At 33.1% G+C, this 144,179-nt stretch overlaps 6 protein-coding genes, 1 long non-coding RNA gene and 1 pseudogene across 11 annotated transcripts; 3 read left to right on the top strand and 5 right to left on the bottom strand.

Annotated features, from left to right (window-relative positions):
• Positions 1-14,072: 14,072 nt before the first annotated feature.
• LOC148604340 (uncharacterized) lies at positions 14,073-22,714 on the top strand. 2 transcript variants are annotated; one of them, XM_088550522.1, is made up of 3 exons: positions 14,073-14,160; positions 19,474-19,584; positions 20,089-22,714. In XM_088550522.1, exons 2-3 carry the CDS (start codon positions 19,573-19,575, stop codon positions 21,352-21,354), a joined length of 1,278 nt encoding a protein of 425 aa, XP_088406648.1. In that variant the 5' UTR covers positions 14,073-14,160; positions 19,474-19,572; the 3' UTR covers positions 21,355-22,714. The 2 variants fall into 2 exon arrangements, with proteins under 2 accessions (XP_088406648.1, XP_088406649.1); XM_088550523.1 differs by having other exon boundaries at positions 14,077-14,132.
• Positions 22,715-28,178: 5,464 nt separating this feature from the next.
• On the bottom strand, positions 28,179-44,457 carry LOC148604339 (LON peptidase N-terminal domain and RING finger protein 1-like). Its single transcript, XM_088549144.1, has 11 exons — positions 43,806-44,457; positions 41,105-41,223; positions 40,176-40,298; positions 39,091-39,333; positions 34,729-34,795; positions 34,073-34,240; positions 33,588-33,778; positions 32,604-32,725; positions 32,163-32,333; positions 31,734-31,924; positions 28,179-31,499 (listed from the first exon to the last, which is right to left on the bottom strand). The coding sequence occupies exons 1-11, from the start codon at positions 44,392-44,394 to the stop codon at positions 31,213-31,215; spliced, it is 2,271 nt and encodes a 756-aa protein (XP_088405270.1). The 5' UTR covers positions 44,395-44,457; the 3' UTR covers positions 28,179-31,212.
• Positions 44,458-51,647: 7,190 nt separating this feature from the next.
• LOC148604338 (COMM domain-containing protein 5-like) lies at positions 51,648-71,240 on the bottom strand. 4 transcript variants are annotated; one of them, XM_088548197.1, is made up of 8 exons: positions 70,927-71,240; positions 67,787-67,947; positions 67,089-67,117; positions 65,670-65,720; positions 64,703-64,798; positions 63,999-64,074; positions 57,503-57,648; positions 51,648-51,866 (listed from the first exon to the last, which is right to left on the bottom strand). In XM_088548197.1, the coding sequence occupies exons 1-7, from the start codon at positions 71,072-71,074 to the stop codon at positions 57,526-57,528; spliced, it is 684 nt and encodes a 227-aa protein (XP_088404323.1). In that variant the 5' UTR covers positions 71,075-71,240; the 3' UTR covers positions 51,648-51,866; positions 57,503-57,525. The 4 variants fall into 4 exon arrangements, with proteins under 4 accessions (XP_088404323.1, XP_088404322.1, XP_088404324.1 ...); XM_088548196.1 differs by having other exon boundaries at positions 57,557-57,648; XM_088548198.1 differs by lacking the exon at positions 57,503-57,648 and having other exon boundaries at positions 70,927-71,239.
• A 10,628-nt stretch (positions 71,241-81,868) lies between these two features.
• Positions 81,869-85,244, bottom strand: LOC148604337 (uncharacterized). Its single transcript, XR_015916229.1, has 2 exons — positions 85,084-85,244; positions 81,869-82,129 (listed from the first exon to the last, which is right to left on the bottom strand). It is a non-coding gene; the product is annotated as an uncharacterized LOC148604337 (long non-coding RNA).
• A 12-nt stretch (positions 85,245-85,256) lies between these two features.
• Positions 85,257-103,192, top strand: LOC148604336 (N-acetylglucosamine-6-phosphate deacetylase-like). Its single transcript, XM_088551110.1, has 9 exons — positions 85,257-85,407; positions 87,900-88,111; positions 88,567-88,706; positions 89,105-89,159; positions 91,095-91,304; positions 94,312-94,400; positions 99,033-99,174; positions 100,210-100,339; positions 101,071-103,192. The coding sequence occupies exons 2-9, from the start codon at positions 87,901-87,903 to the stop codon at positions 101,480-101,482; spliced, it is 1,389 nt and encodes a 462-aa protein (XP_088407236.1). The 5' UTR covers positions 85,257-85,407; position 87,900; the 3' UTR covers positions 101,483-103,192.
• A 1,154-nt stretch (positions 103,193-104,346) lies between these two features.
• LOC148604335 (cysteine-rich hydrophobic domain-containing protein 2-like) lies at positions 104,347-116,431 on the bottom strand. Its single transcript, XM_088551111.1, has 6 exons — positions 116,292-116,431; positions 113,970-114,024; positions 112,805-112,960; positions 111,772-111,828; positions 111,354-111,413; positions 104,347-110,626 (listed from the first exon to the last, which is right to left on the bottom strand). The coding sequence occupies exons 1-6, from the start codon at positions 116,405-116,407 to the stop codon at positions 110,576-110,578; spliced, it is 495 nt and encodes a 164-aa protein (XP_088407237.1). The 5' UTR covers positions 116,408-116,431; the 3' UTR covers positions 104,347-110,575.
• An 8,066-nt stretch (positions 116,432-124,497) lies between these two features.
• Positions 124,498-133,172, top strand: LOC148604334 (polyprenol dehydrogenase-like). The gene is made up of 7 exons (XM_088549716.1): positions 124,498-124,652; positions 127,740-127,847; positions 128,113-128,181; positions 128,458-128,559; positions 129,245-129,452; positions 130,090-130,309; positions 131,285-133,172. Exons 1-7 carry the CDS (start codon positions 124,541-124,543, stop codon positions 131,474-131,476), a joined length of 1,011 nt encoding a protein of 336 aa, XP_088405842.1. The 5' UTR covers positions 124,498-124,540; the 3' UTR covers positions 131,477-133,172.
• Positions 133,173-134,746: 1,574 nt separating this feature from the next.
• Positions 134,747-135,724, bottom strand: LOC148604333 (uncharacterized; annotated as a pseudogene).
• Positions 135,725-144,179: the final 8,455 nt, after the last annotated feature.

Genomic DNA, 144,179 nt, shown 5'->3' with positions numbered 1-144,179 from the left:
CAGAGGACGCTTACCCTACCGGTGCACCTGGTCCATGCTCCCAGTTTTTAGTGGAGTCCGAGTTGCTCATTTACTTTCGTTACTTTGTATGTATGATTTTAGTTACTTTATGTTCTTTGTTGTGTGTGTCTGTTTTCCATGTCTGGTCTTTGTCCCTGGATTATATTCTTTTGATTACCGCTATAACCTTGGTTCCCTTGATTACTCTTTCAAAAGTCCAAATATTTCAACTGGACCAGGCAAGAGTCAATTGTAAAAATAATAATTTAAGCCCCTCCCTATAAAAAAGTGATCGTCCCTCGACCATGACTATTTATATTTTTATAACAGTTTAAGTCCAATCAAAAACATAAATCATGGCAACTTAATAAATTTAACACCAGTTGATACAAACAATCAACCAAGAGCTACGGATACGCCGATATCAATCGTAATCTGAGATCGTATATCAGAGAAATCGTGGAATCAGCGAACAACAAATCCTACAAATTTAATACCATGTCAAAAGACCTCACTAGGTGGTGGTTCTAACTCATTAACATTGAAATAACTGAACGTAAGATCGGTCAGAAACAAATCACTTTCGATTAATGACTATGTAATATCGTGCGATCTGGATATTTTTCCAATCACTGAGACATGGCTAGGAGATTCTACCGATAAACCATTTTATCAGAACTCTTGCCGAACGGATGTGACATCCAACATTCAGTTAGACTCAACCGAAGAGGCGGTGGTGTAGCACTCATTCATAAATCGAACATCATCATGCAAACCAACGTCTTGGTAATTGTGATCTATTTACAGCCGATATTCCATGTGAATGACATTCTCTGGAAAATTTCACATCTGCTTCTGTGGACGACATACGTAAGATCGTTCTAAAGGCTCCTAACAAATCGTGTGAATTTGACCCTTTACCAACATCATTAGTGAAATCATGTATTGACAGTCTATCACAAGTCACAACTGATATAGTTAATAAGGCTTTAAGGGATAGCATCTTACCAGATAAATTCAAGAGTGTTATTGTGCGACCTCTTTTGAAAAAGCTCGGCCTCGACAAAGATGTAATGAAAAACTATCGGCCAGTGTCCAACTTGCCGTTTGTGTCAAAAGTTTTAGAAAAAAGTCATTAAAAGTCGTCTTGAAAGTCACCTGTCATCGAACAATTTTTATGAACCTGTTCAATCTGCTTATCGAGCATACCACTCCACCGAAACAGCTCTACTGCGTGTGCACCAATGACATTTCCGAGGTACTTGATAGAAATTGTTGCGCTATGCTTATCATGCATGACCTATCGGCCGCGTTTGATGTGATCGATCACAATATTCTCCATCGACGTCTGGAACATTCTTTCGGAATATTTGGAACAGCTCTTAGTTGGTTGAAGGCGTATCTTAGAGACATAACTCAGCGAATAGCAATTGGTGGTACACTGTCTGATGAGGTATGGTGTTCCCCAAGGATCTGTTTTAGGTCCAAAACTATATTGTATATTCTCAAAGCCGATAGGTGAAATATGTAGACGGCACAACGTGTGTCATCACTGCCACGCCGATGATACGCAAGTATATCTAGTTGTACAACCGCTAGATAACTGAAACAACATATTTGAGCGACTTGAATCTTGCCTTTCCGATATAAGCATCTGGATGTGTAGTAATATGCTAATGCTGAATGAAGATATGACTGAACTGTTTATTTTAGCACCAAAACATGAAGCCAAAGACTTTTCGAACTGCAGTCTTCGTTTTGGAGAAAACATCGTTAGTAGTACTGATTGTATTAAGAACTCAGGAGTCTACTTTGACAAAACACTCTCGATGACAAAACAGATCAGTGCAATATCAAAACCTTGCTTTCATCAGATTCGCAATATTGGCCGTATACGTCGTTACACCACAGATGACGCAAGTAAAACTCTACTTTGCTCGATGATAACATCAAGACTTGATTACGGGAATGTACTTTTATATGGACTCCTAAGTGGTGACATTCAAAGGCTACAACGAATTCAAAATACCGCCGCTATAGTTATATTAAGGAAAAGGAAATCAGATCTTATCACCCCAGTGCTGAAATCTCTCCATTGGCTCCCTGCCTCTTACCGTTGTCAATTCAAGTTGTTGCTCAACATTTTCAAAGCTCTTACAGGCAAATCTCCGTTTTACATTCAAGAACGGATAAAAATCTATAGACCCTCGAGATCGTTGAGATCAGGATCTCAGTCATTGTTAGAAACACCAACTACCCGAACAAAGTCATACGGTGAAAGACGATTTGATAGATCTTCTGCCTTTCAATGAAACGCTTTGCCAAATGATTTGCGGGACACAACAGTGAATGTGGATGTTTTTAAAAAGAGATTAAGAACCCATCTTTTTAAGCAAGCATTTATGTGATAACTTGTATCTGTGGATTTGTGATATGACTTTATTTTAAATTGACAATATTGATTTTATTGTATTTTATGACCATATGTATTTTTTTTTCTTTTCAATTCCAATCAATTAGTTTTTTTCCCTTTGTCTCTTACTGTAGATTTTTTTTTAAATAGATTGTCTACACTTGTATCATCTTTTGTCGTTTCAGTTCATTTTTGTTTCATCAGGTATCATTGTGTTCCTTGATATTCATTCAATTTTATTTTGTCGTGTTATTGTTATTTTTGTAATTTGATGTACTTATATCTATTTTTTTATATATCCATGTTATGTACAGCGCTTTGAGTACATGTATTATAGATACATCGCTTTATAAGAGATGTAATAATAATAATAATAATAATAGAACTTTAACAAATAGGCTTCTGGAACAGGGTTTTCAGGGTTATGTTGCTACAAGATTGAAGTCTCACTATAGAAGTTTTATGGTCGTCATCATGACCACTTGGCTCGTTATGGTGTATCCATCTGTACCATGAAAACTGATCTTTGTCCCTGGATTGCATTTTCTTTTGATTACCGCTATAACCTTGGTTCCCTTGATTACTCAACCGATGGAAAAATGGCGAAGTCGGTGTATAAACCAAGAGGAAAGACACAATCAAACTAGACTTCGGACTATACTTTATAATATATATTATCTGCTTATAAATATGTACTATGCTGATGTCTCGTATTAAAAGAAAGACCGCTGAAATATTTGAATTCGTTTTAAAGATATCGGAATTCAAATATCAAAGTCCTTGAAACATGATTTTAACCAAGAACTAACTAACGAACAATCACTGGTCGTATAATGACAGGGCGTTGAAATCGACTGTACTGCCGTCGTTGTCCGCAAACATTCGTTTTTTTCGGTTGTTACTTAGGTGTATCAGTTCCCTTATCTTGATACATAAATTGACAAGTTCTCCTACTACAAAAGTAAGGTTGAATTTAATTTTTGTGGTATACTTCAAACCGTTTTGAAATGTCAAAACGAGCATTCCATATTTCAACCAATGGAGTATTAAAGTTATAATTAATTGTAAGGATTTCTACACATTGTATCACAAGGCAAATGCATCAAAAGTCAGACTGGGATTTATTTTTGTTTACTTTGTCCATGGAGGAGTTATGGATTTTGGAATGAGTAATCAAGGAACCAAGGTTATAGCGGTAATCAAAAAGAATGTAATCCAGGGACAAAGACTAGACATGGAAAACAGACATACATAACAAAGAACATAAAGTAACTAAAATCATACATACAAAGTAACAAAAGCAAATGAGCAACTCGGACTCCACTAAAAACTGGGAGCATGGACCAGGTGCACCGGTAGGGTAAGAGTCCTCTGCTTTTCTAGAAACATCCGCCGAGTTGGCTTACTCTTGCATTCATGTTACGATTCGACGCTACAGTTCGGATGATAAATATTTTGGGATGAACGTATTTAACCGTATATTAGGAGTAACAATGGTAATAACTGGATAATTGATTCCCATTTGAATGGAAACAAAACTTATCAAATCTTTACCTCGTTTTCTTACTACCAATTTCTAATTGTATTTGCAATGATAAAAATATTTTTATTCAAAAAGGTTATGAATAAATTCAGTGTTGGAGTATGGACTTTATCATTCAATTCTATGCGACTGTAAACGTAAGTAGATAGCGCTGTCGGAGAAACTTGGTTTTGTGCGATAAGTTTTAAGAAGCAGTCTTGAAAAAATTCCGACATTTGGTGATCCACGCATATCAAAACCACAAGGCATTTGCTTATATTTTTGATTCGTAATCAGTTACCAATCTTATAATCAGTCTAAGCTTTCTTTCTTTTTAATTGGGCGTTGCTCTTTAGAGAAAATGAAATTGTAAATAAAATTGGCACTTTGCAAGAGTTATCGTTCTTTATTAGGTTTGGTTTGGTTGGTTTTAGTGGGAGGTCAAAGTGTGGTTTTCTCATAGGTACAGATCTAAGTACAGTAAGGACTATATTGTCACTATGTCACTATGGATTTTATATAGACTGGTACCTTAATATCAGTAGATGGATTTTGATAAAATTTTGCAGCAATATAGAAATACAAAATTGAAGTAGAACGGTAGTTGGTAGTATAGATGATTATTGTAACAATATATAAGTAAAGGTATTTTTGTTGAACAGAAATTACCAATACCTTTTCATTTTGAACTTAATTTAAATGTCTTGCTTAATATGTTTCAAACACTTCTGCCAAAAATGTTATAAAATTAGTTTCTCCGAGAAATACTGAGTATGAACGAGCAATGGAGCTACAAAGACATTAGCAAGTGAAATCTTATCACATTCAGACTTAATCTTTATGACAGTGACTTGAATTTGCTTGGGGATCGTCATCTTACTGTTCGTCATAGCAGATAGACCCAACAATGAATGGTTTGATGAACAATTTAAAAGGAAGTGGAACAATTTTCATGTTACAAGACGTTTACGCCACCAGTCCGATGCTAATCGCGTGGACTTTGTCTCTACGAGAAACAACTACAATAGAAATGAACTTAGCCTCATCTGAGTATAAACCCAAAAAAAGAAATTGGACTTTGTGCTCTGGCTAAGACTGTTTAGCTAGCCATGATTAGGTGTTTTTATATTATACAGTAATGCTTGGCGAAAACATTAATAATTCGGGAAATATCTGTCAACGCTGGACATGACAAGACGTGTGGACTACAGGACTACACTAGGTTTTTTTTTTTTTTTTTGGTTTGTTTGGTTTTTTTTGGGGGGGGTTTTTTTTTTTTTTTTTTTTTTTTTTTTTTTTTTGTTTTTTTTTTTTTTTTTAATTTTATTTGCCGATGATACTGTTGTGTTTGAAAAAGCGCTGGACATTCTCCAAAATTTGCGTGTTTTGTTCGTTTATGGTCGTTAATATCTGCAAACCTAAAGAAGACCATTGTATACGATGAAGTAGCTAAATCCCCCTTTATCTAGGAATATTATTACATCTTAACAGAAAAAACTGTGCATACTCAAAAGTGTTTTTCTTAGCAGGGATTCTGAGTAAAGTCTTCTCTTATGCACACGCTAAAGCAAATATTTCATCAAGCCCTGAACAACAAATGTTATTATTTTACAATATGGTTAGTTCAGTTTTTTCTGATCCATCAAACATATGATTATTCTTTTGTTGGATGCTTTCTTTTTTGTGTTCTTACCATATTCGTCCGTAATTTTCGATGAAGTAATAATTCTTTTGTTGATGTTAAGTTCATTTAGTGTATTTGGTGAAATGATTGTTCTTTTGTCGTTCGTTAGTTGGTTCGTTCGGTGTGTTTGGCAAAATGAAAAAAAAAATAATTACCTCGAAGATTGTATTATTTTTGAAAAAAAATTAAAAAGTAAAGAATCGAAATCGAATTAATTCGTTAAAAATAAATTATTTAATGTTCGCTCTATGATTCTTTTCATATATTGTATGTGTAACCATGCTTTGAATTTTGTATCTATCAATTCTTAAATATCATAAATAATACTCTCGCATTAAAAAGTTTTGTATGTTTATGATACTTAACTGCATTTAACGGACATTTTCGTCTTTTTTCAACGTATAATGGTTACTGTAAAACGTTTCACGTATAATTAAAAATATTTTTAATGACATCACCTATATATAATATATGTACTACACATGTCAATTCGTTGCACATGTTTTACATACGAATTTCGCATGATTTAAACCCGAATTGAGTAAATAAACAGATTTCACGTAAACATTCATCTCAAAAGAGATTTCAAATGAATTCCATGTTATCTTTTCCCAAAAATATATTTTGAGTGAACTTTGAAAATCATATAAATTTCAAATGTAGGTCATGTTAATTTAAAGTGAAGTTTTACTTTACGACAAACGTGATGACTTTTCATTCAAAATTGTCAACTTTCCTTTCATCTGTGGCAACATTCCTTCGGCTCCTGCGTATGGAGTGTTCATATCACAACTCATACGTTATTCGCATGAATTTTACATGAAACATGAATCACATGAATTTCATGTAAAAATTACTCCCCTGTGTATAGCATTTTTACGCTGAAACATTCCAGAAAAGAAATACATAATTAATACATATCTATTCGATGTAACTTAATAGAATACAAATTTATTCATCAACCTATTCAAAGGTACATTCAGAACTAGTTGAAACTAATGTTTTTCCATATAGGCATGTAAATATACGATTGTGAAGTCTTTAAAACCCCGAAATCAAACTGAATTGCTCAAATGGATTTCAATTTCAAGGCTGAGTCTCGTATAATATTAACCTTTATAAGTTGTAAATTGATCTAGCATACAATTAACTTATTCTTTGTGTGTTTATACACTGTTTTGTCCCCATGGTATCATTGATTGTCATTGACACGTGACTATTAATTTACAAATCCTATATTGAAATGCACCTTTTACCTGTCAACTCAACTATTCATTCATTTACTACCACACGATAATTCAATACGATTGTTAAACTTCGTCTCTGTAGAGCTGATTATAATACCTAAGATCGATGAATGTTCTTTTTCTGTCTGTCCACAACTTTAAAATTCTTGACCTTTCAGTCATAAATATTTTGATAAATAGTGATTGCAAGTTTATTGTTTTCTTCTCTATCATTGTAACCTTGATTTGATATATCACATCTATCCCCGAAAAACTTGAGATAACGGATACAATAGACACTGTGAAGTCAGTCTCATATCCTGACCTACACTTAGAAATAGATGGTAAAGGCAAACAATTGACCAAACTTTACGACAAACGTGATGACTTTTCAATTAAAATTGTCAACTTTCCTTTCATATGTGGCAACATCCCTTCAGCACCTGCGTATGGAGTTTTTATATCACAACTTACACATTATGCCAGAGCTTGCCGTAACTACGCAGACTTTTTGTATCGCGCCAGACTTCTTAAAATAGGCCCCCCTGTTGATCGCTATCCTTGTCGTGGTAGGGGGGCTTGCGTGCCTCAGTGATCCTAAGAACTATGCCAGCTGGAGTTTTTTCTCCTGGTAGGGTTACCCATGCTGGAAAGGTCAAAGGTTAGAGGCCAGACTAAAGCGATCCGAACATCAACCGTGGGCCCGGTGTTTAAAATAAAAAGTGGGTTCACCTACTTGTTTGCCGTGAGTTGCAACCCGTGAGTTATTGGTGGGCGAGGAGGTCCTAGTGAAAGAAGGTCGTATCTAGACTCCAGTCGTGACGTAACCCCCGTGTCATCGATGGCTGGATGATCGAGGATACGGCTGTATATGCCACTCGGCTCTTAGGTCATCTAAACGGGAGATCGGATGGACCCGGTTCGATCAATCGGCTGGTCACGCCATGCCCTTCATTTGTCCACCTGCTTTACTGATGGCATTTTGTTTAATATAATGTTTCTAAGATTTTCAAAAGCTTACAAATGGCAAATGAAGAAGGCGGTGGCTCACGGGTCAATCGAGTAGTACGCTGTCTATGCGCCATTGATAGATACGCTCTGTTCGAGTATGTCGTCTCTGGAATCCCTGATGCTATCTGCCGGAAATCCGTAGAGTCCTAGCATCGCCCGTCTTGGCACTCGGTGGCGGGTGGGGAACAGAGACGATGAAACTTATAAAAACTTAACATGGCGACAAAAAACACCGGGGAGTCCAATGTTTCTTATTCAAAAAAACGAAAAAGTGATGTCTGCAATTCTTCTGACGAAAGTGATAAAAACTGGCCAAGATTTATTGCAATTTCTGCAAAAGATAAAGACAAAAATGTTAATGATCTTTCTCCTTTTTTAATACAGAAAACAATCAAGGGTGTAGCTGGTGATGTTAAAGATACAAAGAAAATAAGATCAGGAATTTTAATTGAATGCCTCAGACCTGGCCAATCATCAAATTTGTTAAAATTAAACAGGATTGGTGACCTTGATGTGGTTTCATCTGCACACAAGTCACTAAATCAGTCACAGGGTGTCCTTAAATACCGAGGTCGAGACCTCGACGCCTTGACTGATGAAGAGATCTGTGAGGAACTGAAATCACAAGGCGTTAAGTCAGTGAAAAGGTTTACTTCTCGACGTGCAGATGCAACCACACCAATGAGAACAATCCTGTTAACATTTAGTTCCACTTCAGTGCCATCTCATGTCTACATTGGTCCATACAGGACAGCTGTCAGTCTGTATATTCCTAACCCACTTCGGTGTTATAAATGCCAGAAGTTTGGGCATGGAAAGGGCCAGTGTAGAGGAAAACTGTTTTGTTTCCGATGCTCTGAAGAAGGACACGAGGGATTCGACTGCAAAAAAGATCTGAAATGCAGAAACTGTGAGGAAGCTCACATGTCATCATCTAAAGATTGCCCTCTTTATAAGAAAGAAAAAGATATTTCAAAGATAAAAACTGAAAACAAAATTTCATATAGTGCAGCTCGCCAGAAGTGGTCCCTTTCCAACAATTTTCTTGCATCTGGCAAAACATCTTATGCTAGTGTTGCAAAGCGTGCTTGTCTGTCCTCGACTGTTGAGGTGCAGACGATCATGAGTTGGAAAGAGGATATCAATGGTCTTGCCAAACTGCCCACTGAGGTATCCACCAAAATAATGAAACCATCCATAAAATGTTTAGAGGAAATTAAAAAGGCCAGAGCTAAGAAATCTCACCAATGTTCCCAGACTCAGTCATCCCAAAATTCCGGATCATCTTCAAAATCATCTCCATCATCACAACAGTCATCGTCTTCCAAATCTCAACAGAAGAATGTCCAACCCCCCAAAAAGTTGGGGAATTTCCGTGTGGAAGACTTGGAGAAATCCAAGTCTAGGCGACAGATTGTGTCGCCTGTGGTGTCGGACTCGGATTCCGAGTCTGACATGGAAACAACAGATCATGGACTTTGTCCAGGTGAAAACTGGCTGGGTCCCGACCTTGATCAGATTGACCAAACAGATCCTGTTGCCATGAAAAAATACAAGGAGCAGCGCGCTCAGTCAATTCGAATTGACCTTAATGGAGGCACTCGTACTAGAAGGTCATCGAGTCGTGGTCGCTGATCCAAGTCAGAGAAAATATCCTCCATTCGTCACCCATAAAAATGGCCAAATTACTTCAATGGAATTGTCGAGGTTTAAAGGCTAATATTTTGGAATTAACTCTTCTTGTTCAGTCTATTTTACCAGTTGCATTATGTCTCCAGGAGACTCATTTAAAAGAAACGGATCAAATTTCCGTAAAAGGATATACAATGTATAGTACATTTGCTGAGGCAAATGAACGAGCTGCTGGTGGATCTACCATTTTTATTAAGGACAGGGTAAGACATAGTTCAGTTCCTTTAACTACCGATCTACAAGCAGTGACCGTTCGGTTATCCCTTGATAAAACCATAACCGTTTGTTCCATTTACATTCCCCCGAATTCAATTTTGTGCAGAAATAAATTAGTTGATTTGGTTAAACAGTTGCCCAAACCATTTATTATTTTGGGTGACTTTAATGCTCATAATCCTTTATGGGGAAGTAATCATGCGAATGATAAAGGTAAAAAAGTTGAGGAACTCCTTCAGCAAGAAGACTTGTGCATATTTAATGACGGATCTTCAACGTTCCTTCATTCAGGCAATGGATCGTATTCTTCTATTGACTTAAGCATTTGTGATCCTCTCGTACTTTCAGAGTTTACATGGCGAGTTCATGATGACTTGTGCGGGAGTGATCATTTTCCAATTATTTTGGAGCATTTATCCTCCAAAACGGAGGAACGTCAACCTCGTTTTAAACTTGAGAAAGCAGATTGGGCTTCATTTGAAGCCCACTGTCTTGAAGAATTACGATTAGAAGCGATGAAGATTGTTGAAGATCCCATTTTATTATTTAATGAAAGACTGACATCAATTGCTAATAAAACAATACCTAAAACCTCGACAAATCCAAAAAGGCCTAGTAAACCATGGTTTACTGATGGGTGCGACAAAGCGATCGAAGAACGCAACAAGGCCCATCGCCGGTTTGACGTACATGTAAACAAGCCAGACGAACCTCTTGGAAAAATTTTGTTTCTAGTATTAAATCTCACACTCCCCTCAATAAAGTATGGAATTTTATTAGAAAAGTAAAAGGAAAAAATTCGAATTCTTCAGTGAAACACCTTAAAGTTGGTAATACCACTCTAACCACCGAAAAAGATATCGCCAATAAGCTAGCTGAAACATTCGCTAAACATTCATCCTCATCTAACTACAAACCGGATTTTCAAAAAATTAAATCATCTGCAGAAAAGACAAAATTAAACTCAAATTAAAGTCAAATAATGCTGATTCTTACAACTCTCAATTTTCTATAGAGGAACTAAAATCGTCACTGGCTAAAGCCCACGATACAGCTAGTGGGCTAGATAATATTCACTATCAACTTTTGAAACATCTTACTGATCCATCTCTTCATACACTTCTTACGTTAATGAACGAGATATTGACTTCTGGTAACGTTCCGTCTATCTGGAAAACGACTTCAGTAGTCCCTATTCCAAAACCAGGAAAAGATCATACGGATCCTTCAATTATCGCCCGATCGCATTGACAAGCTGCGTCTGCAAGACAATGGAACGAATGGTCAATGATCGCCTTGTGTGGTTCCTTGAGAAGCACAACTTACTCACTAATATTCAGTGTGGTTTTTGGCAAGGCAGAAGTACTCTTGACCATTTAGTCCGGTTTGAAACGCTCATCAGAAATGCATTTGCTAAAAATGAACATGTTGTGTCGGTCTTTTTCGATTTAGAAAAAGCCTATGACACGACGTGGAAATATGGTATTTTAAAAGATATATTTGATATGGGGTTGAAAGGAAGACTTTCTCTGTTCTTATCAAATTTTTTGTCATATCGTCATTTTAATGTGAGGGTAAATTCGACTTTTTCTGAGGAGAAGGAACAGGAAATGGGAGTTCCTCAGGGAAGTATTCTTTCTGTCACTCTCTTCAGTATTAAAATTAATAGTTTAGCCCAAGTTTTGAAGGACAATATTGACGGTTCCTTGTATATAGACGACTTTTTGATCTGCTACAGGGGACAAAATATGAGTAATATTGAAAGGCAGTTACAACTTTGCCTCAAAAGAATTGAGAAATGGGCTTTGGAGAATGGGTTTAAGTTTTCTACATCTAAAACTGTTGGTATGCACTTTTGTCGAAAGCGAAAGCTGCATCCGGACCCAGATCTCTTTCTTTATGGTAATAAAATCAAAATAGTAGAAGAAACAAAATTCCTTGGATTACTTTTCGATAGTAAACTTTCTTTTCTTCCCCATATCAAATTACTTAAATCTAGGTGTCTTAAGGCACTAGATATTTAAAAAATGGTGTCCAGTACCGATTGGGGTGCTGATACCTCAATTTTATTAAATTTATATAGATCTTTGGTTAGGTCTAAACTTGATTATGGATCTATTGTTTATGGTTCCGCCAAAAAATCTTACCTTAAAATTTTAGACGCTGTTCACCACCAGGGGTTGCGACTTTGCCTTGGTGCCTTCAGAACCTCTCCTATTGAGAGCCTTTATGCCGAGGCAAATGAACCATCCCTTGGAGAAAGACGTTTGAAATTAGGTCTTCAATATGTAAGTAAACTTATGGCCTACCCAGATAGCCCTGCCTACGACTGTGTCATTAATCCTATTTATGTCGACATTTATCGAAAACATGAAAGCAAAACCCCTCCTTTTGGAATTCGAATAAAACCTCATTTGGAAGCAATTCATCTGGAGACCAATGCAGTGACACCTGTTGTTACTTCGAAATGCCCTCCATGGGAGCTTCCACATCCTTCTTTCATTTTTGATCTGCGTGAATATAAAAAGTCCGATAATAATCCTTTATTTTTACAACAAAAATTTTCTGAAATTAAAGCAAATTATCCGGATTTTTCGACGGTGTATACAGATGGCTCAAAAGATGGCGATAGCGTTGCATGTGCTGCTGTCTATGGTGACAGAACTGTAACTGAACGGTTGCCATCGAGCGCTTCCATATTCACAGCTGAAGCTCGAGCCATATTGTAAGCACTATAATTGATTACTCAATCTAATCTGTCACAGTTTATTATTTGTTCTGACTCTTTGAGCTGTCTTTTGGCAATTAAGAATCACAAACTGAAAAATACTCTTATTTTACAAATTTTGTATTTTATTCATCGACTTCGGGAATTTGATAAAGAGATTGTTTTTCTCTGGGTACCCAGTCATGTTGGTATTCAGGGGAATTCAGTTGTAGACAGGGTTGCCAAGAAGGCATTAAATGAAATAATAAAGGACGTTAGTTTGCCATACACCGATTTTAAACCTTTAATAAGGAAATATATTTTAAAGATGTGGCAGGACCGATGGGACGGTCTTGAACACAACAAACTCAATTCCATAAAACCCGATCTAGGCGTTCGTCAATCCGGGTCGGGCAATCGCAAAGAGCAAGTGGTCATGACTAGATGCCGCATTGGACATTCTAGATTTACACATGGCCATTTGCTTGTTGGTGATCCTCCACCTGAGTGTATCCCATGTGATTGCCCTTTCTCTATCAAACATGCTCTTCTAGATTGTGTGGATTTTGCCAACATCAGGCAAAATTATTTTGACTGCGCCAATATGTTTGATTTGTTCAAGACCGTTTCATCTAAAAACATTATCGATTTCTTGCGGGACATCGGTTTATTTAATAAAATCTAAATTGGAAACCTTCCTTGAGTTTTCAATATTTTAAATGTTTTATCGAATTTATGTTTCTATAAGTATTTTATGTCTTAGGTTCACCTTTTATGTACCTTTTTATATGTAAATAGCTGTTTGTTTTAATTTCATTATTTTATGAAGATACTTTGATCTTGCTTTTAATGTTTTCCTTGCATTAAATGTTCTTGCCGTGATATGGCCCTGGTCGCCGAAACGGCAATAAACAACAACAATCAATCAATCAATCTTAAAATAGGCTTCTGGAACAGGGCTATGTTGCTACAAGATTGAAGTCATCACTACAGTAGTTTTATGGTCGTCATCATGATCTCGGGGATCGTTACGTATCCATCTGCTCCAGGAAAATCGATTTGTTCAAGTGTCATACTTTTCCTTTTCTCTTTCGTCTACCCCGGGTTTGACTTTTTTATTAGTCGGAGTTGCTCATTTACTTTGTATGCATTATTTTCTTACTTTATGTCCTTTGTTGTGTTTCTATGTTTTCCATGTCTAGTCTTTCCGCTAGAAACTGGATTCCCTTGATTACTCTGAACTCGTGGATCGTTACTGTGTATCCATCTGTGATTGGTTATTTTATGCTCTTTGTCGTATGCGTGTCTGTTTTACATGTCTAGTCTTTATCCCCAAATTACATGCTTTTGATTTCCGTTAGAATCTTGGTTTCCTTGATCACTCTTTCAAGTTCCAAGCAAAATCATTTATAATAACTTCATAAATATCCTGGAGTTTTAGGAATTACAATGTACTGAAATAATGATTCAGCACAACTTTTAAAAACCAAGCCAGAGTCTACGTACACAATAAAATAAAAGATAAAAGAATTTTTTTTAACCAATATTGGATTTACTTTATCTTTGATATTGACTTTTTTAGATATTCCGTGTCATAGGTCAGCTCATCTAAGAAGTGTAGAACTCCTTTTATACAACACACTTCGGTTTTTATTAATCAGGTTGGAAATTTTAACTTTTTATTGAAAAGTAAGTCGTTTAATTTTGATTTGAAATGACTTTATACTATGTCTCATTTGTAACCGACTATTACTACAGAAGTTAAAAAATATGTGCGAATAATTCATCAATATTTCTTTGTATGTTTAGTTATATTTCCTGGAGGGTACAATCTGATTTACCATAACAAATTAATATTCGTTTATAGAATTCTTTGTTGAGATTTTGTTTGTATGCTTAGTTGTCAAACCCATCGCACAGAACATTTAGATAGATATTCAGTTTGTTTGATATAAGGTAACCACTTTGCAACACGTGTGCAGCATACCGAAGTTGATATTTTTGTAATTATAACACTATGTATTTTGTGTTTGTAGGCTTAAAATTGTACATAAAATACATTTATAAAACACTGAATGAAATGATCATTGTTCTAAAAGAAATCAAGGGAATTAAGATTCTAGTGGAAATCTAAAGAAAGAATGTAATTCGAGGACACAGACCAGACATCGAAAACATACACACACAACAAAGAACATTAAATAACCTAAAAATTACGTACAGAGAAATAAAAGTAAATGTGCAACACGAACTACACTAAAAACTGATAGCATGGACCAGGTGCACCGGCAGGATAAGCGCCCTCTATTTTTCTAGAAACACCCGCCGGGTTGCTCATAAAAAGTCAAGTCCACGGTAGACGACAGAGAAAAGGAAAACTATGACAAATCATTTTTTATGGTGCAGATGGATACACGGAAACGATCCATGACTTCATGATGACGACCACAAAACTTCTGAAATAATGACTTAAATCTTGAAGCAACATAACTCTTCCCAGAATTTTTAATTCCCTTCCACGTCGAAGTCAAAGTGAACATGATCACAAAAGATCTGTAATTGAATGAAAAGCATCCGAGTTTTAATTATTTCTAATGCACTTAATATTTATTGATTCATTTACTGATTTATTTTATATTCGAATGTAACATTGTATATTGAACCATACAGATAATGTTTAAAAAAAATTAAACACAGGAACGATGTTTACGTGATGGACAAAAGTAATGAGATTTTAAATCAGTATGTCTAGGTCCCATAAGTAAACCTGAAAATAGAGAAAACAAAACCATCTTGTTCACAGATTTTTGAATTTTTGACTTTTACAATATCGAACTTTGTCAATATATCAATAGTTTTCAGTTATATACTAAACGTAAATGTTAGAAAAGGGTTATTGACCTAAATTTGATTTGTTATCAATCCTTTATGAAACTTTTAAAATGATAACACAAACACCATCCATAATCAAGTCGAGACCAAATTGAATCTGATAACTGGGGTAGCTGATACAGAAATGGTCATTACTTGGTACAGGCATTTCAAACGAAACGATGGCTTATATCTAGGTTTAACAACCAACGCGCCAATCTTTCCTCTTCCATTGCGGTGTAAATATGCCGGAGGTGATTAAATAACATTTGCAAGCTATAGTGTTATAATCGGTTAATCAGTGGTCACAATAGCAAGAAGAATGATTTACAAAGGAAAAATCATTACTCATTGTTTTAGAAGAAACTGGATATTTTCCAAGCACAGGCAAATATCCGAAATGATAAGAGACATTTTGAGACGCATGTCCTCATACCCCTAATTCAGGAGACTGTTACTGAAATCAAGCATGCTGCAAACCTGCTTTTCTGCATAGCACAATTTACCCGTCATGTATGATTTAGAAAAAATGTGCGGATTTGTAACCGAGAAGATTATAATTTCTCGAATCAGCAAAAGATTTGCAAATATGTCCTTTTAAACAAAATTTCAATTTATCACGTGAAAAAGTTGTGTAACGAGTTGAGTCAAAACTTTGTAGAGAATTAATTTCCGAAAGGTACGAGATTTTATGTTTTTAATTAAATATTCAGAATGTTAAAGTGTCCACATATGATTTATGCCGATACAAGAGTAGGTGATATTGCAACAAGCTTGCTCTCCATCTTTCCCTGTGGACAATATCTTTGTAAGGTGAATTGACATTCCCTTCGTGGAGAAGATAAAAGTCCTTACATTTTGTTTCGATGTAGAGAGAAGACATGAAGGACTTATGGTTGTTAAGAATTTCATCTTTGTCAAAAGTAGAACGTTTGTATGAGCCATAAAAACATTTTAACCAGACACAATGGAATACACACGGATTAAAGTTAAGATGTTCCGACGGCACTGGATCTTACACTTACACTAAACAATATGAAAATGCTATGTAAAAAAATGAAAATTAGTCTATTGCTTCTATGACGAACACAGACTACACGTATACTGTCAGGCTTAATTTATATAAAAAAATGGTATATCAGACACATACCTTATTTGTTATCCATTAGCGCTTAACATTTGAATAGAAAAGTGCAGCTGACAATCTTCTGACAATGTGCTTTATGAGATATCGTATCCTGATACTTAAAGAGATCATAAGATCAAAAAGTACAGGCTGACACTTTGGAAAAAACTAAAGATTCAAAACTATAATGTTTACCTACTTGTAGACAGGGGTCCAAAGAAGGTAAAAAGTAAGGATTTGTTTTGTTTTGGTTTGTTTATTCTTGTTTTTTTGCTTTGTTTTTTGTTTTTGTTCTTGTTTTTGTTTTTTGTTTTTTTTTTTTTTTTTTTTTTTTTTTTTTGGGGGGGGGGGGTTTCAGAAAATATCACTTAAAAAAGTTTACGTTTAATCAAACAATTATTGGCGAACATTTCATAGTTTGAAGTACATCTTTGGTAAACTAGTGTCATGCAAGGATGATAACCAATGAATAAATTATAATATGTGTTTTTAATATGTTTCAAAACATGTTATATGTGTTTCATTTATTAATAGGACTTACATGTGAAACACATGTTTTCATTAAAGGGAAACTACAATCCTTATACGTTTCAAATGCACAAAACGTATTGACCTTGAAATATGTTCCATATTATTTTAAAAATATGAAATGATATGTCGCAATTCTTCCTATTAAACGGGAAATTTGGTCGGTTTTGTCTTTTTAAATTTTCGGAACACTATAACAACGTTATTTTATTGATTTTAAATGCATTATATCACATTACATATTAAACGCCTTTAATTTCAAACACCGGGACAAATTTGATCCTTATTTTTAACAAACAAAACTTTCCATTTAACTGTAGATTTTGTAATTGCAATGAATTGAGTTGTGAAGTAGCTTGTTTCCGAAATTGTACATGCACAAATATCACAATCACAAAATAATCCACTCCCACTTTTAAGTCAACGTGCGATTGAAATTCTTCTATCATAAAATATCCCTTCGGCTCCTGCGTATGGAGTGTTCATATCACAACTCATACGTTATGCCAGAGCTTGCCGGAACTACGCAGACTTTTTGTATCGCTAGAACTCTAATAGGCTTCTGGAACACGGTTATGTTGCTATAAGAATGAAGTCATCACTACAGAAGTTTTATGGTCGTCATCATGAACTCGTGGATCGTTATGAGGTATCCATCAGCATCATGAAAACTGATTTATTCAACGAGTCATAGTTTGCCTTTCCTCGTTTTTCTACCCCGGACTTGACATTTATGAGCAACTCGGCGGGTGTTTCTAGAAAAACAGAGGACGCTTACCCTACCGGTGCACCTGGTCCATGCTCCCAGTTTTTAGTGGAGTCCGAGTTGCTCATTTGCGTTTGTTACTTTGTATGTATGATTTTAGTTACTTTATGTTCTTTGTTGTGTATGTCTATTTTCCATGTCTGGTCTTAGTCCCTGGATTATATTCTTTTGATTACCGCTATAACCTTGGTTCCCTTGATTACTCTTTCAAATTTTTCCAATACTGTCTATTTATTTTTTTTTTTGTAGAAGCCATTGTAGTCTCTAATGACTTTAGGTACCGTATTTGACTTAAGTTAAAGTATAAGTAGGGATGGGTAGACAAAATATTTTTTTGATAAACACATTTCCAACAAGATCCTAAACTGTTTGACTGATTGACTTCAATGAAAAAGAAGTATTTGCTTCTGATTTTGAGCATACGAACAAATCTAATCGATGTAGTTACTGATTGCTTCAGAAACAATCAAGGAAATCAAGATTTGAGAGGTAAATGAACACATACAACAAAAAAACATGACAAAACCAAAATAACAAGTATAAATAGAAACAAAAGTCAAAAGGAAATGAGCAACTCGGACTCAATTTAAATCTGGGAACTTAGACCAGGTGAACCAGTATGGTAAGCGTTCTTTGCTTTTCCAGAAACATCCACCGAGTTGCTCATAAATGTCCCGTCTGGGTTTTTTTATCATTTATTTTCCCCTATAAACAGAATTTATGTGAATCTTTCGTCTGTCTGTTTGACTATTCGTCCGTCCACATTTCTGTAAGCGCATTCGTCCTTAAACGCCGACGGAATTTTTATGTAATATATTAGGAATGTTGGGCATCATATATAGATGTGCATGAACGAATATAATTACTGTCGGAGAACTCAAAGGGAAGATAATAAAAATTAATGCTTTTACATTTACCTTTAATTCCATTTGAAGGTGGGATATTTTCAAATTCAGCTCACATGACTTTTAGTTTATTTTGTTGTGAAAAGTCGTTGTCATCAAAATATATTTTGAAAATATTGAGAATAAAATGAACAGTACATCAAGACATAATCAATTTATTCAGCTGCACCTTGGAAGTGATTTTGATGTAATATTATGATCAATACACAGGAAAAATTATTTCACGTGATTTTCACCTGGATTTCTCATGATTTTCACCTGAATTGAGCAAATAAAACTTATTCTATGGACCAAGTGCAGAAGAGGGTAAATGTTCTGTTTTCCTATAATTATACGCCAATTCGCTTAAATTGTGTCGCTCAACAAAAGAGGAAAACTATGTTTAATATTGTTAACAAACCTATAATGATGACCTCATCATAACAATCAACGAGTTAATATTCTTTGAGGTAAAGATTTTAGACCTATGTCAACAAAAACTTGTTTCTATAATTTATAAAAAGAATTGCAGCACAATACAAAATTCCGTACCGCTTTGGCATGTTCTTAATCAACGTATGATGTGATATGAAAAAAAAACAGAAGGAGCTGAGCTAAATAATAGCACTACAGAAAAAAAGTAAAATTGACCAATTTAGAAGAGAGTCTCCGCGTTAAGTACAGATAATCCCCTGACGTCGTTCTATGATAGTAAAGCAATGTATGACAAACTTATCAGTATCTTAGCAACCTTAATTCAAGGATCTATGAAATCAAACTTCACAAAAAATATCTATGTCTTACTTTTTAATTTTATTTCTCTTTAGATTTAGGTTATTCTAATCAGATTCGACTAGTTTGAAGTTTCTCCTAGAATTTGCATCATTTACAACACAATAAACAAAGTGTATACAGAATAAAAAATAATGAAAATGCATGTATGTATTTTTTTCTGTTCTTATTAATTTACATGTAAACTGCTTTTCCCAATTAGCATTTCGTCGTTTTACTTTTATTATTTTTGTTTGTTTATTTGATTGTTTGTTTGGCTTTTTTTTAACAAATACGTAATATTTACTTTACATAGAAATATTAATGCTAAATTAAACCACAAAATACGACACATTTTTGCCGTCTCTTTACTATACAGAAATATGTATTTTCAAGAAAACAGTTTTTTTTTATATGTCTTTAAATTTCTTTTACTTTAAAAATGTTTCTGTCATGATTTTTTTTTTAAATAAATTAAAATAAGGATAATGAGGATTTTTCTTTAAGATAACAAGAACAATATTTTTGTCGAAATAGGGACATTTTCAGTCTATAGATAAGTTTTATTAGGTATAACCTACCATGAATTTCTGCAAAACATCAACTTTTGGGCTTATGACCTTAATACAGTTTATATTTACTTACTGGTATCTGGCAGTTTTTTATTGCAGAAAATAACATGTTTCTTTATCTTTCTGTTTGGTGTGGCCGGTGTGATGTCTAAGTTAACTGCGATTCAAGGCCTGGAAACAGCAGTTAAAGTTGTTAAAGTGGGAGCTGATTTTTTCAATTCCGTGACAAAAGAAGACTTTGATTTGGAAAAGACAGCTCTATCATTTGTAGAATCTTTACCAGTAATTGGCGATATAGTCGGATTGTTTACGAGTCCTGACAATAACCAAGAACTCGAAATTCTTCAAGATATACAAAAGCAACTTAAATCTTTGGCAAACGAACAGAAGGCAACAAAGGATGCTCTTGTCCGCTTAGATCGAAAAATCGATCTTGTTGTGGTCCAAAATCAAGTGGCAACTGCTGCAAAAGGCATCAATAGTTGCTTTGATGACCTAGTAAATTTATTCAACCAACCTGCAAACATACATGTGAAAAATAGATTTCTGGTGTGTGAAGAAAAGGCAGTTGTTGAAGTGCGTTTATTGTCTCGAATTTTAAATGAGGATGACTTTACATATAATGCCCCACATATCTTCAAATCCATGATTGCAAGAGATGGATTTTGCAATGGAACACTGATAACTAATGCATACAGATACATTTTTGGCTTATTTATTGACGGTTGCACTGCAGCGATTACATCTGAAAGCATCAAATCTAATGGCACTTCACATGTGTTATTCCATGAATGCAAAGCGAAAATAAATGATATTCGAACCCATATGGAATCAATTTTTGATATATGCATTCAAGATTCTTGCAAAACGGTTGAGGATGGTATTAAATCTGTTGTACTACCAAACACACAAAACCAACTAGACATTTTAGGGATTAACTTAAGCAAAAAGTTTCCTTGGTTCCACTTTCTAATTTATAGCACAACAGAAAATCCGAATGCTGAATTAGAGGGAAACAACATGCCAAGTTTTGCAACCATAGGCATTAAGAACAAATATTATATTATCTTATGGACACCATTTATTGCTGTACAGCAGGGGCCCTCTATATCATTCATGTTGCGATTTGATGCTTCAACGTTCAGCTCTGAATACCTTGGGATGAATGTATCAAGACATGAAACTGACAAAACTATGGTCGTTATGGGATATTTCGACCCTCTGGTTGTTGGAAGTAAGACATACCAAAAATGTGTATTTGAAGAATTCAAGGCTGCAAAAGTAACATCTAATTCAGCAAAAATTGTTCCCTTAATCATTGGCTACGAATATTTATTACTTTTTGTTGTCATAAGGGTGTTTTAATCCGAGATTGTGAGGAGAGGATGCCACGAAAGTTTTAGAAATGAAAAAAGTATCATCTCCTCTCCTTAAAATAATCAAACTAAAAATGATTGCTCGCTTTGTCAAGCGCATTTGTCCGTTGTATAATAGAGATAAGCTTTGATTGCTATTTTCCGTTTGTCTATGGTGAAAGTTCTTTTAATCTTTCGTTTTGAGATTTCATTTACGATCTTAAAGTTCAATGCTGTATGAGCTTTGTAGTGGGCGAAATTTCCGATTCGGGAGAGTTTTTTTCACATCGCGGTTTAATTTGCCGTAATTTTGAAAGAGGTTAAACTCGTTCACAGAATCAGTTCCGAGCAGTCGTTAATTCTTGGTGTTCTTCGACACTCGTGAAAATATTAATAATACAATCCTACTAATGAATTATTCTATATGTCTTATTGACTTGTAGATATAGATATCTGTTGAAAATTAACGCACTGATATGATACTTATTTAAATGTTTTGCAAGAACATATATTTTGACCTTTCGTTTTCTACATTGTTAAAATGCATATTTTTTCTTCATATTGCTTTTAATTAGAAATTCGTAATTCATTCATGATGTCTGAAATTCATTAAATGATTCAAACCACTGAAAACACTTTTTCATAACTATTCACCAGTATTCATGCAATAACTCTTTTATTATATAGTAATAAACATTATACTGATTTGTTGGATATAATGCATTTGACAACGTTTTATTGCACTAGTTCAAATATGATGCATAATAAATATATGAATTAGTGCAATATGAATTTATGAATGTTTGATAATTTGTAGTAAAATTGAAAGGAATGCATTTTTTTGTTTGTATTATTTGAAAGAAAAATGGAATCACAATAACTGTCACCAAACACGGAAATATGTTGACCCATGTAAAGAGGTCATTGCCATTTTTATAACACCCTGTCAATATCCCGTTCAGCCATTTTTTAGCAGACGACAACAGTGCAATAAATTTAAAAACGTATTCGGAACGTCTCAAAATTTGTCGACCCCATTGTCCTTGTGTCCTATCCCTTTTTCATTTCATCATCATTTCATGCTCATTTTATCATCAATTTCATGTTCATCGTCTGAATATTGCTGAAATATTGCTGCTCGGACGTAATAAACCCCAACAAACAAACAAACAAACAAAACTGAACACTTCTTCTATTGTGTTTGTATCGTCGACATTTTCGGTTATACTGTTGAAATTTGTGTCTTTTTTAATTAGATCTGGTTGATCATTTGTTGTTTAATTATCGGTTTCCTTTGACTCCGATTTTTTTTTATAAACATCGTGTGCATTTGATATAGAACTGTATTCACTCTCATTCGTTTTATCTTTACTGGTGTTAGGATAGTCCATGCATGTAGTATTGTTCTCTAGAGAAACTGAAGTGTTTTCATACATAATGTTACCAGTTTTATTCTGAATAAATAGATATAAATATGAATAATTCCTGCCGTCATCTATGGTATCGGCTAAGTTTGAATGGAGCAATGTCTGAATGTATATATTTTCTTGATCAACCTTGTTGTGTTGTAGTAGTTTTGGCCTGTTACTAAGCATACCTTCTTTATTGGTTTCTAAGAGTTGTTAACCAATGAGATGCTTTATTGTTGTCTACCGGCAGCGGTGTAATATTGGGTTTCATAGCTCTTTTTTGTGATAGCATTTTTTCCGGTTCGTTCAGTGTGTTTGGTGAGATGATAATTCTTTTGCCAATCGTATCCTTGGTATTGGACAGTCGTTTTGTAGTCGACAATAATGTTTTTCTTGGTCTAGCATCACTTCGTATACGTCATGAGATATAAGTTGTATAATGCCAATTGTGTTGTCAACAGAGCCATCGTCAATGGTTTTATTTTCCAAATATCCAATGTCCGTTTTCTATCAGATAGTACGTCATGAAATGGTTTGATCAATGAAAATGTTTCGTCATGTGTAACCTTAACATTGATTGGTTGTGTAATTGATGAAAAACCTCCACCTATGGTGAATTGGATACAATCCTTTAATATCTTTGAACCTGAAATGGTTAATAAAAATTACAATTAATTTTAATATTGTTATCAAGACCAGTTGAACTTGAAGGTATAAAAAAAGATATTGTGTAATTTGTTTTTATTACGTTACATTTATGTAACCATAAATAATGAATTTGTCTCGAGAAGCTGTCTCCAGTTCCATATGGAATATAACCTGGAGATTATGTAAGAATTACAATGTAACATTTGATTGTGTTTGTTTCGTAAGAAGATTTTGGCATTGGAGGTTTGTCCTGCAAATATCTTTGTCTGGATATTGTGTGAGACATCTACTTTTACGTTTTATTGTGCTCATTTTAAAACAATTTTAAGATTAAACATATAACCACTCAAAATGACAGGGATTCTGCCAACTTATTTAATCCATCGTTATACCTTGCATAGCATACACTGCATGATAATTTCATTCATGGGTATTAATTTTCGTGGTTTGTTGAAATTCCGTTAGTTCGAAGATTTTCAAATTCGTTCAATTCTATAGAGCATCTAGGTTGTATTGAAAACTACATTTCATTGAATCTTGGTCCAGGTTTTCCCCAACTACAAAAAAAACCACAAAGATTGGTACCACAAAAACAATAGTTCCTCAAATAAATTTGGATTGTTCTTTTCTCTCTATTTATCTCTTCATATCGATCTTTAGACACTTTGGAACAGTGGTTATCCTCATCTCCTTTCTTAAACTTACCCGATTCATGTAGTATGATGATGAATTTTTAACTGTTTAATTGGTGTGTCCCCAGGGATCCTGAGTTTTGTGACAATCCCTGAACTTCCCGCATTAAATTGGTCGACTTAGTCATGTGGTCTGAAACAACTGACTTGGCTGGAACAAAGTTCAAAGTATGCATATCCATCAAATGAGGAGTTGATGTTTAATTTAAATGGTAAAGGCAAATCCGTATTCGTTAATTGGTTCTTGGTAGGATGGAAATGGAATCGTTTGTTAGTATTTGACCACAGGTCAAGCACCGCCTGTCATTTTGTATCTGAAAGGAAAATTATTGCAGTTGGCCCCGTCTTGTTTCAGTACATTTAGACTTTCGCTTTGTAAGTTAAGATAATACCGCAAATATTATTTTCAATATTTTAAAGTAATAGTAAAGTATCAGTAATATCTTATCCATATTTTTAAAAGCTCATAACAATAGATATGTAAAGCTCATTACCAAGATATGCGATAAATTGTTATATCGTAATACACTGTAACTTGTCTAAAGTGAACTCCTTTTGAACTGTAGAATTCGATCGGTTTAAACAGATGTTCTGTTCATCAAGGTTCAAAATAGATTTGGGCTGACAAAATGAGACTTCTAGCTTGTCTGGTTTAGACCAGGTTTTCGGTTTAATCAAAGTTCAGTTCAGACAGGTCCACAATTTTCTCAAATTATTCAATTTTCCTTTAGATCAATGGAAAAGCGATAATTGGAAATTGTACAACGTTTTTATTATCTAAATAGCATGTAACGTGATTGACTTGACCAACTGTTCTTTTTTTTAAATATTTTTTGATAAAGTCTGTGTGAAAACAAGACTCATAATAGTGAGTAAAGTGCAACATGTATTGCTGTTTATAAAAATCAAGCTTTTGAAAATTTCTTCTTGAAAATGTTTTTTTTTTTTTTAAAGACTCAGCAAATACGAGGAGTTGGCAAAAATACAATTGGCTTTATCTTCATGGCTTTTCCTTCTTATTCAAACAACCATGTGTAATATGGACTTAGCTGCTTATGTCGAAAATCGATAAAGGCTTGCATTTAAGAAAACAATCTTTAGGTTATGATCGAGAATATAAGGACATTTTACATTGAACCCAGATATTGCTTCTCATTTAATCATGGACATTTTGGACAAAATAATACTAGTAGACAAATTTGAAAGGATACATTAAGACATATTGCTATTAAAACAGTAGGTTATTTGTTTCACATTTAAAAGTGGTTTAGGTGGTGTATACGGAATAAACAATCATAATTTGCATCTCACCTTGGTGACCTTTTACCGACACTACAATAACTTGAGGTTTAAGGTTAAGTTTAACAGGTTTTTATAATACGACTTTCTTTCCCCGTTTCGAATATGATTATATTTGACAGATTGTTTTTTATATACATGTACTAAAGTATCGAATACATTGTGAAAGCAATTTCTAATGCGCATCTACAAGAGTAATCTATTCCAGTTTAAAACAAAAACATGGAACCAAGATTCTAGCGGAAATCAAAAGAATGTAATCCAGGGATAAAGACCAGATATGGAAAACAGACAAACACAACAAAGAACATAAAGTAACATAACTAAAATCATACATACAAAGTAACAAAAGCAAATGAGCAACATGGACTCCACTAAAACCTTGGAGCATGGACCAGGTGCACCGGTAGGGTAAGCGTCCTCTGTTTTTCTAGAAACACCCGCCGAGTTGCTCATAAAAAGTCAAGTCCGGGGTAAAAAAACAAGGAAAGGAAAACTATGACCCGTTGAATAATTCAGTTTTCATGGTGCAGATGGATACACCATAACGATCCACCAGTTCATGATGACGATTGTCATTGAAGAATGTATGCATGTATTTATGAGAGGATGAAATGTAACCACTGGAATTAGACAATAGGGAGCAAAACATACTTTTCGTAGACATAGGTTTTCCTATTTTACATTTCATTATATATTAATCTTAATAATGTAATATTAATAATGTTAGACACCACTTATACACCCGGCTTAAAGTTGTTAACCACTGAGCCTACAACTGGGGAGTCATTATTATTTCGATATTATACACAATGGCAATATTATTAAGATTTCTATTATGGTTCAATTTCAAATTGAGTTGCTAAAGAACAGAGGAGGTTTTGATGTGAGTTTATGTGCTTAAATTTCATAATTTCGATTTATATCCAAAATTTCGTTATTCCTCCTAGAACTCAGCACTATCGAACTATCTTATCACCAAAATGCTATGCCTATCAAGGCCATGCAGTGTTCCATCAGAAACAAACTGTGTTGTCTTGAACTGGCGTTTAAATAACTGCTTTAGGGTAGATCATACCAATATAAATATTGCACTGATCTTTTTTATGTCATCTTACATAATCGTACATTCATATTTTCAATGAACTAATCATGCTTAAAATGTTTGTTTAAATTATTTTGAAAGAAGTTTTGACACAAAAAATCGTATGGTAAAATTACAAACATTAACTGTAAAAGCCTCTTTTTAATTGTTTAACGGAGATGGTTGACGGGGAAATGTTCTATAAATTTGTAATGGAAATTTTTGTTTGTTTGTTTGTTTTCCTTTTCTTCTTGATATTACAAGAAAGCAAGTTGTTTGCCCCCCTTCCCCCCCAACCCCTAATCTTCTCTTTTTAAATATAAAAGAATGTCAGTTTTTTTACGTAAATTATTACTACCATTTTTGTAGCTTGCAAAATGGTGAAATTCTCCACAGAATCCATACAAAAATTACTTTTATTAAGGCTCAATCATGTCGAAATCAAATTCGGTGACCTTTGTTTTTACATAAAAATTCAAAAGTATGTTCACTCAATGAAATATTCCAGAAAAAAATTGGACAATTTATTGACTAGAAATATTAAGTATTGTCTATCATAAATAGTTTGTTTCTTACGCGCGTACTTCTTTGTAAAGGACTGGCCTCGTAAAAAAAGAAATGGGTCAAAAGTCATGGGTGCACAGCGCTCTCGCTGGAATGCCGGTAAGAAGCGAAAAACATGTCAACACATTTCGATTAATACTAACTTAATCAGAGTATTGTCAACGCGATTTGAGAGGTGTTTTCTTGCGAAATTGGATAACCGTTTGCGATTAACTACTAGTATCTTTATCTTTGAACTTAGAGAAAAGTCCGCTTACAATTAAAAAAAATTCACATATTTAACTGACGACTAGTCTACGATAGGCTATATAACATGTTTTACTACCTAATTTTAATAACATTACCTATGAAGGGATTAATATGAACTACCTTAGCCAAACAATAGAAATTGTGGTATAACTAGTAAGTTCTCGGGCACATATTTATTTCATATTTAGCTTAAAGCACGATGTATTTCATCAATGTCAGAACATGTCTTAAATGAGATCGGAAATGTATGAGTTTTCTATTTTTATACCGTTTTGCAAGATAGATGGTCGGTATTTAAAAATATTAAGATCATTCACACTTAAAAGACAGCAAAATAGTCTCTTGTCCTTGAAAATGTTTTGAAATGCTAATAGAGCTGCTTGTCTTCATGTATTCGAATTTTGATGTACATTATTTATTAAGTCCTAAAAATGCATTAAATAAGGAACTGGACGCATTCATTTCTTAACCGTTATATCGTCTTTTCATGGAATCCATATCATTATTGATCTTAGTCAGCTTTGCCTGTATTTTTTGCTTGTATTAAGTTGTTTCTGATTCTCTTGGTTGTATTTGTTATTTTAAGATAATTCAATGTTACATTTATTACCATATTCAGATATGATGACAGTCAACCCTGTTAAATGTTTTGTATCGGTCTTTTTTTAAAATAGATTTAAGTCAATATTTCTTCCATTTTAGGATTATTCTAGCAGATCTTCTATTATTCTAGCCCAGTCCTAGATAGAATTATATGTTCAATGCAATAATTTTCCGTTCATAGACATGATAGAAGCTCGTGATCAATCCTAGTTATCAATATTTAGGACGGTACTAGACCTAAAAAATAAAACACATATTTAATGCATATAAACATTACAATAAAAACTCCTTTCATAATTTTTATTTATTTCTTCTTTGATAAATTACAAATTACATTAGTCATTACATCCAAGTTCGAAAATCACATGAAATATTTACAATGAGGTAGTTACTATGACAACTGAGGTCAGTTAAGGAAGGTAAGTGTGAGTAATACAGATATAGTTCATTAAATAAAAATCAATGGGAGGTAAGTTCTAATTCTTCATATTCTCAAGTTGCAAATGTTACAATCACTTCAGTCTAGAATAATAAGCAGTAATCTGAATATTCCATCTTCTTGCAGTATCAGAATGCAGTTAACCTATCTCATCAATTAACTTAGTTATGTCATATTATCAGAACTGTACATTGATTTACAATTTATTTAATATAATAATTTATGATGGGTATAAATTTCATTATAAATAATATACATGTACAGTTAGATACTAAGATGTAATCAAACTATCTTTTTCTAAATATTTGTGAATTAAGTTATGTTTGTGAATATAGGATTCATGACAACAATGTAAATAGGGCAATATTTTTTTAAACTATAACTTTTCAAACATAATCCCCCAAAAACTTAAGGACAGTATTCAGCAATGCAAAAATTTATAATAATGTTCAATAAACAACTGGGCTAAAGCATGTAATACATCTGTCCCCCATTTTTATGTTTAAAGATAAAAGAGCTACAACTGTAGAACAGAAAATCAGTAAACAAATACAAGTTCATTAAATTTCCTTGAAGTGTTTAGTGGGAGGACAGTCAGAAAGTAGTTAAGGTGGTAATTTACTATAATGTGTTCAAAGAAATGCACTTAATATTGAATATTCACCATGTTTAACAACAATTGACAATGGAAAAACACCTTGTTTATATCAGTAGAAAAAAACAGATCCTAAAATGACTAACAATTTTCTATCTCAAATATTAATGAAACCTTTAATGAAGACTGAATAGTTCTTGTTCCATTTAAAAAGTAATAAAATTGTCTGCTATTATTTGCCAGTACCGATTAATATTTAATTTACTTTAAAATGATCAGCATGCAATATTGAAAATATAGAATTTTTAGCCCAGCATGTCAATTACAGCAATTCAATCATAAGCAAACAAAATATGGCATTTGTACTGAGATAAACAATACCAAATACAACACTTAGGGCACTATCACATCATGTTAATGTCAAGGATTACCACTCATCAAGGTTTTGAATGGAACAGTAACCTGAAAACAAATCATACATTGATTGAACGAAAACTACAATGTATTCATTTATTTGTTAACAAAAACCACAATATCACTATCTCTATTCATGAGGTAATAGTTGATGAGAATACATTGAATGACAATGTCATTTTTAAAATGACAATAATAAACTTCAAACATCATTTTGGAGGTAATAACTTGTATTGTTATTTTGGAAGGTTCTTGCAAATTTTATGATCAGGAAAATTTGAAAAATTGTGGGTTACTTCAATGTGATTACTAAGATGTCATATTTTTATGCAAAAATATATTACATAATAAATATTCTCACTACATGGCAACATAATGTTAAGGAACTAGTTTAAAGAAAAGTTACCATAACGAGGTTATAAAAAATGAAGAAAAAATGACTGCTCACGGTTTTACCTAATGTAAAAGAAAAACTTAATTTACTGATACTATTGACTAACTGAGTGTCAAGCCTCAATGAAGTTACAGGAACATGGTATGCAAGGTTTTCAGTACATAAAGATAAATTTCTGATCACAATACATTTTCATCATCTATAAGACTCAGTGGATTAGATAGTAAAGGTACATACATTAAAAAAAAACGAAATGTCAGAATAATGACATCCAAACACATCTGCTACACTCAACAACACAAATATATACATGTTTGACATTAACACTAAATTAATAAAAAAAAAAAAACGGAAAGTATTTTGATTATTGTTACAGTATTCTACATGTAAAATGTACAACTTGATATTGAAAAAAATGGTTTACAAATATTCATAATTTATAAATATCAATAAACTAAAAACAGCTAATTATCATTTCCAGAAAAAAAATTATTAACACCTAATGTGCAGCTTATGCAGATACATGTACAAATTTTCATTCATAGAAATCAAGAAAAATTTAAATCACATGTGACATTTTTTCTTATCTTAATTAGCTTGCATACTGCTTTCTTAAAATTCAATATTTGTGAAACATGACTTTATACATGAAGTTATTCGGACAGTCAGTGAGAGAAGTCATTCTAACAGTCAGTGGGACAAGTCATTCTAACAGTCAGCAAAAGAAGTCATTCCAACAGATAATGGGACAAGTCATTCCAACAGATAATGGGACAAGTCATTCCAGCAGCCAGTGCCAAACTAAATCTACAGACAACATATACAGTAAATACACCTTTTATTTATAGATATTCATGTTCACATTTAATGATGTCAATTCAAATTTGGTACTATTTATATTCCTAATTTAAAGATAAAGATCTGCTTCATAACAAAGGAACTTCTTCATCTTGATATAGGCCAGTTAATTTTTTTGCCCAAAATTCAGCAAAAATAACTTGTTTTACAGTTACTTCCCTTGAGTATCCCTTGATATCTCAATTAGAGATTTTTTATAAGGCCAAGTAAATTTTAATGGCAAATTTTCATCCAATCTTCATAAAAAATATGAGGAGGGTGGTGGTGGTAGGATTTAATATCCTAATAATTTGTAAATATACTAATTAATTTTATTAGACATAAAACACAAGCCAGGTCAGTAGACACTAGAGGTACTGGCACCTTACTTTCTACAAATATTTTCTATGACTAGTTTTAAATCATATTTCATATATCCTACTGCAATTCATTGTACGCATTAGATTTTAAGAATATCAACACTGATGAAAGAAACATTTGTGAAATAAAGTGAATTTAATTCAACAGGTAAAACTTACTTATCAAAACAGTTAATAATAAATATATTGCATCACTAAACATAAACCTAACACAGTCAAAGTCATTAAAATTCCTGAGGGCTTAGTTAAAATCTCTGCTAGTCAATGGCTCCGTCGACGAGAAATGTACTGCATGACACGCTTAACACCTTCCAAGCGTTCTTTAAGAACCACTGTGGCTAGAAGAGACAACTGAATCTGAGGATTTAATGGCAAGACTGATATAAGCCACCATAGCCATCCTGGACCATTGGGATACTGTGTAAAGTCCTCATCCAGTGATGGAAACTGTCCACAATGTTTGTGAATCTGTTCCCTTTGTATTCCAGGCAGGCTATCAAACCAATTCTTGGCATAAGTATACACTCCATTCTGTACCTTCTTCATTTCTGTAATTAATCATTATAAAACTATGTCAAGTTTAATCTCAAAATAGAAAACAGCTGACTTTACTAAAGAATGTGTAAATCTGACATTAATTCAGGTTCAGTATTTATCAAATTTAATTAATTCATTGATTTTCTTCAACTTGTTAGACAGAAAAATTGCGAGTTTGAATTATTTGCCAATAAAAATAAAATTGTTTTAAAAGTCTTTAAAATAGTTCAATGTATATTAACTACCTTCAATTTCTTCAGCTGGTGGCATTTTATCATAGATAAATTCTACTTTTGCTGTGCAGTAGCCATCACGTTTGCCTCGGCTCAAAACTTTGAATCTCCTACCACCAATAGTATCAACCAATGATCTACCATCAGGAAAGAACTGGACATCTCGAATCTCTAACATTGTTCCAAAATCTGCAAATTGCTCCCTGAAAAAAAAAACTTCCCTACTTACACTTATGACACAATGTGAAATTTTAAACCAAGAATTAAATCATTAACAGTTGGAAGTATCATTATCTAATTTGTTAGATAAAATAAGAAGCAAATGTACTATAAAATAAATCCTTATTGTAAATTGCAGATCTGAAAAACCAAATTCCCCTTAAAGCAAAGTAAATCTGGTCTGATTGTATTATTATTTTCCCTAAATATTATTTAACTTACTCATTATCAGTGAGGGACACAGCCATTCCGAACTGTCTCATTCCTGACTCCATACACTGACGTATCATTAGGCGATAACGAGGCTCAAATATATGCAAGGGGCATGGTATACCTGGGAAACCCTGAGTGCATACAAATATTGGTATCTCTGCACTACCTTCCATACTCATCCTAGAAAAGAACATTTTATCAAATAAGCAGGGAAAATATTGGTCATCAATAAAATATAATGAAAACAGCATTTTGCAGAATAAGATAGGGGAGCTTGTGAAATTACTTCTCATAAAACTATATTTTTTTTAATAAGCACTAAAGGTCTATAGTTAAGTGTTTTTTTGCAAAGAACTAAATTATTTTTCTTGATCATCAAATATCATACTTGTCTAAACTTGTGTTAAAATCAAATAAGCATGCCTAAATCAACTTTTAAAAACTATGTACCTGGCAAATTCCGCTAGTTCTTCTTCATGTATCTTTTTCCGTTCCTCGTAGTCAGACAGGAAGTATGTTTTGATTATTTCGAGTATAGATTCTGTTGCAATTTGTCTTCTCTCAGCTAGGTACTGTCAACAGAAATCCAAAGGTAACACTTATTTAATGAAGATAAAAGAAGGATGCTCAATTGTGTTTACTGTCAACAGATTAATTTTAGCAGTAGATAAATTTCGTGGATCATGTCAAGTGAGCATATTCACCAGTATCAATTTTCAGTTCTCAAGAATGATACTTTACATCTAAGGTCTTAACAGTATATGATAAAACATCGAGATTTTATGAAAGGTCAAGTGAACACAAGTAAAAATATACTACATAACTTCAATGGGATGATAACAAAGAATTTCAGAACATTGACAATTTAGGAAAATACAGTGTAACAAGTCCAAACTGAACCCCTCTTGGACCAAAGACTGGTTGTGTTAATGTACTCTGTAAGAAGCATGTAGCACTGTAAAATAGTTGAACCACATAAGAAAATACCCTGTGGCAGGTTATTACAGCGATTTTAAGGCAAAAAGGAAAATGAAAAGTTTATGCAGATGCTAAGTAGTGCACCGAGTTTTTGTTGAGTTTTATTTGGCATTCAAAACAGACCCTAAAATATGCTAAAATTAGCACCCCACACAAATTTTCCAATATACAGTAACACATGGCTATAGAACAGAGTTGAATCAACATGTTACTACTATTATAGAGTACTATAACTAATATTAAAGTCCAGACCCCAGTGCCACAAAATTTTAAAAACAATATATTCATAACTTCCATGGTAACTCCAATCAAAATTATGACAAACAAGGAGTTAAGAATTTTCTCCAACAGTATTATTTTCAGTTTTATGGCACTGGGACCAAATAACTACAATAAGAAGAAATTTTATATATGTTCATGCTCATCAGTTATTCATAGATTTTTTTCTTTTCATACCTCTGTTAGAGACCCTTTACACAATGGGCATGAGCTCTGATGATCCAGGCATCTGTCTAAACATCTCCTGCAGAAAACATGTCCGCAAGGGGTTGTCACTGGCTCATACAGCAATCGATAACACAAGCTACAGTCAAAGTCATCACGATTCAATAAATCATTTGGAACTTCTCTTTCTGTCTCTAATTTGCCTATAATAATTGACAAAAATTCATTTGGTTGATATTGTCACCTTAGAATTCAAATAACAATATTTTGGTGGGGTTTTAGATTGGCTTAGTTTTTTTCTTACGAATGTTGGTTTTGTACATAGCCTACAATAACTCCATTACTAATAACCTATACAACATACCAATAAATGTGGACAAAAAACGACACATATGAAAATGTAGCATTTTTCACAGCTCTGAATTTTCAGTTGTTGAAAATTGGTGGTGTTTATAACAACTTTATTGTTTCAGCCTACTTTTTAAGAGTTTTCTAACCTGTCTTTCGCATGTCAAAAACTTTGAATGGCGGTTCTTTAGTAGGACTGGTTGGTGTAGATCCACTTGGATTTCTAGATCTTTTCAAACTTAATCCAAGGTCATCTCGAACCTGAGGTAACTGGGACGGGGATGGAGATGGCGTCCTTGAATTAGGGGCAGAAATACCTAATGATAAATGATAAAAATAACTGACAGATGCAATAACCAATTATATTCAAGATAAATAGAACACTTTTAAAATAATACAAACAAACCATTAATAGCACGTAGCATATTCATGTCTTAAAGGACAATTAGACTTGTTTGACTTTTTCTTAAAGCAAACTTCAAGTTAAAATAATCATTACACTTATCTTGACTCTCCAACTTCAGAACATACAAATGTATGACTATGTCATGAATATATGGCAGCAAAGATTCAAAAATATTTACAATATTTTCAGGATGTTTCATTATGCAAATATACCTCATACAAAATTGTCTTGTTTCCAAAATTTGAAACAAAAAAAAAGTGTCTCTCAGTGAAATATGTAGAGCCCAGATTGTACATCAAATGATGAATATTCATGTATATTATTCAATAATATAATTGTTCCATATAGTATTTATCTCTAACCCTAGATAGGAAGTTGTCTGATAACATCCACACTTACATTTTGTTCTTTCACCACTTTGTTCCATAGCTTCATGTTGACTATTTCTATACAAAACTTCATCAATCTACAATGATAAAAAATATATATATTATTTTACGTGATTAATAACATTGTCAATACATCAAAACATGGCCAACTTAGTTTTTCCTTCAATATTTTCTTCAATCAGTCCCTAAATGTGATGACAACTATTTTAATCATGATGTGTATCAATGGCCACTACAAAGCATTCATAAGGTTCTTTAATCCCATGTCACAGTCATGTAAAAATATCAAAGAAGACTAACAACCAAGAACTACTGTAGATGGTTATCCTACCTTCCCTTGCATTTATTTGAATTTTTTATGAAATGACCCTCAACTATCATTTGTTTTTGTTGAGTACTAAAAAGTCAAGAAATTCTCTCATAGGCTTCTATATAAAATAATTTGATACAGTAAAATGATTTTAGCTGCCTACCTACCCAACATTTCCATCCAATGTAACCTTAATCATACATAAATTTTTTCTTTGCCTTTACAAACTTTACAATTCCAGTCATAATTTATTTATTGAATTTACGGAAATTTCTTATAATATATCACAGCCATATAGCATTTTATTAGTAAAAACAAGAGAACTGGCTCCAGCAAAATTTATTTGCTTCAGAAATAATACTGAAATAACCATTATCTTTAATACACACTACTGCTCCATGCTGATGTCTTCAATATCACATGTGTCTGTTCAACATGTGACATTAGGACACGTTTCTTCTGGAGGTAATTGCCTTGGTTGTATAAACTATAATACGTGTGTAACAGACATTTAACAATATTGACCTCATCTCAAGAGTTCAAACTATGGGAGGACTGAGGTCATAACCTACACTGTTGCACATGGTACCCACATAATTTTCAGTGGTTATGTATAATGCTCTGTTCATAAGTGAAAGTTCTAGACTCACAGTAAACAGTTGAATGCTCATATACCTTGATTAACTTAAAACATAAGGACTGGTTTTATGATTTATGTAATTAAACAATTCATGTTATAAAAGATATCAAAATAATCTTTAACTCCTCCTTTTCAATCGTGAAGTTTAAAAATCATAACTAGTTTTATAACAAATCAATTTCCATACAGCATTTGTTCACATGTCAGTTATGAAAGATTGCAATACATCCTTTTTACAACTGTCTATGATTCAACTTTTTAAATAAGGATTAGTTTCATAACTAAGAAAATTCCATTTAGTACATGTATGTTATGAAAGTCAATATTAGACCAACAATATAACTAAAATAAGTCCTATCAATTGTTTCCTTATGATTGAACAGTAGATAGGTCTTATGTTAATTAGACTGTTAGCCCTTCATTGAACATTCATGTATATAATCTGTTTCTGGTAAAAAAAAATACCAATAATTATCAATAAAAATGTTATACAAAAATCAATTATGACAGTAATTACATACATGTATATAATACAAGTGACAGGTACATGTGAATTGTAAATAAACTCAAGGTCCATAAACTATGATAAGGGAAATCCTAGCTGTGTAAAATGACCAATGCAATGTCCATCTCTAAGTATTAATTGAAAGATAATAAGTACAAATGTGACATTAAGATCTGGTTATATAAATCTAATATTTTCCTCCATAGCATAAAGATAGTTGTGTAACCATATAAAGTAAAGATAGTCTATCTATCATGACAAAAATGTTCCTTATGTAACCATGACCCACTAACCTTGAATTCACTTTTTCAAACTATATGAGGTCAAGAACATTACGTAACCATGACTTTAATGTTATTTTTATTTTAAATAACAATGAAAAGGTACTACATATAGTTAAAATCATGTATTTTAAGTTGAGTTCAGGTATGAATTATATTCCAGTCATGTAAACTGATGTAGTGCATTGTTATGTAAGCTGGTAACCTATTTCTTGACATGATAGAGCATTTTGTCTATACTGGTCCAGGTGAGTAAAGTATTGGCAACCAGTCAAGCATCATTAGGTCGTGGCTATTTTTAGTAACTTTAAGGGTTATGAGTACATGCAGCACATATTATGTATGAATGACTTGCAAGTCAATTATGATACATGTACATTTGTACATTTTGTACAAGTATATATTGTACATGAACTGGTAGATGTAAAGTTGACTATCATAAGTGGAACTTAACAATTAGTAACCTTATCAGGTATATTTTAATAATATTTAGAGATTAGCAGTAACGGTTACCTAATTTGTAGTCAACTATGTTAGAATAACAAATATTTATTAGAACATATAAGGAATGACTGTTATATTTTTTCAGTCAATGAAGAATCTCTATCACTTGTTGCTTTACTAAATAACCTGTACAGCAGGTATTTTAAAGTGTGCACCACGGGCACTGAGGTTATTTCAAATAGACTGAACAAATATAACAGTCATTCCTTACAATTTAATTTAAGTATCAAAATTCAACAAGTAAATCACTGAAAAAAGTTTAATGATGTCACTGTCATTACAAAATTTTGTCTTACATGATAACCAAAATTTGTCATCCAATCAGAAACCATTTAACTTCTGAAATTCAATTATTTTACAAATGCACAACTAATACCTTAATAAGTTAATTTTGTGCAGACAATTTTTAAATCAAAGTGCTGATAGCACTGGCGGTTTTTGATTCTTGTGAAAATTGTAACATGAATAAAATTTCAAAGATCATATGATGTTACATAAAACTGTGATTATACACTGCATTTAAAAAACTATTGAAAGCTGTCTTTTTTAATATGTATAAACTTCATACACATTTATAATTTTTTGTTCCATTTCACATTTTCCCCAAATTTAAAATCTAACCAAAAGTTTATGTGCATTTACATTCAAAATCTACATTAACAGAGTATTTATCCAACATAACAATTATACTTAAATAAAACCAATATCAGCTTAAGAAAATAATTCTCTTAACACAAGATTTTCAAAATCTAGACACTTTAATCAATTTGAATTTTCCCGCCAATTTTACTTGGTTAAAATTACTGCTCTTCACTTCTTGTTTATAAATGGAAAAACATTAATGATAAAAAGAAAATGAAAATATTAAACACATTTTATCCTTCAAGACACATTACTGCAAAAAATAAGTTCCCTAAATGTAAATTTATTACTAAAAATCTTTCAAGGCCAAAAAGGAGTCCCTCAAATATTGAGTTGATATGAAGACTAGATCTATTTTATTTTCATAAATAACAGAATATTATTGAGCAGACAAATTGCGAGAAACATAAAAAAATACTTGTTATAAAAGAGGTATTGAATGATATAAAAGGAATTACATTTGGACTATATTTTTGTGTTATATTCAGAAATAGTAGGGAAGTTCCAGTGATAGACCAGTGACATACTGTGTTTTGATCCTGGAGGATCAAAAACCCAAAAAGAACAAATGTTACCCTTCTAATGCCTGGGTACTTAAGATCAAAGGACCAGTCACTATGGTAATAAAAGTGTGTGAAAGTATTAGAGGACATATACAGTGACTCCTGAATCAAAAGTCCATTATCATTTATAATTGTTGAATTTTGAGTTATTCTAATCATTACACTGATGGATCAAAAAAGTTCATCAAGTCCGATAAAAAAAAACTTTCCATGGTCTCATCTCATACATGTACATGTAAGTGCCCCCTCCAAAGGGTTTTTGGAAGTTAAATAGGTAACTGACTATCAAAAAGTCTGGTATTGACTTTTCTTTAGGCAAATTAAACATGATCTTAAGTGGAAATCAGTCTGAATGAACAAATTGTAATAGAGAGAGTAACACAGTATCATTCTACACATGGAGATTGGAACGTAATAATAGGGAAGAAATAACATGCATGAATGTTTTTGTGTGGAACATAATTTTATAACATACAGGTACTTCTGAAGCAGATTAAAAGGATAAAGATTTATCCATATTGGATTTCACATTATACATATTGTTCACACTGGAACCTGGAAAAAGATACATGTATCTCATAATGACAAAAAAATAAGCAATTTAGCTTTATGTCACAAATCTCTACAGTCATTAAGGCTTGGACTGAATGGGAGGGGTTCAGTAACAAAATACATGTACATGTACAATGTAAATGCCCCTTCTTGTCAACAAAGGTTTTTTCTCTATTAGGTGGCAGCAAATCTTCAACCTAATAAATCATGTCTCTCTGTTACATGTAGGATTACTTGTACAATATGCCACAATTTAATGTACATGTATATTGACTAATATTGAGAATTGTGGTCTTCAGACAGCCAGACAGAACTAATAAGTTAGATTTTATAAATAGTTCACAACATATATACCAATTATAATGTAAAACTTACTCTGCATGGATCAGGTTTCTGGTCCATATCAGCTGATTCTTCAAAATTTGTTGCTGTGGCTAAAGTATCACTGATAATATCTTTCAAGTGCATAACATCTTCTATGCTAACCCGTGGTTGAAAAGGAGTGGTTTGGAAGTTGGACATAATCAACTGTTGTAAAATTGATGGATTCATCTGTTGGTGGAGGGCAGCTGCCTTAGGATCATCAGGAGGCAATGGTGTTATTATTTTGTGTAAAGCCTGAGATCAAAGAAAGTTGCAAATAAATTAAGGCATTTTTTTGCTTTTTACCTTGCAATTTACAGAATTAATTTGATCTAAGGTAACAACACTGATTGTAGAGCTTTAACAAAAAATTACATGAATGAGTACAAAACCTATGAATTTACAATGACAATACATATGTATCTATAAATCCCTGATTTCACAATGACAGGGTTTAAAAACACATATAAATGAATTTGAAAAAGAAATTAAACCACTGAAGAGTATATCATGGCTCCAGATATTTGACACATCATGACATAGTTTCTATGTATACCCATCAAACAAGTACTTAGCTATTTGTCAAAATACATTTTTTTCCTTAAAACAGAAAATTTCAAATACATTTACACTGAACATAAGAATAAATCATTCTTCAAAGACTATATATAAACTACTTGTATACAATTAGATAAAGGATGCATTTTCATGTTCCATAAACCTATGCATTTTCTATTAACCCAATCCTGCATGCAGTTACAAAAGTACATGTACATGTAAATTTGCAAGTACAACTGGCATAGTGTGAAGACAGCAAAAGAACATGTACCCAAAAATTTATTGAAAGAAAAAAAGATTGTAGAAACAAATGGCACTAAAAATAATGTCCAGTGCTTTCATGTACTTTTCTTAGAGGAAAGTATTTAATAAATGCCTGCAGATACTAGAAAAACAACAATTTTAAGTGAAGACTATTCTTCAGAAATAGCTGCATAATAAAATTATAATAGCTAGTTTACTTCTAATAATTCCATCAATTGATGATAATGCAGAGAACTGTCAATTTTTAACAACAATGTACAATAAACTACATGTACCTTAGATAAATAATTCTTGGCACTGGATATGGTGGGATCCAAAGCCAAACATTGTAACAAAGCAACTACGGCATCTTCGTAACGATCTTGGCCAAACAAGGCGCAACCTTTCCTAAAGTATGCCTAAAAATAAATAATTGAAGATATCTTCAAGTATGTACATGTACAGTACATTCATGCACATGTACATGTATATAATGCTTTTGATGTCACTAATGTTTGACATACAAAGAGTAGAAAGAGGACAAGATATATGATAACTGCCTTAGGACTGCAACATACAAAATGTAATAGGAACATAGTGTTCCTAACCTGAGAATGTACAGGAGCAAGAATAGTTCATACCAATAAAAGGGCCTATAAAGGGCAATTCAATCAAATAAAATGATTTACATAATTACAAATGCAGAAATATAATGAAAGAAAATATGCAAAAAAAATCACAAGCATACATGTACATTAAATTATATAGGAAATAGAAATACACAGTCATGTAATTTTCCTGCTGTTAAAACAGTTTGAAATGAAAAAAAAACCCTAAGATTTTTGTAGTTCCATTTTCTCATTTACAAAAATAATCATAAGCCTAATGAATTTTGACTGTCCATTCAATGTAGATAATTCGACAATACTTTCAAAGAACTTTTCTATTTGACATACATGTACATGTATATGCATGCATACATGACAAATGCAATACAGTTTAACAAAGCCTAATAACAAGAGTTCACAAGAAACCATTTAACAGTAACTATTTCAGGTAGACAGGTACATGTATAGTTAATGAAAGTACAAATGCATCAACATGGACAATTTTTTCAGCCTACTGATCACACATGTATATCTTTCAGCCATGTATAATTCTTTTAAAAAAATAATTATTTAAAAAAGTATTCATATTTTGTATAACCAGATTTAACATCACAAACCTTAGGCCAGTCAGGGCGAATCAAGATGACCTTTTCTGCATCCTCTAAAGCTTCACTAAACCTCTCTAGTTGTGCGTAGGCATGTGATCTGTTACTTAATGAAAGATGATCAGAAGGCACTGAAAAAAAAATATTTTAAAATTTTGAACTAGTTTATCTACATGTATGCACAACTGTGGGAAAAGTTCTTAGTACACAGTACAAATGAAGATGTACATGTACAGCAATGAAAAATTGAAATAGTGTGTAAATGAGGAGTAAGAAAACATTTTCAAGGCATAAATGCACATTTGTGCATGTACATTTTGTACATGCATACATTCATTGAGTCAAAAATTACTATCATAAACACACATGTACATTGTACATGTATATGCATTTGTACAAGTGCATGTATGTACATGTACTGTACATTATAACAAATATATGTACATGTAGATGCATGTTAATCATGTACATATACATGTAGGTGTAGTGTAGTATAGATTCTACCACATAATCATACATGTACATTTGTACAAATGCAGTGTAAAAATGCACATATACATTTTTTATATATTTATACAAGGTACACTGCTGTACATGTAAATTGTAATTATTGAATAGTAATTATACATGTACATATAGCAATGTTCATGTTCATTTGTACAACATGTAAAAATTCATCGAAAATACATGTATACAATCCTGTTATGCACTTCAGGTATTTACACATAATTGAAAACAAAATTTAATGTGTATTACTAAGAAAATTTGAATATTATGTTGAACATGTTGAAATTTTTCCTTAAATGGCCAAGACATTAATTTGCTTTGTAACTACAAAATTTAATTTGAGTCCACTAGTAACCCAACCTCTCACAATTATTTGCTGTAAGTGACATCACTTAACTACATGTACATGTCCAAAATGTATGTCCTGAGAAATATATAAGATTTTGTCATTATTATACCCAAAAACTTGTTTTTCTGAAAAATTTGACCTTTTTTTTAAAAAAATAATACATACATGTACATGTATGATATGTATAATACATGTATGTACATGTAAAATGTTCACTACAAATTATATACATGTATGTTCATTACATGTTTATCTTTGAACTTGATATTAATCTTTCATACATATATGACAAGTTTTAATGTCTTACATGTATGTAGTGGTCAGATATTTCAGCTCAACTTTAAACAAAAGGATACATACAAAATCTGCTAGTTTAATATGGAAAGGGCCATTTTCATCTCAAGGACAATCTGCGATTTTATGTTGAGTAAGAAAAAAGTTTTTTTTTCTGCAGCAGCCAGTTATATTTTATTATCCGAAAATCTACATTGTTAAGTAATGGGGGATTTATTGAATCATAATTTTTGTTTCTGTCTGATGAGTTCAAATTCAGAATGCTTCAATTCAATTTCAAAATAGTCCCAAGCCCCCTCCCTTAGTATAAAAATGGTCAACATCTAACAAACCACCAGCAATAGTAACAGATGTAAACATAAGCTTTCTCATATTCTATTATTATAATCATGACAATAAATTCAGGTACTAATGAAGTAAGATGCCACATTTTTTTTTCATATCACAAACATTATGCCAGAGCTTGCCAAAACCTCACAACTTTTACATCATTGTACTAGACTTCTTACAATAAAACTTAATGAGCACGGTTACATTGCTGCTAAGATTAAAGTCACCACAACATAAATTTTAAGGTAGTCATCATAAACTCATGGAATGTTATGGTATAATACATTCTAAACAGTATCCATTTGTACAATGAAAACAGATTTGTTTACTGTGTCATAGGTTCCATTTTCTCTTACTATCCTCCAATGCTGTGACATTTCATACGCAATTTGGCAGGTGTTTTTAGAAAAGTAAAGGACACTTAGAGCTAAAAATAAATTACCTATGTTTCCCCTAACCGCACCAACCCTAATTTTAAAAGCTGAACCTAAGATTATAAGGCCATATTAACATCCAAGTTGAACAAAAAGTTATGCTTACCTACTGTCCCTTATTTTCCAGAGCATGTTAGCAGAAACAGATATTTTTTCTTTACTTTAACCTATCAGTACACCTGGTCCATGCTCCAGTTTTGATTGGATTCTGGGTTGTTAGTAGTTTCTATTTACATGTACCCGAGATTTTTGTTATTTCAGATCTTTGTTGTGTGCAAGTGTTTATTTTCCATCTTTAGTCTTAAGCTCTTTATCCTAGATACAGTAATTACATGTGGTATAATTACAACTAAAATCTTGATTCTACTGATTACTCCTTCATCTGATCTTTATGCATTACTTACAAGCAAGCCAAAATCACATTATTTGACCAAGTTGTATGTATTTTTTTTCTTTTTGGAGGGAGGCGAAGTGTAAGCGATATGCATTGGATTCTTTCAGGTACATGTACCTGAATGTTTTCACATATCCCTCTCAAGTACTTAGAAATATAATAACAACTACACCACCTTAATATATATTTATAGTTAACTAGGTCAATAAAGAAGTGCGTCAAAATGAAATCAGCTAGTCAACCTTGATCTGGAATATTTGGAAACGTCGCTTAATAACTGATAACTTACAGATGGTAGTAACCAGTATGCGGAAACCAGTATACGCATGTAAACTTCCGGTTTACTGTTATGAAACAAGTACACGTGCATGCCAAATATACGTACATGGGATTCACTAATCTTACCTAAATCTATAGCTTCTGAATACAATGCAATTGCTCTATCAAATTTCTGTCGTTCCATGAAATTGTTTCCTTCAGATTTCAAACCGGCAGCTCTACACTCCGAAGGAAACCACTGTTCAACAACACGAGAAAGCAAGTAGTTCGTTTTAATACGAGAAATATTCATACAATAATGCACAATGCCGCAGTTTTTACACGTCTTCGTCTGATCTTTCTCTAAGCATTTTCTACAGTAAGTGTGTCCACAGGGAATCGTAACAGGATCGTTGAACAACCCCCTACATATCAAACAAGTAAATAAACACGGATTAGACTGTTTCAGCATTTGACAAGAAGCTTTTTCAGTCTTTACACAATTGATCAAACTTGTAACTAAATGTTTCAACTTCTCTGGTGATATTGATCCTAAACGCGAAGCTCGAGAATAACTTTCGAAAGCTTTTCCGAACTGCCCGATCTTGGCAAAACTGTCCGCTATTCCCAAGAATAAATCCACTGAAGGTCCGTGTTCATTTATTTCCCGTTCATATATCTCAACAGCAAGGTGAAAATTATTAGTACTAAACGCCTGCTTTGCTAAATCTACCATTTTTTGTGATTACCCTGAACACTGTAAACTTAGCCCAACATATTCACCACATCTCTGTTTTTACATAAGGCCACGTGATTTTTTCTGGTCGCTCATTGGATAAATTTCAAGTTCACTGTCAAGGTCAGTAATTTAAATATATAATATAACAACGATTACGAAACAGTTTTATAATTATGAAAGAAACAAAATGGGAAATCAATCTTGAACCGTTATGAATTTTCAGATATCAAGACCAAGGGGTGTTATAGACACGTACATATACAACAACAGGGGCTTGTAAGAACGAGGAATAGTATATATTGTTCAGAACATTTTTTTGAAAATGACGCATCTGGCATCTAATCACACATTAAATATATATTTTAGGCGTTAAAAAACGGCCTGAACTTGGGGTACGAAGGTGGAGAATAGTTTATTGTTTTGTTTTTTGTTGTTGTTGTTTTTGTTTTTGTTTTTTTCTTTTTTGGTTTCTTTGTTGGTTGGTTGGTTTGTTTTGTTTTGGTTTTTTAAGTAAAAATCTTCACCATAACAAGGTTTTTTAGTATTGAATTGATTCTTCTAAAGCTTGATATAAGTGTTCAAAACAAAAAATAAAGTATACAACAATCACAAAAACCGTTATCTCCCGTCTAGCAATGCTCGATCATCGAGATTGGTACGTGTTAAAATCTTAACAAGGGAAACTATTTTTCTTAATAATTTTCATTTAAGAGTCACTTTTTGTCTTAGAAAAAATAAATAACTATACAGGTATCTTCCTACACACATACTGAATGCATTTGCAAAGTTTCAGTGAAATGTGACAAGCACTTTTTTAAATATTTGATTTTTAAATATAGGGTAACCAAGTTGTGCGAGCAAAAAAGTGAAAATATTCTACCATACTGAAATGCATTAAATATTTGCAAAGAACTTTTTCTGACTTTTCAAATAAAAAATATCAATCACAACTTGTTTTTTAACAATATTAATGAAGAAATAGTTTTAAAAGTAATCATTTTCTGAGAAATTGGTCTATTTTTAAAAATTTATTTCTGACATGCCTCCCCCTTTTTCTTGATCACATGTCAAAAATCCTAAATCTTTAAATTTTCACAAAAGGTGATATATTTGGCTTTAAATTTGTAAATACAGTGTTTTCACATTAAAACATGACCAGTAAAGGGCACCTAAAGTAAAAAAAGTGCTCAATAACGGATTTTCCATGTTGCCATAGGGGAATGCTTATATGGCCTTAACCGCAGTAATGAAAGTGAGTTTTTCCTCACTTCTAACCTAATTTTTGCTCAAATCTACACAAAACTTGATTTCAAGTGCTTATTACTACCATATTTAGGTAAATATAGCCCTCAAAGTTTAATATTTGATATTTTTACTAAATTTTCTACACTTTTTACAAGATAGGACATAAAAATCAGCCAAAAAGACCAATTTTCCATAATTTGGACCTATAACTTAAAAAAATGCATATTTTGAAGGATTTTTGTAGTGTATTCCTCTCATGGCAAAGTCAACAAGATCTTCAAGTAGTTTAAAGCTATTTCAAGAAACTTTTCATTTTGCCATGGCTTCATCTTAAGGCTAAAAACCACTAATTCCACTTCCCATAGGCTTCTATGCTAATTTCACAATATTCAATGGCTTCTCTGGACTTTACCTTAACTTTAACCTGCAGATGACTATATATCAGCATGATTCTACATATGTCAGCTCACAATCCTCAGAATGGCATGTGGGGTTAGCAGACTTGCAGTGCAGTACTGGTCACCGGAAGTGAAGGGTCTATAAATAGCATGGGAAATCCCAGTGTTTTCACAAGATAGGGGTATATTTAAAAATCATTATGGAGATTAGGCTTCACATCACAAGAAGCAAAATGCACCTATAAAATGTACAGAAATGTTTTTCCTTTCAGAAACTGTTTAAATTTTTAAAATAAGATGAGAACTTTTTTCACAGCACTATGAGGAACAGGGGTAATTTCTGCGTAGGACTATTTTTGCGTACGTTCCAAATGCTCATTGGTTGAATTGGTGGTCTGTAACCTTAAAACTTCATTTGGTATGGAAAAATATCTGAATTTTACTGAAAATCAATCTGTAAAATCAGAATAATTGCTCCGATCCTTTAATTATATATAAGGATTGATCGAAACGGACCAATATTCAAAAAATATCGAGAAAATGTCAGTATTGTTCGTTAGATAAACTTGAATATTATTTAATACCTATTATATGAGCAAATTAGAACTAGCCTTTTTGATAAAATTATGCTTACGTATAACAATTTCAGAAATTTGGATATAAATTTTGAATTCAATTGGATTTTTATTCACTAAGATTTGAAACTTCTCAAAAATTTGGGACAATATTTAACTAAATGAACTAGAATACAGCCAAGAATTATGATTTAAAGTATGAATAGTCTCTATATTTATAATTAAATTCGCTGGTTCTGCCCCAGCCCATTATTGTTATTCTATCTTATTATGTCCAAATCACTTTTGCCTTTAATCTTATCTTATTGGTTTTATAAAGATTCTAAACTAGACTAGATCAGGAAGTGTAATATAAAATCCCTGGCTGGATACATTTGTTGTATATTAGTGTATTGCCACTAATTACGAAAGTTTACAAAATCATCACGTTTGTTATGAATTTTCGATTTCGATTTTGCTGTTAACGTTACAACACGGACAATGTTCATGATAAGGTGGCGTAAATATAGATGGTTTTTTTTAAACTGAGGGATAGAATTGTTAAAAATTTGTGAAGATTTCATGTTTAAATTTTAGGAACATCTGGATCCGCCACTAATTGTCGATTGACAGCAACGCAGTAGAACCCAATATTTTTGGCTTTGGTCTTCTATGCCTATCTATAAAGACGTAGCCTTTTTTCTGGCCAAAAAAAAATGTAAATTTTTTCTCTATATCGAAAGGTTGTTGACATGAATTAGGTCAACCCAAAACGTTGCCTTAAAATATATTCACTATTCTACACAACTTTAAGGTGTCCAACTACCTACTAAGAATTAAATGAAATTTGGAAGTAATTAAACTCGATCAGTTCCGAACTAGTGAAATTTTATCTTGTCAATTTCAACGCAATAAAATTTCGTTACATTTTTTTTCACCCTTTTACTTTAGAACAATTCGAGTGATTTAGATATATATGTATATGTACGGTTTAACGGATAAATTCTTGGCCGGTCTACTCGACTAAACCGTACAAAAATTCATCCGCTAAACGATAAAGACTTTTTGCGATCAAGATTAAAAAAAGTTGTGTCATGAGCTCAATACTCCAGAAGGAAAAATAGATATGTACCCCCGAAGTGAACAGACTTTTAAATCATACTTAACAATTTTTCTATCCTACATTTGCATATAAACAAAAAGTATTGGACAATAATGGATCCTGCCTTTTTATTTTTCTCTTATGGCCTGTCCTGCTTTTAAGAAAAATGGAAACTTCAATCCTCCCTTTTTATCTAAAATTTCATCCCCACCCAATAAAAATCAAATGGTAGTCTCCAAGTGACATTTGATACGTGAATCAACCGCTCTTTTAGAGTGTTAATATTCAACAAATGCAGAAAGAAAATGCTAATTTAACAACAAAATGAAATATTAACAAAATATGAGTAAAGTTCTATCTTTAAAATTTTAACTTTGAAACTAAAATCCAAATTTTCTCCAATAAGTATACAGATCACTGAAATAAAAAAATGATTGTGTGAAATTAGTAAAATATACAATGTGCTCCAAAGTTACAGTGAGACATGTTTATCATGAACGGAAGGGCAAACAATCATATACCATACTATGATCTATCTTATAAGTGTATATACAATAGGTGTTCACAGAAATGATGTTTGCCCAAATTATTAGGCATGAATTTGAAATATCATGCACACAGGAATGAATAATACTAAGGCTCATTAGTCATACTCTAGTCATTCTTCTGGTTTCAGCAAAAATGAAAAAAATAATTTTGATCTATCATAAAGTTGTAAAAGGGGAGGCAAAAGTAAAAGAGAAATGTTAAAATCATTGTCGAAAATCCAGGGCAGATTCTGATAGAGTAAGGTATGAATTGGAATCAGAGGTAGGTTTCTGACCATGTTTAAAGACAAAATGGGACAACTTACTCAGTAATTCAATATTACTGATGCTCGCTTTCCTTCTTGATCTGTTCTGCTGAAAATCGATGAGAGACAGACAGACAGATGGAAACACCAACATACCTATTGGGTATCACATAATATCTCACCACTAAACACCTTAGTATTTCTTAATACATTTGTAACAGAGGTTGAGGGATGATAAGCTTGCATGGACCATTGCTCTAGATAAGCAAAAAGTATTTGCATCCATGTATTGAAACCTTATTGCATAAGTGTACCAGCGCATGCATTGAAACCCTATTGCATAACTGTACCAGCGCATGTATTGAAACCTTACTACATTATTGTACTAGCGCATATATTGAAACCTGATTGCATAACTCTACCAGCACATGTATTGAGACCTCATTACATAACTGTACCAGCGCATGCATTGAGACCTCATTGCATAACTGTACCAGCGCATGTATTGAAACCTTATTGCATAGCTGTACCTGCGCATGTATTGAAACCTGATTGCTCAACTGTACTATCGCATGTATTGAAACCATATTGCATAACTGTACCAGCGCATGTATTGAAACCTTACTACATAACTGTACTAGCACATGTATCGAAACCTGATTGCATAACTGTACCAGCACATGTATTGAGATCTGATTACTTAACTGCACCAGCGCATGCATTGAGACCTTTCTGCATAACTGTATCAGCGCATGTATTGAGACCTTATTGCATAACTACCAGCACATGTATTGAAACCTGATTGCTTAACTGTACCAGCGCATGTATCGAAACCTTATTGCATAACTGTACCAGCGCATGTCTTATGTATTTGTTGGCCTTGGATTTCATCATTTACTCCTTGTATTAAGTCTGAAATTAAGGCTTAGCATTTCAAAAATATACATAAATTACAATCCTTATATTCTATATGTATTTTATAGGTAAGAGTGTGCTTTAGAAAAAAAAGACCAATATGCAACAAATACACTACATAAATCCTGAATAATAAATAATTATACAAAGAGAAACAACAAATAAATGTATACTTGTGAAAAAAAAACATCTGATCTCTGTGATCTCGACTACCCCGGTATGTCATACTTTCTCAACTAACTTAAGTTTTTCGCGAATGGAAATAAATGAACTAAATTATTTTGTTCAAATATTTGGGTTTTTTTTTTTTTTTATCAAAAATAAGATTGACATTTCATGTAACTCCATTTTTCTGATTACAGTATGTACGATCACGATTTTTTTCCTGATAAATGAAATTTGATCTAATGAATAAAAATACTTGCTTAAGCAAAACAAAAAAGCACAAAATTAACAATTACGTTTCATAAAATACATATAAACAGACAGACAGAAGAACTGACAAAGATTCACCCATTATGTTGATGTCCTAAATGCAAACCTGTCAAGTCTCACAATTTTAGCGTGAGAGTTGGCCTTTCAAACACAAAATTACGCTCTCACACTCACAATCTTTGCTGTCACGTTAATTCAGTTTTCATATATAGATGACGTATCATCTTTAAACAATCCTAATTTCGGGGATTTGATAAATCGCATCAAGCCCCGAAGAACTTGAGATAAAGGATACTACAGACACTGCGAAGTCAGCCTCATATCTTGTCCTACTTAGAAATCGATGGGAAAGGAAACCAAATTGTCAACTTTCCCTTCATCTGTGGCAGCATCTATTCAGCACCTGCGTATGAAGTGTTCATAGCACAACTCCTACGTTATGCCAGAGCTCGCCAAAACTGCGCAGACTTTTTGTATTGCGCTAGAATTCTCACAAATAAGCTTCTGGAACAGGTTATGTTGCTGCAAGTTGAAGTCATCACTACAGAAGTTTTATGGTCGTCATCATAAACCTGTGGATCGTTAGAACTGAATTGTTCAACGTGTCATGGTTTTCCTTTCCTCTTTCGTCTACCCCGGACTTGACTTTTTATGAGCAATTCGGCGGGTGTTTCTAGAAAAGCAGGGGACGCTTACCCTACCGGAGCACCTGGTTCATGCTCCCAAAAGTTAGTGGAGTCGAGTTGCTCTTTTGCTTTTGTTACTTTGTATGTATTATTTTAGTTACTTAATGTTCTTTGTTGTGTATGTCTGTTTTCCATGTCTGGCCTTTGTCCCAGGATTACATTCCTTTGATTACCGCTATAACCTTGGTTCCCTTGATTATTCTTTTCTGATTTTTTTTCTCATAAAAATAAAAAAATAATGTTTTCCCGTCTGATAACGGAATCAAATATCATTCTGGTTTGTTCTAAATACCTACTATTTTAAAACAAAACCAGCTTTAAAAAATTCATGAAGCAGGATTGTCCAATGGGCAGGTGACAATTCAAGTGAAAGGTCACGGAAAACACATTAAGATTTTTCGAAAATCGAAAAAATCTATACCATCCGAGGCGTTACTTCCCCAGGCTGCCATCTCAGTCAACGGGTCTAAAATCCCTTGACAGTTTTGTAACTGGTAACTTCATCTTACTGTGTGATGTTTTCTATCTCTGGCTACTGCCTCAATACATTCCCAATGACAAAGTTACACTGTTACATCATCAATAAACAGAATAATGCCAGAATGTCTAAACAGAACATTACATCTCACCCATCATATTTTCTGTCGACTTCAAAACTGCTTTAATTCTGTATTTATAAGATGTGCATATAAAAATTCATATCAGAAACATTTCTTTTGAAAAAAATGTTTGTGAATAATTAGGATGTTATATTAAAATGATTTGGTTGAATAAACAAGAATATATCCATAAATAACAATATGAAACAGAAAAAAATAGGTTAATATTTTGATATGAAACCAAAAAGCTGTTAACAAGTAAATTTTTTGCGGATTCTGTCAAGTTAACATATTCAAGGATATCACTTTTTGTTGTTTTGAAAAATGATCAGTGTATCGTGTTGATAAAATCTTGCATGTTTTATTTTTCACGCTTATCTGTCCAGTGCGAAAGTAGCACACTACGAAAATAAACACCTTTTCAATACTTCAAACTATTCTAGGTATAATGTTTTGATTCAAACCTTCATTTTTTTTATTTCATAGGTAGAGATTTTAATTTATAAAAGGCAAACAAGTAAAACACTGCTGACAATTTAATACAATATAGATTACAAGACATACAGTGGTAATAAATGTACTCTAAAATCATAAGTATTGCACAGTGTCCACTGAACTTCTACAGTGCTCTTTCACACTTCTAATCTTTAATTTTAAGAATGTTTCTGTGCTCCAAATCTTCCATTTCTTTCAATACAAATGCAACATTGTATCTAAGTTCATGAAACTTAGATATAGGTACCTACAATGAAAGAAACATTTGTAATCATTTTGTCCATGGTAAAACTAATTTTCATAAGATTATTTACAGCATTAATAATTTTTATCTTTGGCCTTTGAAATACTGACCCCACTATCAATAGATAGCACTGTGTTTTCTGTGCTAATAAAGATTTAATCTGTGCATATTTGATCAAAACTCAAATTTTGAAGTACAACCAATCTTGGATGGCAGGAATCACAGAAGATATGGTGGAAGGATAGACAACTCTATATACTACCAAAACTTTTCCTAAAGGCATGAAGTAATTGGTTTATTCTTGTTGTTGCCTTCCAGCAGAGTTTGTGTTCAGTTATGTATTAAAAAATATCTTGAAACACCTCAGCTGATTTACAGCAACAAGTCCCTTCATTTCAATTTAGTATATGAACATAGAACTAGAGGCTCTAGAAAGCACTTGATCAATAATAGTCTTTTAAGCCTTCTAAATCTGGACTTTTGGACCTACTGTATTATTGTCACAAGAATCGTTTAATCAATAGAGATCATCTTAGTTATCCACTGGGTTTTCGTATAATAAAATAACATCCCATAATACAGAAGAATTTAACTCCCTGCCAGATTAAGCTTAACCAAACTGTTTTGAGTTATTTGCAAACCTTTGCAATTTGACCCCATGGTCTATTCTCAGTAAAGGTTGGCCATGCTTTTTCACAAGATCAAAATACCCCATCCCCCCCCTCTCCCCACACACACACACAATGTTAAAGATGTTCAAAGGAACATTCAGGTGAAGTTTTGTTTAAATCCATTCAGTGGTTTCAGAGGAGATTTTTCAGAGCTGGAAATGTAAGATCTGGAAAAAATCAGAACCCATAACTCATTCATCCAACAATGGATCATTCTGAAAATTTCTGCATATGTCCATCCCATCATGCTGAGCAATTTTACTCCTGCCAGGTTTTATCTTAACCCAACTGTTCTGATTTATTTGCAAAATTCTGCAATTTGACACTGTGGTCTATTTTTAGTAACAATGGCCATGTTTTTGGCAAGATAAAAAAAAGTTACAATGCAAAAATTGTTAAAGATGATCTAAGGAACATTCACACAAAGTTTTGTTCCATTCCATCCAGTAGTTTTAGTGAAGATTTTCAAAGTTGTTTTGTAGACTTTCTTTCAGTAGGACAAAAAGTAGAAAAAAACATGGAAAAACACTAATTTTTTAAATAAAAAATAAGCAAGTTCACCTGAAAATGTTGGCAAAGGTAAGAAAACCTTATGGAACTCATAATCATACATTTGAAAGAGAGATAACTGGTAAATGAACTGGCAAATTAAGGATAAATCAGAAAAATAAAATTAACCATTCCTGACTTGGTATTAAGAGTTATGGTGCAAATTTGAGTTGCATACATTAAGGTCAAAAAACACATCTGTGATATATGCAGTATTTGAATTTATTGGAAATCTGTATTTTTTCCTTTAACCTTGTACACAGATATATTTTTATTGAGATATACCATGTAATATTGTCAGTATTGAAATCCAAAGTAATTATTATTATTCTATATGTCTGCACCCCTCATCTAAGTTCATTAGTTTTAGCCTGATCACAACAGAATTTATTTAAAGCATAAAAAGTTATGAAACATTTCATTGATAATTAAAACATTCACACCATCATGACTTACTTTTACCACATATAACTCAGCAGTCATCAACTCTTACTAAGTCAGTACCATGCAAAACTATACCATGAGAGGAATTACACCTTGTATTACAACCATCAATCACAGTTATGTGAAACTTTTTACAGTTTCATAATACATGTACTGGTACTTGGACAGTAAAACATATTTAACAATCATTCCTTATGTGGCATTGTGGCATAAGGGCATTAAATTTCACACAGATCAACAAGGCTGAAGAACAACAAGGATGTAAAACAACAAGGCTGAATAACAACAAGGCTGAAAAACAAAAACGCTAAAAAAAAACAACAATGCTGAAGAGCAAGGCTGATGAACAACAAGACTAAAGAACAACATGGCTGAATAACAATAAGGCTGTAAAACAATAAAGCTAAAGAACAACAAAGCTGAGGAACAGGGCTGATGAACAGAGCTAAAGAGCAAGACTAAGTAACAACAAGGCTGAACAACAAGGCTGATGAATAACAAAGCTGAAGAACAAGGCCGAAAAGCAATGCTGAAGAACAACAAAGCTGAATAAAAACAAGGCTGAAGAACAACTAAGCTGAACATCAACAAGACTGAAAAACAACAAGGTTGAAGAACAACCAGTCTACAGAACAATAAAGCTGAAAAAAAACAAGGCTGAAGAACAACAAAGCTAAAGAACAAGAAGGCTGAAGAACAACTAAACTGAACAACAAGACTAAAGAACAAAGCCGAACATCAACAAGGCTGAAGAACAACAAAGGTGATGAGTAAGGCAGTAGTAAAACAAGGCTGAAGAACAACAAAGGTGATGAGTAAGGCAGTAGTAAAACAAGGCTGAAGAACAACAAAGGTGATGAAAAAGGCAGTAGTAAAACAAGGCTGATGAACAAAGCTGATGAGCAAGGCAGTAGTAAAACAAGGCTGAAGAACAACAAAGCTGATGAGTAAGGCAGTAGTAAAACAAGGCTGAAGAACAACAAAGGTGATGAAAAAGGCAGTAGTAAAACAAGGCTGATGAACAAAGCTGATGAGCAAGGCAGTAGTAAAACAAGGCTGAAGAACAACAAAGCTGATGAGTAAGGCAGTAGTAAAACAAGGCTGAAGAACAACAAAGGTGATGAGTAAGGCAGTAGTAAAACAAGGCTGAAGAACAACAAAGGTGATGAAAAAGGCAGTAGTAAAACAAGGCTGATGAACAAAGCTGATGAGCAAGGCAGTAGTAAAACAAGGCTGAAGAACAACAAAGCTGATGAGCAAGGCAGTAGTAAAACAAGGCTGAAGAACAAAGCCTTATGAGCAAGGCAGTAGTAAAATAAGGCCAAACAACAATAAAGCTGAACAACAACAATCTTGAAGAATAAGGCTGAAATACAACAAGACTTAGGAACAACAATGCTGCAGAAAAACAAGGTCGGATAAAATGACAGTAACATAAAATTGCCGAAAGTAATGAAAATTGATATGGAGTGTAAAAAATATGACTCATTAATTAATTCCTACCAAGAATAAAAAAAAATATAATTGACAGCTGTGCCATGCGTGCGTGATACATCCATCACACCATACCAAACAATTGTATAGATTAAAGTTTATTGAAGGGATTCTCAAGTTAATACAGTGTGACATGATATAAGAATGATATAAGTACATGGGCCTCTTTAATGAATGAATTTTTGATTCCAAATGATACCACTAAATAAAATCAAGTCTCCAGATGAGCAATTCAGGCTAGTTTAAATCTTATAACTCATTAACTAAAACTGGAATATTCAACAAAAGCATACAGTGTTAGACCATCATAAAACAATTGTGTAAAGCTTGAGGTTTGTTGAACAAGGGGTTCTCATATTACAGTATCACATGGTTACACCGACAGACTTTTGTATACCATAAATCAACCCATCTTTGATGGGTGCATAAAATCTTCTGATAAAAAAAAAAAAAAAACAAATGATAATTCAAAGCTGTGAAACAAAAACTATAAAAAGCACATACCTGAGATGCCAACTAATTTTTGGGCTATTTAAAAACAACAAATTTACTAGATTTTTAAAGCATATCAATACAAGTGAAGGCTAATGTATTGAATTAAAATAAAAGTACTGTCATGCAACTATATAGAACTGTTTAATTACACCTACAACATCTAGTTCCTATTTTATCTTCATAGATAGATAGATATGAGCATAGATATCACTCCAAGGGCATCTGTACGTCTTTCTCAAAAGTGCTTTGCGCCTTCAAACTTGCTAAATTTACTTTAGAAAGAAATGGGAACTTGACCTGTCAGAAATATCAATTTGGAACATTGCTAACGGTTATGATAACATGTTTGTCAATATACACCACTTATCAATTTGAATGTCAAACTGAACCAGAAACCTGCTTATTCTATAACAGGTCATAAAGATAACAAGAATGACAGACTGACCTTTCAAAATAGTAGTACAATGTATTATAGAGATAACAAGCATGTGTTCCTATGTCATATGTAAACAATCAGTACATACAGTATAACAATTTTGATGTATTCATACATGTATAGATTGTGTGATGGCTATACTTTCACTCGTACTAACAACGAGAGTCTAAAGTGGTAGCGAGAGCTAGTGTGACCATTGGTGGGTTTCTGACCAAGCAAGAACCAGTTTTCTCACCAAGAGAGAACTAGAGTGTGACCATTGGTGGGTTTTGACCAAGAGAGAGCTAGAGTGTGACCATTGTTGGGTTTTGACCAAGAAAGAGCTACAGTGTGACCATTGATGGGTTTTGACCAAGAAAGAGCTAGTGTGACCATTGATAGGTTTTGACCAAGAGAGAGCTAGAGTGTGACCATTGATGGGTTTTGACCAAGAAAGAGCTAGAGTGTGACCATTGATGGGTTTTGACCAAGAGAGAGCTAGAGTGTGACTGTTTCTGGCCATATGATATGGATAATGTAAACCATCAGGATTTTTATTATAATTTCCAAGAGGGAAATCAAACTAATACAAATACTAGCGTTTTTTATCCATTAACACCATCTTTTGGTAAATTAATCTCAACTTGAAAGGTTTCTTAAAATTACAAAGAAAAGATAATAGGTAATGCTATGTTAAGGGAACATCCACAAAATTAAAATCTTATCAAGAAAATCAAAGAAGATGTGCTTTGAAGTCAAAATAAGATAAAGTTAACATATTGTCATTAACATGTGCAGTAGCTGAGACAAAAGTGACAAAAGATAAATTTTCCAAACCTCTGTTTTTACATTCTTTTGATTTCCGCTAGAATCTTGGTTCCCTTGATTACTCTTTAATAAAATGCTTTGCTTGGTGCAGCTTGATATTAACTCAAAGATCAAACACTGAACAGTTGTGGCAAGTGTGGACTCACCATTCAAGCTTGCTAAACTTTAAATTAAGATTGCAATTATTAAAACATTTGACCCAAGTTAATAATTTGACCAGAATTGAAGTAGCCTCTGTTTGGCCCTTAATTTTTAAATGGTACAAGTCATGAACCCAAAGATTAATCACAGCCTTCCTTGGGTAGAATGATATCCATTCACTATTGTTAAAGTAATGTCTGGATTACTATCAAAGAGTAATCAAGGGAACCAAGGTTATAGCGGTAATCAAAAGAATTTAATCCAGGGACAAAGACCAGACATGGAAAACAGACATACACAACAAAGAACATAAAGTAACTAAAATCATACACACATAGTAACAAAAGCAAATGAATAACTCAGACTCCACTAAAAACTGGGAGCATGGACCAGGTGCACCGGTAGGGTAAGCATCCTCTGCTTTTCTAGAAACACCCGCCGAGTTGCTCATAAAAAGTCAAGTCCGGGGTAGATGAAAGAGGAAAGGAAAACTAGGACACATTGAACGAATCAGTTTTCATGGCGCAAATGGATACACCGTAACAATCCACGAGTTCATGATGACGACCACAAAACTTTTGTAGAAATAAAATCATACATACAAAGTAACAAAAGCAAATAAGCATCAAGAAATCAAGAAATGCTTATTTTGACACCTCTTTTTGACATCTACGTCCTGAATGGTACAAGTCAAAACGCCAAGACCAATCCCAGCCTTCCATTTGTGGAATGGCACCTTCTGGTACAACTGAAAAAGATCCAAACTTATACTCAAGTAATGGACCATACACCAAATTTCTACAGACAACAATAACAGAGAAATACTATTATATGGCGGCAACTTTTTGTTGTAAAACAAGTCCTCTCAAATAGGAAGTTTGGCAGAAAATGTACAACATTCAAAAATTTTTTTAATGAATATAAGGTTTTTTTTATCTATCAAAATGATAACAAATTTGAAATATGTTGATGTGAATGACTTGTACAAAACAACTAATTTTTTTCACTGAAGCATAAATTTTAAAAGGTTTTTAATTGAAAATAATGTCAATTTAAGCAATTTTGGAAGGGTAGAGGTATATTTTTGCATCCAACTCAAACTGCAGTATTTTGATACCACTGGAAATTAGGCTGAATGATCCATCTATCTATCTATCTATCTGCGGTGATTAATTTATATTGTAGGATATAGAAGTTTTAAGAATAATTTTTACCCTCATGAGGCAAAAAATGTTGACCAGAAATATTTAAAAATTATTCACTTTATTTTTTTAAACAACTTCATTTCTAAATGGGCGGCAAAAATGTGTACCTGAAAATCATACTGGAGTTAATGAATGGGATGGGGAGGTGGGGGCAGGGGGTTATCTCCCTCAGTCAACATACTATATTTATGCTGGTATGTCTCACTGAACAACATCTGTATCTTTATATCTAACCTCCAAAATGTGTCTATGGTTATGTTTTGCCATAAAAGACATGTGTAGGTATAAATATATATATATATATATATCAAAAGGACTGCCCCTTTTGGGAAGAACTATCTGTCATAAAGAGAAGGTCAGAGGCCATGAGATTGAATAATATTTTTCAATTTAATATAATTTGAAAGGTATTTCATTTTTTGCACTTAAGAATATGCCAGTTCTTTAGTTTGCTGTTTTATACAGCACTTTAAACAGTGGTGGAGGCTAAGTTCAAAATTAAGCACATTTTCACATTGTATGCAAACAACTCATGGAAATGGCCAAAAAAATGTTGCATGACCCTACGTTTTGAAATTTGCAAAAGATAACTTGGCTTATGACCCTGAAAGAGTGATACATAAAACTGCTCGATTTCTAAAGGTTTATTCACAAGGGATATCACTTAAAATATGAGTTTCGTTGGAAGCAATGAGAGTTTTTTTTACTGAATTTATTCCTGTACTTATTTTCACACACTGGTGCCCTTATATTATAACAATGTTCCACACTTTCTTTAGGTATATTTACTTTCATTGAAGATCATTGTTGTGTTACTTTGACAGTTTGTTTCTTCACTGCTAAAGAATCCTACGCAACTGAGAATTTACAATAACAACAGCTCTCTCAACGTGTTTATTTAAGTTAAAAACTGTTATGTCAACAATTTACAAAGAAATGGTTATTTGAACTTAACTAATATATTGCCTCACATTTCACTAACTTGTGCAAGGAAAATATTTTACTTTGACCCTGAGCAAACAAGACAAGGTAAACAACTTCATCGAACACCCAACAATACTGTCCTGTTTTCCATTATTGTACCCATAATATAATTGGAGCAATTTTCCTCATTTTATGATTTAATATCGCCAAACAGTATATGTCGGTACAACCCCACCTTTAGCACCTGCGCACTGTCTCTTTTCATTTACTGTCGCTTTGAGACAGAACACTCATTTAAAAGCATTTACGCAATGACTTAATAGCCGAGAGGTTATCTAAATTGAAAACAATTATATAAATACACAAATTTAACACATACGATGACAGAAATGCGTATTATCGGCGTTTTCCTTGCAGCTGTTCTCATTGCCTCCTACAGAAATTAGCAGCGATGTAAACACGCATTATTATTGTGACGGGCCAAAAAGGCTGTAAATAAAAAGCAAACGTAATGTTTTTAATTCCCAACTTCTAGAATTTATACAATTATTCAATAGATGGTTTACTTGGATATGTGGTTTATTTCTTAATTAATCCAACTTTCATACGGGGAGGTTAAACGGAACAGTCGTTATTTTGGCTACGCCTAGGAAAATTTTTGTCACAAAAATTACCATACATGTATTTGTCATATTAGAAAAGAAATAATTCCTTCCGGGGATAGATTTGTACTCATTTTAACATGGATTTGGCATTTATATTCTCATTTAACACCTCTCTGTCGCTCGGTGTTAAATAATCAAATATAAATACCATACCTATGTTAAAATGAGTACAAATCTACCCCCTTCACAAATTATTTCTTAAGCCTAAAATACACACAGTCTGACTTCATCAAATGTGTGTTTTTAAGACTAAATTGTGCTGTTATGATATTGTCAAGGGGCAAAATCACAAGACAGTAAAACACTACTTATTCATCTAAGCAATGAAAATTTAAAAAATACTAATCATATTTGGGCATGTTTTATACACGTAACCTCTCAGCAGCAGCATTAAAACCATATACAAGAAATACTCATAACAAAAAAATATCAAAATGGGAAACAATATCCTGCGCTGAGAAGTCCTATAAAAAGATGATACTGATTTTCCTATTTAAGGAAGACAGTTGAACTGCAAGTCCGTTTGATTTTAGGGGGAAACTATATCATAAATGTATTCAAATAATTAAGAGACTAATTGAAGGTAATTTATTATCACAGGAAAAATAACTCACTTATGAAAAAAGTTTGCTGACAGTTAAAATGATAGAAAAAAATTGTCATTGAAATTAAAAACAAACACTGTTTTCAATTGCCAGTGTACCAACATATTTTCCTCTGCTGAATCATCTTTGACTAGAGTAATTTTATGACACAGGTCCTAATACTTTCAAAAAACATTAATTTCAGGGATGAAAGCTTTCATTAAAAAATTCTTTATCAATGTTTAGTAAATATTATAAATCCCATTTGAAAATATAAGTCTTTAACCAGTTTGAACAATGTGTTAATCAGACACATTTGCAGTTTGACATTACAAAAGGGAATTAATCATTTTTGCAACTCGGCGGGTGTTTCTAGAAAAGCAGAGGACGCTTTCCCTACCGGTACACCTGGTCCATGCTCCCAGTTTTTACTGGAATCGGAGTTGCTCATTTGCTTTTGTTACTTTGTATGTATGATTTTAGTAACTTCATGTTCTTTGTTGTGTATGTCTGTTTTCCATGTCTGGTCATTGTTCCTGGATTACATTCTTTTGATTATCGCTATAACCTTGGTTCCCTTGATCATTCTTTCAAAAGAGTACCTAAGGCACTGTAAAATGTTGGAAATGCCCTCAAAGTGTTTTAAGAACCTCTGGAAAAAAATTAGGCATAGGTACCCCTATGCCCTGTTACTCCACCAGGTCTGACGGGCATTAGCACAGTATAGATTTGCTGAAAAAGAACATAAAATGAGGTTAAGCCACGGCTATCCAAAATTTTCATCATCACCATTCATATCAGGAGACCAGTGTTTACCAATTATCGTTGAAATTAAAGCAAGTATAAAATTAAGAGGAAAAATGGCCGCCGAGAACAATCTTTCATGATCACCATTCAACCTAAAACACCTAGTTCCCGAATGATGGAATCTGAGCAACTGGTGAAAATGATCTTAATGGCAGCCATCTTGAAAATAGCCCCCTAAAAATAAATTCAACACTGCCATAAATCCTACAACAGGTAACAGATCATTTTGAAAATTTTGGCAAAGGTCCATCTACTGATGATGAACAATATTATTCTCCATCAGAATTTGGCTAAATTCAACGGTTTTTGAGTTATTTGCAAAAAAAAATTTGACCCCTTTGTTCTATTTTTAGTAACAGCGTCCATGTTTTTTCATTGATCAAAAATCCAAAAAGTGATTTTGTGCAGGATTCTCTAAAAAACAATAATACCAACTTTCATTAAATTGTGTACAGTAGATTCTGAGAAGATTTTTGAAAGTAATAACATCAAAAACAGCAAAAAAGGGCAACAACTCAAACATAGGTCAACAGATCTTCAGCAAAATTACATCACAGATAGATCTCATCATAATGAACACTTTTAACCATATCAAAATTTTGTTAAACCTAACGGTTTTGGAGATATATGCAAAACACTGCTTTCTGACCTCCTATGTTCCACTTTTAATAATGGCGGCCATGTTTTTTAACAAATCAAAAATCCAAACCATCATTTTGTGCAAGATACTCTAAGGAACAAGCATTGTAAGTTCCATTCAAATCCATTCAGTAGTTTCAGAGGAGATGTTTGAGGAATTGTTAACGACGATGTCGACAATGATGGACACAAAGTGATAGTGATAGCTCACATGGCCTATGGCCAGGCGAACTAAAAATGAAGAACTTGGTCAAATTGTTCAAAAGAATTTTGCTGAACAAAGTTATCAACAATATCAATTTTGTCTAGATTTTCCTTTGGCAAAAAGTGGTTCAAATTATTTCTACACTAGAAATGGTAAAATAAAGATTTTCAACTTTTCAAGCTTTAGAAATGTAAAATGGCAGAAAACTCTTGCAGAAATTTAATCACCACCTGGTGTTTCAAAAGTTATGTGCATTTTTAATCAGCAGCTTAGAAATGGGGAAAAAAACTATGTAAGTTATTCAGTGTATAAATATTTATCCACTCAATCAAATTTTGAACAACTTGGCTCAGCTAATGAAGATAAAGTATTTCAAAAGTAATATACATTGTGGTTTTAATTATGTTGTTGCAGTTGAAAGTAATGCAATCTTGTTATAAATTTACACCAGGTATATTTTGCTATATACTTCAAAGTTCTTTTTTTTGCATGAAAATAAATTCAACCATAGTTGAATGTTCTTCAATTCCACTCATTAGAAGAAGAAATAAATAAATATGCCAAAAGGCACATGACAGGCCTGTTTCAACAATGCCAGTTCATTTTCTCTGTTTAAAGTTCCATTGTGATAAAACAAAATAACTGTTAACCAACATTTTTTGCAAATGATTTATTTTTAATAAATCACCATGAAAAAGTACCTCCATAGTGGAATACATGTGAAACATTACTAGTTATGAAAATAAATTGATATGAAATTGAATTTATATTATGAATTTTGTATAAGTCAGTTCAGGTAAAATATGATTCAATTTGATTTGTAGCAAGCTTTCTGAATGGTTAGTTCAGTTTGAGCAAACCAGGTTATTTTGTATAACTTTGCTTGGAACTATGATGTCATTAACTTCGATTGGTTTGCAAAATAACATTTTGACTACAAATAAATTCTTAATATTTCATCTGTCACACATTGAAACATTATTTAAACAATGACCAAATCACAAGGCATGCATTGTAACCCCATCTCCAAAAAAATCCTCACCATATTCATAACTTTTAATAAAGGTGAATGGACAGAGATACATCAAAAGTTTGATGTACCAATAATAAAATTAAGTGTTAATTATAAATGGAGTAACTGGTCTCTCTGAAGAATCCACTGGGGTTGTAACTGTATGTTACCATTATCACACAATTAAATCTACTCTAACACAAAACAGGTGTGAAATATAGAATATAAAATCACAGGTAGGAGGTGTGATATGATTGCCAATGAGATAGTCATCCACCAAATGCCAATTAAGCGACGAATAATTAAACTTCAATGGTAACCACATGGTCTTCAATGATGGATAAATCTCATACCATAAAGCAAGCTGTAAAAGGCCCCAAAATAAATGAAGTGAAACTATTCATAAAAAACTAAAATCGACCTAATCTATAAAAAAAATGAAAACAAATACCAATGAACATAAAAAAACAATAACAACCACTGGATCACAGGTTCCTGGCTTGGTAAAGGCATATAAAGTATGTGGTGGGGTTCAAAAGCTTAACCCTCCACTATTCTAGAACAGTGACGGTAAAATCAAATGAACTTTAAATATCTGTGGAATTCAGTCAAATCATACATGTTTGGTGAATTTTTTTGTCTTCAACAGAAATATTTGGCATTAAACAATAGGAGTCTACATACAAGAGTTACTTCATTCAGCTGATTTTCGACAAGAAATAGGAATTCTACAGCCCTGTCATGTGAATGAATACTTGATTTATCAAGCATAAGGCAAATCAATCATCTACAGTTCACAGCAAGCTCACCTAGTTCAAAGTCGATGTTTTTTCCTCAATGATGTTTTTTTGTTATATGAAAATACGATTAACATGGATGGATGGATGGTTGGGTGGGTGGGTGACTGGGTTGATGGATGGAAGGATGGTTGGATGGGTGGATGGATGGATTGATAGATGGGTTGATGGGTGAAAATTAAACCAGAATGTTTATATTCTAGTTGGTCATACAAATATATGTGTCTATTTCTGCCAATAGTATAGTGTATGTACTTTACCTCAAACTTATGGATGTTTCCATTACTGAGTGTCATCTCCATTAAAACTGTTGGCTCTAATGCTCTGTTCAGTACACTGAAAAGTTAAAGTAATTTGCTAGTTATTGGTAATTAAGATTGCTTACATTATCCAATTAAAAGCTGACAAGAACTGGTACTGTAACAGAGGCGTAGGATACATTCCCATACAATACTGACTACAACAACAACTGTCTGACCCACAGCCTGTAGAAGTAGTACTTTGTAGTGGATTTATTTTCTCAATGGAAAAATGGAAGAAAATCAGCTATTAGTGGTTTAAAGCTTCGTTAACAGTAAAACATGTTAAAGAAAATATGATGCAAAGTGGCTATAGTGAAGTAATTAACACAAAATTTACAAATGTCCTCTACTTGTCAGAAAAATATTTTTTTACACATTTTCACAAAATCCTCTTGAGAAATAGTGAAAATTCCCTCTAAAATTTTTCAAAATCTTGTAAAAAATGCAATTTTTTATGTCAAAATCAAGTTCAATGACCTATTGTATTTACTGTCTTTTAATTAAAAGTATGTTCATAATACCCTCTGAGGAAAATAATGAAAATCTATAGACAAAAGGTACAAGATATGTTTTACCTCAACACAGATAGGAGAGAATGAGAAGGTAACAGTACACAGATACCTTCTCTAAGCTAATTTATGCATTGTTAAGATATTATATACCTAGTGGAGATGGCTACATCAACTCTCCACTTTAACGAGTCCAATCTAGGCAGTCTTGGTCTACTTTCTAATGCATAGCTGTCTATGTGTGGCCGCCTGAGAAAGAAATTTTGATATGAAGTTACACCTTCCCACAGTACACATGACAGTGAAGCTTGCATGAAGTAATAGTAAATTAAAGTTTGTTTTTGTCAGAAACAGATTGACATCTGAATCACAAAAAAATCAGATAAACAATAAGCTTTTCCTATCTATTCTAATGACAAAACCCATCTTCCCCGTTCCAGCCACTCATTTCCATATCCCATTTGGGGCAAAAACCCTCCAATATCAAAGGGCCCTCTGCAATGTTCCTTGGAACAACACACTAAAATTACAAAAAGATAGGATAAGTTGTACTAAAAGTTTAAGTAAATAAACTGAAGTTAAAGGATGCCAATGAAGACATCGAAGGGGTGACTTTTTTTTTGCATTCATATAAAAACAGTAAATGATAGGGTAGCTTTGCAAACCAAACTTCTTAAAGCTTATGTAAAGCAGGGATTTTCATAACAGAACCCAATTTAAAAAAATTCAAAACTGCACCAAAAACAGATCAGTCGCTTTTTGGGGTTTTCCCCTTTGGCCCCTTATAACTTGAAAACCATAAGTGATATCTGAAATCTAATGGAAAATGTGCCAATACTGAATGGAAAGTTTATCCATATGGTCTGGTTGAGGAAGGAACTTTACCATACAGAAAACCATTAGATAAATCAATAATATTCAGTGATAGAATTTAGAGGGCCATGCATCATTTTTCACATCCAAACTGAAAATGTCCCATTAAAGTCAGAAAAAAAATCACTGAGTATATTAATGAATTACCCATTGAAATTCTAAACAGAAATGGCCCATGCTCAAACCTTTAACGTTAATAAATATTTAACAGGTCTGAGCAACCTTGTGAGTGTATGTATTTCCTTACCTAGACCCAAATATAACACTGGATAGGTCTTCATGGAATGCATCTGGGACTCTGAAATTAAACAGACACTTGTAAGTAAAGTATCAACATAAAACCTGTAAAAGAATATGAAAAAATATAACAAATTGGTACTTCCATACATCCAATGAACTGAACGTCAGTTTACAAGAGCTAATTTATGTACATTTTTGTATGATATTTTATTCTTTCAGTTTTCTTCTGATAGGAAGACCTCCTCACACATGCTGATCAGTGGACCTCTCTACATGTGTTGATCTGTGGACCCCTCTCCACAAGCAGTTGATCAAAGGACCTCCGCACATGTGTTGATCAGTGGATCTCTCCAAACGCATTGATCTGTGGACCTCTCTACACAGGGTTGATCTGTGAATCTCTCCACATGCATTGATCTGAGGACTTCTCTACAAGCATTTATCTGTAGACTTCTCCACATGTGGGTGATCAGCAGACCTCTCCAAATGCATTGATCTGTGAACCTCTCGACATGTGGTTGAGATGTGGACCTCTCCACATGTGTTGATCAGTAGATCCCTCCAAATGCATTGATCTGTGGACCTCTCCACATGTGATGATCAGTGGACCTCTCAAATGAGGTTGATCAGTCGACCTCTCCACGTTTTGATCAGCAGACCTCTCTACATGTCTTAATCAGTGTACAGGCACAGAACCAGAGACTTTGGGATAGGTGGCTACTATTAGCTTATTTTTGCCCAAAGTTTGCATAAAATCAACAAAAGGACAGAAGAGTTTTCATTACTTCACTACTAAACAGAAGTTAATTTTGTTTGAACAGGTTGAAAAATAAAGATTTTATTTCTATTTCATTGTCAAATACAAAATATGTTATTTCAATACCTTCAGTGTTGTAATCATTCAATTGGTGATTGATGCAAAAAAACAATCCATTGATTGTATTGTACTCCTCATATAGCTTTTTTGTACCTTAAATTCTTTAATTACAGAAACAATTATCTCTTAACCCAATTTAATCTTCTTGATGTTAATCACCTAGTCTATATAAAAAGATACATAATTCTACTGGTCCAGGACATAAGAAATGACACCTTTTCCAGTACCAGTTACCTAATACTTACTCATCATTAGTTTCCCTCTGATTTGGGAAAAGTATATATTATTTGTTGATCCTGAATGAACTTCCTAATATCTGTATATTGGAAGAGAGAAATTATCTCATGGAGAATCAAAACCCTCCCATTTTTTCCTGATATACTTTTCCATAAGTTTAAATTTATCTTGAAATATGAAAGCCTAAAACAATAAATTGACCTTTTAAGGCTTCTCAAAGTCAATGTCATGTTATCATTTTGGAATTATACAAATAAAAAAAAACAAACAAAGAGTCAAGAATTTTCTCACTTAAAATGTTTTTCTACTTACTGTAATTCTATTAAATCATCTTTGAAATTCTAAAAAAAAACAAGAAGAAAGAATACACAATACACATACACATTACACATACACATACTGACCTATCAAACATGGTACACACTGGGTCATATTAATGAAATCTACCCTACCATTGCACCTGGTACATGCTCCCAGTGGAGTCCTGGTTGCTCACTTACTTTAGTTTCTATATACATTTCATTTTGGTTTTTTTTCTTTATTACGTGAATCTGACTTCTTTGTGTAGTTATTATTCCAGGATCATGTTTATTTTAATATGTTGTGTACACACAATTGATGTGTCCATGGATTCAAAACCTTAGAAGATTTTACATACAAGATCTCAAGATTATTTATTTATTATGTTTTCTTAAAATCTTCAAAGTTTGTTTTTGCCAACAAAAATATATGTCTCCCCATTCCACTATTCAAAGTGGTATAATGCCAACAAAATTCACAGGGTTATAAATTTCTAGTAATATGCACAACTACATATTTGGTTCTAACTACCTACTAAGTTTCATGAAATTTGGTGCAGTAGTTTCTGAGAGGTTGCACTTACAAAAGTGTGACAGGCAGACTGTGGACAGGACAAAAACTAAATGGCTCAGCATCAAAATGTAAAGGATTCTGGTTTATGACATTTAATCTCCTTATTATTCTTCCTATACAAATAAAGAAATGTTTACCTCAGGTTTCAAGGAGACTAGAGGTAGTCTAACTGCTAACTTCAAAAGCTGATACAATCCGGTGTAAATCACACTCAACATTTCCTCATTGAAATCAGAAGATTCCAGTTCTTTTAACTGCGAAAATTCTATATCCTTTCCTTCCATTGCATTTACAATTACTGAAAATAAAACATCAGGGAAAAATACTACAGAGATTTCTACTGAAACACAATCTTATAAAACATTTCCATATCCTCAATATATTTTTTTTCAGCACTTGCTAGCAGGGCCAAAATTAAAATTAACTTTGTTTTCCCTTACCCTACCTACCAATAAAAATTGGCCCTACCCAAATAATTCTATTGCTATTCTCTGACAAGATTTTATTGTAATTTTCAAAGCAAAATTTTCACTTCTTGGATCATGGTTTTTACAGAATCATATGAACTTGGGAAAAAAAAAAAATTTTCCTACCTAACTACTCAAAGCTTGGAGTTAGGGCTGAGGAAGGGGAAACAATCATTATCTTAAGTGTGGCCTAGAGCTCAATGCATTAAGTTTACAGAAAGTAAAATTTAACATGAATGGTTTACTGGTTATCAGTTTCATGGACTGAGAAATAGGAAAAAACACAAATTAAGGCTATCAATATATTTTCAGTTCATTTAAATTTAAATACCCTTCAGCCCAGGAAGGCACATAATACCCTTCTCACATTTTTCGGTAGTTCAAGTTCCATAACTCTTAAAAGGAAAAACTTTAAAATAATGAAAACAAATTTAAAAGAAATACTAGGTTGAATTTGTTCTGGCCCTGCAACCCTCCCTTCTTATTTGAATACAATATGTATTGATAATTCGGGTTGAAACCAGATTAGTGTGCTGTTAAGTACTGCACTATTATGATAATTTCCTTTATTTAAACAGAATGACATATTTAGTTTCTAAAAAGTAGTTCACAATATGGACCTGCATTATATGCATACATGTATGCATGTATCCAGCAACAAGAGGCTCCCAAGAGCCTGAATCCCTCACCTGGTTGAATTTTGCCTTTCAAAGGGAATTAATTTAACAAGAAGCTGTCAAAAAATTTTGAATCAAGAAGACTTTGGTAGGACTTATCATCAGGATCATTTCAGCAATTGAAAGTTTCCATCTATCTTAGTTTTCAAGAAATTGTCTGAAAACTGTAAAAAAAAAAAACGTCATTTTTCATCTTTCAAGGGCAATAACTCTTACAAGCAGTCTGATAACCTTGATTCCTGAAGAATTTTGTAGACCTCATGATAAGGATCATTACAGCTATTGAAAAAATTTCGCTAAACCTAATCGTTTTGGAGATATATGTGAAAAACTACTGTCTGACCTCTATGTTCTATTTTAGTATTGGCGGCCATGTTTTTCGACAAATCAAATTTACCCACATCAGTTCTATGCATGATACACCAAGGAACATTCATACCAAGTTTGGTTCCAATGGGTCAAGTAGTGTCAGAGAGAAGATTTTTTATTGAAATAATATTAAAAATAGCAAAAAAAAATGTCGTAAAAGGGCAATAACTCCAATATAGCTTAATGGAAAAAGCGAAAATTTGACCACAGATAGATCTCATCATGCTGAACACTTTAACCCATGCCAGAATTTGGCTTAACTTAACGATTTTGAAGATACATGCGGAAAACTGCTGTCTGACCCCTATGTTCTATTTTTAGTAACAGCTGCCATGTTTTTCGACAGATCAAAAATCCCTGCATCAGTTCTATGCAGGATACTCAAAGGGAATTGGTCAAGTAGTGTCAGAGTTTTGAAAAATTGGTCACAATGAGAATGACGACAACAGACGCTTAGAGATGGCAATAGCTCACATGGTCTTCAGCCAGGTGACCTAATAATTATCAATAAAAGAACAGGGTTCAAATGTCCCCTGTGTTAAAAAAAAAGTGTAGAAAAACTTTAAATTCACTGGAATATTCTAAGTCCAAGGGCCGTAACTTCTGTAAAAGTCATTCAACCATAACCAAAGTCAAACTAAATCTGTAACTTCTCATAGTAAGACTACATTCATAAGATAAAATCAATTGATAAAAGTGATACAAAAAAAGTGTGGAAAACTGTAAATTCACTGAAATTTTCTAAGTCCAAGGCCCGTAACTTACGTAAAAATCATTCAAATGTAACCGAAGTCGACCTTAATCTGTAATTTCTCATAGTAAGACTACATACATAATATAAAATCAATTAGTAAAAGCATTACAAAAACAAGAGGCTCCAAGGAATTTTCATAAGTCCCCTGGACTTCCCTGTGGTATTTTTCTGGGGTCCTCAATGAATTTTGGAGGTCAGGGACCAAGGAACTCGAGCCCTCAAGAACCCTGCTGATTATTACTAATACCAGCGTCTAAACTGACAGTAGAGATCAATGAGATTTAACTTCACAGTGCTGGGATGAATTTCACACCAAGGTCAGTGATTCTCCATACACAATTAACAACCAGAATATACAAAACCCAGATGGCTTGGTGTAAACCCATGTTTCACCAGAAAAAAATGACTGACTGTGGCTACAATCTATACTTAAACTGTGAGCAAAAATGGCCATAAAATGTTTAGGGCAAGCACAATGAACTAGGGTAGGTAGGGTAGCAGGGAACAGACATATTATTAATATATTTTTTTTGGTCTTAGTCAAGTCAATAAACCCACTATCTCTTACTATATAAGCACACTGTCATGGAAATCTCTTTTTCGTTGCGAACCAAATTTCGTGATTACGCCTACCCACGAAAACTATGAAAATTGGTACCCCATGAACAATAGTACTTTCACAGTATATGACTGTAAAACTAAGCTGCAAGATATTTGTCATTTTGCTCTGAAAGACCTCAGATTTCTCTCCAAATAACCTTTCCACGTCATTTAAACAATGTAATTTAAAATTGTGACGTTAATGATCATTAAGTTGAAGGAGAATTCAGTAAGAAAACAACGGGAAAATATATTATTTTTGTCAATGACATTGACATTACACTTGTAGTGTAAATATGTCTTTTCAGATCAAGTACATTTAATACTTTTGTCGTGAGTTTTGAGTACATGCCTGGCTATTGCGATTTTCTGACCTCGTTTTGATTACAATTATTTGAACCAAAACTTACATTGTAATATTTTCCTAAATGTCTGCTTCTCTAACTTTGACAAGGGTTTTGTGAGTGCCTTGATTTCAGGTGGAATTCGGGTGCCATAAAAGGGAGTTCGGTCCACGGCTACCCTTCCACTGCTGCCTGTCACTTGAATGATTGACATGACTTATATATTTTAACTTAAAAAAAAAGAAAAAATAGTCGACTGAATAGTTCTTTTTCACGTGTCTAACATGACTTGAGACGTGTACAAGACGAAAAATGGTTCCAAGGGATATATCTGGTTCTGCCCCTATTCCAACCGGAAGTTTACAATTTAATCATGAACATAAATTAGAGAGTACATTTCCGTTAACACAACGTAAAGCTCGTAAACGGGACTTTTTAAAATTACACAGCCCTGGTACAATGTCTGATGGGCCCCGTGCAGGTCCGGGTGTAAGAATAAGCCTGCAGCAGCGCTCAGCTTGTTGTAAAAGACGACTAAATAGTGCTCAGAACCCTAGCCGGGGGCTAGGGCGCTCTGCCCACAGAGCAACTAGGATGTGTGCCCCAGGTGGTTGAATGGGGTACCCCTGGCGTGTTACATGCTGGGGATGTCAGGCTATAATACGGAAAACCTGACCGCAAACCATAGTGATGCACCGTGTTGGGAAAGATGCCACGTTCCTCGCACGTTAAAGAACACTACTGTGGTATTCTCCCGGAGTAGGAACCATAGGGCTCCGTCACAGGAGGCTAAATTGCCCGACCCTACCCACCTCTCCCTATTTCCAGTGGCAGTCAAAATTTGTCGACCTCATTGTCCTTGTGGCTCATCTCTTCCTTCATTTCATCATCATTTCATGTTCATTTAATCATCAATTTCATGTTCATCGTCTGAATATAGCTGAAATATTGCTGCTCGGACGTTAAACCCAAACAAACAACAACAAAAAAAAACAATGTCTGATGGCACCTTTTAGGTCTGGGACTAATAAAACAACATAGTTAAATTTAATCCAAGTTTAGGTCAAGATGGTTTCAAGTTGCACGTGACCTCAAGTTACTGTAAAGAGTAATAAAGGGAACAAAGATTTTAGCGGAAATCAAAAGAATGTAGTCCAAGGACAAAGACCAGACATAACAGACACGCAATAAAGGAATAAAGTAACTAAAATAACATACAAAGTAACAAAAGGAAATGAGCAACTCAGACTCCACTAAAAACTGGGAGCATGCATGCCAAGAAATACCCCCAAAAATTTTTGGTCTGCCCCCTACATGCACTGATTATCTTTGGTAACGTGATAGTACAGATGTGGTAATTAATGTATTTATTATTTTAGCAGGGTCTAAAGTTGGATTTTGGAGCGGTTTGTCTTGGCATGGTGTAGACTTTAAAAATTCGCACATAAGAAATGTTTTCTTCATTTTGTATTTACTTTTTTTCTTTTTTTTTCGGAGGGGGGTATTTTAAACGACGGTCTCAGATTGTTATATATTTACAACCGCTATGATTAGATAAAATAATGAAAAATAATGATTATTAAGAAATATTATCTGGCTATATTACAGTTGTATAATTACAAATATACATATACAACGAAACCTGTCTAAACCGGATCCCTTTCGGACTTTAAAGATATTCGGTTTAGAAAGGAGTTCAGTTTACTCAGGTTAAAATACATTAAAGTTGACACAAAGGGACTTCAAAAAGTATCTGGTTAAGACAGGTTTTCGGGTTATTCAGGGTTCGGTTTAGACTGCACATACAAATAGCCAATTACAAGGCCTTTCCAACGACCTTATTTAAATTTACACAAAAGCCACGGTTTAACATGGCCGTTGTCGGACAATGAAAATTATTCATAAAAATAGCCTAAAAAATAGGAAAAAATAGGAAAAAGATTGTAAAGACTTGGTTTTATTTCTTAAAGAAAACCTACAAGTAGGGAATAGAACAAGCGCTGGGCAGACCTCCTGGGCCCTAGGTATGCATAGCAAAGTCGTCTCAAGTGACCACCACCCTTATTTATTGACGTACTGATCCATCGTACTTTACGGGCATTCATACTATATATAGAAGGGTATTCCGAAGTACACAAGTCAAGTCGAGGTTTTATTTATCTATTTATCACCACAAACAAATTGCAAATGTTGTTTGTAGTTTTTATGTTATTAATATGTTCCCAAAACGAAATGGGAAAACATATTTTTTTTTGTCGGTTTCGTCGTCTTCTTATTATTACAAGTATTCAGTCTCTCGAACATTTCTCCATGCCAAGAAATACCCCCAAAAATTTTTGGTCTGCCCCCTACAGGCACTAATTATCTTTGGTAACGTGATAGTACAGATGTGGTTATTAATGTATCTATTATCTCAGCAGGGTCTAAAGTTGGAATTTGAAGCGGTCTGTCTTGGCATGGACCACTTGCACCGATAGGGTAAGCATCCTCATAAGGGTAATCGAGGGAACCAAGATTCTACCGGAAATCACAAGAATGAAATCCCGGGAAAATCACCGGACATGGAAAACAAACACACACAACAAATAACATCAAATAACAACCAAAATAATACATACGTATACATAGAAACTAAAGTAAATGAGCAACTCGAACGCCACTAAAAACTGGGAGCATGGACATCGGCGTTACTTTTGAAAATCTACATTTTATTTGCAATTACTTCATGTAAATTGACATTTAGTGAATATTTTATTTCTTCAACTTTTTGATGCCCATATCCAGGGACTTCATTTTACACTTGCATTCCCTGGTAATAGAACTTTATGCATTGAATCTCAGGACTTTAAAAAAAACTGATGTGGTATGAAAAGTTCCCAATAGTTCTTGTTGTGTTGCCATGTTATCCGCTTCCCCAATATCTAGAAAGGTTTCATTTTTACTACACAAGTATGACGCGCTGTATTTAAGTTAACATTTACTCCTATTTTAAAGATATTTTAAAAAGAGGTACTTGTAAAATACGAAACGATTCCGAAATGAAATGATAACGAAATGAATCGAAACGAAACGAGACCAATCAAAATACCTTCATCCTAAAATCAACGAATAAAATCTGAAAAAAAGTAAAGCGGGCCAGATGACAGTTTTATTCATAGTAAGTGATTTAATTTTGCCGATGATTAAGCTCATCCTTTTGAGAAAAAAGCCTTAAAGTTTATGGATGGAAAGACATTTATTTCTTGACATGGGAAGTGTGCGTATATAGTGTAAAGTCCATATACGCGTTTGTTCGCAAATATAGTCACGGAATACTTTTCAAGAGAAATAAACATAAATATGGCGTGGTTAAACATAAATATGGCGTGGCATACAAATGTACACATGCGCTTGAGTAACTCTGGGATTTGATATAAGTATTCTGAGGTTTCCTGTTTACATTTTGTATTATTGTATTTATGTAACACGATTCATAATTCTTCACGTAAAGTTGACATCTTAGACCCTATGTGGTAAGTTGATGAGCATGCTCAGTTTACACTTCCACGAGGTAGGGCTTGGATGGAACAAAAGAATTTTCCTCGCGGAAGTGTATACATATTAAGCATGCTCCACGCATGCTCATCGACTATTCTACAGTTAGCAGAAAAAGGTTTAATAACGATCTTATTTAGACTGCAACTTATCCGGGCAGAAACAAAATATATCAATGTAGAGCAAAATAAATTAGAATTGTATATGTCAAAAGGGCTATATTTAACTTGTTACTAACGTTCTTGGACACTTAGGGATTAAATTCGAATTGTCCACTTAGTTAGACATGTGCACATCTTAATATAACCGTATATTAATTTAGCACTTGTCAATCTAAAATATAATATTCTACTCAGATGCAATTTGGGCTGAACAGTAATCTATCAAAATAAAACCACTGCTTATACTTATTTCACCTCATTTATGCATTGTGAACAACCAGAGACACTCTTAATAAGGATACAGTCCCTTCTTCAAAACCTATCTTAATTATCTTTCATATCACCACAAGTTACGTGTTCACTATACCATTGTAAAGTTTACCATTTCCATTGGATATTTTTTTACCTTCCTCAAATTTAACCCAAAAAATCTCAGAATAGGACGTTGTAATTGTTTTTACATGAAATCGCTATTTTCATTCATTTGTCTAACGGCTGTATATTGCAGATAAAACTAGAAAAACCGTGAGCAAAGCTCACTTTGTGATGCCCCTACTTCATTCCCAGAAATAGGATAACCCCCATAAGTGATTTAAGCATTCAAATGGAAAACAAAATAGAAGGTGCATAATGGCATCATGTAATTAAAAAGAACTGAAATTTTCATATAATTCCGTCCTGCGGTTCAGAGGAATTGCGGATTAAAACAAGGGAAGGACGAACTGACACCATGATCATTATATGTACCTTCCGCATTCAATCGAGGGCGTAAAAATTAATACAAGTTCAATAAATTAATTATGTTGGTACAACTATACTTTGAGAAAGTTGTTAAACGTTTTGGTAAAGCCAAAAGGTCGGGTACTTTATAACAAGGTAATAGTAAATTAGAAAATAATTTCTGCCTCAAGATTTGACTTAACAAGAGATATATTTATCTATTGAATAAGTTAATATAACAGATATAACATTATTCAAATTGAGAATTAGTACTCATTATCTTAGAATTGAGAAAAATAGAAATTTCTACTTATCACTAGCATCAGATGATAGAAAATGAACCATCGTATAACCTTTATTAAAATAGTAAATACTTACAGATATCACCAAAATGTTTTCAATAAGTTAAACAGCTGAAAAGCCCTAACAACAAAAGCAATAAAATCCACGGTAACAAAACGATGGCACCTCTTCAAAATAAACTAAAAAGTAAAATAACGACACGAAGACACGTTATCAATCACCAACATTGACATTAGAATGAAATCATTCATTTCCAAGCAAGTATTATTCTGCAACTGCAGTAGACAAATTGAAAATATTGGAAAAACATCCGAATTTGATAAAATTAGATAAAGGCAACGAAAAATCACAGAAACATGCTTCGTTCACGAATTTCGAATTTGATCTTGAACTTGATGTTACAAAGCAATAAATCGTGCGATAATAAACAACGCAGGGCTAAAAAGAAGTTGGCTCGGTAAGGGCAAAATTTGGCATCAAAAACAAAATCTACACGAGAAAAATTTTATGTTGTTTCTGGAGCTTTTTAATGTGTTTTATAGTTGATTAGATTGGTTTATGGTAATGATTTGAACATATACAATGATCTATGCCCTTCAAACTTGGCCGTGATTGGGAAAAGCTCCAAATTTTGTGCAGTTCTTTACTCTTTGAACAATGGCCACATGGTGTTGACCCTCGTGCTTCATATATTTGTGTATAATTGAGAGTTACAACTTGTGTACAAATATATTAAATCAACAGATGTGTGGCCACTTCCGTTCCAAACAAAAACCATCTTAAAAATTGAGGAAATGTTAAAAGGTAAAGGTTTTTGTAAGCGATACATAAATGCATACCGTTATTTCTGGAATAACGTCATAAATCTCGTCAAAAACATCTTATATTCAGTGTTTGCGACCATCTTACTATACTACTTCTACCTAGAAATCAGTTTTAATTGAATTTTCAAAAATCCTAAAATTATGAAGCCAATAGGGGTCTTTACCGAACTTTCTCCTTTACCAGAGAAAATAAAATGTACATCTCGGTAAATGTACTAACACGATAGCACGGTGATTCCAAATTATAGAAAAAAAATCGAAAATATTAACATTTATTATAGATACAATAACAAAGTTAGTCTGTATGACTTGTATTTAATTACAGAACCATGGCCAAGCAAAGCAAGGCTAGAAAATTTTTAAAAGTAAAATAGATAAAAAAAAAATCACGGTTTCATGCAAACAATGTTTTCCCACTTTATAGGGTGCGTAAACCCGATATGCCTTTCCCAGGGTCCGCCACTGGTAATAAATCATATATGTATTAATTGTTAAAACTGGAATTAGTTGAATTAAATCCGTTAACGCGACAGTTCTTTTTGTTTGGCCAATATAATGAAATAATTAGTTTGGTTATACATTGGAGTATATAAGGGCAACTATTTATCTGTTCCTTTTTGAGACCAACTGCAGCCTGCCCTGTGGTGTGAGGGTTCCCTCCTCGCTCACTGAAGACCCATGGGTGACATCAAATTTCAAATGTCCACGTAAAAGGTAAAAGAGTAGAGGACATGACAAGAAAATGACATTTAGAATTTTGTAATTTGACCTCAAGATCAAAAGTGAAGGTCACAGGTAGACTAGTATATTTCAATATCAATATTTTTTATTTGTTATAACACACTTACAGTAAATGGTCATAACACAAATAATAGAAACAAAGTATGCAATTTCTGACAACAACAACAAAGAAAAAAGAAAGATATAAAGTTTGATTAACGTAGAAACTTGCGCGGTGGTGACTCAATCGTGCAAAAAAAGCGTAGTAAGAATATGGGAGAGGTGACAAAATAAAGTGCAAATGAACATCATAAAAAGAGTGGTTGTAAATAATTACAGTATAGTTTGGGGTTTAATATTAATTACTTTGAAAACCGAGCGTCTTTACATCTCATTATCTTAACAATTTAAAGTTAATGGTCTCGACATTTACTGATATATTTAATGAAAGCCTTGAGGACTATTACTGAGCTGCTATTCAAAACAAATTGTATTTTGTTTTCTGTGAATGAGTTAAAGTTTTCATTGTTCCTTTTAAGCTTGGTAAAAGAGTGGGCACTTATTCTATATTTACAAATTGTTGACCTATCAGACTTGTATCTACAGACATCAACATAAGAAAGCCTTTGGTTTTGTATAACGTATTACACACGGTCTCAAAATGTTGTATCCACATGTTGAATATTTAAACAGTGTACCTTAAAAGGAAGGGAAGTTGAAGCCATGTCAAGACAATTGTATGTAGTTCATGAGCAGGGAGGGTACACCGTGCACCCCGTCCCTCCACTCATCAACTTCATGGTGATTTTCAGGTATCTTTATTTCTCCTAATTTATACGGAATTAATGTATCGCCTAAGAATATTCTCTGATTCTTTTTCAGTGGTAAGCCAAGGTCAAAAAGCCAAGATTTTTATGATTCAATTGTTCGAGCGTCTAAGCCTTCCAGGGACATCATGTGTAAAGAAACTAAATACATATTGGTATCATCCAATGTCTCAGCTTTACAATGGTGTCAATGAAGTTGCGGTAACACTTACGGTTTTGGAGTAAAATGAAACAAAATGTATCCCTACCCCACCGAAAAATCGCTTAAATTGATACATTTTTCAATAACAAAACCACTAGAATATTAATGCTTCAGTAAAATAACGGTTTGTTTGGTATTTTCTGTTTAGTATTATCACAATTAATACTTCTGGGGTCCTTTTGAAGACCTGTGGTGATTCGTAGTCAGAATTTATCAAAAAATGCAAAAAAATGGTTTTTTTTTCTCGATTTTCCCGAATTCCCATTAATTCCACTCTATAAGATATTGCTAAACTACAACGTCTCAAATTTGGTATCATTCGATAGATAATCTTATTTTCTACATAAATAAACCACGAAAAACTAATTTTCAAGAAAAAAAATCAATAAATGCTTAAAATATAACCCCTACTCCTAGAAAGCTGGTCTCGGTATAAAAGAGAATGCTCATTCAAACCATACCGACACTGTGAAACTTATATCTTATATTTTCATATTATCATAATTAAGATAATGATGTATCTAACATATCTGATCAATCTAGGCGCTTATATTTTCTTTTTAAGGCCATAATTACTATAAAATCGTAAAAATCGGAATTTTCAGAATTTCTTCTATAACCCTCTACATTGACATTTGTTTCAAAATACGGTAGTTTAAACAGGCTGTTGTGTGATACAGTGCATTTTCTTATTGTCTTAGCTTTCAAGTGAGCCAAAGTAAAAATATTTGATCTCTTTCAAGTCAAGTTAGGTGAAAAATTGCCACTCCTACCAATGAAAAAAAATACCTCAATTCGATTCAAAATGTTAAATTTTAGCTTCTAAATGTGTATAAGACATGTTGGGTACTATTGTATCAATCATCGATGTTTCCAACATCTCTGCTCATTTTAGGTGCGTATTTTTCAGTTTCAATGAAATAATGACTTTTTCATAAAAAGGGGAATTTTCGGAATTTCATATTTCCTTCCATTTCACGGGTAATTGGCATTTTTCCTTTAAAATACTGTTCTCCAACAAGCGTTTGTTTATTCAAATACGATTATTTATTTCCTTTGTTACGATGGACTCGGGCCTTTTTTAACTGATTTTAGGTCAACTCTGTAACAAAATTTATGGTATATTAATTGCGGTTTTTTTAATGACCAGATAAAAAAACACCAAAAAAACAGTATTTTCCTATAGATCAATATACTCTAATACTAATTAAAAAAAATTAAAAAATACAGTTAGCTGAATTTTGCAGCAAAAATTGTCATTATGTTTTCAATATCATTTAATGAAGATATTAAATTAAAAGAAATGACAATTTCTTTATTTTCTTGCTACGATTTCGTTATCAAACGCATACACTTCCGGTAGAGGATAAGTACTGAGCAACAAAAGTAAGTGAGCAACTTGGACTCCACTAAAAACTGAGCTGCTCATAGAAAGTCAAGTTCGGGGTAGACGAAAGAGGAAAGGAAAACTATGAAACTTTGAACAAATCGATTCTCGTGGTGCAGATGGTAGCTCCGTAACGATTCACGAGTTCAATATGATGACCTAAAAACTTCTGTTGTGATGACTTCAATCTTGTAGCAACATATCACCCTGTTCCAGAAGCCTAATTGTCAGATGTCTAGAGCGGTACAGAATGTCTGAGTAGTTACTGCCAGGTCTGGCATAACGTATGAGTTGTGATACTCCAGATACTGTGGCCACAGATGAAAGGACAGTTGACAATACGGAGTGAAATGTCACCGCGTTTGTCGCATAGTTTGGTCAAAAGTTTTCCTTTACCATAGATCCCCGAGTATATATCAAGGTACGAGGCTGACTTTCTAGTATCTGTAAGAGTGAAAGAATAGGTTATCAAGTAGAGGAACACAATTTGTTCCCATTGGAATGCCGAGACTGGAGACAAGACCATCTTTTACAGCTGCGAGTATTAAGTTATAAATTTTGAAAGCGGTTTGGCGATAAATTTTGCAGATCCAGCTATGTAGAGTTGTTTGTGTGGATTTTGTGGAGTTTATGAATCCAGTACATAGACCTTAGACCACAATCATTGTCTTTCGTAGAGAGACCGAAAGAGGATAGAACAGATTTATGGTTTTCCACTATCTATTCTTTGGAGAGTTTGGTAGCAGTATATGTCTTATTACTGCTATTATTTTCTTCGTCTAACCTCTGATAATAAACAATAGATGCAATGTGTTTGCAGACAAAAAAAAATAATGTTTTGGGCTTTGTCTGCTGGTACGACAATATATATATATATATAACGTCTCAGAATGTGACGACTCTATTTGCTACACTGCTCCATCGGATCAAATTGATAGAGGGAAGATACATAAACGTATAGAAAGGTCTGAAAAATTCCCAACGATGTTAGAACTGTCAAATTTGCGAAGCAAATTTTTGTCGTTCCCTCCGCGGGACTCGGAACTCGTACCGCTGTGACATCTACGGCAACACCGCCTGCACTAAGTCCAGCGCTCTAGATCACTCGGCCAGCTAGGCTATATAAAAATATAGCTTTCGTAGGCCGGGTGATTCCTCCTCGTAGGATTAACCTTGGGCTGTAACTTAGTACACGATGTATGGTAGAACGGGACAGTTCATGTAGGTGTTATTATGTAGGACAGAGGATCAAATTAATGATGCATGTCACAACAAATCAATATTATACAACGTCTAAGAATGTGACGACTCTATTCACTACACTGCTCCATCGGATCAAATTGATACAGGGAAGATAACGAAAACTTATAGAAGGGTCTGAAAAATACCCAACGATGTTAGAACTGTCAAATTTGCGAAGTAATTTTTTGTCTTTCCCTCCGCGGGACTCGAACTCGTACCGCTGTGACATCTATGGCAACACCGCCTGCACTAAGTCCAGCGCCCTAGATCACTAGACAGGCGGTGTTGCCATAGATGTCACAGCGGTACAAGTTCGAGTCCCGCGGAGGGAACGACAAAAATTTGCTTCGCAAATTTGACAGTTCTAACATCGTTGGGAATTTTTTCAGACCCTCCTATAAGTTTACGTTATCTTCCCAGTATCAATTTGATATTTTTTAGACTTTTTCCTCTTAGTTTATATGGGGCATAATGTCATAGATTTAAATCATTGTTCCAATAAAGTATCAACAAAGGGTGTGATAACTGATTGCAAAACATAACACAATGACATTTTAAGTGACTTACGATTTTTTTTAATGTGTTGTACAAAGAAAAAAACATAATAATTTCAAAAGCATCGAAATGTTAAATTATATTTTAACAGGTATGTTTAATGATTTCAAGACGTATAATAAAAACAAATGAAGTACAAATTCACACATATCAAAAATACATTTTATACTACAAATCCTTCAACAAAATACATACATTTTATATTACAAATCCTTCCACAAAATGAATACACTACTATTCAGTTTTTATTTTGTTCTGTTGTTTGTTGTTTGTTTTCTGTCCATAAAACTTTCTTGTAATATACAGTTTATACACTGCATAATACTTGATACTAAAAACAGCAACAAACAAACTAACAAAAGCAATATTCTTATCCACAACTTTCATTTATATAACATGTAAATCTGAACTTTGTAGTCACTATATGCACAAATTTAAACTATCACTGACAATATAGACAAATTTCAACAAATACTGGCAAAGTTGGTTATTCAACAACTATTACTATATGGTCGGTTTTCAAAACCTTTTCAAAATTTCATAATCTTCCACACCAATAAACCTTCCTACAAGTGAAATTCAAGTAGTCAAGGGTAGTATAAAATATAAGTTAAGTTTGTTGCTACTTTGTGCATCATCATTTAGTTAATGATGTACGATTTCATTTCTAGTTTGTTTGTTTGGTCTTTTCCAATTGTTTTGCCCTCATCTGCATGAACATCTCTAACTCTCTCTTTTCATCTTCAGCATCAATCTTATCATATTTTTGCTGAAACCCATTTAAAACGTAGGCCCTAAAAAACAACATATCAAATAAATAAATTGTACAATGAATTATACAAGTTTCTTGTTTTTGCAGTAAATCACCATTACAACCACCAAGAATGATTCTATTTGGAACAACTTTAGTAAATGCATTTCAAACGAAGACATGACTGCACTCCAGCTAAGAATCATGCAAAACATGATTCACGGGTTAAAAGCCTAGATATTTTCATTTTTGATATTTTGTTTGAATTGCCATAGTAAACAGAAATAAACATTCAATTTTTCATGTAACCCGTGCTCTTAGGAGATAAAAATTATATAGAATGCACTGTATACTTCAAAATTAAGGGAGATAACTCTGTAAATGACACTCAAATACAATAGAGTCTATTCGATTTTCAATGTTGATTATCACCTCAGAGCAGGCAGATTTGAATGAATAATTACAAATTTCATAGTATAGACCAATAAAACAACTTAATTACAAAAATAAAAATATGTACCGGTAGCCTTTTTCAGTGTGTATCACATTTTTCAGATTTTGCACGATTCTTACAAAGACAGCTACTTAATATCAGAGATTTCTATAGTAGACTGCTCGACTACTATAAAAAATCCTTGTTTATATATACATTTTTATAACATGACCCCCATGTCACTTACAACATAACATGAGAACCCGGAAGCACAATCTTAAAGTTGAGAATGCCCACTTATGTAATGAAAAGAAAACTGTGATGAATTCAAGCAACAAATATTTATTGTCTTTATAAGCATAGGTACAAAGTCCCTGTAGTGGACAGTACTAACTGAGAATGCATGCTCATAAAATTTAATTGATGTTTGAAAAGCCAAGGAGAGATGTATATGTAAATATATTAACATAACCCGGTGTCTGATACTCTCCAAACAGAGTTATGATTCCACCACTTTACTCACTATGACAAAAGCATGAAAAATCAGTTTATTTAGTCTGAATTGTTAATATTTGGAGTAGACTTTAACATCAGTTATTGTAAACAACTGATATTAAAGAATTTATATTCTCATCTTGAAAGCAACAGAATTGTAGAAATTTTTCATTATGAAATACAATGTAAATTCATTTGCAAGGAGTTCAAGATTTCAATAAAATTAGCGAGTCTGAGCTTGGAAAGAAATGACTTAAGTAGGGTCATGATTAACATGTATTCGATAAAGTTTTAAATCAATTTATGTCACTTATTTGTTCATATTAGAAAAACGGTGATACATCATTGTGCATAATGGGATGGAATCAAGGCCTGTTAGGAGAGGGGACATAATGGCCAAGTGGTTAAGGAGCTAGACTTGTAATCATGAGGTTGACATCAATAGGGGTTTAAGTACCATGTGTCCAGGTTTCCATGCACCTAGCTACCTAAGCACAGGGGTTTCACCAATTTTCCAGCATGAAATTTGGACTTTCCTCCCACACAAGCCAGCTGGCAACCATGCAAGAAGCTCACATTAGCTAACGGTTGTAAATCTAGCCATTGGGTAACCGTAAAAAGCACTACAGAGCTTATTTAAATAGTTCTTTTTCATATTTACGGAATGCAAGTCATTTTATTCAGTTTTTCAAAGGGACATAACCCACCAACACCCTACAACCTAGTTGGCGGTCTCATTAAGGAAAGGGAAAACAGTCAACATTTTTCTTGGAAATTAAACTGTTTTCACTTTGCATGGGAAGTTCCTGAATGGGTTGAAATAAGTTACTTAAAAATATCCAAGTACTTAGTCTTACCACCGCTTTAATAAATTAAATATTTGAATTTCAAGTCTACTGCCGTCCATTGCTCCAATTCGTCAGTGAACCAGACTGTCGGATGACAAATTTGTAGAAAGTTACTCCCCACTGCTTAAAATCTTTAAAAAAACAAACCGAAGTGGGGAATATGAAAACATGGCCACTGCTGTCTTGTACAATGCATGTATATCCACTAATTTTAAATGAAATTTATATTTACCTTTACCTTTAGAGTAACGGACAGTGTGACTTATCATATACATGGGAGATACTGCAACTATAAAGGACTTTTATTTATAATTCAGATACTTTTTTATGGTGATAATCGCAGTAATTTTGGTTTCTCTACATACATGGACTTAAAGTATATTCCCATACCCAGCTTAAGTGTTAAAGTTTGTAAGAATCAGGCAAAATGGGAAAAATCAGAAACATGCATGTCAAAACCCCACCGATCTGACTACGTAATGTCACTCATTGATAATTTCTCTATTTGAAAAGGCCATTATTCAATCTCTGAATCAATGGCTTTGCTAAAAAAAAATTAAATAGAATGTTAGAAAAATAAAGTTTTTGGCTGAGTTATCTGAGCTTGAAATGTTCATTTTCAGTGCATTTCAATGAAATTATAACTCAATGCACCAACATGGGATGGAAAATATTGTCTGTTTTATTTATTCTGATGGTGCAAATAATCAAATTAGACTATCAAAATGGTGTTTTTTTTTATACCATGTTTCACCCACTGCCTGATTCTTACAGAGACAGACACTTATTCGTGTAATAATACATGTACACAAAGACTACTGTCAGCGAGTAGATCTGCGTGGCTGTTTTCGAGACAGAAGCAATTCTCCCCAATCAGCTCACCAAAATTTTATTCCTCAATGAAAATAGTTGTCTGAAGGCTCAGTGTTTGAAAGCAAAATAGCAGCAGTCTATTTGACATGTTTCCTTAAATTTTGGACACATAAACTTATTTTCACAGGAGAGGACGAGAAACCGGTTGCCGAAAATTTCTTGTCGACGAGAACTCTACTCGGTCTTAATCCATTTAGCGATTCGGCGCTGGAAATATTTTTCTGTTTTGACCATCGCTGGTGGTCAAAACAAAAAACATCTCCAGCGCCGAATCCCAAAAGAGATTAAGACAAACTTTCCCGTCAGTCCAGGAAATAGGAGATGTGATTTTTAAAATAATGACATTACGCTAAAGTAAAAATTCCAAGGCCTGTAAGTCCCAGTTTAATTGCTGATCTGTACACAAATCTAGGGTCGTATTTCGGATTCTTCAGACTGAAAAGTTTAGGGGTACCTGCCATAGTTTGAAGGATAAAGTGTTGACGTCAATGCTACCAATCAACGTTCTCGACACAAAGCCAAAACAAATATGGCTGCGCCCATGGTTTTGACAGATTGTCAATAATAATAATAGTCACACGCTCTGGGGTACTTACCTTTTAACCTAATTGCCTAAATTATAGATAAACCCGAATCAGAGGAACCCTTCAGTTGTTAACAAACTTTCAAAAGGTAAAACTAATAGAGTTCTATAGAGTCAGTGCCTATAATGTAGATAATCTTAAAAGGTGTCCAAGCAAAAACCGTGCAGTAGGTGGCACGTAACAAATTTTGTTTTTAAAAAAGATTCACCCATTTCATATCACAGATGCATCCTTTTTCAAAATTGAATGTAGGTTTTGGATTCACTACAACAATAAAAGATAATTACATTACATAAACATTGAAAAAAGGGAGATGATTCATTGATTTGAGATAAATGTGGATGCTTCGTTAGGCTCTAGCCGGGCCTAGGGAACTTTAAAGTCATTTTTCCCCGGAGCCAAACATTGTCGATTCAATACAAACTTTTTACTTTTTGACATACATCTGGTATATATCATTGGAACAAAAAATTCTGTGGTATGAAATTTACCCTGTGCCACTCTGATGATCATAGGAACTGCCTGATTTTTACATGTACCAATATTCCCTTTTTAGTACAAAATGTATAAGGTTTCACTGTAAATGGTAAATAGTTGCAAGTACATGCATGCACTATACAAGTACTTATTCAGCAGAAAATGTTGACTTTTCATACATGTATTTTATCAATGAAATAAAATTATCATTAAAATGTATGAATTATTGTTAGAATATGTAAAATATATAGACATATAGGAGAGTTTGCCAATCTCATTAGTGTTGTCATAATCACTAATTTGCATATCATTTATTGTCAAATTGGTTGGCAAATAAACAACTAAATAAACAATTGACAATTTCATGATTAGAATCCCAAATTTCAAATTTTTATAATTTGTTATTTGATATCCAATTTTGGTTCTGTAATATGTTTCATTGAGATAAAATAATTCATATTTTGTATGGGAATTAAGTAATCTTTTACTAGAAAAATATATTTGAAATGATATTTATATGTAAACCTCTACTTTCATATAATTTTCTTTAAATTTTATGCTCATATAGTCTAACTACTGAATATTTGCTTAAAAATTCCATGGATAAAAAGTTTTTTTTGGCAGTGTAGGGACCCCAAAAAATTGTTCAATTATCTTAAAAAATGAAAAAAGTTATGATAATTTAAAGTTGATGCCTCATGCCACTCAATGGATTAAGTAAGATTTTATGACGTTCAAGATTTTTTTTTTTTTTTCACTTTTTACAATAATTTTGAGCAACACTTATTGTTATTTTACATTCTCTCTGTGACATATCACTTCCTGACAATGAATTTTTGTTCTCATCATTCTGCACCCCACTAACTTGCATGTTGCTGTAGAGCTCTCTATTAGCTGTGCTTGCTATATGGTAGTATTTCTGTTCATGCTCATAATGTGCTACTTTGTATTATTCAGTTGTGAAGAATCTACATGTACATGCAAATAAACAAATTTACTAAGTGCAACATCAATTGTGGAAAACCACACAATGCTGCATGATCAAGTAATACATATAAATTTTAATGATAAATTTATTTAGATTTTTAATTTTGAAGAATTGTGTCAATTAGCTGCTAAAACCTGCTATAATATTTTATGTAGGAGGACTAGTTTTTTATATAAATAGTTAACTTTTTATAAATGTGCTGTTTATTTCTTCTTGTATTTTATTTTGCATGTTTACATATATGAATATATCTTATTAGTCTCTCATAATTCTTAATAGAATGGCACTTGTATACTGCTTTTCATACTTTTATATCTTTTATTGTTGACTTTTAAGCATAAGTGTGATGCATAAATTATAGTATTTCATATGATGTACAAGTGATGAGACTCTATAAAATATGGAATCTGAAAATATATTGAATTAAAATTTCCATTTTGTCTGAAGTAAGTGAAATTTCTAAGTTCTTTAATTGCATTCAACTAATTTTTCTGATTGAGCATTTTAAACACTCGGTAATTGCTTGAAATTGGCATAATATCAGGTAAATCTGTTTGCCAAAAAATGTTCCTATCATTGTAACATGCTATCACAAAGAAAAAAATTGTCTAAAATTACTATCTTCGATCAACAATCTGCAATGACATTATCAATTGACACATTTTGAACAAGTAACTTTTCCTGTAGGTCATGATAGCTTTTATTTCCTGATTGTAACCTCATTCAATTTGAAGAAGTTTTCCTAGCTATCATGACCTTACAAAAATAACAGAAAATCACTTAGAAATTTTGAGTTAGTTGCTTATCAAAATCTTGATAAAAATATGGTTTCAAAGTTTACACTTGGTCCCTACTTTCAGCAGAGCAAATACTGAAAATGTGTATCACTCTATGTTATTGTTCTAGCATTACAGTAATGCACAGTGGGGGACTTGAGATAGTGGGAACAAAATATACAAATGTACATATAATAGCTGTTTGATAAGATTATAATGATGATAATAGATTAATAATTTGAGAATACCTGTATATTATATTTTAAGAATCATGCACTTGAGAATAATTAACTTCAAATTACTTGAAGGAAACCCAATTATCCTATATAATGTTTTCAGAATGCCACCTAAAAAAGGAAAAGTTACAAGATTTCACAATTGCAAGCTGTTACGCAATCACCAGCTGATACATAATGATTACTTGTATGTCAGAGATGGTAAAATTATCAATGGAGAAAAACTGTTTTTTGAAGAAAGAATCCCACCTGATGAACATATAGATTGTGAAAATGCAATTATATGTCCTGGATTTATAGAAATACAAATTAATGGTAAGAACCTGTAGTTGTAGTGTGGAACACAGTATAAATGAGGTGAAGAGTATTTGTCTGGTAATTTTAAGTTGACCCTTTTGCCAATAAATTGGTCAGTAGTAGACCCTTCATTTAGGACTCCACTGTCTCCTCTTGTTACTTCACCGTGTGATAAGTAATCTGATAGACATGTTCACCCTATTCCTAGTGACACATTTTTTGGAGTTCATAGAGTTTTCTGTTGTCCAAAAAAGTTTTCAATTTAACAGAAGTAACGTCATAAATGCCATAAAAAATAAATAAAATGTTGTCTTGAAAACATCAAAACAAGAATTATTGCCCATATTTCTGGACTTAAAGTTACTTATCTAAAAATAATTTTTGCCATAATAAGTGATTATTCATTTTCAGAAAAATAAATATTTCTTATGAAAGTAACTTCATTTTATGAGATATTGATATCAATATTGCAGGCGCTTTTGGTGTTGATTTTTCACGAGATCTTGATACAATAGAGGATGGACTAAAGACGGTTGCTAAAGGTCTGTTATCACATGGAGTCACCTCATTCTGTCCAACCATTATCTCCTCAACAGAGAAAATATATAACAAGGTAATTTAAGTGTCAGTCCCTCTAAGAATCTGACAATGGGTTAAAACTGTTAAGAAAACTACATAAAAAAAATACTAAGATCTTTGGCGGTATATTAAGTCCACGTTTACTCTTTATCTCTGTTAAAATGAGCATTAAATTTAATTTCTTTGATATGCAATGCAAATAAATCATTCAGGGGAGATAACCTAGTCAGTAAGAAAGTAAGTTGCACAAAACTAATTAAAAGTCTTTAGGTTTTATATCTGATGGACTTTTTACTTTTATAATTTTCTCTTTTTTTCACTTGGAAAAAAGTGCATGTTTGGTCTGAAGCAGCAAATTTCTTTAAACACAATATCTGATCTATGTTTAACCGCTTTCATTGAATTTAGTAAAATGTTTTTTTTATTCTTTAGATTGCCCCAAAAATTAAGAGAACTAATGGCAGCAAAGATGGAGCTGGTATTTTAGGTAAAATGGCTTTGTGTGATAATGACTCTTTTTTCTCTAAATCTGTAATGCATACTTTTTGCTGTTTCAAAATAATTTAAAAAAATTAGTGCACATTTTCCCTTTATAACAAGAAAAACTTTGGATTTATGTACTGTCATATTAGTCCATGGGCTGGGAGGGTCCACCGTGCAGCCCCACTCATCAACTTCATGATGATTTTTGGGTACCTTTATACCTCCCATTACTGAATCAATTTGTCGCCAAAGTATATTCTCGGATTCTTTTTCAGTATAAGCCTATATTTGTATCCCACTGGGTAAAAAATCCAAGATATTTTGTGACTCAGAATCTAAACCTTCCTAGGATAGCATGTGTGAACAAACTAAACAAATTTAGGTGCCATCGTGTAGTGCAATGTCTCATCTTTACAATGGTACTAAGAAAAGTGCAGTAACTCTTAGGGTTATGTGGTAAAATGAAAAAACAATTACCTGAACCCTGCTGAAAAATCTCTTAAATTTGGTACTTTGTTCTGTAGAAATAAGAAGTTCATAGAATCAAAAAACTTAAAAAAAAAAAAAAGATTTTTGCCTCAGCGAGGTATAAAAAGTCGCGAGGTAATACAAATATGTTTCAGTTTATTTTTTGGCGACAAAAAGATTCACATATGGGAGGTATAAGGGTACCTGAATATCATATTTTAGTTGATGAGTGGGGGTGCACGGGGGTAATCTCAGCCCACGTTCTATGATATGTATAAGGAAAGATAAAGAGCTATCTGTGGCAAGCCAAAGGGGACAAAAATGCCTGTCTATTAATGTTTATAAATAATTATAAATCTATAATTCATTTTTTAATATTTATAATTGAATTATTCATATTTATGGCAATGATAATTTTTTATGAATGAATGATAAATATTTATAATTCAATCCAAAGTGGACAAAAATGCCTATTTATAAATATTAATAAATAATTATAAATATTTATAATTCAATAAATAAATATTTTTAATTGAATTATAAATATTAATAAATGAATTATAAATGTTTAAAAATGAATTATAAATATTAATAAATGAATTATTTATATTTATAAATTCAAGACAATTACTAATATTTATAATTCATTTATAAATATTTAAAATTCAATCATAAATATTTATAAATCACATCATCTTTATAGGTATTTATAATGTATTATAAATATTTATAAATAGGCATTTTTATCCATGTTGGCTTGCCATAGTTATCATCTTAATGTTTGTACCCATACGATTAAAAATTTTTTGTATTATATTCTTCAGTTGAGTGGCTAAAGGGCTTTTGGGATTGTATATGTAAATATGACTTGTAGTACTTACCTATAGGAATTGTAAGTTTAGTCAAGTGACCCTGTGAATTCACAAGAATCGGCCACTAACTTCCATCCTGATGGAATTGGTTTCTTTAATGATTACAATCTTATTAATTCAAACCTCTAATGCATAATTATGCTTCTCTGTTTCTACACTTTAACGAGTTTGGTTGTTACCCAGAATAATAAAAAAAATTCTGATAACTATGCATGATATTGATGCATCCATGAAGTAGCAATTTAAATACAAGTTGGTCATTTCGTTTTAGATGCTTTCAATTGTAGTAATTTCAGATAAAGGATAAATTTAGAACAAGCCATACAAGCCTTATATAACACCCTAAATCTGCTTGTATAAATTGCACTTCTTGTCAGAACACATTGTGGTTTGGTTCTAAGTTCTACAGATACATTCATACTACAATATGTAGAATAATGAATTGTTAATGGTCTAAACCAAATATCAACTCAAAACCAAAATCACTCTTTGATCCAGATGCCCTCAGGATATTTGATACTTAGGCTGATAGATATAGGTATTGTCCTGTATCACTTGTTATGTGTTTCTTTATGTTCTATATATGATAATACTTACAGGTGCCCATCTAGAGGGTCCTTTTATCTCAGTAGCCAAAAAGGGTGCTCATGTTGAGGAAAACTTGAGAAAATTTCCGAATGGTTTTGCTGATGTTGAAAGACTGTATGGAAATCTTGATCATGTTAAGATAGTAACTTTAGCCCCTGAACTAGAAAACTCAAGTGAAGTAATCAAAGAACTTGTTTCTAGAAACATTACAGTGTCATTAGGTAAGAATGATTTATAATAGACTCTTCGTTCAAAATAAGGTTTTACTAGAACTATGTTTCTTGTATTATCAGTAGAGCAATTTAAAAGTCTTGCCTGCAACAAAAGTTACAGAATGTTAGAGTAAAGTATTGCTTTTACGTGGTGTTAGTGTTAAATTCCACACTAAGTATCTGATTAGGTCAATCAATTGTAGTATAAAGTTGCATTTGCATCATTACATCACAATTATTTGTCTGTTTCATGCATATTCCCCCCCACAGACACTATTATTATTTATTGAATAACAGCAACAATGTGCAACAGGCCAGACATTTACCTGTGATAACAGTTTTTTTAACAGATGAATTTTACATTTGGATTATTTTAAAGTCTGACCATGCCAGACATATTTAAGTTTTTTCATTCAATTTCTTATGAAAATTTCTGCCTTTGTTTTTCAAACAGATTTCAGATATCTCTAACAGTGTATGAGTTGTAGTGATCAAAGACAAAAGTCTTCATTGATCACCCTTAGAGCAGAAATTCTTTCAACTTAAATTAAATTTCAATTTTTTTTGCATTTTCCAATATTGTGTCCCAACCAGTTGTTGTGTCCATAATGAACTGTAAGTCCTCATGTTTAAGCATGTCAAAAACTAAAATTGCCTCCACAAGTGCCTAAAGTAAACAGAGTTTACATGGTGCAGTTATATCATGCTGCGTTCAGTGCTGTCACTGTCATGATTGTCCACTTCAACAGAAATCAATGTATCTATTGAAATTTTAACACTGAGTTCCTTACAACAAAGGTTTGAAGTGTTATGACCCCTTTCATATTTTTAGCTCACCTCGCCAAAGGCCTTGTGAGCTATTGCCATCACTTGGCATTTGTCGTCGTTAACAATTTTTCAAAACTCTTCTCCTCTGAAACTACTTGACCAATTTGAACCAAACTTGGTATTAATGTTCCTTGGGGTATCCTGCATAGAATTGATGTGGGGATTTTTGATTTGTCGAAAAACATGTCCGCCGTTACTAAAAAGAGAATGTAGGGATCAGACAGTAGTTTTTTGCATATATCTCCTAAACCGTTAGGTTTAGTCAAATTCTGACAGAGGTTAAAGTGTTCAACATGATGAGATCTATCTAAGGTCAAATTTTCATTTTGATATGTTAAGCCATGTTGGAGTTATTGTCCTTTTTTGACATTTTTTTTGCTATTTTGAATGTTATTTCTTTCAAAAATCTTCTCCTCTGGCACCACCGGACCAATTGGAACCGAACTTGGTATGAATGTTTCTTGGTGTTTTGTGCATAGAACTAATGTGAGGATTTTTGATCTGTTGAAAAACATGGCTGCCATTACTAAAAATAGAACATAGGGATCAGACAGTAGTTTTTCGCTTTTATCTCCAAAACCGTTAGGTTTAGCCGAATTCTGACACGGGATAAAATTATTCAGCATGAAGAGATCTATCTGTGGTCAAATTTTGGTGAAAATTTGTTGACCCATGTTGGAGTTATTGCCCTTTTTCGACATTTTTTGCTGTTTTTAATGTTATTTTAAAAAATGTTCTCCTCAGAAACTACTTTCCAGAATTCAATGAAAGTTGGTATTTTTGTTTAAAAGTGCATCCTTAACAAAATGATTGTTTGGATTTTTGATCTGTTATAAAGCATGTCCGCTGTTACTAAAAATTGAACATTGGGGTCAGACAGCAGATTTTTGCATATATCTCCAAAACGGTTAGGTTTAACCAAAATCTGCCATGGGGTAAAATTATTCAGCATTGAAGAGATCTATCTGTGGTCAAATTTTGGTGAAAATTTGTTGAGCCATGTTGGAGTTATTGTCCTTTTTGGACGTTTTTTTCTGTTTATGCTGTTATTACTTTTAAAAAATCTTCTCCTCAGAAACTGCTCCACAGAATTCAATGAAAGTTGACATTTTTGTTTTATAGGGTATCCTTAACGAAATGACAGATTTTTGATCTCTGAAAAAACATGGCTGCCATTTCTAAAAATAGAACAGTGAGGTCAGACAGCGGAATTTTGCATACATCTCCAAATCTGTTAGGTTTAGCCAATAGCTTTCAATTGCTGAAATGATCTTTATTATAAGGCTTACAAATGTGTCCAATGAATCAAATGGAGTCAAAATTGTCTGACAACTCCTTGTTAGAGTTATTGCCCTTAAAAGGCAAAAATTTAACCAGGTGAGCGATTCAGGCTTCTAGGAGCCTCTTGTTAAGAATAAGCAGAAAGTACACCTGATGTTTAATCAAAGTGTTATTGCTTTTTTTATATCATTTTAAAGTTAAATTAATCTACTCGCTCCCAGGTTGAATCATGTAACTGTCCATCTGATTTGTTGGTTTATTGATCTGTCAACAGAAAAACAAATTATTGACATTTTCATTTTTCTTTATTGTCACTGACCCAAAAGATACCAATAACTGATTGTTTTACCTTATTAGCTATAATTTATGGACAATTCCTAATTTTTTGTCTGTTTAATATTCAAAACTTGAAAAAAATTAGCAAAGTTTGAAGTAAAATTGAGCTACAGAAGCTTGAGATCTTATGAATAAAACTCTTATATGGTTGTATTAATATAAAAGTAGGAGATGTGGCATGATTACCAATGAGACAGTCATCCACCAAAAGCCAAGAAAAGAACAATTAAACTTCATAAACCACACTGTCACAGCTAAAACCATACTGTTAAGTAAGCTGTAAAAGGCCCCAAAATAAATGAAGTGAAACTATTCATAAAAGATGAAATTGAACCTTATCTGTAGAAAAAACTTAAAGGAATAGCAATGAATATAAAAAAAACAACAACCACTGAACTACAGGTTCCTGGCTATGGAGAGGCGCATTAAGTATGTGGCGGGTTTAAACATGTTTGTGAGTGCTCAACCATCCTCCTAATAAACGTCACTCAGAGCATGTTATTAAGAACTATGATTGATCATAATATCTTGAATCATACATTTACTATTAAATTCTTACACATATTATCAGGTCATTCAACAGCCAACTTAGTACAAGGCGAAGATGCTGTTATGCAGGGGGCATCATGTATCACTCATCTCTTCAATGCTATGGAATCAGTAGGTATATTAAATATCAACCAAGAAATATTATTGAATTGTATGTGACTCAGTTTACTAAACTAAATATGTATCAACTTTGGTGTAATATGTCCAGGTGTTGCATGCTGGAGATTGATCTTTTATGTATGATTACATGTATTTTCATTATAAGTGGGAAATTTTCAAATATTTGTACTGAAAAATTACAATTATATTACGAAACTGTAAATCATTGTAATATTATTACATTTGCTCTGCATATCATTAAAATATGCTAATCTCATTGGATAATTGGCTCTGAACGTGATGTTTGTGAGTTGATGACACACATATTCAAACTATTTATATAGGCCGTGCCCACAGTAACATGGGTACTTTTATTGAACACTAAGTATTGCTGTTTCTATGTATTTCTAAAAATAGAAATAAAATGAGATAAACTTATGAAATGTATTTACAAGAATTTAAAGTTTCATATTTAGCTCACCTTTTCTAAACATCTTCTACTCTGAAAGTACAGAACATATTGTAACCAAACTTTGTAAGAATGATCCTTAGGGTATTTTTAGCAATCCTTGTGTGGGGACTTCCCAAGACAAATGACATCTTAAAGTTGCATTACGTTGCAAAGCCTGGAAAATAAGGCTTCCAAATTCATTATGCTAATGGTACGATGATTGTAGAAATTCTTCACAAAATTTACTTGAATAAATAATACTGAAAATCCACATTTTTACCTGTTCTACTGACAGCATGAAGGCAAATTACTCATGCATGTAAACAATATTCATACACTATTGTAGTTAATAACATGTATGATTTTAAAGTACACATTCTCAGCTTTATTTTGACTACTTTTAATCATAATACACACATATAATGCACTTACAATGCATATGTCTAGGTTCAGTGTGTTTTTGGTACTGCATAGGGCCATTTGACCTGGAAGTGGTTAGTGAGACCTTATATGAGTTTTTATGTTTTTTTTACATTTTATGAAAGCTTGTGGTATTGTGAGTCTAATAAGACCAAAACTATCAAAATCAGACATAGGACTACAAAGAAATGGTCATTTTTATATCATGCCCCCCAGTGATATTTTCCCTAAATTACTAAAAAATTACAATTTTAACTAACTTGTCAAACCAAATTGATACCTATGATAATTCAAGAAGTTGTAATAGTAAATATCATTTATAATCATGAAAAAAGAACAGATTTCAACAATTTATATCATACCTATTTCATTACTGTGTGATTCTAAGTCTGTGCTGTGTGACTATTTGAGTACTTTGAATATCCCAAGCAGTGACGTTATGTATTTCATGGATGACGTCAAGTTATGAGTCACTGTTAATGATAAAAATCTTGTTGCTATGTTGTTTTTTAAAATACCTTGCACAATGCACCTCTTAAAATATAGCCAGATTACCAATATCACTATACTGATTTTATGGGAAAATGGAAATAATGACCAGGAAAGGCAATTTTCCTCAAATTATGTATTTCTCTGAAATATGCCATAATTTATTTTATGGTCTCACTAACTACTTCTAATGTTTCCATTACTTTACATGTTGAAAAAGTAATTTTCAAAGTCTCACTGTGAATTCCCAGGACAAATGACATCTTAAAGTTGCATACCGTTGCGAAGCTAGGAAAATAAGGCTTCCAAAATCATTATGCTAATGGTACAATGATTGTAGATATTCTTCACAAAATTTACTTGAATAAATAATACTAAAAATCCACATTTTTACCTGTTCTGCTAACTGACAGCATGGAGGCAAATTACTCACACATGTAAACAATATTCATATACTATTGTAGTTAATTACATATATGATATTAAAGTACACATTCTCAGCTTTATTTTGATTACTTTTAATCATAATACACACAAATAATGCACTTACAATGCATATGTCTAGGTTCAGTGTGTTTTTGGTACTACATAAGGGGGTGGCCATTTGACCCGGAAGTGGTTAGTGAGACCTGATGAATATTTGAGTTATGGGTCCTGAAATGGATTTTTTCCCCGAATTTTACATTTCCAACTTTGAAAATCTTCTCCTCTGAAACTGCTGGAAGGATTGAAACAAACCTTTGCATGAATGTTCTGTAAAACATCTTCAACAATCTGTGCGTGGTGAATTGGGATCTTGCGAAAAATATGGTCGCTGTTATTACAATAGACTCTTGTGGTCAAATTGCATAATTTGCAAATAACTCAAAAACAGTTGGGTTTAGGCAAAATCTGGCGGGAGTCAAATTGATCAACATGGTCCTAGGCTGTAATTTTCAGTAATATCCAATGATGGATGTTATTGATTTATTGGTCCTGGAATCTTGTTAATCCATTCATCTGCATCACTGATTAGATGAAGGGGCATTTGGCTACCTTAAGAGAGTCATAGTTACTGCCGCTGTTTAACCATCTTCACTCAGACATTTAGAGCTCTGGGCAGAAATCACATTGCGTGAAAACACCAAAAATGAAACATTAAAATCTTAAACACAATAGTTTCCTATTCTACATATTTCGCAGGTACTAAAGCTTTTTCACAATTTTAAGCTGACTGTTTTAATTGATTCAAGGTTTCAGGAAATTCTAAAAAAAATAAATGATGTTAAATCATTTTCATTTGTCCATCAGTTCATCCTTCTGTCACTCTGTCACTATACAACTGCAAAGATTTTGCTGCATATTGGTATGCTGCTGTCATCGTAGTTGTCGTCATTGCCCGTAGACACTTGGTTTTTGTGCCATAAGTTAAGAATTAGTTGGTTGATCTTTATAAAATTATATAATGTTTCAAACCACAAAAGGAAGATTGGTAGTGATTTTGGGGGTTATATCCTCAACTGTTTTAGAATTAGGGGCCAAAAATGGGACCTTAAAAAAGCATTTTGATAGAATTCAACTAAAGGATAGGAATGTCTATAATGTTTTTCCACAATGGTCAGACTTGGACTGATTTTGGGGTTAAAGACTTGAACTTTTCAGAAATCAGGGGCCAAAAACATGCATTTTCCTGATGTCCAAACAATAGCTTGACTATTAGTGAATGAATCTCTTTGAAATTGTATTGCAGTATGCTATACCACCAAAGGAAGACTGTGAATGATTTTGGGGGTTTAAAGTTTAATCTTGTAGGAGTTAGGGTTCAAAAAGGGGCGTAAAACTAGCATTTTTCCTATGTTAGTATCATAGTTTCAATAAAAGTGAATGGATCTCATATAATTTTTACTACAAGGTGCCATACCACAAAAGAAAGACTGGAATTGAATTTTGGGGTTGTGACCTGAGCAAATTAAGAATAAGGGGTCAGAAAAGGGCTAGAAATAATAATTGTTTTCCTTATTTCTGGACAATAAATTGAGTGAAAGGGAATGGGTTGCTGTGAATTTTACCATAAGATGCAATATCCACACAGTAAGTTTCGGATTGTTTATTGCAGGTTTTGACTGGAAGCATTGAGGAATAATGGCCAAAAAGTGACCACTTGGTTCTGGTCAAATTTTTATCCTGTGTCAAATATCTGATCATAATTAAAATTCAAAGCTGTGTCAAATTTGAATGGTGTTTCCATCCTTGCCTCAACTGTTGAGGGTTCAACCCCAGCAGTTGTATGAAGCTATGCCCTGTGAAATATTTTATTTTTAAATGTCAAGAAGTGTTAATTTCGTTTGACAGCAGATTTTGTAATGAGTAGAATAGAATGAGAATTATACAACATGTTTGATCTGTGAAAATATGACATGTAGAGTGATATTAATTGACACATGAAATAAGCTCATACAAATGATAATCAGCTGTCAATACTATAGATCAGCTGATTATTTTTGATATTTTAAATGGCAACATACTGTAGAAGAAAATGTTTCAGCTGGAAAATAACATCAAAAGGCCACTACCTGTTATATTTAAATTAATTGTCCATAGTCTTCTAATAAGCAAGGGGACACTGGGCCTGTTCTGTTATATCCTAGCTAGTAGGAAAACTAATAAAACACAAAGTTTATACTCATTCTATTTGAGCAACCAAAATGTGTTGACTGTATATTTATTGGTGATATACAGTCACTGACAGTATATTAACTTTGGCCCTGCCTACTTTCCTAGTCTTCACTGAACTACAGGTACCTGTTCATCGTTGCGTCACTATTGGGGGCCACTAGTGGTGAAGAAATGTAATTTATGTGTTGTACAAAAATTTAACTTTATTTTGAAAGATAATTAGGATTTCAGTATAAAGACAGTAACAATATATATTGAATAGAAATAAAAACAAGAGAGGAAGTCAGCTTGGGTAAAAGAAAAACCTTTGGCAAAGCCTTGTGTTTTACCCTAATTCTAAGCCTCATCCGTTTTTATTTCAAGTTAATACACTATTATTGTTTGTATATATGTGTTGTGTTATGTACTGTATAAAATTAAGTGTTATATATCAATCATTCCAAAAATTTGTACTTAATGAAATACTAGTAAATGGTAACACTGATATTTGTATTACAATAATTATTTGAATCATACTGTATAACTTCATGAATTATTAAATTCTGTACATCAGAAGGTTCAGAATAATTATTGAAAAGATATTTTTCATGGATGATAAAATTTTAAAAAGTCAAAAATTTATTTTTTAGTTTCACCATAGAGATCCTCACCTGATAGGTCTGTTGACCAGTAAGTTTTTAACAGATAGACAAGTGTACTATGGTCTTATCAGTGATGGGGTACATACACACCCTGCTGCAGTTAGAATGGCATTCAGGACTAACCCTACAGGTATATTTCTTATCATTCATTGAAAAATGATGCAGGTATAAATCATTCAAAAAAAAAATAAATCCTTGCCAACAAATATGATCAGATGATTACCTAGTATCAGTCTTCAGAGACATCCTTTTTGAAAAATGTGTGAATTAAAGACAAGTTCTATCTTTAAAAATAAAGATAGCCGATGCAGTAAAATTTGTTCCTTTCACTTTTTCTACATTTCAATAATGGCACGCAATTTTAATTTTCAATGCAGTTTTTTTTTAACACCACTAAGTAATCAGTATTTGGCCAATTGGGAAACAAAATCACAATCAGATGACTTGCGTTTCCATGGAAGAGCGTCTTTAAGGTCAAAGGGTAAAAAAAAGGAAACTATACCAACTGTGTCAGAAAAAAATCACAAAATTATTTTATTTTTGTTGTTAAATTCCCCATTTAGCTATGCTATGTGATATGACACATAAAAAATACCATTAAATTTTAGACGAGGATACCTCAGTTGTGAAATTTAGCTCCCATGAAAGTTATCAATTACATGTATAGTGCAACCAATGTTTTAGAGAGATTCAAAACTTTAAAGCCAAGTTATGAAGCAAAAATATCAAACTCAAACTTAGAAATCACATAGAAACTGAAAGAAATCCACCAAAAGATTGGGGTATGAACCTTCAGTGTTGGTTGTGTAAGCTTTCCTACTTCCAGTATGTTAGGTTTGTTATTACCATTGCTACATATACATGTATATGGAAAAAGATAAATGTGACAAGAGTACCACAAGTATATCTTTATTGATGGCAGAGATATATTACCGGTACATTTATTGATATGCCTCCACAACATACTAGTAATTTTTTAAGTAAGAATTCATAGCCATACACCTGACTGTTCAAGAAGTTTATTTGTATTGCCATAAGGATAAATCTGAGAAAGCTGATTGGCAGCTTTAGCAATACTTTAGTGTATAATTTGTGGAAACGGATATCCTCTTAGTTTACTTCACAGATGGTTTCAGGTTATATCATACTTTTTGTCTGTTTGAAGGTTTCATCATCACCACAGATGCAATACCAGCCATGGGACTGCCAACAGGAAAACATCACATGGGTTCACAGCTTGTAGAGATCATGGATAAGAAAGCTGTCATTGCTGGTACAAATACACTCTGTGGAAGGTGAATATCGGCCTAAATGGTCCAATTTCTACTGTATGATAAAAAAAATTTCTCATTTATCCAATACCTGCTTAAGTAGTCAAGTGTCTGCCTCACTGGTCCATTTACTCCACTAGTTGTATTTCCTCTTCATGGGTTTAGTATTTGTCTCACTGGACAAATATAAGCCTTGCTGGTCCAATATCCTCCACATATTTATGTCACTTGTCAAATATCAGTCTTACTTGTACTAATATTGTTCTTATGGGTCTTATATCTTCCTCACTGGTCAAATACATGTACCTGCCTCGTGGTTCAAATGTTTGATTCGCTGGTCAAATATCAACTTCTCTGGTTCAATAATGGCCTTACTAGTTCAGTATCAGCCTTGTTTGGTAATATAAGCATAACTAGTCTAATATCTGTCTTTTTTCAACATTTGTGTCGAGTATTGCTTTTACTAGGCCAATATCTGCTTCACACAGGTTCACATCTTGTAGAAACAAAAGAAGCTGTCTTTGATTGTGTACTTTTTTAATTGAAGGTTTCTCTATAAATAAAGGCCACAATGCTTGCTCAAATCCATAATTATACACATTCACACCATTTTTTTTATTCCTAAAACTGTAAATAATCACTTATGGTAACTGAGTCAAACAATGTATTTTTAATAACAAATATTGCTTCCTCATTTAGATTTTCAAAGAAACTACATGGAATATACATGGAAATTATTATTTTTCCTGTTTCAGCATTGCTACCATTCCTAAATGTGTTCAAAATTTAAAGAAAAATACGAACTGTACAGTAGAGCAGGCATTGGATGCTGCTACATTACATCCTGCCAAACTACTGAACATTACAGATCACAAGGGTACTCTGGAGCACAATACTGATGCAGATTTTATCATGCTAGATGAGGAATTAGATGTTATAGCCACTTACATTGCTGGAGACCTAGTCTGGCATAGGGACTGGAAGGCAACAGATGATGTTGCTGAAGGTCAAAGTTCAAAGAAGGACAAAGGTCAAGGTAGACAGAAGGAGGAAAAGAGAGATAATGATGAGGGAAGTGAAAAAAGAAAATTAGAAGACAATCAGAGAAAAAGAGGGAGAGAAAGTGTTGATGGAAGAAAGAGAGTGAGGGGAAATAGAAAAAGGTAGAAGTCAAAATGAATTAGAATCCAATTAGTAGTGCCTTAGTCTGGTGTTAGAATTGTAAGGCCATCCTTCAACAAATGTTGGTTTATTGTCTTTTCAAATCTTGTAAGTAGTTAAAGAAAACAAGTTTTTTAGCCAAATAATACCTTATACAGGGTATTTGATAGATAGAAAAAAATTAAATTTAAGACCAAGAAAACAATTGGACATGTACCTGCCTACCTATCCTCTGCATATTCAGTGGCATATAAGACTAAAACCATTTCACTCCATTTGACTCTGTCCATTGCTATCTTTCCAAGTTTTGCTAATTGGTCATCTATTTAATGAGTAGGCTGTAAACAAACAACAAACCAAGATTTGTTTGTCGGTCAAAAGTCAAATACTTCTCTTTATACTGAACCTTAATATAGATACATATTATATTAACATGTGTATCTTGGGTAGTAGTAGATGCTCTGTCTTGCCTTCTTAATCAATGAAATTTATTTCAAACTATTTTAAAGTACTGTGTAGTTATGTAGAAATATTCTCAGGTATCTTGAACTTGTATTATTTGCAATTCATTTACATTTCAAGAATGAAATAATGTGTCATTAGACCAGTACATTAAGCGATATATTGTTATGTTGAAATATACATCTGAAAATATTCTAAAAAGAATCATTTTTACCAGCTAGTCATGGTAAGACATGTGTAAGAAAAATCTATTTTGCTGCATTCAAGTTTTAAATATGTTAAATAGAAAAATTGTGTGGACAAAAATAAATTATGCTTTGTTATACTTACTCAAGACATTATACATGGTGCTAGCTTTTTTTCAATTACAGTTTTTACATGATATAGTTTTTTTTTTGAGTAGTATTATGCTAGGTGCTAACGTGTTAATTTTCACAGGAAGTTTCAGGAAAGAAAATATTTTTCAGTTAGGATTTTCACATCTTATGATTCAATATGAAGAGTATTTTAGGATCTTTTTATTTTCCTCCTTTTGGGTTTTATTTTTTTTTTGTACTTTAAAAAAAATCTAGCCTTTTGGTAGTGGGTTGAAGAATGTGCTTTCCTTGGGTATATGAAAACTGAAGGGGAACTGCCCTTTATTCTGATTTTGAAGTGTATTTGTACATTTAGAAGTGACTTATACATCAAACATTTACCGGTCTATAACTGTCTCCACCGATACATCTCAGAATCTTCTAATTATTCTACCTCTACAACTCCATAGTTATCATTTTGTTGTTAATTGAATTTTACATCCATCTAAATATATTAATTAAACTTGATTAACTTCATAATACTTACTTTAGGGAGATAAAGCCACAGTTCATTTATCAATTTTGACCTGCATTTTTTTTTTTTTTTTTGGCCATTGTGGCAGTTTTGACTAAATGGAATTTTATGTAAAAAATGTTGTAAAAATCCCGTTTCAGTTTCGTAAAATTATCTATAAGCATAATTTATAAAGTAAGGTTTTTAAAGCATTAGAAGTTGGTGTCATAACAGGTCAGAATTTACAGTGGTTGTCTATTATTTTAATTGTATTGATAGTATTTACTGTTCATTTTTGCAAAGAATCTTCTGTATTTTCAACTTTTCTGCGATATATTATAATGTTTTATCTTTTTTAATTCAGGCAATTTTTATTTTTTTCTCATTGCTCGAGATATGTACTGTTATTCTTGATTTTGTCTAAATAAACTGTCATTCCAATCAGTGCATTATTATTTTGTTTCTTAGTCCAACTCACCTGGAGAATCTAGAGTAATGTGGTAACATCATTGATCAATTGTTTAGGAAGTGCTCTATACTTACATCATTCCTGCCATCCAGTGAACTACCTGAACCATGTAAAGGTAGAGGTATAGGCTAAAATGTGTTTCCCATAGGATTTCAAAGATAAGTATTGAGTGGCCACAGCTATATGCTGAGCCATTTCAGCCCCACAAAAAATGGATTGTTTGTAGAGGACATTACAGTCATTAAACCAATCGAGTTCCAAAACACCTATGGTTTCAGAGGAGTTGATCTTTGAAAAATGGCCAATCAGAAGTTTGAATTCAAGTGAATCCCCTAGTGGCCATCTTGTTTCATCAAGCGGAACTAAAATTTGATCACATTTTAAACTTGTCCCATCTATTATTTCTGCAAAGTTTGGTCACCATTGCTTAAGTGAGAGCCAAAATATAGGCCAAAATGTGTTTCCCCATAGGATTTCAATGGCAACTTATAGAGACCGCAGTCACCTACTGAGCCACCTGATCAACATAAAAAAAACTTTCAGATAAGTTGATCTTTGAAAATTGGCCAATCAGAAGCTTAAATACATATGTAGCCTCTGGTGGCCATCTTGTTTATTGAAGTGGAAATACAATTTTATCACTTGTTCCTTCCATTATTTCTGCAAAGTTCAGTCATCATGGCTCAGAAGAAGCAGAGACTAACTATTGTGTTTTCCCAAAGGGTATCAATGGCTACTTTGTAGAAGTTCTTGCACACATCATTTCAGCTCAGTTTGTTTAAAATTGGTCAAGGGGTTTTCATGAATTTGAGCAAGATGTGAAAAGTTATATGAAATTTAATTTTTACAGTACAAAGAACCAGAAGGCACAGGAGAAGAGACAGAGCAAGTAAAACCAAGCTTTCTATAGATACAGTGAACTTTGAAAATAAAAGTCTAATTGTGACACTTACATTTACTATCAAAAATGATATAATTTTTACTAAAATGTATACAGAACAAGCGACACAGCATAGAATGAAACATTGTATTTAATTTGAAGTTACTTGCATCAAGCATACTAAGATATTCTTGATTGAAGTGGACAGTATTGATTATCATTATGTTAAATAAAGACAATAAAACAACATTACAATACAAATGTAGCCTTATGAGCATACATCTGGTTTTATTAATAATAGACAATCACAATGTACAGACTTAAATACATTTCAATTATAAGAGACAGTAACACTGACAATAAACACTACCACAAAAGTTGTCTTACAAATCTCAAGATTTCTATGACATATGACATGACAGAGCAAAGAGAAACCACAAAAGTCTATCTCACAAATCTCAAGTTTATATGTAGCTACGACATACGAAATTGCAGAGCACATAGAAACCACAAAATTGCCTCTGAAGTCTCAGGATTTTTATTTGTAGAGCTTTGTCACATGACAAGGCAGGGCACAGATATACCATGAGGTTGTCCAATAAATCACAAGCCTGAAAATGTGGTGTTTACCTGTAGCTTAAACGGCATAAAGACACCACAAAGGTTTACTAATAGATTCTGAAGATAAAGAATGTGGTATTGATATGAATCAGTGATAGAGCATAACTATGGTGATAAATGGCTTAAAAACAATAACATACAATATTTTGACTAAAATCACAGCTAATCATGTAAATGCTTATCACAACTAATAGTTCATGGTGTATTATGTGGAAGTCCAATACAAAGTATTTGCTTGTTCTTCAAACCAGCTCACATAAAAAATCTTGATTCCAAGCCACATCTATTCACTGTGAAGCCCCACAAAAATTGACAGGTAACATTTTCAAATTAAAACAAAAGGCTGCTATTTTCCATTAAAAAAAGTCTTCATAATAATTATTAAAACGTGGAACAACCACAGAACATTTTCCCCTTGCTACCAAAATTTTCCAATATTTCAGGAGAAAATAATAAAATAAAAACTTTAGTAGAAAATGTCAGAAGAGCAAGAAATAAATATTGATTGGCTAGAACTCAAACAAGATTATTGATTGGCTAAAACTCAAACAAGAATATTGATTGGCTAGAACTCAATCAAGATTATTAAAGTGATGAAGGAAAACACATTACAGTAAAAGGTGGAAGTCATCAGCTTCATATTTGAATAATATTAGAATTTACATAAAAGAAAAACATCAACTTGTGTCAACTTGGTCCATGGCAAGCATCTTTATATCATCTACCCCTTACTTTGCCCTCATCTCATACGCTGAAATTTTTACTAACATTGAAATCAAAACAACAATCTGTACATGACATGTGTTTCATGATATTTTGATTAATTGTCATTAATTTTAAAGGATGATATCATATATTTCACCTTTAAATGTTCCCATATCACTCTGTTAATTTAATAATGAATTTGTTAAGGATTTAACATGTGTGAAAACAACCCCTCACACTGTGTCTAGATCACATTCTGACCTTGAGGTGAACTGTTGATCTTGTGATTCCTTTTTTCCTAATTCAATGAAAGAAATGGTTAAACATCAACAATGTCTTATTTTTTTTGTCTCAATCTACTAAAGAAAATCCACCTATAAGTGTATTTCATTTCCACACTGCTTAAATTTTATCACAGATTTTTGCTTCATTTGTTTAATCAAGAAGATGTCCTAGAAAAAAAGATATATTTCTTGTATTCAACATCTAGCTAGTGGTTTACAAAAACAGAAAAACCATAAAAAGGAGGTCTCCAAAATTTGACAACAACAAAAAACCGACTTCAAATCAATGCAATTGACTGTTGACAGAACAATATTGTAGCATATATCTGATTCGTGAGCACAATTACCCCAAGTTAGATTTAAGGAGATAGACCTAGTGTAAGGGACAAAACTCTCACAAATCATTGGACTGTCTGTATTCACCATATTACATCAATCTCATATAAGCATCAAAGTAACTTGGACTGATTTCATTCTGTTTCAAAGGGAAGCTTGAAAGCCTTTGGAAAATCAAATATGATACAAACATTTCACTGGTTTCAAGAGTTATGTCCCTTACCTTAAGTCTCCTTCCTTAATTGACAAATCCATTTGTTCATATGATACTCATTTTCCTTGTCAGGCATTATTTGGCAAGAATATGCTATACATTCTGTTCATTTTAAATCCTTACTGAACATAGGAAAATAACCGGTATTTTTTTCTTCATATTTTGGTCCAGTTTTGCTTTGAATCTAGAATTTCAAAAACTATATTAAAGTATTGAAAAAATGGGATATTACTGATAAAAATAAGATAGTATAATGCACATGTAAACATTAAAAGCAACTAACTATTCAACTTCCCATCCTTAAAACTTAAAACTGTAAAACAGTTTTTTTTGGCAGTGGTAATATACATGACATAATAATTGTCTTTAAAGTTAACAATAAAGGTTTATTGCTTGAATAATAGAAAATGTATTGAGTAGTATTTTATGTCACAAGCTTGTGAGTTCAATATATTCACAAGAAGAGATATTATTCCTAAATATCCATGCAATAACCCTTTTATTGCATAGCAAAGATTAAAATTTGGTAAAAGTACTTTTATGATATTGATCATGGATTTGACATTATATTTGCAATATGGAAATATAATACATGCTGAATTTGGGTATCTTTCATTAGTTAATTTTGTGAGGATGAACAATAAACACAATTACACAGTATAACATCAAACAATATATACATAATAATCAATTGCTATTTAGGTCTATTCCAGAAAATATTAACCCCAAGAAGACATCTGACTGTATAAACATGGAAAATTTTCAAAATTTCTACGAAGACATTGTAAAAAAAAAATACTTTATGTGGGTGAAGCAGTGTAAAAAGTGCCAACTAAAAGGAGTAGAAGAGGACACAATATTTTCTGGAACAGCCCTTAGATTATTCATTTGGTCCCATAAATGCACTGAATTACTGCCAATAATAAAAAATACTGTAATTAACACTTCTCTTTGTATTAAAACCCGACTTTGTGCCGTAAAAAGTATTTTTCATTTAAATAACTGATATATGAGACAAGCTTTGAAGATTTTGACAGAATGTCATGGAATGTCTTTCAATTTATCAACATTATTTTGCTACCATATCTACAAATATCCTTTTAAAACGAGGAATTACAGAAACATTATTCACGAAGAAGGGTCAAAGAAAGAATATTGGTTTTAAAACAAGCTATCACAAATTTGCAGATACAACAGATTCTGTTAGGTTACCCCATGAAATTAAAACCGTCAGTGACTAAACACATTACAACTTCTGCCTTTGTGCTGAGCAGGTAAGGATATAAAGGGTCCAAATTCAAATAGAGATTAAAAAGCTCCTCTGTTGGAAATGAAGTCTTTAAATGACCTTTAGTTGGATATGTAGACATAAAACTTTTTATCCACCATAAATTACATACATCCCACAGCACTAATTTGAACCCCTGAGATCAATAAAAGCTTAGCAAGGAAGAAACCATTTTATCTTTAAAGGGGCGGGTTGAATAAAATTTTGAAAAATGGTTTCACCATATTTAGTGGTGAAATAATCAAGAATAAGTATATGGCTTAAATAAAAAGAGACATAGTGTTAAAAAGTTAGGTAAGAAATTATGAAAAAAAAATCCAGGATATAAAATTTGGTCAAACCCAAATCGCATCTAAATCAAATGTACACTCCCTTAAAGCAATGAAGTTAATCTGAATACAATGGTTAAAATGGTTGCTCCCTTAAAGCAAATGAAGTTAATTTGAATACAATGGTTAAAATGGTTGCTCCCTTAAAGCAATGAAGTTAATTTCAATACAGTGGTTAAAATGGTTGCTCCCTTAAAGCAATGAAGTTAATTTGAATACAATGGTTAAAGAGAAAAACAAAACATAAATGAATAAATCTACAATGTACTGGTAAGAATGAGATCAATTTATCTACAATACTAATATGTGCATCTCAGTGAGCCAGCCAGCAGCTCTCAAAATTATACTTCCATCATACTACATCTACTAAAAAAATTCATAAAGAAACTATCTTGTGAGGTAAAAAAAATCTAGACAATTTCTTGACTATTCAATGTTATTTAACGTACAATTCTGTATATAAAAGGCAATGGATGGCACATAATTTTTTCTCAATTTGGTCTTTTTTGCCTCAAATATATTTAATACATCTGGAAAACAACTGAAAAGCTATTTAAATTTATCCTGCAGCATCTGTGAAGTAGATTTTTTTACAGCCTTTGCTTTTCAACTAAATTTGACATAGCTATATCTAAAGGAGGCTAACACTTTGATGATAATATCAGGACGTTATGACGTAAATTTTTTTTTTAAAATTGCATTAAAATTTCTACCTCCTTTCTTCAAGTGCCACACCTTATTCACATTTTGCCTGATACTTATATAGAAAAGTACTTGAATACAGAGTAGATACTCTAATTTGTTGGTATAATTTTTGGTAAATGTCAAGATTTTGATATTAAGTGAAATTAAGCTATCATGAATTTCATAACAGCAGCTATCTTATTAAATTTATTTTTCATGTAGAATTTCAAACTTGAGGTTTATACTTGACCACACAATAGAATTTAAAAAGTGAACCCTATAATAAATAGTTCTTGGACAATATGTTGTCAAACACAAACTGAATTTCATTATTTGATTAAATTGAAATGATATTAATAGAACAAATAAATTCTTAACATTTGCCGGATTATTTCAGAAAAACAAGTTATGAAGTTGGTGTTCATACAGATTTTTATATCCATTCATGTAGTCCAAAAAAAGAAATAAACTATTAATTTCATTTACAATGTATTTGTAAAATAGGTACAATACATCAAACAGTCTGGAATGTGTTCATTCTTTTGCTGTCGTAAGCACAATAATAAGGTACCTCAATATATGGAGATGCCACTTTGGGCAAGAAATGTGTTCCATTGTCATCTCTATGTTATCCTTCGGATAGACTGGTTCCTTCAGATTAACGCTGATTTAAACAGTATTCTTGGTAAATAAAATATTTCATAACTTTATGAAAAAGAAACAAGAGGTTCCCAGTAGCCTGAAATGCTCACCTGGTTGAATTTTGTCCTTCAAGGGCAATAAATTTAAGATGAAGATGTCCAACAATTTTAAATCAAGAAGACTTTGGTAGGACTTATCATAAGGATCATTTCAGCAACTGAAGTTTCTTTCTATCTATCATAGTTTTCATGATATTGGCTGAAAACTGTAAAAAAAATTCAAAAAAAAAAAAAAAAAACGTCATTTTTCCCTTTAAGGGCAATAACTCTTACAAGGAGTCGTCTGACAACTTTTATACCTGAAGACTTTTGTAGTCCTAATAATAAGTATTGGTTAACCCTAATGGTTTTGGGAATATACGCAAAAAACTACTGTTTGACACTGTTCTATTTTTAGTAATGGCAGCCATGTTTTTTTACAGATCAAAAATCCCCACATTAGTTCTATGCAGGATACCCCAAGAACATTCATACCAAGTTTGGTTTCAATTGGTCTATTAGTGTCAGAGGAGAAGACTTTTGAAAGAAATAACATTAAAAGTAGCAAAAAAAAAAAACATTGAAAAAGGGCAATAACTCCAACATGGCTAAACAGATTAAAATGAAAATTTGACCACAGATAAATCTCATCATGCTAAATACTTTTGCCCCTGTGTCAGAATTTAGCTAAACCTAACGGTTCTGGAGATATATGCAAAAAACTACTGTCTGACCCCTATGTTCTATTTTTAGTAACGGCAGCCAAGTTTTTCGACAGATCAAAAATCCCCATATCAGCCCTATGCTGGATACCCCAAGGAACATTCATATGTTTGGTTCCAATTGGTCAAGTAGTGTCAGAGGAGAAGAGTTTTGGAAAATTGTTAACGACGACGACAACGAATGCCAAGTGATGGCAATAGCTCACATGGCCTAAAAAATAGTTTTAAAACATCCTGATTACTATTTACCAGCCTGTTGTGAAAGGTTTACAGTGTTAGAAATCAAGCCCTCTTTTCTAGGGCAAATCAAGATGAAAAAAAAAATGAAGTCAGGGAAATTAAAGTATATCTTAAAATAAACAACATAACTGAACTCAAGATGAATTTTAAGTTTTCACAAATAATGCCAATATAACAATTAAACATTTGACAACAATGAAACGCTGACAAAAGTGGTGTTTGATTACACATGAGCATCATTGACTGAAATGTAATGGAACAATGTAATCAATGATTAAAGATGATTATCATTAATCAATGATTATATATGATAATCACTGAATGTCATGGAAAAAGTAATAAATATTGAGATGTTCTTCTGTGGCTAATCCACTTTCAGTCAGGTCGAAATATTGGAATCTTAGGTAGGAATTCAATCAATAAAACCTGAAATGATACCAATGAAAATTACAAGTAAAAGTAAGCCAGTATGTTTGAATACTAAGAGTTAAATTTAAAAATGTTTAATTGCCAAGGGAGATTACTTTCACAATGTTAGTTGATCATTTTTGATTTTCAAATTTATTAAAAAAAATTCACAGTAACAACATTTGGTATATATCTTATCCTAATCCTTTATGAAATGAAGGTGTGAGAACACTTGTAAGAAGGACAGACAGTATAATTTGTTAACACAAGCACTTATAGTCCTATTCTTGTCTCCTTCTCTACATCATCTACAAATATAGCTCAGAGTTATTAGCTCTAACACTCTTTCAGAAATGACCCTTTGCGAGTGGAGACAACCCGTGTAAGATGAGGTTACAAATGCTTGTCTTATCTCGTTCTCTTAAAAAAGGAAACGTAAAAAAAGTGGCAGTGTCATAGACATATTTAAAACAAAGGCAAGAGAAAATTTGACGTCACTATATACAACGGTTCCTGAAAGGCAGCCCTTTCTACGAGAAGCAAATAAAATATATGTTTTCACAGAAGAAACAGGTACTTATACCTGTCGCAGATAAAAGAATGGGTTATCTATTACTTGTTAGGGAAATTCTTGGTCTTTTCACTCATTCTGCTACACTCCACTAGTACAAAAGACTTGAACTCAAACTTGTGAAAGATAACCTGATCTTTCATCTTCACTCACGTAAGAACCCATTATACTTACATATTCCATCATACTACTAGAATCACATCTTTGTTTACTCAGTCTCCAATGTAGACCTAACTGTAATACAAAAAAAGCAAAGCAATTAAGTTCTGAGTCAAAAGTGACTTATAAATTCTTAAACAAGAAGAATCATAAAAATAATGAAACTGATTGTATATTTTAATTATTTAAAAAAGTTTGTATTTTTTATTTTACCTGTACTCAAGCTACTAGTTTAATTGCATGTCTTCACTAACCTATATTATTTAACCATATATGGTTACTCTTTTATTGGATTTGATAAAAGTAATCCTTCCAACTGACTTCCTGAAATTCAAAAATTACAGGTACACTTATACAAAGATCAAATACTTAAGGTTTTCTTCCTGAACTGCAAGGAATGGAATCCATGCATGTCTTTCGTAGATGTACTCACTTTGTGATAAAGGTGATTGTTTTCCCAATCTAATACTTTTTCTATTGCATGTCGTGTCTGAAAGGGAAAGATGTAATAAACATTGTTTAAATAATCTGATAATCTCATTTCAATAGAATTTTACTAAGATTAAATTGGTATCCAGATCAGTTTGATATTTTTTTTGCAAAAGCCATCATGCTATTCAAATAAATGTTTGGATGAATAAAAAATGAAAATATTTTATAACTTTTTCAAGAAAACTTTTTTAAAAAGAACCATATTATCAGTATGCAATCTCATGTCATAATCCCAATAGCACACAGATATTCAGTGCAGATCTCAAATTTTTTAACGTTGGAAAGATCTATATTAGGGCATTTTTTGCTCAAATACATGTACTGCTAAATTTTAAAAATTTTCCATCAAAAGGGAAGTTCTGTCCTCTAGAACACTCCTTGATCAACTGCTGTTTTTCCTACATATATGCTTCACCATTCAGTGAGTGCCTTGAGTAGAAAGATAGACACCACAGATTTCATGCACATGTAAACAGTCAGGAGATGTTCGTAAGTTATGTGACATTGTTTCATTATATAACATTTTTATAGTGATTTTGAAGAATTTTCTGATTTCACTATTTTGATACTGTGGAATTTATTTATTTTTGTTGTCAGGGCTTTTCATAACTTACTTACAGGTGTGTTTACACTTGTTAATGACCTTATGTTTACGCTTGTTGAATTCCTTTTGGTGATCTCTGAAAGAATTTACTACTTTTTGTTTTAAGGATACTGGCCAGCACATTTACTGTTAAAGTACTTTCATTCATGGATACCAATTTTCATGGATTAAGAAAGAAACACATCTTCTTGGATTCTTGAATTCATGGTTTGGAAGTTTTCAGTTTACACATCAATGGAAATCTCTTTTTCAATGGTAACCAAATATTGTGGTTTGGCCTACACACGAAAACCACGAAAATTAGCACCCCAGGAACTAAAGTACTTTCACATTTATTATGTTCACCTTATCAGTTCTTTTTTCTACTTACTCTTTTACTGAGACAGACAACTGGCCATAATGAACAGCCCAGGGTACAACAACAGCAAATACACCCACAGAACAACCACTTCACATTTACTGGCAAGGCTTTTTTTAACACGCCATTTAATCTGACAATTGTAGCCTTGAATTCCTCTGGGGCAACCTACATGAATTAAACAGAAATATGGTGATACACTGTTGTGGGATTAATACATATAAAAAGTCAGTCTATGTATCAAAGGATATACAAATAACAAATATATAAATAGATAATAGGGAAAAATGTACATATATCTCATACCAACTAAATTATTGTCTGGATAAAAGTGATTTGACTTCGATAAAATGTTATCATTCGTCTCTTTATATATTTCTCTGAAAATTTCAGCATAGGTCCAACTTATGCAGAACAATTTTACTCCCAGTCCATTTTAGCTTAAACCAACTTTTTAGAGTTATTTGCATAACACTTCATTTTGACCCCTATGGCCTATTTTAGTAACTGTGGCCATGTTTTTTTTTTGCAAGATCAAAAATCCCAATGCACAGACACACACAGATTGGTAAAGATGTTCTACATAATATTCATGCTAAGTTTTGTTTCAATCCATCCAGTAGTTCAGAGGAGAAGATTTTCAAAGTTGGATGTAAAATTGAGGAAAAAAATCCATTTCAGGACCCATTACTCAATCATTTGTCAACAAATCTTTTTGAAAATTTCAGCATAGGTCTATCCCATAATGCTTAATAATTTTACCCCCAGCCATATTTTAGCTAAACACCAAATGTTTTTGAGTTATTTGCAAAATTCTGCAATTTGACCCCTATGGCCTATTTTCATTAACAGTCGCCATGTTTTCATTGCCAGATCAAAAAATCCCTAATCAAGGATTGTTGAAAACACCCTAAGGAACATTCATGCAAAGTTTGGTAACAATCTGTTGAGTAGTTTCAGAGGAGGAGAAGTTAATGGACTATGACGACTTAGTGATGGCAATAGCTCATATGGCCTTTCAGCCAGGTGAGCTGAAAATAAATTCCATGTAATTACTCTTTCATGTCTATGTACCAGTAGAAGATAAAATTATTATTAAATATTACATATATACTAAAATACCAAATAAATATACCGGTAAGACGCTTACTTCATCATCTAAAAATTAAATAGATACCTTTGCTGAAAGACCAGGTGGAAACTCTGTTTCAAATCTATTACTCAAACCAAATCTGAAAACCGAAAAAAAAACATAAAAAATACACTCATAAATAGACATCTATAATACGAAGGCAGACACAGAAGTACGGGCATATGACAAGCATATCTTTCCCTCTGTCAACAAAAAAATGTATATTTTAGTGTGAATATATAAAGGTTAAAAAAAAATGCTTCACAGGGTGCATACTTGATACGACTGTAGCGGTCAAACCCTGAACAGTTGGGGCAAGTATGGACAACCCATTCAAACTTGATACAGCTTTGAATTTTGATTACAATTAGATATTTGACGCAGGGTAAGAATTTGACCAGAATTACAGTATTCATTTAATGACCGCCTGTTCCTTTATGGTTCCAGTCAAAACCTCAAAAATTAATCCCAATCTTCCTTTGGGGGTATGGCATGCTATGGTACAACTTCAAAGTAATCCATTCCCTTTTACTCAAGTTATAATCAATAAATCAGACAAAATACTTATTTTTGGCCCCTTATTCTTACTTGGCTTCTTAAAGCCAAAAAAATCAATCCCAGTCTTCTTATTATTATATGGCACCTTGTAGTAAAACTTACATGGGAACGATTCACTATTACTCAAGTTATTGTCCATAAGTCATAACAAGGATATTGCTAGTTTTAGGTCCCTTTTTGGCCCCTAATTCCAGAAAAGTTCATGTCTTAACCCCAAAAGTAAATCTCAGTCTTCCTTTGTTGGTATGGCACCTTGTAATACAATTTCAAAGATATACATGTGCATTCATTAAGTCAAATTATTGTCCAGACATCATGAAAATGCAAATTTCTAGTCCCCTTTTGACCCCTCATTTCAAAAATGGTCAAGGCATAACCCCCAAAACCAATACCAGTCAGACATAAATATTTCTATGCTTTTACTTGAGTTATATGAAATGCTAGTTTTTTACCCCTTCTTGGCTCCTTATTCTTAAATGGTTAGGTCCATGACCCTGAAAAAAATCAACATAAACCTCCTTTGGTGGTTTGGAACCTTGTTATAGAATTTTACTAAGATCAAACAACTCATGTGCAAGTTATTGCACAAGATTTTTGGCCCCTAATTCTAAAAAAATTAGGGCTAAGTGTCTACAGACAACGATGAGGACAGCGCCATACCAATATATGACCCTAATTTTTGCGGTCATATATATAGGGAAGCTATCCTTCACCTTGAACAATTCTCCCATATTGCATTAAAAACAATTTCATTTACATAATATACCTAGGATGGTTTAGTTAGTTCTGGATAAGATTCTTCTATTTACTTTTTTCTGCCATCAACAATTGCAAGAACAGAAGGTTGGGAGATATTTTTTCTAAATCACCATTTTATCAATGCTTCAAGCAATTTTAAAATACATGTAGCTTGTGTCTTGCCTTCTGTCATGTAACCACAATACAAAATATAATTTACTAAATGTCTCAAATGTTAAATTCACAAATCAAAATATGTTAACATAAATGCCTAATACATGTACATGTATGTAACCAATGGAAATAAATGGTAGACAAGTCTCAAAATGTTATAATGAATGATGAGGATCTAATAAACCATGAGTTCTGAAATTCAAGATAGATGACTAAAGGAGTTTCTGCACATGAAATTCTCCCAATTCCACAGTATCTGCACAGGTATGAGAAAATCAGATTCTCTGCTGGGCTACTGAGTAACATTATCATGCGATCACACTTATGTATTGAACTATAACCAGAGGGAATCATGCACTTTCTGATGAAGAAAATGTGTTTGTTTTTAAAATGACCAGGAATTCAACAAAAATTCCAAAAGATTCCTTATTGTATAAGTTCACTTCTGTTCAACGGAATGTTGACATTGTCGTCACCACTCACTTTTTCTTTATTTCATCTACATGTATATACTTCAATTAGTATAATATGATGCACACTCAGTTTCAACAGAGAAATTTGAGAAAAATTGGCTAATAAACTGCCATTGGGCAATGGTAGTGTTCTATATGGATTGTTATAAGTGATTTCCCTAATAGTAATATACCCTCTCTGGACTGAGCAGCTAGTTTTATGTTCCTTTGGGAGTGTTTCAGGTTTCAAATGTGTCATATTTATAAACATATATGATCTAAGGACACAGTTTGAAATGACTGATGAGGTTGAACACCGAACAACTGGGACCAGAAAACAGAATGTAAACAGGATATAGTGAGAACAGAAAACATGGTGCAAGAAAAAAACATGCTGTTTGAAACTTTTGTAAATTTTTCTACAAGAAGGAAACTATTTTCGTACATTGTGACATTTCCAGCTCCTCTAATGATAATTGGATCTGGTAAATGAACGACTGTATCAGCTGAAACAGGGGGGTCATCATCGTTTTCTTCGTATATTGTATCGAAGTCTGCCATTGTTTGACATTTGTATGTGAAGTACGTATAATCACAAAGACTGATGACGTTTTCCCCCCATCTCGAAGTAGGGGAAGTAACGCTATAGTTAAAATTGCGCGAATTATGAAAGGCAAGTTAAGTAAATGTTATGTAAACTGTAAAAAGAAGAAGAAGAAGAACTGTTTATTCACCAATTAAGGGCCCATAAAGGGCATGATTACAATACAATTTTTTTTTTACATACAACAGTTTTGATTGAACATATATAATAACATATAATATCAACAGTTAATTTCCAAACTAAATAATTGTCACGTTTTCTTGAGCTTTTACTTGCATTATGAGTGATGCATCATAGTAATCAACACATAGTGTTTAGTTATCATACTGGCACACCTCAGTTTCATTTACAAAATTGGATTATGATAATGGAGGTTATAATTATGATCATCTAATTATTATATGAATAAAGAATATAAATGTATATTCACTTAAGGGCATATCTATTTGCAATAGTGATAATAATGCATTAAACAAAGAAAGAAAGAAAAGAAAAAATAAATAAATAAGTGCAGTGGACATAATACTCACTAGAAGCCTCCTTGTGCCCAGTGCAGAGAAGCAAATCTTTTGAGTTGATTCAAGACAAAGGACACCAAGGGACGGTGCTCTAGGCTTCAAGTATGAAAATAATAATAGAGTTTTCACAATTTAAGATCCATATCAATTTGTTTTCATCACTGAGGTTAATAAAATGTGGACATGTAGATATTATTAACTCATATAGTATATCTCTCTCTCTCTTTTATTTGATGAGCATGAAAAAAGAAAATGTACTTCATCATCTACCTCTCCTGAGGCGCACATGTGACATAATCTATTATGTCTAGGAATACCATGATAACGCCCTATTTCTATCTCTAGTCTATGAGATGAGATGCGCAGCTTTGTAATTTTTCTCCTTAGCTCAAAATTTACTTGAGATAAGTATTTCTCTAGCCCAAAATTGTTTTTAATTTTAGCATATACATTAAGTTTCCCTTCACTGTTCTTTCTCAAATTTCTTACCCATGTCTCTCTATAGTGCTGAGAAAGGATCAGTTTAGAGATTTGTTCAAATGAGAATTGAGTCATGTTTGCTAGACTATCTTTTATATCCTGAACAATGTTCATAATGTATTTTATTGATCCATACCATGAGGGTTTATTTTGTCAAACAATTTTTTAGATTCTGCATAGGCCTGTTGAAGCAATGGAAAGTCCGACTAAATTTTCTAGTCTATACCAATATTTTATCATCGATTTGATAATATCAAAGTGAAGTGGAAAACGACCTAGTTCTGACAATACTGCTAAATTTGTTGACCTTTTATGAACACCCAAAATGAATTTTGAAAATTTTACATGAAGTTTTTCACATATAAGTCTATGGGATATATCATCGAGTGGTAAAACTTCCTTTTTAAGTCTAGTTTTGTATGGGTTAAAATATCCCCATATCTCAGCACTATATAGAAGAATTGGTTTGATGGTATGATCAAAAATTTTAATAGAAGCTTTTATTGAAGCTTGTGAAATGCTTTCAATCCCTTTTGATATAACTCATTCTGAGTAAAGGAGAAAGTGCCTGAGCAACTAAATATCCTGGTGTTATCCTCTCGGCGTAGCCGCCGTTTATTGCAAGAATAATCAAGGGAACCAAGGTTATAGCGGTAATCAAAAGAATGTAATCCAGGGACAAAGACCAGACATGGAAAACAGACATACACAACAAAGAACATGAAGTAACTAAAATCATACATACAAAATAACAAAAGCAAATTAGCAACTCGGACTCCACTACAAACTGGGAGCATGGACCAGGTGCACCGGTATGGTAAGCGTCCTCTGCTTACACGTCATGTTTGTTGCGGAGTTTTCACCCTGGTTGTTCGCAGCTACAGGCAACCCGTAGGTAAAAACAGGGATCGATGAAAAATTGAAAAAGCTCATTGGTTCCTCATGGTAAAGGTAGGAAAAGTCATTGAAATTGTGCTTAACGACAAGACAACATTTTTTCTAACAGTAATTGAAGTGCAAAAAAATGGTAAAAACGTGAGATTTTTGCTTTTTTTTTTTCAGAGCATCCGGAGGCCTTTAGTGGTCCAAGAACCCCTGTCGTAGTGCCACTTCTTTGAGATGGATAGGGTCGATTTGTTTTGAGTACACATTATTTCGGCCTAGCTACGTCCCTGAATAAGATAATTAATTGGAGTGAATAAAGAAATATTATCACGAGTGCCGAGAGAACGCCAAGACTTAACGCGTGTGCGGAACTTGTTCCGCGCACGAGTTAAATCCTGGGGCGTTCTTGGAACGAGTGATCATATTTTGGTTATTCACTCTTTCCAATTAATTATCCCACTAGTATTGTACGCCTTTGTAGGGAGTGTATATTAGTAATATTTTATCGATATTTTCAACATGAATTTTTTGATTGGCGGATTGATATAAAAGTTGTGACGTTTTGGCGGGAGAAAGTCCGAGTGAAATTACATTGTGAATAATCGAAATTTATTACAATGAGAACATTCCATGAAACAATGCTATCTGTATAATAAACGCAAATATTTATTAAACAAGATTTCAGTAACTACGTTTCTGGGGGAACGTCGGTTACTGTACGTGTTTAGTTAGTTTAAACATATTTTATTGCTAAAATTTACAGGCAATTGGATTGGACATAAGTTATACCAACTTACAAAGGTCCTTTCCACATAATTAATTACAAATATTTTGTGAACATACGTCAGCAACAAAACATACAATACAATGTAAACAACTTGTGACAAAACTGAATAAAGAACAGTATATATGTTATCATATGTGATGAACTTGTCATTTCAATATATTTGGCAATAGTTATCTGAACTAAAAAAAGAGTATAAAAGAAAGGAAATATTAACAGGATGAAGTTAAAATTGCTTGCTGTGATCATGCTATGTCAAAACGCTTTGATTGTTTGATGAATAATTGAACTGATTTAAAAATATCTTTGTTTAAGTCACCAGATAAGGTTCATTTCCAAAAAGCAAAGTATCGATTGTTAATTCTGGTAAAAAGGCAGTATTATTTTTCAATTGTTCTCGTGTCTCAAAAAATAATGGGCATTCCAAAAGGTAATGTATGACATCTTCAAACACCCAGCCGCAGACACAACCCGGATCATTCACAAAATTAACACGGAATAGATCTTCATTCAGGGCACTACACCTATGACTAAGTTTCGTGTGTAGAATATTACATAATCTACAACCTGTGAAATAATAAGAAGGAGGTTTATTATATATTTCAAATCGGTTTGCTTTTTTTAATCTAGAAATGGTTGGAAGATTACGTATATTTGATTCCAAATTGTTCCAAAGTCTAATCGCGGACGGGGAAAAAGATAAATGTAATCTTGTAAATGGTTGCCGATAGTCAGAATCAGTTGGCAAGTTTCTTTGCCTTACATCTCGTTGATACGGTGATAAACAGTCATTAAGATAAGATGGACTAAGTTTCCTTCTTTTCCTTCTAGATTGAAGGGTTTCCAAACCAGTTTCAAAATATAAGGAGTCTATATTTGCATGTTTTGGAAGACCAGTGACAATTCTTGCAGCCTCATGTTGCACTCGTTAAATTTTGTTCATATCATCTTATGTACAACCATCCCAAAGTTCACATGCATATTCCAACATGGGTACAATATAGGCAAAGTAAATTTTTTTCCAGGTTCTCTCTACTAAGAATAAATTTAAATTTACGCAGCATGGAACGCTGATTGGAAGCGCTTTTTACTATATTTTGAATATGACAAGTCCATTTACAATTTGAATGAAATGTAACACCTAAGTGTTTATGATTTTTAACACAATCAATCAACTGATCAGTAAATCTAATACTCGGTCTATCAGGTTGCCGATTTGTAGAAAATAACAAATATTCTGTTTTTTGGGGATTAAAATTTACTAACCAGTTTTTTTACCAGTTATTTATCTTTTCTAAATCCGAGTTTATGTTTTCTTCAATTTGATTTATATTTCCGGAGGCATATGACAGTGATGTATAACCAGCAAATAACCTGGATAGACTTGTATTGTCAGCAATGTCATTTATATACAATAAGAAAAAAGAGGTCCTAGCACTGACCCTTGAGGAACACATCCTTTAATAGTACCTTTATCTGATAGACAATTTCCTATTAATACCTTTTGGTTTCTGTTTGCCATATAATTTTCAATCCATTTTAATAAATTTTCAGATATACCATATGCCTTTATCTTTTGAATTAAGCCTTTGTGCCAAACGCGGTCAAACGCTTTCGATATATCACAAAAAAACAGTGCACATAATTTGTTTCTTTTCAAGAGCTAGACTAATATTATGATAAATTTCAATCAATTGATGAACTGTAGAGTGTCCATGCATAATCCATATTGGAACCGGTAAATTAAGGAATTATCTACCAGAAAGTTATACATATATTTGTAAATAACACGTTCGAAGACTTTACCAACAATTTAATAATGAACGTGTACGTGTCTTCACCCTCTTTGACAAAAGTAGTGTGTATAAAAGTCAACGTGCACGTCGTATTGACTTCACTTTACAAAAATAAATTTCTTCATACTTAATTTGGGCCTAAGGCGGATTCGTCTTCACGATCCGCATCTTAGATTAATTTAGGATGCGGTCTGCTTTTGAAAACGTTTAAATGACGACGGACGTAAAGATGTGCATTTAACTTATATTGCATATCTTGGTCCATATTTACAGTCTTATTGACAATGCCTGTTGCAACAGCTACTGCTGCATGAGGGGTCTTTCAGTGTTCTCGGGAGGATGAAGACCCATCTGCGGACGACAATGCACTAAGAACGCATCTTAGCACTTGGCCTTATGCATAGAGAGAATCCTCGTGTATAGATGTGGATAAAAGGGATATTCCGAATTTAAACAAATGAAAATAAACAAAACTAACTATCAATAGTTTTTAAATATAATTGTCCCCAGACGTTAGGCGTCGGAGGGACATAGATATGGTCTGCGTCTTTCCGTCTAAACCAGCCGACCTTCCGTCACACTTCTCGTGAACGCAATTCCTCTGAAAACGCTGAACGGATTTGGTTCAAATTTTGCAGATTGTTAGACTTAATATTTAGTTGATCATATCGCACTGGCATTATATTTCGAAAAATGTTGCTGGAGTAATGAAACTTTGATTTTTTACGGCGGAGGACAGTTGGCTACTTGTAACAATCTTTGTTTTATGTTTTTTTCTGCTATATTTCTGTAAAAAAAGAATTACAAAACTTGAGATAATCTGCCCCGTGGTACACAAACTGTTCTTGTCGTTCGTTGTGACCGCTTGGTGCGTCGCCTTAGGTCACGACTCATTTTTATCACGTTGTCTTTTTGATATATTCTCCAAATCCACTCAAAATGTTATATTCACTACGCCGGTTGATTTAAGAACAGTCAACACAAATTAAAATGACAGTTAATCCAAACAGGAGACGAAAGCCATAAATCCAGCTAGAAAACAGAGGCAAATTGAAGATTGTGTAGCAAACAAAGTAAACAATCAAAACCTTGACTTGGTACAGGCATCTTACCAGTAAACCATGTTTTACGGGCCCAAACCCCCACTGTTGCCCTGACTATAAAAAAGTCTAGTGTAAGGGTCTAGTGTCAATCCGGTGAAAGAGTCAAAATATCAATAGGTAAACTAATATTCCTTTTATATAAAAAAAGAAATGTCAGCTATTTTTTAAGTTTCTAACAGCTGTTCAATTCCTTATATCACAGGAGCTTCAGGGGGCTTGGCCCCCGAGACACACCACCAGAGCGCTGCCCTGGACCCGCCAAGGACCTTAAGCGGTCCTCAGACCCCTTGCCGTGAGTACACATTATTTTTTCTTGGCTACGCCACCGAGTGTACTATCTATTTTCTTTTTTAAATGAAATGAAAAAGTTTTGCGAGTATTTTGATTCCATTTTCATCCTTATTTATGGGTGTAAAACTACACAACTGAAAATGTTAGAAGATTGCGATCAGCATTACATAAAAACTACTATGTTGCTACAGTGTTGATGGATCTGTCTAAGGCATTCGACTGTCTCCCACATGAAGTTTTGCATGATCAATTATGCACGTATGGAGCTTCCAAGCTTTCAGTAATCCTCCTTCATTCCTAATCGAAAATAGCAAAAAAATAATAGTATTCTTAGTAGTTGAGCTAACATCCATAAGGGCGTGCCGCAATGATCTATCCTTGGCCGTCTCCCATTCAAAGTATTTATCAATAATATTTTTTTACGTCATCAAATATAGCACACTATATAACTATGCAGATCAGAATACCTTAACTTTTTGTTCACCTGATTATGATGTGTTAATTTCTACCTTAGAAACTGCACCACTGGATCGGAGCTGATTGAATGGTTTAGGATTAATAAAATGCAGGCAAATCCTAAAAGACTTTTGAAAAACAACAATGTATCAATATTAATTCTTTCGTTCTAAGGAATTTCATTTTTTGCCCTTTGGCATGGCATTTCTGTACTAGTAAAAATTCTTTTAAAAATTGAAAAAAGAACACTCCGTTTTGTGAATGATGACATGTCTAGCTCAGAAGAACTTTTGGATCATGCCAGGATGCCTTATCTGCATATTAGACGACAAAGACCAATGGCTGTTGAAACCTTTAAAATTCTGAATGATTTATCACCCGGATGTCTATACGTGATGTTGTCACTGTAAAATCATATAAATATACTTTCAGGAACAACAATATACTAGATATACCGCAGGTCAAAACCAGTACTTATGGTAAGAAAATTAAGTGTTCGTTTTGCTGCAGCTACTTTATAGAAGCTTCCGAACCATTTTAGGCCAGAAAATAGATTTTTTTCTCGTTTTAAGAGCTTAGCTTGGTCCTGGAAAGGCTTGGAATGTGGCTGTTCGGCATTTAAATAGCTTCTATCGCTTTATCTGTAGTTTTCATTGTTTGTTTGTTTCTTTTTGTTGTTCACTAATGCTACACTGTAGTTGTGCACGAATTTTGATATTTTACTTAGTCTTATTATGTCTTTTATGTGTATACACGGTAGTAACATGTCCAGATCCTGAGAATAATCTTTGGTGTTAAATTGATTTGTAAATGGGTGATATAAAGGTCCTAAAACATCATGAGGTTGATGAATGTAAGGCCCGATCGGCCTTTCAAGCCCATTAGGAACTCTGTACTACAAACAGTAATATGAAGTCCCTGAGTCCATGCATGTCTTGGATTACTAGTCTTCAGAGAAGGTGAACTATATATGTTTGTTTGTTTGTTGGGGTTTAACTTCCGAGAAGCAATATATTTCAGCTATATTCAGACAATGAACATGAAATGGATGATAAAATGAACATGAAATGAAAAAAAAAGGATAGGTCACAAGGATAATAGGGTCGACAAATTTTGATTGTCACTGGAAAAAGGGGGGACGGGTAAGGTCGGGCAATTTAGCCTCCTGTGGCGGAGCGCAAAGGTTCCTACTCCTATCGAATACCACAGCAGAGTTCTTTAACGTGCGAGGAACGTGGCATCTTTCCCAACACGGTGCACCACTATGGTTTGCGGTCAGGTTTTCCGTATTATAGCCTGGCAACCCCAGCATGCAACACGCCAGGGGTACCCCATTCCACCACCTGGGGCACACATCTCAGTTGCTCTGTGGGCAGAGCGCCTAGCCCCCGGCTAGATTTCTGAGCACTATTTAGTCGCCTTATACGACAAGCTTAGCGCTGCTGAAGGCCTATTCTTTTAACACCCGGACCTGCACGGGGCTCTATATATGTCTTTTTTTTAATTTTTTCATATTATTTTGTTTGTTTATTTATTGCAGTACCTGTATATATATTTAAGTATTATATAGTCCCTGTTTATTGTTGGCATAAGGAAAAGTGATTTTTTTTTTTAGAAAAATAGCTTGCAATGGTAAAGCGAACAAGTTATATAAAGGTAGTTAGTTGTGCTCTCTCATTTGAAATTGTTTTCTGGTTTATAACAAAATAACTTTTTTTCGGATTTCTTCAAACCATCTAGAGAGAATCGAAAAACTTCGCCAAAAGTGTAGTTCGCAATGCTCCACACTATCCATACATGTTTTATCGTCATATATTGCTTTTTGAAAATTTATATTTATGGTTTATATGCATTGATCAGACAGATACTACAGACTCACAAGAAGGAAGGTAATTAAAACAGACTGCATGAGTTAAGTCCATTTTATACAAGTATAAACATCAATTCTCTTACTTTAGACGAGTTTAGTCTTTACTCGGCGGGTGTTTCTAGAAAAGCAGAGTATACTTACCCTACCAGTGCACCTGGTTCATGCTCCCAGTTTTTAGTGGAGTCCGAGTTGCTCATTAGCTTTTGTTACCTCGTATGTATGATTTTAGTTACTTTATGTTCTTTGTTGTGTACATGTATGTCTGTTTTCCATGTCTGGTCTTTGTCCCAGGATAACATTCTTTTGATAACCGCTATAACCTTGGTTCCCTTGATTACTGTTTTAGTCTTAGGCTAAATACAATATTTTGCCGTCTTAACATTTTTATTTTAGATGATGGCCTTGAGGCATTAACATAGATTTGAAAAAAGCCTTCGCAACCTTCATGATTATTTGGACTACTATTCTATTAACATAATAAAAAAATCTGCATAAGTAGGATAAGTCATTCAGTGTGGGAATTATTACGAGAGTTCTCCCTGTATCATATTAATATGGAGTAGGCTTTGCTTGTATCAGCAAGCACCGTGAGCTTTACCATACTTGTACCCTCTGTATGAGACTTGTATGAATAGTAAATGACATTAAAACTCCTATGGCACGAAGGGGTGGAGATGAGATTAGAATTTTTGCTTAGCAAGTGCATTATTTTTATTTTGGCAGCGACTATTTTGCCTGATCCAGCAAAGTAGCGTCTGAGGCTACTGCTGGACCTAATTAAAATATATATATGATATGCTGTATTCAAAAATTAATTACATATGATTCTTACTGACTTTATATATAAGCTATATTGAGTACATTCCAATTTTTTTTTATGATTTTAAAAGAAATATAACATTTTTACGCAGAAATCGGACCATCCGTAATGATTATATTTAAATATGTAAATTAAACTTGTGAAGAAGATGCAGATACCCTAGAAAAGAGCATAAAGTGCAGTTCATGCTTGGAATGGCAACATTTCTCTTGTGCACCTATTAAACTACAGCACAAAGCTAAAAGTAGTCTTTTAAGCTATGTACAATGTTAACTTATAACATTTTGAACTGCAGTCATATTTTCATACAAAGATATCTGTATCGATTTGAAACATTTCGAATTCTTATTGTACTTTAATTTTTGTGTGAAAATTTGTTGACCCCATTGTCCTTGTTTCCCTTCCCTTTTTCATTTCATCATCATGATCATCCATTTCATGTTCATGGCCTGGATATAGCTGAACTATTGCTGCTCAGATGTTAAACCCTAACAATCAATCAGTCTGAATTTTAACTTATTTTACATTCATATTTTTAAGTAAAGAAATCTGTGTCGATTAAATATTGGAATTTCTATTTTACTTTATTTTATGTGTAAAATTTTATCGTATTTAACCATTTTTTATGACAGAAAATCTTTAAATTTCTAATGATTAGAATTCCTATAATACTGTGATTTATCTGTTAATTTTTTATACTTTTCATTCAAAATTTTATGACTTTTATTAATATTTCATTCTACATTATATTTCCAGTTTTATAATCTCTTTTATGTTTATTAAGTTTTCTATGTATGAACAGAGATTTATATTTTTCACTCTATATATATATATAACTTTATATTTAACTCCTTGGTATGAAGTCTTGTATTTTTGTTAAATATTGACGGCAAAATAGCCAAATAACATAATACAAGCTATTTTGCCAGATCCGGCAAAATAGCCACAGCCTTTTATGTATATTTCAGCAGCAAGCAAAATAAATATTTTTAGTCGAAAATCTGCCTTGTTAAATAATAGGGGACTAAAGTTTTTTTCGATGAATGGGTAAAAAAAAACTTTTCCAAAATTTTGAACATTTGTTGTTTTCTTTTTTTTTCAAAATCCATGCCCCAGCCCCCTTTTCTCTCACATTCGAAATTGTTAATGACTTAGTAGCAATTCCCAATACTTTACAGTTTTTAACCCTTAAGGGCATCTCTAGCATCATCCTTTTCAGTTTAAGTGGATCAGATTAATTTGTACAGATAACAGAAATATTACAGTTCTCCATGGATGGTTGGAATATTTTACACATGTCATGTGAGGTAATCAAAATTCAGACACATCTGACAGCTGTTAATTCCAAAAAAGAAAATCATTGCCTTTCCTATCTTAGTAAAGCTATGTTTCAATTTGGATAATACAATCAGAGTTATATATTTTCCGAGGAGGGTTAGGTTCTTGACAACAGCAACAGTGGAACAGTGGAGATACACGTACATATATCCACGTTTTTCTATAACCTTTAAAAAACACATCATATTAACTTCTTCTAGTTAGTAAAAAATAATAGAAAAGACTTGAAAACTATCAGAAAAGATAAAGTTATTTTTACTGAAACATAATCTTAACCTACATGTATATATTTTTATATGTTTGATTTAAGGGAACCATGCATTTTTTCTCTAAGGACAGTCATGTTTTGTTGCATTCTGGGATATGACATTTTTTTCTTAGTATATTTGGAAACTTTAGGGAAAATTAAAATAGTACATTTAATAACAGTAGAGCTGACACCACCTTGCCGTGCTTGCTATAACATGTATATTCGGTGTTCTAACTTTGCTGTTGAGATGACAGAATGCAGGCTTGAATTCCTAAATATTGGTGTATGTGCTCCAGTGATTACTATTTTTCTATAAATTATCAACCACACCAAACTTAGAGCATAAGGGGAGGTGGCCAATGTTCTTCTGCTTTGAATCCCCTTCTGGACTGAGCTAAAGATTTAGTTATCAGATTACTACTTAAGTCTGTGTAGCTACATCATGACATAGTGTATTTAAAACACTGTGTGTAAAGTGCCAGATTAAAGTAGTAATATTTGTAAACAATTGCTGTTAGTAATTCTTAGTTTAATAAGTTTATGTACATTGAAAAAGAAACCATAAAATGCCTCTGGGCACGTATGTCATGTGATTTTTTTAAAATCTCGTTGCTTGAGTGCACATTTACTTGTCCCAGCATCAAAGACCCTGTCAGTTCAAGGATGACAGAACATAATATTGCACTTGTATATTTCAGAGCAGCACTTGCATACAGGTTTTGTTGCCATAGTAACAGGAGGAACAGAAGGAATAGGATATGAAGTGTCAAGGTCATTAGTGTCGAAAAATGTACATGTAGTCATAGGTACAGTTATAAATAATATCATGATTTTATAGAATTTACAGGCTTTTGACTTTTGTCTGATTTGAAATATTTATATTTTTTATTTGGTTAATAAAAATCTGGCCATTTCATGAATAAACCAAGCTCCTAACAGTTTGATATTATATTTTCATACCTGATTAAACTGTCTACTTGTTTTCAATCCCAGTTAATACTAAGGTTTCATTTTTAATTTGGATTGTACCCATAAAAAGTAGTACAATTAAGATTTTTAGTGACATTTCAGGATCAAGATGTTCAAGAGAAGGAAAAGTAGCTTTGTCAAAAATCAGAGAAGAATTTCCTAATGCGAAAGGTAAGTACTAATGAGAAAGCACAGTATTATTGTTCTGTGCTCCTTAAAAGACTAGAACTCCAAAAATTATTTATCCTCCTATGTTTGCATGCTTAATTGATTAGTGAGTTTTATTGCTATTTTTGTCCATCAGGGTCATATCAATACATGATCATTTGTCCTAGTCTCCACTAATTTACACACAAGAATTGAAACAGGGAAAGATTGACCTAGGATAGTATACTTATCACAGTTTTAAAGAAGATGATTTTTTCCATAGTTAATTTTATATTTCAGTGGATTGGATACATCTTGACCTCATGTCATTGAAGTCAGTGAAAGATTTTGCAGACAGTTTTCTGGCTATGGGATTATCTCTTAATATTCTTATAAACAATGGTGAGACCTAATTCAAGATATTTGTGCAATTAAAATAATGGAATAGCTTATTTAATGGGACAGCTTACCTAATAATGGGATAGCTTACTTAATGGATGAGCTTACTAATGGGATAGTTTACTTAATGGATTAGCTTACTAATGGGATAGCTTACATAATTGAATAGCTTTCCTAATGGGATAGCTTGCCTAATGGAATAGCTTACCTAATGGGATACCTTATTTAATGGGATAACTTATTTAATGGTATAACTTAAAGTGCACCACTTTTTATAAGTTGCAATTAATGTGCTTCAAACAAAGGTAAAAAGTCTTAAGAAATATATAATCTTACATAACAGATTGTGTAAAACTACCTTTCTACACTCCCTATATACTCTGCAAGGTGATTCTTTGAATTTGAAAGTATTACTTTCCCTAGTTCACACCACATTCAGTGTAAGATTGCCTTAAAGTATAATTGAAATGATAGAAAGCCATTCATTAGGTATGACAATTTCCATTGGCAGATCCAAAACGGGGTGCAGGTGGTTGGTACCCCCTTTTTATTGAAAAGTTGGTCATTTTCTTGTGAAAAATTATCAAAATAATGTCCTAGCACCTCCCTTTTTCTGAGGAACCCCAGCTGGCACCCGTCCTTTTGAAAGTGTCTGGATCTGCCCCTGATTTTTTTTCATTTGTTGTAGCTGGTGTAATGTTTGTACCATATAAAGAGACAGAGGATAGATTAGAAGAACATTTCCAGGTGAATTACCTGAGCCATTTCTACCTGACCTCTTTACTTCTAGATATATTAAAAAATTCGGCAGGAGAAAATTTCTGTAGTAGAATTGTCAATGTAACATCAATAGTACATAACATTGGTTCACCTGATGTAGATGTTATATGTAGAAGGTAAGGTGTAACAGGGGTCAGACATGACAAAGTAATTACCTTGTTTCCAGGCAGGTATATGATGTGTAGATTTTTTTCTGTTAAAACATCTTGATTATTAAAACATTGCAAAATCTTCTCACATTTTTTTAATAGATGTACTGTATGTATCTTTTTATCATATCTAAAATATCAAATTTTAGAAGATACATTAATATGGGTAATAATAATGAACATATTTGAAAGATTCAGAGGTACTGGGAGTAATTTGTCATACAAAAATTGTAGCTTCCATCGGTTGTAGGCTTCTTATAAATGATTATGAACTTAAAGGTGTAAAGGGAAATAATTCTTACAAAAAAGCTTAAAAAATGTATGTGTAAATTGTTACAATGTAAGTGTGATCTTGTTGATCATGTCATTGGTAAGCAACAGTATACTGTAAAAGTACTTTAATTCATGGATACCAATTTGTTTTGGATTAGGGAGGATATTCTTGAATTCGTAGTTTTGATGTTTTCAGTATACACATCAATTGGATTCTCCTTTCCGTTGAAACTAAATTTCATGGTTTGGCCTACTCATGAAAACCACAAAATTGGTAGCCTATGAACAATACTACTTTTATATTATTCTGCATTTGATATTGATTTTTCAGATATAACAATGATTGGGATTACTCCGCCCATGCTGCTTACTATAATTCCAAATTTGCTATTACTCTGTGGTCTATAATGTTGAGTAAACGTTTGAGTAACCACCAGAGTAAAGTAACAGTAAATGCTGTACACCCTGGTGTAGTCAACTCTAGTCTCTACAGACATGTACATTGGTCATTAAAATGGCTGATGGATTTCTTAGCTGTTACATTTTACAAGGTATGGTATAGTGATGACTAACTGATTTCAGTAAGATGTTTGACTAGTTATTATTTTATGAGTTTTTTATTATTTTTTTTATTGGTTTTGCGAGAGAAATTTAGTGATTATGATGTCTGTTTCCCTGTGTTCTTCTGTTGATCTGTTTGTCTGTAAACTTTTTCGTTAAAACTTTATATAGGTATGCAGATTATTGTGAGATATGATTTCAGACTGCAGCAGCATCAACTTCCTGTTTGACGGCTATAGACACCAACATATTAAAAACCGTCTGTCCACCCTTTATGATAACTCTAATACACTTTTATGAATTTTAATAATTTTACAAATTTCATCTTCATGGAAATAAGCTTTGTTTCAAAATTATTGGACTTTCAGCACTGTTTATTGGCTTGGCAGCCTCAATTTTGATTGGTTATTAAGTGTGGCTGGATCAGATATTTTTTACCGTCCTCATTTTTAATTAGAATTTATTATTTTTATGCTATGAAAACGAGTGAATTTTGTATATGTATCTATGCTTGAAATTTTTTATTAAATATACTGGTGGTGTCCAAACTGTGCCACTAAGTTTTGTGTCATAAAATAATGGTCAAGTTTAATTATGGTATGTGCTGTATTTACAGCTTAGTTTTGTCTCTTTTCACTTACAAAATTTGGAATGCTAGGTATCTGTGATCACCTGATCAATCAGTCAAAATCTGTCTTTCTTCAAAAATAATTTGTAACAATTAACTCAAATTAACAGTTGAACATTTTGTCATAGTTTAGAGAGAATGTACTATTTAAAGCAAAAACATTTCCAATTTATGAACAAGCACTGAAAATACATTTTAGTGCCATATGATCAGAAAACATTTTCTGTGTGATTCTGATAAGACATACTGGTAATTTTATACTGATTACTGTAACTGACTAACACAAGTTACTGATTAGATATGCCAAGTTATAGTAGAAATTTTTAAATACTTTCAGACTCCAGAAATGGGAGCAGACACAATTCTATATTTAGCACTTTCACCTTCAGTTGAAGGTCAAACAGGTAGTTACTATGACAACTGCTCCAAGTGTGCACCTCATGGGCTAGCACATGATGAATTTCTGCAAGAAGAACTGTGGATTAGATCCTGTGAAATGATAGAAAATTTGACAGAGGATGTGTCTTAGTTTTAGCATAATATTTCACTTTGATTATGAAAATATGTACATGTGATAGGTGGTATAGTGATACACATATATTGCAGTAATGTGTTAACCTTCTTTTGGTGCAATAACATACACAATTATAAGTACTTTAACAAAATGCTATACAGTGTACTCAGGTAAGGTATTTCAGTGATGAAATTGAGATTAACTGGGATGAATAAATGGTAAAGTACCATTCTGTGTAAGAATCAGGCAGTGGGTGGCACATTATTATTCAGAATTTGGTATTTAAATTTATCCTAGAGCATCTCTGACATTGATATACTATAACTGCTTATATAGGGAAAAAGTGTGTGAAAATTTTCCCATAGTGCATTTACACTAAATTCAACCTATCTATATCCTAAAAAGGCAAATTTTAGTAACATTCTACAAACAATTCATTTTGCCTGATTCTTAGACAGAGAAGTACTTAAAACAGGTTTTTCTATTCAAATAGTTAACTTTTGTTACAATATTACACTATGTTGAATTAAGGACCATAGGACTTGTATCCTCCTAATTCCTTACATTCTACTACATCTTTCAGTAGATGACAGTGCTTAAGTTCTTCTGGATAAATTTGGCACTGGTTTAGAAGTACCTCAGAGCCCATTCCATCCAGGTCAGTTGGTATTATTTACCAACATACACTTCAATAATATTCACACATTTGACAGAATGGTGAAATGGTTTTGTCACCTCAAATGATTTCTTTTCAGAGAATAAGCAGTATTGTGTACTAACAGCTAGGTTTTAATTGGATTTTATTTTGAAACATATTATGTATATCAGTAAATAAAGTGTGAAAAGACCCAAAAGAAATTTGCATTTGGTCTTCAGGATTTAGAAATGAAAAAAGTTCTGTGAATGTCAAGAAAATAAATGGTATTAAAATTTGAAGAACCATTTGTCAGACATCTTGCAAAAGCTAGCTTACTGGACAGATTTTGGCTTCAGGTCAGACATACTTTGATAGATACATTTTATCTCCCAGACCACAAGGCAATTTATTTTAACTTTAAAATTTTGTATGCAGTACCTTTTTTAAATTTAATAAAAGCATTGTTCTGTTTGGTTTCATAAATAATGTACAATTTTGTTATTGCATCCGCATATACACATAACATAAAGATATATTTCTTGATGTAGAATTACTGTTTTTGTGTTGGTCTTTGTAGTTTCCTTTTTAATGTAAGTTTTAGTAAGAATCAGGCAAAATTGGAAAAATCAAACGTGTGTCAAAAACCCACTGATCTGACAATATAATTTCTCTTAAGGATGCTTTCTCTTTTTGAAAAAAAACCCACATTATTTGATTTTTGTATCACTGGATATGCTCAGAAATTTTTAGACTGAATTATCTGCCCTTGAAATATTCATTTTCAGTGCATTTCAATAAAATTATAACTTAATTTACCAAAGTGATATGGAAAATTTGGTCATTATTTTTTCCTTGATTTTAGTGATGCAGATAGTCAAATTAAACTTTTAAAATGGTGTTTTTTTTTCATACCATGTTTCACCTACTGCCTGATTCTTATAAAAACTGACACTTAATACTGCCTTTGCTTAAACTGATCAATGTACAAAATATATTCTTCTGTTGCCTTTTGGAAATGTTTAATTGTTGTATCTGATTTGTTTTTTACTGAAATATAAAAATAGCATTTTTTTACTTTGAATTATTTTTTTTGTTTTGTTATACATGATATAAACTACATAAAGTATGATATATTATGCCAGCAATATGTAATGATACATGGGCAAAAAGGTTATAAAGAACTAACTTGAATTACATGGTTTTTTTCAGTATGATTGAGCAAAACAGTTCACCTGAAATTTATGTGAATTGGGCCTTTACATGAAAATCATGTGAAGTTCACATTGAATTGATGTGTGTATTAGAATCTTTTTAGTTCACTTGACTATAGGCTGTGTGAATTATTGCCATCACTTGGCATTCTTCGTCCATCATTAGCAACTTTCCTTTTAAAATATTCTCTGAAACCACTCGGTGGATTATTGCCAAATTTGGTCACCAGCATTCTTAGGGTATGTACTTCCAAAATTGTATTAACTAAATAAATCAAGCATGAAACATGGCCACCATTGTTATTTTTAACAGGAGTTAAGACACCGATTTCTACATATGTCTTAGAAACTATCAGAGATACTATAAAATAAATGTGACCTACCTTTTTCACCATGAAGGGTTTTACAAAAGTCTTTTGTGGGTCAAAGTTGTGGGATAACTTCTTGGTAGTGATATTGCCCTTGACAGTCAAGATGATGTTTTTTTGCAGTTTTCAAATTATTATTTAGGGACTACACGATAAAAAAAAATGACACCCATTCTCAACTTTATTAGTACAATAATTGATGTAATCAAGTAAATAATAACACATTACACAGTACTGTATTGTCTGAATATAGCTGAAATATTGCTGCTCGGACGTTAAACCCCAACAAACAAACACAGTACTGTAGTATTCATACATGATGATATCACCATACGCCTCAGTCAGAATCAGAGTCTTTACAAAACAATACACATTGATATCAAATAACAGCATCCAGGTATGTTCTTTGGTCAAAAGATCTACTAATACATTCACCGATTTCATAATGTATTATGTGACATTTAAGTAGTATCTTTATTCTAGAAAATATTCATTTCTGTTCTTACATGCAGCAGAATCAGCAACATTCCCAAACTTCCGAACAAAAGAATAGGTTTTATCGTATGATCGTACAGATGTATTGTATTACCAGGATTATGATTATGGTAAGACAAAGATCTGTGTAACTTAAACATGCTGTCGGTGATTTTTTTTGTATCGGTCATCTTTGCATCTCTTTCTCTCCGAAATAAACTGGGCATTTGAAAAAAAATACATGATTCATTTAAATCATATTTTTGCCTTATTAAGATTACTATCAAAGCACCATTCTTCACAAAAAATATGCAACATATAAATTCACTTGCGCAAACCATCGTGTGTTTCTGAGAATATCATTAGCATTCATTTTACATTCAATCATCTCAACAAAATCAGGACAGTAGAAAAATCTGGAAGGTGCCGGATAATAAAGAATGAGGAGTTTTGAAAGGGGTGCGATACGGGGTATGCAATACAAGTCGTGGTACAAACCAACGAAAAAAAAACTACATTGGAATATACAAAGTACATCCGTTAAGTACTATAAATGTATGATATAGAATTTTACTGCATAATACTTGAAAACTTTCTACTTAATAAAACTCCTTTCATAATACGGCCTATTGAGCATGGCCATTTCAGGATTAGGGTATTTTGATTGCAAAATTATGCCTTCAACAAAGTACACCAAATGCACTATAAGTAAACGTCAGTAAAACTTGTCAATTTCTTTTGCATCGCTAATTGCCGAACTCCCATGACATATTACGGGAATACAGAAAATGGCATCATTGCAAGATACACACCTATTCGGTTTCTATGGTAACGCCGGTACTTGTAAATTTGGTACAGGACTGCGTACGGAGCAAAAGTTAACAAATATGGTCCCTATAGGACAAACTTGATGAAGTCTAAGATGTTACGAATGATTGAAAGTACTAATCCGAAAAAGTAAAACATGATTAAACAAATGAACGGAGACACATATATTACCAATGCCCTGAATTCTGAGGACAACCGCAACACATGATAAACATCAACCAAAACTCCAAAAGGCACGAAGTCAGCAAAACAGCTGAAGAAGGTACATGAAATGTTTAGTTACTCGGGCCATTATGTTCGGCTTTAAAGTGTTTCCGATGCAACTTATAAAAGTTTGACATAACGCACAACATATCAAAAGCAGTATTGCTAGAATCAAGCGCATCCCTGCATACATTTCGTCGATAACGGTATTGAATTTACCCAAGCTTTCACTTATACTAAGTGACAGGTTATATGCAGTAAATGCCAAAGATTCTGTTGCGTTGGCGATCCGCACCGCTTGTAGTGCAAGCACTTCCACAACAGCAGTTTGAAGTTCGTTTATTCGTCCATGAACTACCGTGAATTCCTGTTGCATAGTTGCTTTAACTTTAAGGCTTTCATATGCAAGTCGAGTTTTTTCTTGTGCCTGTACTGCTAATTCATGTCCTCTATTACCCCTAGGATTGTACCCATAGGCACTATATGGGGCTTCGATTTTTAGAATAATCAGCATTGAACAGAATAACCCAGGGATCTTCATCATATCCTTTACTTCGAAGTCTGCAATAAAAAACGTTTTACAAGTATATTACTATAGTGCAAACAGCCCTAAAAAAGTGAACTAAGACTTTGCAATTGGATGATGCGGTCATCAATCCTCTACTTTGTTATGCAAAGGACATGAATTGAACTGTAAGTGGACAGTAGTATAGATGTTGGATTCGGGTCGAATTTTTCAGGTGGATTATTGGTAATTACCCCAATGCGCATGACGTCATATTATTTTCAACTGTTTTTTAATCATTTTCATGTAATTAAATTATTTGTTTGAAATGAAGTTTAAGTTTCTGTTTTGTAATTAATGTTAAATTGATTATGTATAAATCACTTTGAATACTTAAGAAGAATTTCAAAATTGGCCAAGTGAGGTTATGTCATCACTTGACGTCCGTCGTCGTGGACAAATTTTCAAAAATAATCTCCTCTGAAACTACTAGACCAACAAGTTGTAAACTTAGGATGATTGTTCCTTAGGGTGTTCTACAAAAATGACAGTTGGGATTTATGATTCGTGAATAAATATGCCTGCCGTTATTAAAATAGTACATGGAGGTCAGAAGGCAGATATTTTTTGGAAATAACTCAAAAACCGTTGCCTTTGGCAAGTTCATGACAGACATGGGTAAAATTGTTAAACATCATGAGGCGGACCTATGCTGAAATTTTCAAAACGATTCGTCAACTGATGTAGGAGTTACTGCCCCTGAAACAGTTTTTTTTTGGCATTTTTCACATGTACAACTTTGAAGATCTTCTCTAAAACCGTCGCACAGAATTCAATGAAAGTTTGCATATTTGTTCCTTAGGGTGTCCCGCACAAAATCACCGCCGGATATTTTGATTCGCGAAAAGACGGCCTCTGTTACCAAAAATAGAACATAGGGGTCGAAGGCAGTTTTTTCCAAATAACTCAAAAAACCGTTGACTTAAGCAAAATTCTGGCATGGGAGGTATTGTTCAGCATCATGAGCCGGACCTATGCTGATATTTTAAAAACAATTCTTCAACTGATGTAGGAGTTATGCCCCTGAAACATTTTTTTTTTGGGGGGGAGGGGGCATTTTTCACATGTATAAATTTGAAAATCTTCTCTAAAACAATTTAAGATCATTTAATGAAAATAAGTATATTAGTTGTTAAGTGTATTGTGCTCAATATGACTGTTGTGATTTTTAATCCGAGAATAGATATGACTGCCTATATTGAAAATGGAACATAGGAAGTAGTAATTTTTTTGAAAATAATTCCAAAATTATTGCCTTTAGCTAAATTCTGGTTCAGGTCATGAAAATGCTATAAACGGCATTTTCTGCATTCGACAATTCAGTTGATTTTAACTGAGCATGTCTCATTCCTCAAGTTCTTCAAATAAGCAAATGGTGAGCGATTCAGGCTCTCTGGAGCCTCTAGTTTTATAATTCATTTTTTTTTTGTAATTTAAAAATTTTCTTATTTTATTATCTTTGTGTGATATCCTTTAATTGATTTTGTAATTTAGTTTGAATACTTATGTAGATACTTCATGATGTAGTGTCCTTTACATTAGATGTTTTACTGTGGATTTGAATGGTACTTTGTTTTTGTTTTTTAACCGCTGTATATTTTACGTTATGAATGAATAATGATTGTAAGGAGATAATATTAACATCCTCTCATGTTGTGAAATGTTTATAAATGGGAAATTATTTTTTATTATTTTATCATTTTTGTCTAATTATGTTCAATATCTTTTTGATTGTTCTGGTTGAATGATTTTTTTTTTATTGGGGCTGCGATATCTAATGTCTAAGGCTTTCATCAATAGAATTATACTAACGACTGTAATACTAACTTCTTCTCATATTGTACAATTGATTTTTTGCTGTGTTTACAATCTTTACCGAAATTTGAATGGTTTGTGGTCTTTTATTTTTACTTTTAGATATTATTGTCGGTAAGTTGATCACTTATTCAACCTATACAGACAATCTCAACCTTTTCATCGTTTTTATTCCTGTTATGGGGCTCTATTTGGTATACCACTGAATTGAGAATTTTATTTTTCTCTCCATATTTTCATTCGTGGTTTGTTTCTGACCCCACTTTAATGAGTGTAGGTATGGTTGACTGTTTAATGATAAGATGACCTTTCTTTCGATTATAGGGGTACTCAAACTGATTTGACCTGTGTTATGGGGCTGTATCGGATGAACAAGTTCAGATTAACCCTACCCATAACCTTAATCGGACTTCCTACTACAACTATTTTGATATTTATCAAGTCTTAATGTTTGTTTAGAGTTAAGTCTACGGTTAGGTTTTGGATAAAGTTAGATCTAGAGTTAAGTCTACGGTTAGGTTTTGGTCTTGGTGATCTGGAGTGAGGTGTTGAAAAAGTTAGATCTATCTAGAGTTAGTTAGGCTAAGGTCTAGGTACTTAGGATTAGGATTAGGGTTATATCTAGAATTAGTGTTAGTAAAAGAGTTGGAGTAAGCGTTCGGGTCAAAGGAACGTTCATGATAAAATTTGAGCTAGGGTTATGGTTAGAGTTTCAGATAAGGTCCAGTGTCAAGAAAGTTAATATAGCTAAAGGTTATATCGAAGGTCAGGTCTACGGTTAGGATTAAGTGTATGGTTAAGTGTAGGTTTAGGCCTTGGGTTATGTGAAGGGTTAGGATCAGGTCTTGGTATTTGTCTGAGGTTAAGGTTATGCCTAGGGTTAAGGTTAGGGCTGTGCCCAACAATTTTGAGAAATTGTTTATAGATTAGGTTACGGTTCGAGGAGGAGATGTGCTTTGAATTAGTAATAGAGTTTGTTGAAAGGTAAGGGTTAAGAGCAGGGTTAGGGTTCAATCTTCAGAACAGCGCAAGATTAGAGTCTATCGCAGATTTGGTTTTGGGTTAAAGTTGGTGTTAGAGCTTTTTGTTCTGAATGTTATTGTTAAAGTGAGAACCTAGCAGGGTTAAACCTCATGTCGGGCTAAAACTTTAGAGGTAGAGATAGAAATAGGTACAGGTTTATTGTTAAAACTTAATGATAGTGTAAGATTTAATCACAGCGACAGGGCAGAGTTGGTGTTTTTTTAAAGATAAGCTCTTAGATAGCAGTATGATAATGACTGTTGTGGGGAAAAGGTACAACTCAGGGTTCGCTATAGATACATGATTGTGATTTAGGTTTAGGGTTAGGTTTTGGTCTGAGAAAGAGTTTTGGTTTACGTTTTGCAAATATCAATACCACAGTAGTAGGGAGTAGAGCTACGGTTGGAATCAGATAGATTAAGGTTAGGAGTAGGGTTAATCTGAATTTTGTGTAAATAACAATTATGAGTGTTAGACGCATGAAAAGGATCAGGAAACGGACAACGACTTGAATGATTATAAGAAGAGTTTTATGGTTAGAGTAAATCCAAACAACACATATTTGGTCTGAAATGAAACCTCAATGTGGCACGTAATATCGTAATATTCGTATCATAAAATACAAATATAAAAAAGATTGTTTTAACGCTCTGACTTGGGGCACTTAAAAGAAATATCAGGTCATATAAGATCTTCGATCAACGTTACGAGGAGGTGAAAAAAATATATAATAAAAGGCAGTTGGTAATTAATGAAATAAATCATAGCATTTGTGGTAAGAGGACGTTTAATAACAAAGCTATGGTTGATACAAATTCATGTCTTTGGGATCGGTAATACCCCACATAAAACACCCATCATCAAGTTACTGAGTAGATAACATGAAATAAACTTGCAGAAAAAAATTAAATCTCGATCATCTTATATAACCGATAAAAGAACCTAAACTTACCTAGAAACTGAGACACAAGACATACAAGCAGCAGATAAAAGCTGTAGGGCGAATGCACCGTGATACGACATGCAGCAATATCAACAATTGAAATACTCCAAAATACAAGTAACAGCAGCAGCAGGGAGGGATACCACCTAACATACGAGCAGCAGCTAAAAGCTGAAGGAAAAGGCTCATATAGAAGGAACAGAAGGGGTTGAAAAAAAAATAAACAATAACAAGCAGTCGCAGCAGCAGCAGATACAACCTGCAGAAGGAATGTCCCAGGTTCCGACACGCTACAGACCCTATTCTTAGATTGGACCCATGCAAACAGGTTTATCTAACTACAATGCTTTGATGACAGGATTACACCAAGATACTTTGACGAAAGGCATGCATCAAAATACTTTGATGATTGGTCTACGCCAAGACTCTTATACATCCAAAGCACACCGTTTTCATAAATACAAAAGATTGATCCAGAAAGAAAGTCAAGAATTGCAATCCAAGAACCCTGCAGGCAGAATACCCGACAGCGACCCCTTTGACATCGATGTCAAGGGATACTTGAGCGACTATTTCATGCCATGACTGTTTAACCAGCGTCCTAGCAGGACTCAACCTTGCAAAAGTGAAAAAAAGATAGTTTTCCGCAGTGTCGTAAAGAGTAATCAAGGGACCAAGATTCTATCGGAAATAAAAAAAAATGCAATCCAGGGATAAAGACCAAAGAAGGAAAACAGATAAACACAACAAAGACAATGAAGTGACTAAAATAATACATACAAAGTAACAAAAGTAAGTGAGCAACTCGGACTCCGCTAAAAACTGGGAGCATGGACCAGGTGCACCGGTAGGGTAAGAGTCCTCTGTTTTTCTAGAAACACCCGCCGAGTTGCTCATAAAAGTAAGTGCGGGGTAGATGAAAGAGGTAAGGAAAACTATGACACATTGAACACATCAGTTTTCATGGTGCCAATGGATACACCGCAACGATCCACGAGTTTATGATGACGACCATAAAACTTCTGTTGTGACAATCTTGTAGCAACATAATCCTGTTCCAGAAGCCTATTTGTAAGGAGTCTAGCGCGATACAAAAAGTCTGAGTAGTTACGGCAAACTCTGGTATAACGTTTGAGTTGTGATATGAAAACTCAAAACGCAGGTGCTGAAGAGATTACAGGATAGTTGACAATTCTGAATGAAAAGTTATCACTTTTGTCGTAAAGTTTGGTCGATAGTTTACCATCGATCTCTAAATGTAGGTCGAGATATGAGGCTGACGACACAGTGTCTGTAGTATTCTTTATCTAAAGTTCTTTGGTGTAGATGCAATGTATCAAATCCCCAAAACTAGGATTGTTTAACGAAAATACGTCATCTATATAGCAGAAACTGAGATTAAATTTGTTATCAGATCAGCTTTTAAGTTCCCCTCAAAAGTGTGAAGGAATAGGTCAGCTAGAAGAGAAGCACACTTTGTTCCCATTGAAATGCAGACCGTTTGCTGAAAAACGCGTCCACTACACTGGACAAACATATTGTCCATCAATAATTCCAGCATTTTGAAAAAATTTTCTGTATATTTGGAGGATGATTTGGAATTATTTTTTTTTACAAAGTATGAGGAATCTCTACCAAGAACTGTATATTTGTATCTAGGTGTACTATCTTTTTTGAAGAATCAACAAAATATGCGAAGCGGATGTATTCTAACTTAACAAAATATGAGTGTCATGTTTTTGGCCATGACAATGGCCCAACAAATGTTCCCTCAAAAGACAAAATGCTTAAAATCGTACGAGTATGCTATCTGCACCACCAGACCACACGGATATTTACTGATCGACATAAAGCAGAGTCCTCCCGACATCTTGAGCTTGAGAAGCAAAACTTTCCCCATGAGAAAATCCGGATTTGTTCTTAGGTGCAGAAAACCAACAATAGCGATGGGAAATAATGTTGGTTCGATCACTTCGCGAACGACCCGCAAAGGAGGTGGACGTATCGAATGTAAAGATTTACAAGGTTGTTCCCTGTCAAGGAATTCATTTAGAAGAGCTCACCAGTCGCGATGCCGTACATGTGCAATGGACGAAAGAATGTGCCAACTGTAAACCAAGAAATGGACTGACAAAAGGGAGTGAGGTCTCAAAAAGACCCCGTGGAAGACCAGCCAGAGGTAAGAAAAATGCCGTTCAGAAAACAGCTGTGGTGCCGCCTATAAATGGAATAATATAAAGAGGAATCACGAACAGACATCGTGCAGATATATTACGACCTAAATAAAGTGACACAACGTCAAGATATTAAATACTGATGGAAATAATAAGGAAGATCAGAGCGGAACACCGTTTAGATGCCCTCGCATAAGAACCAACGACCTTATTAAATCAAGGACATGTAGAAGAAACTTACAAAAGTTCTATTTGATGTATTGGAATCGTATCTACGACCCCAGGACCTTATATTATGAGATGATATTTCATCAGAAATAGCATGTTGTATACGGGACAGACAATGAAAACCAAGGACAAAGACAAGAAGACATGTAAACCGAGGAACGAAACTAACTGAAGGTAAAGTAAATATCACCTTGCGGAAAACAGCTTTGACACCAACGATACTGGAACAAATTTGAATATACTACTTTCTATTAATTAATTAGACATTAGATAAGGCAAAACCCCAATAAAAATATCATTTGAATTATCAAAAACATATTAAAAATAATTAGACAAAATAAAATACACAAAAATAATTTTAAAAAATGATAACAAGAGGCTCCGAGGAGCCTAAATCGCTAACCTGGTTAAATTTTAGCCTTTCAAGGGCAATAAATCTAACAAGGAGTTGTCCATCAATTTTGACTCAAAGAATACTTTGGTAGGATTTATCATAAGGATCATATCAACAATTGAAAGTTTTATTCTATCTATTATAGTTTTCAAGATATTGGCTGAAAACTGATAAAAAAACATTATTTTTTGCCTTTCAAGGACAATAACTCTAACAAGGTGTCGTCCGAAAACTTTGATCCCCACAAACATCTGTAGGCCTTATCATGAGGATCATTTCAGAAACTGAAAGTTTCATTCTCTCTATCATTGTTTTTAAGACATCAGCTGAAAAATGTAAAAAAAAAACAAGTAATTTTTCACCTTCCAATGACAATAACTCTTACATGGAGTCGTACGACAACTTTGATCCCTTGTAGACTTTTGTGGGCCTTAAAATGAAGATAATTACAGCAATGAATTTTGCTAGACCTAACGAGTTTGGAGATATATGAGAAAAACTTCTGACTGACCCTTTAAGTATATTTTTAGTAAAAGCAGCCATGTTTTTGACGGATCAAAAATCCCCAAATCAGTTCTATGCAGGATTTAAAAAAAACCATTCATACCAAAGTTGGTTCAATTGGTCAAATAATGTCAGAGGAGAAGATGTTTGAAAGAAATAACATTAAAAATAGCAACAAACAAAATAACATCGAAAAATAGCAATAACCAACCTGACTTCACAGATTAAAACCATGCCACGGATAGATCTCATCATGCTGAACACTTTTATTCCGGTCATAATTAGGCTAAACCTAACGGTTTTGGAGATATATGCGAAAAACTACTGTCTGACCCCTATGTTCTATTTCAGGGGCCAGAACTCCTACATCAAATAATGAATTGCTTTGAAACGTCTCATGATGCCAAATAATATTTACCTGCCAGATTTTTGCTATAGGCAACGACTTTTGAGTTATTTGCAAAAAGACTACCTTCTGACCCCTATGTTTTTGTTTAGTAACAGGGTTCATGTTTTTTCATGGATCAAAAATCCCAACAGTTATTTAAGTGTGGAATTTCTTAAGGAACAAGTATGCCAACTTTCATTGAATTCTGTAAAATGGTCATTTTAGAAGAATATTTTCAAACTTGTACATGCAAAAACTGCCATAAAACTGTTTCAGGGCCACAACTTCTACATCAGTTGATAAATCGGTTTAAAAATTTCGGCATAGGGCTATCTCTTGATGTTGAACAACACTACTCACTGTCAGAATTTTGAGTTATTTGCAAAAAATAATGCCTTCAGACCCCTATGTTTTTAGTAATGGCGGTCATGTTTTTTTTTCACAGATCATAAACCTCTACGGTCATATATATGTTTTTTTGCATAATACTCTAAGGAACAATCATGCCAAGTTGTCGGTCTTGTATTTTCTAAGAATATTTTCACAAAATTGTCCATGACAACTGACGCCAAGTGACGGCATAAGTGCTCACTTGGCCTGTGGTCAGGTAAGCTAGAAAATAATCTCCTTACAAAAGTTATTCATTCATTGATACAAAGCAGTTAAAAACCTTCAACATAAGTTTACTCACAAATTACAATCCAAAGTGACTTAAACCAATAAATTAAAAACCTCGATAGAAAGACATTTGCTGTAAAGATCACTTCACCGTGAAATTCAATGGGAATTACGCAATCAGTTTAACACTATTACCCGGACTTGATTTTTTATGAGCAACTCGGCGGGTGTTTCTAGAAAAGCAGAGGATGCTTACACTACCGGTGCACCTGGTCCATGCTCCCAGTTTTTAGTGGAGCCCGAGTTTCTCATTTACTTTTGTTACTTTGTATGTATGATTTTAG

The sequence above is a fragment of the Perna viridis genome, chromosome 10, assembly GCF_037379345.1.
Source record: "Perna viridis isolate PV_CMFRI_1.1 ecotype Kerala chromosome 10, ASM3737934v1, whole genome shotgun sequence".
Classification (NCBI taxonomy): Eukaryota; Metazoa; Mollusca; class Bivalvia; order Mytilida; family Mytilidae; genus Perna; species Perna viridis.
The sequence above is the reverse complement of the archived record's forward strand: the minus strand, read 5'-3'. Positions and strand labels throughout refer to the sequence as shown.

What these genes read in the sequence shown, in the direction of transcription:
- LOC148604339 (XM_088549144.1), bottom strand. Translation starts at nt 44,394, where the DNA reads ATGGTAGATTTAGCAAAGCAGGCGTTTAGTACTAATAATTTTCACCTT. An exon ending in AAGTGGTGAAAGAACAAAAT is followed by an intron (nt 34,241 to 34,728) that starts GTAAGTGTGGAT and finishes ATTTATCATTAG; the next exon opens with GTATTTCTGCCCCTAATTCA. An exon ending in GTGTCCCTCACTGATAATGA is followed by an intron (nt 31,925 to 32,162) that starts GTAAGTTAAATA and finishes TTTTTTTTTCAG; the next exon opens with GGAGCAATTTGCAGATTTTG.
- LOC148604338 (XM_088548196.1), bottom strand. Translation starts at nt 71,074, where the DNA reads ATGTCAATCATTCAAGTGACAGGCAGCAGTGGAAGGGTAGCCGTGGAC. An exon ending in ATTTAGGAAAATATTACAAT is followed by an intron (nt 67,948 to 70,926) that starts GTAAGTTTTGGT and finishes TTTTATTTTCAG; the next exon opens with TAATTGTAAATGCAATGGAA. An exon ending in TAGTCTCCTTGAAACCTGAG is followed by an intron (nt 67,118 to 67,786) that starts GTAAACATTTCT and finishes GTTTTTTTTTAG; the next exon opens with AATTTCAAAGATGATTTAAT.
- LOC148604336 (XM_088551110.1), top strand. Translation starts at nt 87,901, where the DNA reads ATGCCACCTAAAAAAGGAAAAGTTACAAGATTTCACAATTGCAAGCTG. An exon ending in ATTCAGGACTAACCCTACAG is followed by an intron (nt 99,175 to 100,209) that starts GTATATTTCTTA and finishes GTCTGTTTGAAG; the next exon opens with GTTTCATCATCACCACAGAT. An exon ending in ACAAATACACTCTGTGGAAG is followed by an intron (nt 100,340 to 101,070) that starts GTGAATATCGGC and finishes TTCCTGTTTCAG; the next exon opens with CATTGCTACCATTCCTAAAT.
- LOC148604335 (XM_088551111.1), bottom strand. Translation starts at nt 116,407, where the DNA reads ATGGCAGACTTCGATACAATATACGAAGAAAACGATGATGACCCCCCT. An exon ending in GGAGCTGGAAATGTCACAAT is followed by an intron (nt 114,025 to 116,291) that starts GTACGAAAATAG and finishes TTCGGTTTTCAG; the next exon opens with ATTTGGTTTGAGTAATAGAT. An exon ending in TTGTCTGTCTCAGTAAAAGA is followed by an intron (nt 111,829 to 112,804) that starts GTAAGTAGAAAA and finishes TTTCCCTTTCAG; the next exon opens with ACACGACATGCAATAGAAAA.
- LOC148604334 (XM_088549716.1), top strand. Translation starts at nt 124,541, where the DNA reads ATGCTCCACACTATCCATACATGTTTTATCGTCATATATTGCTTTTTG. An exon ending in AAATGTACATGTAGTCATAG is followed by an intron (nt 127,848 to 128,112) that starts GTACAGTTATAA and finishes GTGACATTTCAG; the next exon opens with GATCAAGATGTTCAAGAGAA. An exon ending in TAGCTGTTACATTTTACAAG is followed by an intron (nt 130,310 to 131,284) that starts GTATGGTATAGT and finishes AAATACTTTCAG; the next exon opens with ACTCCAGAAATGGGAGCAGA.